General features: G+C 45.9%; 47 non-coding genes and 3 pseudogenes across 47 annotated transcripts; all 50 read left to right on the forward strand.

Moving 5' to 3' along the window:
• Nucleotides 1–1,895: 1,895 nt before the first annotated feature.
• Nucleotides 1,896–2,086, forward strand: LOC130340977 (U2 spliceosomal RNA). The gene has a single exon (XR_008880998.1). It is a non-coding gene; the product is annotated as a U2 spliceosomal RNA (small nuclear RNA).
• A 2,096-nt stretch (nucleotides 2,087–4,182) lies between these two features.
• Nucleotides 4,183–4,373, forward strand: LOC130340980 (U2 spliceosomal RNA). The gene has a single exon (XR_008881000.1). It is a non-coding gene; the product is annotated as a U2 spliceosomal RNA (small nuclear RNA).
• A 2,099-nt stretch (nucleotides 4,374–6,472) lies between these two features.
• On the forward strand, nucleotides 6,473–6,663 carry LOC130340981 (U2 spliceosomal RNA). Its single transcript, XR_008881001.1, has one exon. It is a non-coding gene; the product is annotated as a U2 spliceosomal RNA (small nuclear RNA).
• Nucleotides 6,664–8,752: 2,089 nt separating this feature from the next.
• LOC130340928 (U2 spliceosomal RNA) lies at nucleotides 8,753–8,943 on the forward strand. Its single transcript, XR_008880956.1, has one exon. It is a non-coding gene; the product is annotated as a U2 spliceosomal RNA (small nuclear RNA).
• Nucleotides 8,944–11,036: 2,093 nt separating this feature from the next.
• LOC130340929 (U2 spliceosomal RNA) lies at nucleotides 11,037–11,227 on the forward strand. Its single transcript, XR_008880957.1, has one exon. It is a non-coding gene; the product is annotated as a U2 spliceosomal RNA (small nuclear RNA).
• Nucleotides 11,228–13,315: 2,088 nt separating this feature from the next.
• LOC130340982 (U2 spliceosomal RNA) lies at nucleotides 13,316–13,506 on the forward strand. The gene has a single exon (XR_008881002.1). It is a non-coding gene; the product is annotated as a U2 spliceosomal RNA (small nuclear RNA).
• A 2,088-nt stretch (nucleotides 13,507–15,594) lies between these two features.
• LOC130340983 (U2 spliceosomal RNA) lies at nucleotides 15,595–15,785 on the forward strand. Its single transcript, XR_008881003.1, has one exon. It is a non-coding gene; the product is annotated as a U2 spliceosomal RNA (small nuclear RNA).
• A 2,088-nt stretch (nucleotides 15,786–17,873) lies between these two features.
• LOC130340984 (U2 spliceosomal RNA) lies at nucleotides 17,874–18,064 on the forward strand. Its single transcript, XR_008881004.1, has one exon. It is a non-coding gene; the product is annotated as a U2 spliceosomal RNA (small nuclear RNA).
• Nucleotides 18,065–20,119: 2,055 nt separating this feature from the next.
• Nucleotides 20,120–20,310, forward strand: LOC130340985 (U2 spliceosomal RNA). The gene has a single exon (XR_008881005.1). It is a non-coding gene; the product is annotated as a U2 spliceosomal RNA (small nuclear RNA).
• A 2,070-nt stretch (nucleotides 20,311–22,380) lies between these two features.
• Nucleotides 22,381–22,540, forward strand: LOC130340944 (U2 spliceosomal RNA; annotated as a pseudogene).
• Nucleotides 22,541–23,233: 693 nt separating this feature from the next.
• Nucleotides 23,234–23,418, forward strand: LOC130340942 (U2 spliceosomal RNA). The gene has a single exon (XR_008880969.1). It is a non-coding gene; the product is annotated as a U2 spliceosomal RNA (small nuclear RNA).
• A 2,067-nt stretch (nucleotides 23,419–25,485) lies between these two features.
• On the forward strand, nucleotides 25,486–25,676 carry LOC130340986 (U2 spliceosomal RNA). The gene has a single exon (XR_008881006.1). It is a non-coding gene; the product is annotated as a U2 spliceosomal RNA (small nuclear RNA).
• Nucleotides 25,677–27,744: 2,068 nt separating this feature from the next.
• On the forward strand, nucleotides 27,745–27,935 carry LOC130340987 (U2 spliceosomal RNA). Its single transcript, XR_008881007.1, has one exon. It is a non-coding gene; the product is annotated as a U2 spliceosomal RNA (small nuclear RNA).
• Nucleotides 27,936–29,997: 2,062 nt separating this feature from the next.
• Nucleotides 29,998–30,188, forward strand: LOC130340988 (U2 spliceosomal RNA). The gene has a single exon (XR_008881008.1). It is a non-coding gene; the product is annotated as a U2 spliceosomal RNA (small nuclear RNA).
• Nucleotides 30,189–32,254: 2,066 nt separating this feature from the next.
• On the forward strand, nucleotides 32,255–32,445 carry LOC130340989 (U2 spliceosomal RNA). The gene has a single exon (XR_008881009.1). It is a non-coding gene; the product is annotated as a U2 spliceosomal RNA (small nuclear RNA).
• A 2,070-nt stretch (nucleotides 32,446–34,515) lies between these two features.
• Nucleotides 34,516–34,706, forward strand: LOC130340992 (U2 spliceosomal RNA). Its single transcript, XR_008881011.1, has one exon. It is a non-coding gene; the product is annotated as a U2 spliceosomal RNA (small nuclear RNA).
• Nucleotides 34,707–36,766: 2,060 nt separating this feature from the next.
• Nucleotides 36,767–36,957, forward strand: LOC130340993 (U2 spliceosomal RNA). Its single transcript, XR_008881012.1, has one exon. It is a non-coding gene; the product is annotated as a U2 spliceosomal RNA (small nuclear RNA).
• A 2,080-nt stretch (nucleotides 36,958–39,037) lies between these two features.
• On the forward strand, nucleotides 39,038–39,197 carry LOC130340945 (U2 spliceosomal RNA; annotated as a pseudogene).
• Nucleotides 39,198–39,889: 692 nt separating this feature from the next.
• LOC130340943 (U2 spliceosomal RNA) lies at nucleotides 39,890–40,083 on the forward strand. The gene has a single exon (XR_008880970.1). It is a non-coding gene; the product is annotated as a U2 spliceosomal RNA (small nuclear RNA).
• A 2,073-nt stretch (nucleotides 40,084–42,156) lies between these two features.
• LOC130340896 (U2 spliceosomal RNA) lies at nucleotides 42,157–42,348 on the forward strand. The gene has a single exon (XR_008880927.1). It is a non-coding gene; the product is annotated as a U2 spliceosomal RNA (small nuclear RNA).
• A 2,061-nt stretch (nucleotides 42,349–44,409) lies between these two features.
• LOC130340994 (U2 spliceosomal RNA) lies at nucleotides 44,410–44,600 on the forward strand. The gene has a single exon (XR_008881013.1). It is a non-coding gene; the product is annotated as a U2 spliceosomal RNA (small nuclear RNA).
• A 2,068-nt stretch (nucleotides 44,601–46,668) lies between these two features.
• Nucleotides 46,669–46,859, forward strand: LOC130340995 (U2 spliceosomal RNA). The gene has a single exon (XR_008881014.1). It is a non-coding gene; the product is annotated as a U2 spliceosomal RNA (small nuclear RNA).
• Nucleotides 46,860–48,930: 2,071 nt separating this feature from the next.
• LOC130340996 (U2 spliceosomal RNA) lies at nucleotides 48,931–49,121 on the forward strand. Its single transcript, XR_008881015.1, has one exon. It is a non-coding gene; the product is annotated as a U2 spliceosomal RNA (small nuclear RNA).
• Nucleotides 49,122–51,198: 2,077 nt separating this feature from the next.
• LOC130340897 (U2 spliceosomal RNA) lies at nucleotides 51,199–51,389 on the forward strand. The gene has a single exon (XR_008880928.1). It is a non-coding gene; the product is annotated as a U2 spliceosomal RNA (small nuclear RNA).
• A 2,072-nt stretch (nucleotides 51,390–53,461) lies between these two features.
• LOC130340898 (U2 spliceosomal RNA) lies at nucleotides 53,462–53,652 on the forward strand. Its single transcript, XR_008880929.1, has one exon. It is a non-coding gene; the product is annotated as a U2 spliceosomal RNA (small nuclear RNA).
• Nucleotides 53,653–55,740: 2,088 nt separating this feature from the next.
• LOC130340899 (U2 spliceosomal RNA) lies at nucleotides 55,741–55,931 on the forward strand. Its single transcript, XR_008880930.1, has one exon. It is a non-coding gene; the product is annotated as a U2 spliceosomal RNA (small nuclear RNA).
• A 2,073-nt stretch (nucleotides 55,932–58,004) lies between these two features.
• Nucleotides 58,005–58,195, forward strand: LOC130340900 (U2 spliceosomal RNA). Its single transcript, XR_008880931.1, has one exon. It is a non-coding gene; the product is annotated as a U2 spliceosomal RNA (small nuclear RNA).
• Nucleotides 58,196–60,273: 2,078 nt separating this feature from the next.
• On the forward strand, nucleotides 60,274–60,464 carry LOC130340901 (U2 spliceosomal RNA). Its single transcript, XR_008880932.1, has one exon. It is a non-coding gene; the product is annotated as a U2 spliceosomal RNA (small nuclear RNA).
• Nucleotides 60,465–62,543: 2,079 nt separating this feature from the next.
• Nucleotides 62,544–62,734, forward strand: LOC130340904 (U2 spliceosomal RNA). Its single transcript, XR_008880934.1, has one exon. It is a non-coding gene; the product is annotated as a U2 spliceosomal RNA (small nuclear RNA).
• A 2,081-nt stretch (nucleotides 62,735–64,815) lies between these two features.
• On the forward strand, nucleotides 64,816–65,006 carry LOC130340905 (U2 spliceosomal RNA). The gene has a single exon (XR_008880935.1). It is a non-coding gene; the product is annotated as a U2 spliceosomal RNA (small nuclear RNA).
• Nucleotides 65,007–67,084: 2,078 nt separating this feature from the next.
• LOC130340906 (U2 spliceosomal RNA) lies at nucleotides 67,085–67,275 on the forward strand. The gene has a single exon (XR_008880936.1). It is a non-coding gene; the product is annotated as a U2 spliceosomal RNA (small nuclear RNA).
• A 2,082-nt stretch (nucleotides 67,276–69,357) lies between these two features.
• On the forward strand, nucleotides 69,358–69,548 carry LOC130340907 (U2 spliceosomal RNA). Its single transcript, XR_008880937.1, has one exon. It is a non-coding gene; the product is annotated as a U2 spliceosomal RNA (small nuclear RNA).
• Nucleotides 69,549–71,646: 2,098 nt separating this feature from the next.
• On the forward strand, nucleotides 71,647–71,837 carry LOC130340908 (U2 spliceosomal RNA). Its single transcript, XR_008880938.1, has one exon. It is a non-coding gene; the product is annotated as a U2 spliceosomal RNA (small nuclear RNA).
• A 2,076-nt stretch (nucleotides 71,838–73,913) lies between these two features.
• On the forward strand, nucleotides 73,914–74,104 carry LOC130340909 (U2 spliceosomal RNA). Its single transcript, XR_008880939.1, has one exon. It is a non-coding gene; the product is annotated as a U2 spliceosomal RNA (small nuclear RNA).
• A 2,090-nt stretch (nucleotides 74,105–76,194) lies between these two features.
• LOC130340910 (U2 spliceosomal RNA) lies at nucleotides 76,195–76,385 on the forward strand. The gene has a single exon (XR_008880940.1). It is a non-coding gene; the product is annotated as a U2 spliceosomal RNA (small nuclear RNA).
• Nucleotides 76,386–78,462: 2,077 nt separating this feature from the next.
• On the forward strand, nucleotides 78,463–78,653 carry LOC130340911 (U2 spliceosomal RNA). The gene has a single exon (XR_008880941.1). It is a non-coding gene; the product is annotated as a U2 spliceosomal RNA (small nuclear RNA).
• Nucleotides 78,654–80,732: 2,079 nt separating this feature from the next.
• Nucleotides 80,733–80,923, forward strand: LOC130340912 (U2 spliceosomal RNA). The gene has a single exon (XR_008880942.1). It is a non-coding gene; the product is annotated as a U2 spliceosomal RNA (small nuclear RNA).
• Nucleotides 80,924–83,004: 2,081 nt separating this feature from the next.
• LOC130340914 (U2 spliceosomal RNA) lies at nucleotides 83,005–83,195 on the forward strand. Its single transcript, XR_008880943.1, has one exon. It is a non-coding gene; the product is annotated as a U2 spliceosomal RNA (small nuclear RNA).
• A 2,073-nt stretch (nucleotides 83,196–85,268) lies between these two features.
• LOC130340916 (U2 spliceosomal RNA) lies at nucleotides 85,269–85,459 on the forward strand. The gene has a single exon (XR_008880945.1). It is a non-coding gene; the product is annotated as a U2 spliceosomal RNA (small nuclear RNA).
• Nucleotides 85,460–87,543: 2,084 nt separating this feature from the next.
• Nucleotides 87,544–87,734, forward strand: LOC130340917 (U2 spliceosomal RNA). The gene has a single exon (XR_008880946.1). It is a non-coding gene; the product is annotated as a U2 spliceosomal RNA (small nuclear RNA).
• A 2,076-nt stretch (nucleotides 87,735–89,810) lies between these two features.
• On the forward strand, nucleotides 89,811–90,001 carry LOC130340918 (U2 spliceosomal RNA). The gene has a single exon (XR_008880947.1). It is a non-coding gene; the product is annotated as a U2 spliceosomal RNA (small nuclear RNA).
• Nucleotides 90,002–92,073: 2,072 nt separating this feature from the next.
• LOC130340919 (U2 spliceosomal RNA) lies at nucleotides 92,074–92,264 on the forward strand. Its single transcript, XR_008880948.1, has one exon. It is a non-coding gene; the product is annotated as a U2 spliceosomal RNA (small nuclear RNA).
• A 2,077-nt stretch (nucleotides 92,265–94,341) lies between these two features.
• LOC130340920 (U2 spliceosomal RNA) lies at nucleotides 94,342–94,532 on the forward strand. The gene has a single exon (XR_008880949.1). It is a non-coding gene; the product is annotated as a U2 spliceosomal RNA (small nuclear RNA).
• Nucleotides 94,533–96,607: 2,075 nt separating this feature from the next.
• On the forward strand, nucleotides 96,608–96,798 carry LOC130340921 (U2 spliceosomal RNA). Its single transcript, XR_008880950.1, has one exon. It is a non-coding gene; the product is annotated as a U2 spliceosomal RNA (small nuclear RNA).
• Nucleotides 96,799–98,876: 2,078 nt separating this feature from the next.
• LOC130340922 (U2 spliceosomal RNA) lies at nucleotides 98,877–99,067 on the forward strand. The gene has a single exon (XR_008880951.1). It is a non-coding gene; the product is annotated as a U2 spliceosomal RNA (small nuclear RNA).
• A 2,079-nt stretch (nucleotides 99,068–101,146) lies between these two features.
• LOC130340923 (U2 spliceosomal RNA) lies at nucleotides 101,147–101,337 on the forward strand. Its single transcript, XR_008880952.1, has one exon. It is a non-coding gene; the product is annotated as a U2 spliceosomal RNA (small nuclear RNA).
• Nucleotides 101,338–103,416: 2,079 nt separating this feature from the next.
• LOC130340925 (U2 spliceosomal RNA) lies at nucleotides 103,417–103,607 on the forward strand. Its single transcript, XR_008880953.1, has one exon. It is a non-coding gene; the product is annotated as a U2 spliceosomal RNA (small nuclear RNA).
• A 2,086-nt stretch (nucleotides 103,608–105,693) lies between these two features.
• LOC130340926 (U2 spliceosomal RNA) lies at nucleotides 105,694–105,884 on the forward strand. The gene has a single exon (XR_008880954.1). It is a non-coding gene; the product is annotated as a U2 spliceosomal RNA (small nuclear RNA).
• Nucleotides 105,885–107,968: 2,084 nt separating this feature from the next.
• Nucleotides 107,969–108,101, forward strand: LOC130340947 (U2 spliceosomal RNA; annotated as a pseudogene).
• Nucleotides 108,102–113,272: 5,171 nt separating this feature from the next.
• On the forward strand, nucleotides 113,273–113,458 carry LOC130340941 (U2 spliceosomal RNA). The gene has a single exon (XR_008880968.1). It is a non-coding gene; the product is annotated as a U2 spliceosomal RNA (small nuclear RNA).
• Nucleotides 113,459–115,366: the final 1,908 nt, after the last annotated feature.

A 115,366-nucleotide genomic window follows, 5' to 3' on the forward strand; every position in this document is an offset into this window, starting at 1 on the left:
TAAATGGCCTCCTTAATTGGATCATTTGAGTAGCCAGCACACCTGTGCAGGTAGGGCATGACATGATAGGCAGCTGCCTTGATAGCGGGTGGGTGCTGAATGTTCCTAATTGACAAAATAAGATTAATGCTTATGAAGAAATATAAAATCTCATCCCTTCCCCAATATCGCGCCACACCCCTACCCCTTAATTCCCTGGTTGAACTTGATGGACATATGTCTTTTTTCGACCGTACTAACTATGTAACTATGTAACATAACATGGGGGGGGGGGGGGGGTCTCCTGGCTGTTCACACAGGTGTGTCATTGCTGTACATTGACCATGCATTGCTTCTGTGGTATTGCAAAGGCAAAGACAAATGCTTCCAGCCATCCATTGCACTAATGGATTGGTCATCAGCTGGCTGTCTATGTCCCGCATCAATATAGACCAAAGTACAGAGGGTTAGGCTATGCTATTGTGCACCTACCTGATGCATCAGAAGGTGCGAGGCCCTTGCTAAATTCTGTGCACAGACTTTGAGATCTATACTTTAGACTGTATCTAAACCTGCTCCAACATGGACTGACATTCTGGCCTACTTTCAGCCGATGCGACTTGTCTGTCGCTGAACAGTCGCTTTTTATGTATTCAGCACCTATGTATAATGTTGTAAAAATGCTCTAGAAGCTAAAGTCGCAGAAATGTCACACATATTTGGCCTGCAACTTTCTGTGCGACAAATTCAGACAGGAAAAATCAGTTTAAATCCTTAGAAAATTATCCCCCAGTGTCTCCATCTGCTGGCGGTATTGAATAAGCATTGCTGCACTGATGGGGTATGCATTAGACGAAAAAAAAGAAGAAAAAGAAGAATAATACGCCCAGAAAAGAGGCGAAAAGGAGAAAAACGTAAAAAAACGTGAAAAAAAAGTAAGAGGAAGAGAAGGGAAAAAAAGGTGGAAATGGGTTTAAAAGTGATTTCGGCGGAGAAATATATATATATATATATATATATATATATATATATATATATATATACGCGCACACACACACATATATATAAACGTATTCTCCGTTGAGATATTGCAGCCGCTGCTGTGTCCAGGCCCAGGAGCCTTAGCACTGTGCTGTGATGTCACTCAATACCACTGACATCACTAGGTGTAAACAACATCTCTCCTTTGCTGTGTATGTGACTATGGAGCTGTTTGGTGATGTCGTCTATTATGGCCTTCATAGAAGCAACAGGAGATTGTTGCATCCATCTAGAACCCTCAGAACTACAGTGCTATGATGTCACTCACTTCCACAGGCCTTGCAGAGTGTAAACAACAACAACCCAGCTTTGTTGTGTATGTAACCATAGGGATTTGTGATGTCACCTAGAACCTTCACAGCAGCGACAGCTTTATGAGGAGCATCAGCACTGCTCTGCCTGAGCAGAACCATCACCGCCATAGGTTGTCAAATAACCCGGATTTAACCCACACAGGTAAGTCCAATGGGGTGCAGGCATGTCCTCTATGCTTACAGCTTCCCGTGGGTGTTGGTTTGATACCGTTTGGGGACAGCCAAGGAGGCATCTGCAGGCAACAAAGGTAGGTGTGTGCTTGTGTGTGTGTTTCCTATGCAGATCCTAAGCCCAGTGTCACATGCAAGTAGGAGGAGTAAGAAGGGTTCCTGGCAAATCCGGGTTATGGATTGCATTTAAAAAGGCCCCGTGGGAGTGCAATGGGCCCCTGTCTTGCTGCTTAGCAATAATGGTATGGGTTTAGGTTCTGCTGTGTGTACTGGTGGTTGACTGCCCCCCAGCCCAGAGTGTGCATGGAAAATTGTCTGGCAGCCTCCCTGACAGCAAGCAGTGATAGTGCCCATGAAGGGCACCTTGTTGGGCCCGCCCCTTTCACGGTTATCGCTTCTCGGCCTTTTGGCTAAGATCAAGTGTAGTATCTGTTCTTATCAGTTTAATATCTGATACGTCCCCTATCTGGGGACCATATATTAAATGGATTTTTGAGAACGGGGGCCGATTTCGAAGCTTGCTTCCGTCGCCCTATGCATTGACCCGATATGGCAGTATCTTCGGGTACAGTGCACCACCCCCTTACAGGGTTAAAAAGAAAGATTCCTACTTTCATTGCTACCTGCTTGCTGGCTAGCCAGCTAGCCAGCCCTGTGGGCCTTGCTGCTGCTGCAGCCAAAAAACAAAAGGTGGTGCTGCTGCTGCTTCTGCTGCTTCTGCTTCTGCTTGTGTCTGGCCGCTGTTGGAGCGTCCAGGCACAGGACTTCTGCTGCTGCTGACTAAATGGCCTCCTTAATTGGATCATTTGAGTAGCCAGCACACCTGTGCAGGTAGGGCATGACATGATAGGCAGCTGCCTTGATAGCGGGTGGGTGCTGAATGTTCCTAATTGACAAAATAAGATTAATGCTTATGAAGAAATATAAAATCTCATCCCTTCCCCAATATCGCGCCACACCCCTACCCCTTAATTCCCTGGTTGAACTTGATGGACATATGTCTTTTTTCGACCGTACTAACTATGTAACTATGTAACATAACATGGGGGGGGGGGGGGGGGGTCTCCTGGCTGTTCACACAGGTGTGTCATTGCTGTACATTGACCATGCATTGCTTCTGTGGTATTGCAAAGGCAAAGACAAATGCTTCCAGCCATCCATTGCACTAATGGATTGGTCATCAGCTGGCTGTCTATGTCCCGCATCAATATAGACCAAAGTACAGAGGGTTAGGCTATGCTATTGTGCACCTACCTGATGCATCAGAAGGTGCGAGGCCCTTGCTAAATTCTGTGCACAGACTTTGAGATCTATACTTTAGACTGTATCTAAACCTGCTCCAACATGGACTGACATTCTGGCCTACTTTCAGCCGATGCGACTTGTCTGTCGCTGAACAGTCGCTTTTTATGTATTCAGCACCTATGTATAATGTTGAAAAATGCTCTAGAAGCTAAAGTCGCAGAAATGTCACACATATTTGGCCTGCAACTTTCTGTGCGACAAATTCAGACAGGAAAAATCAGTATAAATCCTTAGAAAATTATCCCCCAGTGTCTCCATCTGCTGGCGGTATTGAATAAGCATTGCTGCACTGATGGGGTATGCATTAGACGAAAAAAAAGAAGAAAAAGAAGAATAATACGCCCAGAAAAGAGGCGAAAAGGAGAAAAACGTAAAAAAACGTGAAAAAAAAGTAAGAGGAAGAGAAGGGAAAAAAAGGTGGAAATGGGTTTAAAAGTGATTTCGGCGGAGAAATATATATATATATATATATATATATATATATATATATATATATATACGCGCACACACACACATATATATAAACGTATTCTCCGTTGAGATATTGCAGCCGCTGCTGTGTCCAGGCCCAGGAGCCTTAGCACTGTGCTGTGATGTCACTCAATACCACTGACATCACTAGGTGTAAACAACATCTCTCCTTTGCTGTGTATGTGACTATGGAGCTGTTTGGTGATGTCGTCTATTATGGCCTTCATAGAAGCAACAGGAGATTGTTGCATCCATCTAGAACCCTCAGAACTACAGTGCTATGATGTCACTCACTTCCACAGGCCTTGCAGAGTGTAAACAACAACAACCCAGCTTTGTTGTGTATGTAACCATAGGGATTTGTGATGTCACCTAGAACCTTCACAGCAGCGACAGCTTTATGAGGAGCATCAGCACTGCTCTGCCTGAGCAGAACCATCACCGCCATAGGTTGTCAAATAACCCGGATTTAACCCACACAGGTAAGTCCAATGGGGTGCAGGCATGTCCTCTATGCTTACAGCTTCCCGTGGGTGTTGGTTTGATACCGTTTGGGGACAGCCAAGGAGGCATCTGCAGGCAACAAAGGTAGGTGTGTGCTTGTGTGTGTGTTTCCTATGCAGATCCTAAGCCCAGTGTCACATGCAAGTAGGAGGAGTAAGAAGGGTTCCTGGCAAATCCGGGTTATGGATTGCATTTAAAAAGGCCCCGTGGGAGTGCAATGGGCCCCTGTCTTGCTGCTTAGCAATAATGGTATGGGTTTAGGTTCTGCTGTGTGTACTGGTGGTTGACTGCCCCCCAGCCCAGAGTGTGCATGGAAAATTGTCTGGCAGCCTCCCTGACAGCAAGCAGTGATAGTGCCCATGAAGGGGACCTTGTTGGGCCCGCCCCTTTCACGGTTATCGCTTCTCGGCCTTTTGGCTAAGATCAAGTGTAGTATCTGTTCTTATCAGTTTAATATCTGATACGTCCCCTATCTGGGGACCATATATTAAATGGATTTTTGAGAACGGGGGCCGATTTCGAAGCTTGCTTCCGTCGCCCTATGCATTGACCCGATATGGCAGTATCTTCGGGTACAGTGCACCACCCCCTTACAGGGTTAAAAAGAAAGATTCCTACTTTCATTGCTACCTGCTTGCTGGCTAGCCAGCTAGCCAGCCCTGTGGGCCTTGCTGCTGCTGCAGCCAAAAAACAAAAGGTGGTGCTGCTGCTGCTTCTGCTGCTTCTGCTTCTGCTTGTGTCTGGCCGCTGTTGGAGCGTCCAGGCACAGGACTTCTGCTGCTGCTGACTAAATGGCCTCCTTAATTGGATCATTTGAGTAGCCAGCACACCTGTGCAGGTAGGGCATGACATGATAGGCAGCTGCCTTGATAGCGGGTGGGTGCTGAATGTTCCTAATTGACAAAATAAGATTAATGCTTATGAAGAAATATAAAATCTCATCCCTTCCCCAATATCGCGCCACACCCCTACCCCTTAATTCCCTGGTTGAACTTGATGGACATATGTCTTTTTTCGACCGTACTAACTATGTAACTATGTAACATAACATGGGGGGGGGGGGGGGGGTCTCCTGGCTGTTCACACAGGTGTGTCATTGCTGTACATTGACCATGCATTGCTTCTGTGGTATTGCAAAGGCAAAGACAAATGCTTCCAGCCATCCATTGCACTAATGGATTGGTCATCAGCTGGCTGTCTATGTCCCGCATCAATATAGACCAAAGTACAGAGGGTTAGGCTATGCTATTGTGCACCTACCTGATGCATCAGAAGGTGCGAGGCCCTTGCTAAATTCTGTGCACAGACTTTGAGATCTATACTTTAGACTGTATCTAAACCTGCTCCAACATGGACTGACATTCTGGCCTACTTTCAGCCGATGCGACTTGTCTGTCGCTGAACAGTCGCTTTTTATGTATTCAGCACCTATGTATAATGTTGTAAAAATGCTCTAGAAGCTAAAGTCGCAGAAATGTCACACATATTTGGCCTGCAACTTTCTGTGCGACAAATTCAGACAGGAAAAATCAGTATAAATCCTTAGAAAATTATCCCCCAGTGTCTCCATCTGCTGGCGGTATTGAATAAGCATTGCTGCACTGATGGGGTATGCATTAGACGAAAAAAAAGAAGAAAAAGAAGAATAATACGCCCAGAAAAGAGGCGAAAAGGAGAAAAACGTAAAAAAACGTGAAAAAAAAGTAAGAGGAAGAGAAGGGAAAAAAAGGTGGAAATGGGTTTAAAAGTGATTTCGGCGGAGAAATATATATATATATATATATATATATATATATATATATATATATACACGCGCACACACACACATATATATAAACGTATTCTCCGTTGAGATATTGCAGCCGCTGCTGTGTCCAGGCCCAGGAGCCTTAGCACTGTGCTGTGATGTCACTCAATACCACTGACATCACTAGGTGTAAACAACATCTCTCCTTTGCTGTGTATGTGACTATGGAGCTGTTTGGTGATGTCGTCTATTATGGCCTTCATAGAAGCAACAGGAGATTGTTGCATCCATCTAGAACCCTCAGAACTACAGTGCTATGATGTCACTCACTTCCACAGGCCTTGCAGAGTGTAAACAACAACAACCCAGCTTTGTTGTGTATGTAACCATAGGGATTTGTGATGTCACCTAGAACCTTCACAGCAGCGGACAGCTTTATGAGGAGCATCAGCACTGCTCTGCCTGAGCAGAAACCATCACCGCCATAGGTTGTCAAATAACCCGGATTTAACCCACACAGGTAAGTCCAATGGGGTGCAGGCATGTCCTCTATGCTTACAGCTTCCCGTGGGTGTTGGTTTGATACCGTTTGGGGACAGCCAAGGAGGCATCTGCAGGCAACAAAGGTAGGTGTGTGCTTGTGTGTGTGTTTCCTATGCAGATCCTAAGCCCAGTGTCACATGCAAGTAGGAGGAGTAAGAAGGGTTCCTGGCAAATCCGGGTTATGGATTGCATTTAAAAAGGCCCCGTGGGAGTGCAATGGGCCCCTGTCTTGCTGCTTAGCAATAATGGTATGGGTTTAGGTTCTGCTGTGTGTACTGGTGGTTGACTGCCCCCCAGCCCAGAGTGTGCATGGAAAATTGTCTGGCAGCCTCCCTGACAGCAAGCAGTGATAGTGCCCATGAAGGGGGACCTTGTTGGGCCCGCCCCTTTCACGGTTATCGCTTCTCGGCCTTTTGGCTAAGATCAAGTGTAGTATCTGTTCTTATCAGTTTAATATCTGATACGTCCCCTATCTGGGGACCATATATTAAATGGATTTTTGAGAACGGGGGCCGATTTCGAAGCTTGCTTCCGTCGCCCTATGCATTGACCCGATATGGCAGTATCTTCGGGTACAGTGCACCACCCCCTTACAGGGTTAAAAAGAAAGATTCCTACTTTCATTGCTACCTGCTTGCTGGCTAGCCAGCTAGCCAGCCCTGTGGGCCTTGCTGCTGCAGCCAAAAAACAAAAGGTGGTGCTGCTGCTGCTGCTTCTGCTGCTTCTGCTTGTGTCTGGCCGCTGTTGGAGCGTCCAGGCACAGGACTTCTGCTGCTGCTGACTAAATGGCCTCCTTAATTGGATCATTTGAGTAGCCAGCACACCTGTGCAGGTAGGGCATGACATGATAGGCAGCTGCCTTGATAGCGGGTGGGTGCTGAATGTTCCTAATTGACAAAATAAGATTAATGCTTATGAAGAAATATAAAATCTCATCCCTTCCCCAATATCGCGCCACACCCCTACCCCTTAATTCCCTGGTTGAACTTGATGGACATATGTCTTTTTTCGACCGTACTAACTATGTAACTATGTAACATAACATGGGGGGGGGGGGGGGGGTCTCCTGGCTGTTCACACAGGTGTGTCATTGCTGTACATTGACCATGCATTGCTTCTGTGGTATTGCAAAGGCAAAGGACAAATGCTTCCAGCCATCCATTGCACTAATGGATTGGTCATCAGCTGGCTGTCTATGTCCCGCATCAATATAGACCAAAGTACAGAGGGTTAGGCTATGCTATTGTGCACCTACCTGATGCATCAGAAGGTGCGAGGCCCTTGCTAAATTCTGTGCACAGACTTTGAGATCTATACTTTAGACTGTATCTAAACCTGCTCCAACATGGACTGACATTCTGGCCTACTTTCAGCCGATGCGACTTGTCTGTCGCTGAACAGTCGCTTTTTATGTATTCAGCACCTATGTATAATGTTGTAAAAATGCTCTAGAAGCTAAAGTCGCAGAAATGTCACACATATTTGGCCTGCAACTTTCTGTGCGACAAATTCAGACAGGAAAAAATCAGTATAAATCCTTAGAAAATTATCCCCCAGTGTCTCCATCTGCTGGCGGTATTGAATAAGCATTGCTGCACTGATGGGGTATGCATTAGACGAAAAAAAAGAAGAAAAAGAAGAATAATACGCCCAGAAAAAGAGGCGAAAAGGAGAAAAACGTAAAAAAACGTGAAAAAAAAGTAAGAGGAAGAGAAGGGAAAAAAAGGTGGAAATGGGTTTAAAAGTGATTTCGGCGGAGAAATATATATATATATATATATATATATATATATATATATATATACGCGCACACACACACATATATATAAACGTATTCTCCGTTGAGATATTGCAGCCGCTGCTGTGTCCAGGCCCAGGAGCCTTAGCACTGTGCTGTGATGTCACTCAATACCACTGACATCACTAGGTGTAAACAACATCTCTCCTTTGCTGTGTATGTGACTATGGAGCTGTTTGGTGATGTCGTCTATTATGGCCTTCATAGAAGCAACAGGAGATTGTTGCATCCATCTAGAACCCTCAGAACTACAGTGCTATGATGTCACTCACTTCCACAGGCCTTGCAGAGTGTAAACAACAACAACCCAGCTTTGTTGTGTATGTAACCATAGGGATTTGTGATGTCACCTAGAACCTTCACAGCAGCGACAGCTTTATGAGGAGCATCAGCACTGCTCTGCCTGAGCAGAACCATCACCGCCATAGGTTGTCAAATAACCCGGATTTAACCCACACAGGTAAGTCCAATGGGGTGCAGGCATGTCCTCTATGCTTACAGCTTCCCGTGGGTGTTGGTTTGATACCGTTTGGGGACAGCCAAGGAGGCATCTGCAGGCAACAAAGGTAGGTGTGTGCTTGTGTGTGTGTTTCCTATGCAGATCCTAAGCCCAGTGTCACATGCAAGTAGGAGGAGTAAGAAGGGTTCCTGGCAAATCCGGGTTATGGATTGCATTTAAAAAGGCCCCGTGGGAGTGCAATGGGCCCCTGTCTTGCTGCTTAGCAATAATGGTATGGGTTTAGGTTCTGCTGTGTGTACTGGTGGTTGACTGCCCCCCAGCCCAGAGTGTGCATGGAAAATTGTCTGGCAGCCTCCCTGACAGCAAGCAGTGATAGTGCCCATGAAGGGGACCTTGTTGGGCCCGCCCCTTTCACGGTTATCGCTTCTCGGCCTTTTGGCTAAGATCAAGTGTAGTATCTGTTCTTATCAGTTTAATATCTGATACGTCCCCTATCTGGGGACCATATATTAAATGGATTTTTGAGAACGGGGGCCGATTTCGAAGCTTGCTTCCGTCGCCCTATGCATTGACCCGATATGGCAGTATCTTCGGGTACAGTGCACCACCCCCATACAGGGTTAAAAAGAAAGATTCCTACTTTCATTGCTACCTGCTTGCTGGCTAGCCAGCTAGCCAGCCCTGTGGGCCTTGCTGCTGCAGCCAAAAAACAAAAGGTGGTGCTGCTGCTGCTGCTTCTGCTGCTTCTGCTTGTGTCTGGCCGCTGTTGGAGCGTCCAGGCACAGGACTTCTGCTGCTGCTGACTAAATGGCCTCCTTAATTGGATCATTTGAGTAGCCAGCACACCTGTGCAGGTAGGGCATGACATGATAGGCAGCTGCCTTGATAGCGGGTGGGTGCTGAATGTTCCTAATTGACAAAATAAGATTAATGCTTATGAAGAAATATAAAATCTCATCCCTTCCCCAATATCGCGCCACACCCCTACCCCTTAATTCCCTGGTTGAACTTGATGGACATATGTCTTTTTTCGACCGTACTAACTATGTAACTATGTAACATAACATGGGGGGGGGGGGGGGGGGTCTCCTGGCTGTTCACACAGGTGTGTCATTGCTGTACATTGACCATGCATTGCTTCTGTGGTATTGCAAAGGCAAAGACAAATGCTTCCAGCCATCCATTGCACTAATGGATTGGTCATCAGCTGGCTGTCTATGTCCCGCATCAATATAGACCAAAGTACAGAGGGTTAGGCTATGCTATTGTGCACCTACCTGATGCATCAGAAGGTGCGAGGCCCTTGCTAAATTCTGTGCACAGACTTTGAGATCTATACTTTAGACTGTATCTAAACCTGCTCCAACATGGACTGACATTCTGGCCTACTTTCAGCCGATGCGACTTGTCTGTCGCTGAACAGTCGCTTTTTATGTATTCAGCACCTATGTATAATGTTGTAAAAATGCTCTAGAAGCTAAAGTCGCAGAAATGTCACACATATTTGGCCTGCAACTTTCTGTGCGACAAATTCAGACAGGAAAAATCAGTATAAATCCTTAGAAAATTATCCCCCAGTGTCTCCATCTGCTGGCGGTATTGAATAAGCATTGCTGCACTGATGGGGTATGCATTAGACGAAAAAAAAGAAGAAAAAGAAGAATAATACGCCCAGAAAAGAGGCGAAAAGGAGAAAAACGTAAAAAAACGTGAAAAAAAAGTAAGAGGAAGAGAAGGGAAAAAAAGGTGGAAATGGGTTTAAAAGTGATTTCGGCGGAGAAATATATATATATATATATATATATATATATATATATATATATATATATACGCGCACACACACACATATATATAAACGTATTCTCCGTTGAGATATTGCAGCCGCTGCTGTGTCCAGGCCCAGGAGCCTTAGCACTGTGCTGTGATGTCACTCAATACCACTGACATCACTAGGTGTAAACAACATCTCTCCTTTGCTGTGTATGTGACTATGGAGCTGTTTGGTGATGTCGTCTATTATGGCCTTCATAGAAGCAACAGGAGATTGTTGCATCCATCTAGAACCCTCAGAACTACAGTGCTATGATGTCACTCACTTCCACAGGCCTTGCAGAGTGTAAACAACAACAACCCAGCTTTGTTGTGTATGTAACCATAGGGATTTGTGATGTCACCTAGAACCTTCACAGCAGCGACAGCTTTATGAGGAGCATCAGCACTGCTCTGCCTGAGCAGAACCATCACCGCCATAGGTTGTCAAATAACCCGGATTTAACCCACACAGGTAAGTCCAATGGGGTGCAGGCATGTCCTCTATGCTTACAGCTTCCCGTGGGTGTTGGTTTGATACCGTTTGGGGACAGCCAAGGAGGCATCTGCAGGCAACAAAGGTAGGTGTGTGCTTGTGTGTGTGTTTCCTATGCAGATCCTAAGCCCAGTGTCACATGCAAGTAGGAGGAGTAAGAAGGGTTCCTGGCAAATCCGGGTTATGGATTGCATTTAAAAAGGCCCCGTGGGAGTGCAATGGGCCCCTGTCTTGCTGCTTAGCAATAATGGTATGGGTTTAGGTTCTGCTGTGTGTACTGGTGGTTGACTGCCCCCCAGCCCAGAGTGTGCATGGAAAATTGTCTGGCAGCCTCCCTGACAGCAAGCAGTGATAGTGCCCATGAAGGGGACCTTGTTGGGCCCGCCCCTTTCACGGTTATCGCTTCTCGGCCTTTTGGCTAAGATCAAGTGTAGTATCTGTTCTTATCAGTTTAATATCTGATACGTCCCCTATCTGGGGACCATATATTAAATGGTTTTTTGAGAACGGGGGCCGATTTCGAAGCTTGCTTCCGTCGCCCTATGCATTGACCCGATATGGCAGTATCTTCGGGTACAGTGCACCACCCCCTTACAGGGTTAAAAAGAAAGATTCCTACTTTCATTGCTACCTGCTTGCTGGCTAGCCAGCTAGCCAGCCCTGTGGGCCTTGCTGCTGCAGCCAAAAAACAAAAGGTGGTGCTGCTGCTGCTGCTTCTGCTGCTTCTGCTTGTGTCTGGCCGCTGTTGGAGCGTCCAGGCACAGGACTTCTGCTGCTGCTGACTAAATGGCCTCCTTAATTGGATCATTTGAGTAGCCAGCACACCTGTGCAGGTAGGGCATGACATGATAGGCAGCTGCCTTGATAGCGGGTGGGTGCTGAATGTTCCTAATTGACAAAATAAGATTAATGCTTATGAAGAAATATAAAATCTCATCCCTTCCCCAATATCGCGCCACACCCCTACCCCTTAATTCCCTGGTTGAACTTGATGGACATATGTCTTTTTTCGACCGTACTAACTATGTAACTATGTAACATAACATGGGGGGGGGGGGGGGGGTCTCCTGGCTGTTCACATAGGTGTGTCATTGCTGTACATTGACCATGCATTGCTTCTGTGGTATTGCAAAGGCAAAGACAAATGCTTCCAGCCATCCATTGCACTAATGGATTGGTCATCAGCTGGCTGTCTATGTCCCGCATCAATATAGACCAAAGTACAGAGGGTTAGGCTATGCTATTGTGCACCTACCTGATGCATCAGAAGGTGCGAGGCCCTTGCTAAATTCTGTGCACAGACTTTGAGATCTATACTTTAGACTGTATCTAAACCTGCTCCAACATGGACTGACATTCTGGCCTACTTTCAGCCGATGCGACTTGTCTGTCGCTGAACAGTCGCTTTTTATGTATTCAGCACCTATGTATAATGTTGTAAAAATGCTCTAGAAGCTAAAGTCGCAGAAATGTCACACATATTTGGCCTGCAACTTTCTGTGCGACAAATTCAGACAGGAAAAATCAGTATAAATCCTTAGAAAATTATCCCCCAGTGTCTCCATCTGCTGGCGGTATTGAATAAGCATTGCTGCACTGATGGGGTATGCATTAGACGAAAAAAAAGAAGAAAAAGAAGAATAATACGCCCAGAAAAGAGGCGAAAAGGAGAAAAACGTAAAAAAACGTGAAAAAAAAGTAAGAGGAAGAGAAGGGAAAAAAAGGTGGAAATGGGTTTAAAAGTGATTTCGGCGGAGAAATATATATATATATATATATATATATATATATATATATATATATACGCGCACACACACACATATATATAAACGTATTCTCCGTTGAGATATTGCAGCCGCTGCTGTGTCCAGGCCCAGGAGCCTTAGCACTGTGCTGTGATGTCACTCAATACCACTGACATCACTAGGTGTAAACAACATCTCTCCTTTGCTGTGTATGTGACTATGGAGCTGTTTGGTGATGTCGTCTATTATGGCCTTCATAGAAGCAACAGGAGATTGTTGCATCCATCTAGAACCCTCAGAACTACAGTGCTATGATGTCACTCACTTCCACAGGCCTTGCAGAGTGTAAACAACAACAACCCAGCTTTGTTGTGTATGTAACCATAGGGATTTGTGATGTCACCTAGAACCTTCACAGCAGCGACAGCTTTATGAGGAGCATCAGCACTGCTCTGCCTGAGCAGAACCATCACCGCCATAGGTTGTCAAATAACCCGGATTTAACCCACACAGGTAAGTCCAATGGGGTGCAGGCATGTCCTCTATGCTTACAGCTTCCCGTGGGTGTTGGTTTGATACCGTTTGGGGACAGCCAAGGAGGCATCTGCAGGCAACAAAGGTAGGTGTGTGCTTGTGTGTGTGTTTCCTATGCAGATCCTAAGCCCAGTGTCACATGCAAGTAGGAGGAGTAAGAAGGGTTCCTGGCAAATCCGGGTTATGGATTGCATTTAAAAAGGCCCCGTGGGAGTGCAATGGGCCCCTGTCTTGCTGCTTAGCAATAATGGTATGGGTTTAGGTTCTGCTGTGTGTACTGGTGGTTGACTGCCCCCCAGCCCAGAGTGTGCATGGAAAATTGTCTGGCAGCCTCCCTGACAGCAAGCAGTGATAGTGCCCATGAAGGGGACCTTGTTGGGCCCGCCCCTTTCACGGTTATCGCTTCTCGGCCTTTTGGCTAAGATCAAGTGTAGTATCTGTTCTTATCAGTTTAATATCTGATACGTCCCCTATCTGGGGACCATATATTAAATGGATTTTTGAGAACGGGGGCCGATTTCGAAGCTTGCTTCCGTCGCCCTATGCATTGACCCGATATGGCAGTATCTTCGGGTACAGTGCACCACCCCCTTACAGGGTTAAAAAGAAAGATTCCTACTTTCATTGCTACCTGCTTGCTGGCTAGCCAGCTAGCCAGCCCTGTGGGCCTTGCTGCTGCAGCCAAAAAACAAAAGGTGGTGCTGCTGCTGCTGCTTCTGCTGCTTCTGCTTGTGTCTGGCCGCTGTTGGAGCGTCCAGGCACAGGACTTCTGCTGCTGCTGACTAAATGGCCTCCTTAATTGGATCATTTGAGTAGCCAGCACACCTGTGCAGGTAGGGCATGACATGATAGGCAGCTGCCTTGATAGCGGGTGGGTGCTGAATGTTCCTAATTGACAAAATAAGATTAATGCTTATGAAGAAATATAAAATCTCATCCCTTCCCCAATATCGCGCCACACCCCTACCCCTTAATTCCCTGGTTGAACTTGATGGACATATGTCTTTTTTCGACCGTACTAACTATGTAACTATGTAACATAACATGGGGGGGGGGGGGGGGGGGGGTCTCCTGGCTGTTCACACAGGTGTGTCATTGCTGTACATTGACCATGCATTGCTTCTGTGGTATTGCAAAGGCAAAGACAAATGCTTCCAGCCATCCATTGCACTAATGGATTGGTCATCAGCTGGCTGTCTATGTCCCGCATCAATATAGACCAAAGTACAGAGGGTTAGGCTATGCTATTGTGCACCTACCTGATGCATCAGAAGGTGCGAGGCCCTTGCTAAATTCTGTGCACAGACTTTGAGATCTATACTTTAGACTGTATCTAAACCTGCTCCAACATGGACTGACATTCTGGCCTACTTTCAGCCGATGCGACTTGTCTGTCGCTGAACAGTCGCTTTTTATGTATTCAGCACCTATGTATAATGTTGTAAAAATGCTCTAGAAGCTAAAGTCGCAGAAATGTCACACATATTTGGCCTGCAACTTTCTGTGCGACAAATTCAGACAGGAAAAATCAGTATAAATCCTTAGAAAATTATCCCCCAGTGTCTCCATCTGCTGGCGGTATTGAATAAGCATTGCTGCACTGATGGGGTATGCATTAGACGAAAAAAAAGAAGAAAAAGAAGAATAATACGCCCAGAAAAGAGGCGAAAAGGAAACGTAAAAAAACGTGAAAAAAAAGTAAGAGGAAGAGAAGGGAAAAAAAGGTGGAAATGGGTTTAAAAGTGATTTCGGCGGAGAAATATATATATATATATATATATATATATATATATATATATATATACGCGCACACACACACATATATATAAACGTATTCTCCGTTGAGATATTGCAGCCGCTGCTGTGTCCAGGCCCAGGAGCCTTAGCACTGTGCTGTGATGTCACTCAATACCACTGACATCACTAGGTGTAAACAACATCTCTCCTTTGCTGTGTATGTGACTATGGAGCTGTTTGGTGATGTCGTCTATTATGGCCTTCATAGAAGCAACAGGAGATTGTTGCATCCATCTAGAACCCTCAGAACTACAGTGCTATGATGTCACTCACTTCCACAGGCCTTGCAGAGTGTAAACAACAACAACCCAGCTTTGTTGTGTATGTAACCATAGGGATTTGTGATGTCACCTAGAACCTTCACAGCAGCGACAGCTTTATGAGGAGCATCAGCACTGCTCTGCCTGAGCAGAACCATCACCGCCATAGGTTGTCAAATAACCCGGATTTAACCCACACAGGTAAGTCCAATGGGGTGCAGGCATGTCCTCTATGCTTACAGCTTCCCGTGGGTGTTGGTTTGATACCGTTTGGGGACAGCCAAGGAGGCATCTGCAGGCAACAAAGGTAGGTGTGTGCTTGTGTGTGTGTTTCCTATGCAGATCCTAAGCCCAGTGTCACATGCAAGTAGGAGGAGTAAGAAGGGTTCCTGGCAAATCCGGGTTATGGATTGCATTTAAAAAGGCCCCGTGGGAGTGCAATGGGCCCCTGTCTTGCTGCTTAGCAATAATGGTATGGGTTTAGGTTCTGCTGTGTGTACTGGTGGTTGACTGCCCCCCAGCCCAGAGTGTGCATGGAAAATTGTCTGGCAGCCTCCCTGACAGCAAGCAGTGATAGTGCCCATGAAGGGGACCTTGTTGGGCCCGCCCCTTTCACGGTTATCGCTTCTCGGCCTTTTGGCTAAGATCAAGTGTAGTATCTGTTCTTATCAGTTTAATATCTGATACGTCCCCTATCTGGGGACCATATATTAAATGGATTTTTGAGAACGGGGGCCGATTTCGAAGCTTGCTTCCGTCGCCCTATGCATTGACCCGATATGGCAGTATCTTCGGGTACAGTGCACCACCCCCTTACAGGGTTAAAAAGAAAGATTCCTACTTTCATTGCTACCTGCTTGCTGGCTAGCCAGCTAGCCAGCCCTGTGGGCCTTGCTGCTGCAGCCAAAAAACAAAAGGTGGTGCTGCTGCTGCTGCTTCTGCTGCTTCTGCTTGTGTCTGGCCGCTGTTGGAGCGTCCAGGCACAGGACTTCTGCTGCTGCTGACTAAATGGCCTCCTTAATTGGATCATTTGAGTAGCCAGCACACCTGTGCAGGTAGGGCATGACATGATAGGCAGCTGCCTTGATAGCGGGTGGGTGCTGAATGTTCCTAATTGACAAAATAAGATTAATGCTTATGAAGAAATATAAAATCTCATCCCTTCCCCAATATCGCGCCACACCCCTACCCCTTAATTCCCTGGTTGAACTTGATGGACATATGTCTTTTTTCGACCGTACTAACTATGTAACTATGTAACATAACATGGGGGGGGGGGGGGGGGGGTCTCCTGGCTGTTCACACAGGTGTGTCATTGCTGTACATTGACCATGCATTGCTTCTGTGGTATTGCAAAGGCAAAGACAAATGCTTCCAGCCATCCATTGCACTAATGGATTGGTCATCAGCTGGCTGTCTATGTCCCGCATCAATATAGACCAAAGTACAGAGGGTTAGGCTATGCTATTGTGCACCTACCTGATGCATCAGAAGGTGCGAGGCCCTTGCTAAATTCTGTGCACAGACTTTGAGATCTATACTTTAGACTGTATCTAAACCTGCTCCAACATGGACTGACATTCTGGCCTACTTTCAGCCGATGCGACTTGTCTGTCGCTGAACAGTCGCTTTTTATGTATTCAGCACCTATGTATAATGTTGTAAAAATGCTCTAGAAGCTAAAGTCGCAGAAATGTCACACATATTTGGCCTGCAACTTTCTGTGCGACAAATTCAGACAGGAAAAATCAGTATAAATCCTTAGAAAATTATCCCCCAGTGTCTCCATCTGCTGGCGGTATTGAATAAGCATTGCTGCACTGATGGGGTATGCATTAGACGAAAAAAAAGAAGAAAAAGAAGAATAATACGCCCAGAAAAGAGGCGAAAAGGAGAAAAACGTAAAAAAACGTGAAAAAAAAGTAAGAGGAAGAGAAGGGAAAAAAAGGTGGAAATGGGTTTAAAAGTGATTTCGGCGGAGAAATATATATATATATATATATATATATATATATATATATATATACGCGCACACACACACATATATATAAACGTATTCTCTGTTGAGATATTGCAGCCGCTGCTGTGTCCAGGCCCAGGAGCCTTAGCACTGTGCTGTGATGTCACTCAATACCACTGACATCACTAGGTGTAAACAACATCTCTCCTTTGCTGTGTATGTGACTATGGAGCTGTTTGGTGATGTCGTCTATTATGGCCTTCATAGAAGCAACAGGAGATTGTTGCATCCATCTAGAACCCTCAGAACTACAGTGCTATGATGTCACTCACTTCCACAGGCCTTGCAGAGTGTAAACAACAACAACCCAGCTTTGTTGTGTATGTAACCATAGGGATTTGTGATGTCACCTAGAACCTTCACAGCAGCGACAGCTTTATGAGGAGCATCAGCACTGCTCTGCCTGAGCAGAACCATCACCGCCATAGGTTGTCAAATAACCCGGATTTAACCCACACAGGTAAGTCCAATGGGGTGCAGGCATGTCCTCTATGCTTACAGCTTCCCGTGGGTGTTGGTTTGATACCGTTTGGGGACAGCCAAGGAGGCATCTGCAGGCAACAAAGGTAGGTGTGTGCTTGTGTGTGTGTTTCCTATGCAGATCCTAAGCCCAGTGTCACATGCAAGTAGGAGGAGTAAGAAGGGTTCCTGGCAAATCCGGGTTATGGATTGCATTTAAAAAGGCCCCGTGGGAGTGCAATGGGCCCCTGTCTTGCTGCTTAGCAATAATGGTATGGGTTTAGGTTCTGCTGTGTGTACTGGTGGTTGACTGCCCCCCAGCCCAGAGTGTGCATGGAAAATTGTCTGGCAGCCTCCCTGACAGCAAGCAGTGATAGTGCCCATGAAGGGGACCTTGTTGGGCCCGCCCCTTTCACGGTTATCGCTTCTCGGCCTTTTGGCTAAGATCAAGTGTAGTATCTGTTCTTATCAGTTTAATATCTGATACGTCCCCTATCTGGGGACCATATATTAAATGGATTTTTGAGAACGGGGGCCGATTTCGAAGCTTGCTTCCGTCGCCCTATGCATTGACCCGATATGGCAGTATCTTCGGGTACAGTGCACCACCCCCTTACAGGGTTAAAAAGAAAGATTCCTACTTTCATTGCTACCTGCTTGCTGGCTAGCCAGCTAGCCAGCCCTGTGGGCCTTGCTGCTGCAGCCAAAAAACAAAAGGTGGTGCTGCTGCTGCTGCTGCTGCTTCTGCTTGTGTCTGGCCGCTGTTGGAGCGTCCAGGCACAGGACTTCTGCTGCTGCTGACTAAATGGCCTCCTTAATTGGATCATTTGAGTAGCCAGCACACCTGTGCAGGTAGGGCATGACATGATAGGCAGCTGCCTTGATAGCGGGTGGGTGCTGAATGTTCCTAATTGACAAAATAAGATTAATGCTTATGAAGAAATATAAAATCTCATCCCTTCCCCAATATCGCGCCACACCCCTACCCCTTAATTCCCTGGTTGAACTTGATGGACATATGTCTTTTTTCGACCGTACTAACTATGTAACTATGTAACATAACATGGGGGGGGGTCTCCTGGCTGTTCACACAGGTGTGTCATTGCTGTACATTGACCATGCATTGCTTCTGTGGTATTGCAAAGGCAAAGACAAATGCTTCCAGCCATCCATTGCACTAATGGATTGGTCATCAGCTGGCTGTCTATGTCCCGCATCAATATAGACCAAAGTACAGAGGGTTAGGCTATGCTATTGTGCACCTACCTGATGCATCAGAAGGTGCGAGGCCCTTGCTAAATTCTGTGCACAGACTTTGAGATCTATACTTTAGACTGTATCTAAACCTGCTCCAACATGGACTGACATTCTGGCCTACTTTCAGCCGATGCGACTTGTCTGTCGCTGAACAGTCGCTTTTTATGTATTCAGCACCTATGTATAATGTTGTAAAAATGCTCTAGAAGCTAAAGTCGCAGAAATGTCACACATATTTGGCCTGCAACTTTCTGTGCGACAAATTCAGACAGGAAAAATCAGTATAAATCCTTAGAAAATTATCCCCCAGTGTCTCCATCTGCTGGCGGTATTGAATAAGCATTGCTGCACTGATGGGGTATGCATTAGACGAAAAAAAAGAAGAAAAAGAAGAATAATACGCCCAGAAAAGAGGCGAAAAGGAGAAAAACGTAAAAAAACGTGAAAAAAAAGTAAGAGGAAGAGAAGGGAAAAAAAGGTGGAAATGGGTTTAAAAGTGATATATATATATATATATATATATATATATATATATACGCGCACACACACACATATATATAAACGTATTCTCCGTTGAGATATTGCAGCCGCTGCTGTGTCCAGGCCCAGGAGCCTTAGCACTGTGCTGTGATGTCACTCAATACCACTGACATCACTAGGTGTAAACAACATCTCTCCTTTGCTGTGTATGTGACTATGGAGCTGTTTGGTGATGTCGTCTATTATGGCCTTCATAGAAGCAACAGGAGATTGTTGCATCCATCTAGAACCCTCAGAACTACAGTGCTATGATGTCACTCACTTCCACAGGCCTTGCAGAGTGTAAACAACAACAACCCAGCTTTGTTGTGTATGTAACCATAGGGATTTGTGATGTCACCTAGAACCTTCACAGCAGCGACAGCTTTATGAGGAGCATCAGCACTGCTCTGCCTGAGCAGAACCATCACCGCCATAGGTTGTCAAATAACCCGGATTTAACCCACACAGGTAAGTCCAATGGGGTGCAGGCATGTCCTCTATGCTTACAGCTTCCCGTGGGTGTTGGTTTGATACCGTTTGGGGACAGCCAAGGAGGCATCTGCAGGCAACAAAGGTAGGTGTGTGCTTGTGTGTGTGTTTCCTATGCAGATCCTAAGCCCAGTGTCACATGCAAGTAGGAGGAGTAAGAAGGGTTCCTGGCAAATCCGGGTTATGGATTGCATTTAAAAAGGCCCCGTGGGAGTGCAATGGGCCCCTGTCTTGCTGCTTAGCAATAATGGTATGGGTTTAGGTTCTGCTGTGTGTACTGGTGGTTGACTGCCCCCCAGCCCAGAGTGTGCATGGAAAATTGTCTGGCAGCCTCCCTGACAGCAAGCAGTGATAGTGCCCATGAAGGGGACCTTGTTGGGCCCGCCCCTTTCACGGTTATCGCTTCTCGGCCTTTTGGCTAAGATCAAGTGTAGTATCTGTTCTTATCAGTTTAATATCTGATACGTCCCCTATCTGGGGACCATATATTAAATGGATTTTTGAGAACGGGGGCCGATTTCGAAGCTTGCTTCCGTCGCCCTATGCATTGACCCGATATGGCAGTATCTTCGGGTACAGTGCACCACCCCCTTACAGGGTTAAAAAGAAAGATTCCTACTTTCATTGCTACCTGCTTGCTGGCTAGCCAGCTAGCCAGCCCTGTGGGCCTTGCTGCTGCAGCCAAAAAACAAAAGGTGGTGCTGCTGCTGCTGCTTCTGCTTGTGTCTGGCCGCTGTTGGAGCGTCCAGGCACAGGACTTCTGCTGCTGCTGACTAAATGGCCTCCTTAATTGGATCATTTGAGTAGCCAGCACACCTGTGCAGGTAGGGCATGACATGATAGGCAGCTGCCTTGATAGCGGGTGGGTGCTGAATGTTCCTAATTGACAAAATAAGATTAATGCTTATGAAGAAATATAAAATCTCATCCCTTCCCCAATATCGCGCCACACCCCTACCCCTTAATTCCCTGGTTGAACTTGATGGACATATGTCTTTTTTCGACCGTACTAACTATGTAACTATGTAACATAACATGGGGGGGGGGTCTCCTGGCTGTTCACACAGGTGTGTCATTGCTGTACATTGACCATGCATTGCTTCTGTGGTATTGCAAAGGCAAAGACAAATGCTTCCAGCCATCCATTGCACTAATGGATTGGTCATCAGCTGGCTGTCTATGTCCCGCATCAATATAGACCAAAGTACAGAGGGTTAGGCTATGCTATTGTGCACCTACCTGATGCATCAGAAGGTGCGAGGCCCTTGCTAAATTCTGTGCACAGACTTTGAGATCTATACTTTAGACTGTATCTAAACCTGCTCCAACATGGACTGACATTCTGGCCTACTTTCAGCCGATGCGACTTGTCTGTCGCTGAACAGTCGCTTTTTATGTATTCAGCACCTATGTATAATGTTGTAAAAATGCTCTAGAAGCTAAAGTCGCAGAAATGTCACATATTTGGCCTGCAACTTTCTGTGCGACAAATTCAGACAGGAAAAATCAGTATAAATCCTTAGAAAATTATCCCCCAGTGTCTCCATCTGCTGGCGGTATTGAATAAGCATTGCTGCACTGATGGGGTATGCATTAGACGAAAAAAAAGAAGAAAAAGAAGAATAATACGCCCAGAAAAGAGGCGAAAAGGAGAAAAACGTAAAAAAACGTGAAAAAAAAGTAAGAGGAAGAGAAGGGAAAAAAAGGTGGAAATGGGTTTAAAAGTGATTTCGGCGGAGAAATATATATATATATATATATATATATATATATATATATATATATACGCGCACACACACACATATATATAAACGTATTCTCCGTTGAGATATTGCAGCCGCTGCTGTGTCCAGGCCCAGGAGCCTTAGCACTGTGCTGTGATGTCACTCAATACCACTGACATCACTAGGTGTAAACAACATCTCTCCTTTGCTGTGTATGTGACTATGGAGCTGTTTGGTGATGTCGTCTATTATGGCCTTCATAGAAGCAACAGGAGATTGTTGCATCCATCTAGAACCCTCAGAACTACAGTGCTATGATGTCACTCACTTCCACAGGCCTTGCAGAGTGTAAACAACAACAACCCAGCTTTGTTGTGTATGTAACCATAGGGATTTGTGATGTCACCTAGAACCTTCACAGCAGCGACAGCTTTATGAGGAGCATCAGCACTGCTCTGCCTGAGCAGAACCATCACCGCCATAGGTTGTCAAATAACCCGGATTTAACCCACACAGGTAAGTCCAATGGGGTGCAGGCATGTCCTCTATGCTTACAGCTTCCCGTGGGTGTTGGTTTGATACCGTTTGGGGACAGCCAAGGAGGCATCTGCAGGCAACAAAGGTAGGTGTGTGCTTGTGTGTGTGTTTCCTATGCAGATCCTAAGCCCAGTGTCACATGCAAGTAGGAGGAGTAAGAAGGGTTCCTGGCAAATCCGGGTTATGGATTGCATTTAAAAAGGCCCCGTGGGAGTGCAATGGGCCCCTGTCTTGCTGCTTAGCAATAATGGTATGGGTTTAGGTTCTGCTGTGTGTACTGGTGGTTGACTGCCCCCCAGCCCAGAGTGTGCATGGAAAATTGTCTGGCAGCCTCCCTGACAGCAAGCAGTGATAGTGCCCATGAAGGGGACCTTGTTGGGCCCGCCCCTTTCACGGTTATCGCTTCTCGGCCTTTTGGCTAAGATCAAGTGTAGTATCTGTTCTTATCAGTTTTCATGCTGGTGGGGATGGGTGCTGCATGGAGGATGCAGGTGTACCAGGGCTTTCCGGGGCTGGTTCTGAGGAATCAGCTCGACGGCTGCCCCGATGTGACCTGTTCCCTCCGGGTCTCGCCATGAGGCTGAGAGGGTCTAGAGCCGAGGTACTTTTGTGCCTCGGGGAGTGGTGACCCCGAGGTGCCGAAACTCACTGGGAGAATAGGCTCACTGAGTTGAAGCACGGGCACCATAATCTCTTCACCTTGTGGCACTCACCTCTTGATTCCCGGCCTTCTGGCTAGGATCAGAGAAATTTTTATAGATCCGGCCGGATGTCCGGGCAGTATATCTGCACACATTCACTTATTTATTTCCTTTTTGTCTCACTGTGTCACCTTTTGCGTGTTGTGTGTTCACAGGATTTGTCAGGATGCGGTAGCCCTTCTGGGTGTCCCTCCTGGCGGTCTAGGGGAGGTGTGTGTGGCCATTAGGTTCCGCACCTCCCTGCAAACACCCCGGGTACTCCTGCTTTGGCAGGGTACCTACCGTAATCGGCTCTGCGGGCAGATACCTTGGCCAACGCCAAGGGGGATGCCGGGAGCATTTGTGGTCCCCTAGTAGCTTCGGCGAAAAGGGACATCGAACCTGGAACCTCGCAGGTACCTTTTGGTCCGGAGGCGAAGGGTAAGGTTTGTTGGGGGGCCTCTCTCCTATCGGAGAAGGGCTTGCGATAGACCGCATCCTTTGTGCACGTTTTTTTAGTGTAACACGTTTGCACTTTTTCTTGCACTTTGGGTGAATCGAAAGCACGTTCCTCGGCTTTAGATAAAAAAAAAAAAAAAAAAATCTGTTCTTATCAGTTTAATATCTGATACGTCCCCTATCTGGGGACCATATATTAAATGGATTTTTGAGAACGGGGGCCGATTTCGAAGCTTGCTTCCGTCGCCCTATGCATTGACCCGATATGGCAGTATCTTCGGGTACAGTGCACCACCCCCTTACAGGGTTAAAAAGAAAGATTCCTACTTTCATTGCTACCTGCTTGCTGGCTAGCCAGCTAGCCAGCCCTGTGGGCCTTGCTGCTGCAGCCAAAAAACAAAAGGTGGTGCTGCTGCTGCTGCTTCTGCTTGTGTCTGGCCGCTGTTGGAGCGTCCAGGCACAGGACTTCTGCTGCTGCTGACTAAATGGCCTCCTTAATTGGATCATTTGAGTAGCCAGCACACCTGTGCAGGTAGGGCATGACATGATAGGCAGCTGCCTTGATAGCGGGTGGGTGCTGAATGTTCCTAATTGACAAAATAAGATTAATGCTTATGAAGAAATATAAAATCTCATCCCTTCCCCAATATCGCGCCACACCCCTACCCCTTAATTCCCTGGTTGAACTTGATGGACATATGTCTTTTTTCGACCGTACTAACTATGTAACTATGTAACATAACATGGGGGGGGGTCTCCTGGCTGTTCACACAGGTGTGTCATTGCTGTACATTGACCATGCATTGCTTCTGTGGTATTGCAAAGGCAAAGACAAATGCTTCCAGCCATCCATTGCACTAATGGATTGGTCATCAGCTGGCTGTCTATGTCCCGCATCAATATAGACCAAAGTACAGAGGGTTAGGCTATGCTATTGTGCACCTACCTGATGCATCAGAAGGTGCGAGGCCCTTGCTAAATTCTGTGCACAGACTTTGAGATCTATACTTTAGACTGTATCTAAACCTGCTCCAACATGGACTGACATTCTGGCCTACTTTCAGCCGATGCGACTTGTCTGTCGCTGAACAGTCGCTTTTTATGTATTCAGCACCTATGTATAATGTTGTAAAAATGCTCTAGAAGCTAAAGTCGCAGAAATGTCACACATATTTGGCCTGCAACTTTCTGTGCGACAAATTCAGACAGGAAAAATCAGTATAAATCCTTAGAAAATTATCCCCCAGTGTCTCCATCTGCTGGCGGTATTGAATAAGCATTGCTGCACTGATGGGGTATGCATTAGACGAAAAAAAAGAAGAAAAAGAAGAATAATACGCCCAGAAAAGAGGCGAAAAGGAGAAAAACGTAAAAAAACGTGAAAAAAAAGAGGAAGAGAAGGGAAAAAAAGGTGGAAATGGGTTTAAAAGTGATTTCGGCGGAGAAATATATATATATATATATATATATATATATATATATATATATATACGCGCACACACACACATATATATAAACGTATTCTCCGTTGAGATATTGCAGCCGCTGCTGTGTCCAGGCCCAGGAGCCTTAGCACTGTGCTGTGATGTCACTCAATACCACTGACATCACTAGGTGTAAACAACATCTCTCCTTTGCTGTGTATGTGACTATGGAGCTGTTTGGTGATGTCGTCTATTATGGCCTTCATAGAAGCAACAGGAGATTGTTGCATCCATCTAGAACCCTCAGAACTACAGTGCTATGATGTCACTCACTTCCACAGGCCTTGCAGAGTGTAAACAACAACAACCCAGCTTTGTTGTGTATGTAACCATAGGGATTTGTGATGTCACCTAGAACCTTCACAGCAGCGACAGCTTTATGAGGAGCATCAGCACTGCTCTGCCTGAGCAGAACCATCACCGCCATAGGTTGTCAAATAACCCGGATTTAACCCACACAGGTAAGTCCAATGGGGTGCAGGCATGTCCTCTATGCTTACAGCTTCCCGTGGGTGTTGGTTTGATACCGTTTGGGGACAGCCAAGGAGGCATCTGCAGGCAACAAAGGTAGGTGTGTGCTTGTGTGTGTGTTTCCTATGCAGATCCTAAGCCCAGTGTCACATGCAAGTAGGAGGAGTAAGAAGGGTTCCTGGCAAATCCGGGTTATGGATTGCATTTAAAAAGGCCCCGTGGGAGTGCAATGGGCCCCTGTCTTGCTGCTTAGCAATAATGGTATGGGTTTAGGTTCTGCTGTGTGTACTGGTGGTTGACTGCCCCCCAGCCCAGAGTGTGCATGGAAAATTGTCTGGCAGCCTCCCTGACAGCAAGCAGTGATAGTGCCCATGAAGGGGACCTTGTTGGGCCCGCCCCTTTCACGGTTATCGCTTCTCGGCCTTTTGGCTAAGATCAAGTGTAGTATCTGTTCTTATCAGTTTAATATCTGATACGTCCCCTATCTGGGGACCATATATTAAATGGATTTTTGAGAACGGGGGCCGATTTCGAAGCTTGCTTCCGTCGCCCTATGCATTGACCCGATATGGCAGTATCTTCGGGTACAGTGCACCACCCCCTTACAGGGTTAAAAAGAAAGATTCCTACTTTCATTGCTACCTGCTTGCTGGCTAGCCAGCTAGCCAGCCCTGTGGGCCTTGCTGCTGCAGCCAAAAAACAAAAGGTGGTGCTGCTGCTGCTGCTTCTGCTTGTGTCTGGCCGCTGTTGGAGCGTCCAGGCACAGGACTTCTGCTGCTGCTGACTAAATGGCCTCCTTAATTGGATCATTTGAGTAGCCAGCACACCTGTGCAGGTAGGGCATGACATGATAGGCAGCTGCCTTGATAGCGGGTGGGTGCTGAATGTTCCTAATTGACAAAATAAGATTAATGCTTATGAAGAAATATAAAATCTCATCCCTTCCCCAATATCGCGCCACACCCCTACCCCTTAATTCCCTGGTTGAACTTGATGGACATATGTCTTTTTTCGACCGTACTAACTATGTAACTATGTAACATAACATGGGGGGGGTCTCCTGGCTGTTCACACAGGTGTGTCATTGCTGTACATTGACCATGCATTGCTTCTGTGGTATTGCAAAGGCAAAGACAAATGCTTCCAGCCATCCATTGCACTAATGGATTGGTCATCAGCTGGCTGTCTATGTCCCGCATCAATATAGACCAAAGTACAGAGGGTTAGGCTATGCTATTGTGCACCTACCTGATGCATCAGAAGGTGCGAGGCCCTTGCTAAATTCTGTGCACAGACTTTGAGATCTATACTTTAGACTGTATCTAAACCTGCTCCAACATGGACTGACATTCTGGCCTACTTTCAGCCGATGCGACTTGTCTGTCGCTGAACAGTCGCTTTTTATGTATTCAGCACCTATGTATAATGTTGTAAAAATGCTCTAGAAGCTAAAGTCGCAGAAATGTCACACATATTTGGCCTGCAACTTTCTGTGCGACAAATTCAGACAGGAAAAATCAGTATAAATCCTTAGAAAATTATCCCCCAGTGTCTCCATCTGCTGGCGGTATTGAATAAGCATTGCTGCACTGATGGGGTATGCATTAGACGAAAAAAAAGAAGAAAAAGAAGAATAATACGCCCAGAAAAGAGGCGAAAAGGAGAAAAACGTAAAAAAACGTGAAAAAAAAGTAAGAGGAAGAGAAGGGAAAAAAAGGTGGAAATGGGTTTAAAAGTGATTTCGGCGGAGAAATATATATATATATATATATATATATATATATATATATATATACGCGCACACACACACATATATATAAACGTATTCTCCGTTGAGATATTGCAGCCGCTGCTGTGTCCAGGCCCAGGAGCCTTAGCACTGTGCTGTGATGTCACTCAATACCACTGACATCACTAGGTGTAAACAACATCTCTCCTTTGCTGTGTATGTGACTATGGAGCTGTTTGGTGATGTCGTCTATTATGGCCTTCATAGAAGCAACAGGAGATTGTTGCATCCATCTAGAACCCTCAGAACTACAGTGCTATGATGTCACTCACTTCCACAGGCCTTGCAGAGTGTAAACAACAACAACCCAGCTTTGTTGTGTATGTAACCATAGGGATTTGTGATGTCACCTAGAACCTTCACAGCAGCGACAGCTTTATGAGGAGCATCAGCACTGCTCTGCCTGAGCAGAACCATCACCGCCATAGGTTGTCAAATAACCCGGATTTAACCCACACAGGTAAGTCCAATGGGGTGCAGGCATGTCCTCTATGCTTACAGCTTCCCGTGGGTGTTGGTTTGATACCGTTTGGGGACAGCCAAGGAGGCATCTGCAGGCAACAAAGGTAGGTGTGTGCTTGTGTGTGTGTTTCCTATGCAGATCCTAAGCCCAGTGTCACATGCAAGTAGGAGGAGTAAGAAGGGTTCCTGGCAAATCCGGGTTATGGATTGCATTTAAAAAGGCCCCGTGGGAGTGCAATGGGCCCCTGTCTTGCTGCTTAGCAATAATGGTATGGGTTTAGGTTCTGCTGTGTGTACTGGTGGTTGACTGCCCCCCAGCCCAGAGTGTGCATGGAAAATTGTCTGGCAGCCTCCCTGACAGCAAGCAGTGATAGTGCCCATGAAGGGGACCTTGTTGGGCCCGCCCCTTTCACGGTTATCGCTTCTCGGCCTTTTGGCTAAGATCAAGTGTAGTATCTGTTCTTATCAGTTTAATATCTGATACGTCCCCTATCTGGGGACCATATATTAAATGGATTTTTGAGAACGGGGGCCGATTTCGAAGCTTGCTTCCGTCGCCCTATGCATTGACCCGATATGGCAGTATCTTCGGGTACAGTGCACCACCCCCTTACAGGGTTAAAAAGAAAGATTCCTACTTTCATTGCTACCTGCTTGCTGGCTAGCCAGCTAGCCAGCCCTGTGGGCCTTGCTGCTGCAGCCAAAAAACAAAAGGTGGTGCTGCTGCTGCTGCTTCTGCTTGTGTCTGGCCGCTGTTGGAGCGTCCAGGCACAGGACTTCTGCTGCTGCTGACTAAATGGCCTCCTTAATTGGATCATTTGAGTAGCCAGCACACCTGTGCAGGTAGGGCATGACATGATAGGCAGCTGCCTTGATAGCGGGTGGGTGCTGAATGTTCCTAATTGACAAAATAAGATTAATGCTTATGAAGAAATATAAAATCTCATCCCTTCCCCAATATCGCGCCACACCCCTACCCCTTAATTCCCTGGTTGAACTTGATGGACATATGTCTTTTTTCGACCGTACTAACTATGTAACTATGTAACATAACATGGGGGGGGTCTCCTGGCTGTTCACACAGGTGTGTCATTGCTGTACATTGACCATGCATTGCTTCTGTGGTATTGCAAAGGCAAAGACAAATGCTTCCAGCCATCCATTGCACTAATGGATTGGTCATCAGCTGGCTGTCTATGTCCCGCATCAATATAGACCAAAGTACAGAGGGTTAGGCTATGCTATTGTGCACCTACCTGATGCATCAGAAGGTGCGAGGCCCTTGCTAAATTCTGTGCACAGACTTTGAGATCTATACTTTAGACTGTATCTAAACCTGCTCCAACATGGACTGACATTCTGGCCTACTTTCAGCCGATGCGACTTGTCTGTCGCTGAACAGTCGCTTTTTATGTATTCAGCACCTATGTATAATGTTGTAAAAATGCTCTAGAAGCTAAAGTCGCAGAAATGTCACACATATTTGGCCTGCAACTTTCTGTGCGACAAATTCAGACAGGAAAAATCAGTATAAATCCTTAGAAAATTATCCCCCAGTGTCTCCATCTGCTGGCGGTATTGAATAAGCATTGCTGCACTGATGGGGTATGCATTAGACGAAAAAAAAGAAGAAAAAGAAGAATAATACGCCCAGAAAAGAGGCGAAAAGGAGAAAAACGTAAAAAAACGTGAAAAAAAAGTAAGAGGAAGAGAAGGGAAAAAAAGGTGGAAATGGGTTTAAAAGTGATTTCGGCGGAGAAATATATATATATATATATATATATATATATATATATACGCGCACACACACACATAAATATAAACGTATTCTCCGTTGAGATATTGCAGCCGCTGCTGTGTCCAGGCCCAGGAGCCTTAGCACTGTGCTGTGATGTCACTCAATACCACTGACATCACTAGGTGTAAACAACATCTCTCCTTTGCTGTGTATGTGACTATGGAGCTGTTTGGTGATGTCGTCTATTATGGCCTTCATAGAAGCAACAGGAGATTGTTGCATCCATCTAGAACCCTCAGAACTACAGTGCTATGATGTCACTCACTTCCACAGGCCTTGCAGAGTGTAAACAACAACAACCCAGCTTTGTTGTGTATGTAACCATAGGGATTTGTGATGTCACCTAGAACCTTCACAGCAGCGACAGCTTTATGAGGAGCATCAGCACTGCTCTGCCTGAGCAGAACCATCACCGCCATAGGTTGTCAAATAACCCGGATTTAACCCACACAGGTAAGTCCAATGGGGTGCAGGCATGTCCTCTATGCTTACAGCTTCCCGTGGGTGTTGGTTTGATACCGTTTGGGGACAGCCAAGGAGGCATCTGCAGGCAACAAAGGTAGGTGTGTGCTTGTGTGTGTGTTTCCTATGCAGATCCTAAGCCCAGTGTCACATGCAAGTAGGAGGAGTAAGAAGGGTTCCTGGCAAATCCGGGTTATGGATTGCATTTAAAAAGGCCCCGTGGGAGTGCAATGGGCCCCTGTCTTGCTGCTTAGCAATAATGGTATGGGTATAGGTTCTGCTGTGTGTACTGGTGGTTGACTGCCCCCCAGCCCAGAGTGTGCATGGAAAATTGTCTGGCAGCCTCCCTGACAGCAAGCAGTGATAGTGCCCATGAAGGGGACCTTGTTGGGCCCGCCCCTTTCACGGTTATCGCTTCTCGGCCTTTTGGCTAAGATCAAGTGTAGTATCTGTTCTTATCAGTTTAATATCTGATACGTCCCCTATCTGGGGACCATATATTAAATGGATTTTTGAGAACGGGGGCCGATTTCGAAGCTTGCTTCCGTCGCCCTATGCATTGACCCGATATGGCAGTATCTTCGGGTACAGTGCACCACCCCCTTACAGGGTTAAAAAGAAAGATTCCTACTTTCATTGCTACCTGCTTGCTGGCTAGCCAGCTAGCCAGCCCTGTGGGCCTTGCTGCTGCAGCCAAAAAACAAAAGGTGGTGCTGCTGCTGCTGCTTCTGCTTGTGTCTGGCCGCTGTTGGAGCGTCCAGGCACAGGACTTCTGCTGCTGCTGACTAAATGGCCTCCTTAATTGGATCATTTGAGTAGCCAGCACACCTGTGCAGGTAGGGCATGACATGATAGGCAGCTGCCTTGATAGCGGGTGGGTGCTGAATGTTCCTAATTGACAAAATAAGATTAATGCTTATGAAGAAATATAAAATCTCATCCCTTCCCCAATATCGCGCCACACCCCTACCCCTTAATTCCCTGGTTGAACTTGATGGACATATGTCTTTTTTCGACCGTACTAACTATGTAACTATGTAACATAACATGGGGGGGGTCTCCTGGCTGTTCACACAGGTGTGTCATTGCTGTACATTGACCATGCATTGCTTCTGTGGTATTGCAAAGGCAAAGACAAATGCTTCCAGCCATCCATTGCACTAATGGATTGGTCATCAGCTGGCTGTCTATGTCCCGCATCAATATAGACCAAAGTACAGAGGGTTAGGCTATGCTATTGTGCACCTACCTGATGCATCAGAAGGTGCGAGGCCCTTGCTAAATTCTGTGCACAGACTTTGAGATCTATACTTTAGACTGTATCTAAACCTGCTCCAACATGGACTGACATTCTGGCCTACTTTCAGCCGATGCGACTTGTCTGTCGCTGAACAGTCGCTTTTTATGTATTCAGCACCTATGTATAATGTTGTAAAAATGCTCTAGAAGCTAAAGTCGCAGAAATGTCACACATATTTGGCCTGCAACTTTCTGTGCGACAAATTCAGACAGGAAAAATCAGTATAAATCCTTAGAAAATTATCCCCCAGTGTCTCCATCTGCTGGCGGTATTGAATAAGCATTGCTGCACTGATGGGGTATGCATTAGACGAAAAAAAAGAAGAAAAAGAAGAATAATACGCCCAGAAAAGAGGCGAAAAGGAGAAAAACGTAAAAAAACGTGAAAAAAAAGTAAGAGGAAGAGAAGGGAAAAAAAGGTGGAAATGGGTTTAAAAGTGATTTCGGCGGAGAAATATATATATATATATATATATATATATATATATATATATACGCGCACACACACACATATATATAAACGTATTCTCCGTTGAGATATTGCAGCCGCTGCTGTGTCCAGGCCCAGGAGCCTTAGCACTGTGCTGTGATGTCACTCAATACCACTGACATCACTAGGTGTAAACAACATCTCTCCTTTGCTGTGTATGTGACTATGGAGCTGTTTGGTGATGTCGTCTATTATGGCCTTCATAGAAGCAACAGGAGATTGTTGCATCCATCTAGAACCCTCAGAACTACAGTGCTATGATGTCACTCACTTCCACAGGCCTTGCAGAGTGTAAACAACAACAACCCAGCTTTGTTGTGTATGTAACCATAGGGATTTGTGATGTCACCTAGAACCTTCACAGCAGCGACAGCTTTATGAGGAGCATCAGCACTGCTCTGCCTGAGCAGAACCATCACCGCCATAGGTTGTCAAATAACCCGGATTTAACCCACACAGGTAAGTCCAATGGGGTGCAGGCATGTCCTCTATGCTTACAGCTTCCCGTGGGTGTTGGTTTGATACCGTTTGGGGACAGCCAAGGAGGCATCTGCAGGCAACAAAGGTAGGTGTGTGCTTGTGTGTGTGTTTCCTATGCAGATCCTAAGCCCAGTGTCACATGCAAGTAGGAGGAGTAAGAAGGGTTCCTGGCAAATCCGGGTTATGGATTGCATTTAAAAAGGCCCCGTGGGAGTGCAATGGGCCCCTGTCTTGCTGCTTAGCAATAATGGTATGGGTTTAGGTTCTGCTGTGTGTACTGGTGGTTGACTGCCCCCCAGCCCAGAGTGTGCATGGAAAATTGTCTGGCAGCCTCCCTGACAGCAAGCAGTGATAGTGCCCATGAAGGGGACCTTGTTGGGCCCGCCCCTTTCACGGTTATCGCTTCTCGGCCTTTTGGCTAAGATCAAGTGTAGTATCTGTTCTTATCAGTTTAATATCTGATACGTCCCCTATCTGGGGACCATATATTAAATGGATTTTTGAGAACGGGGGCCGATTTCGAAGCTTGCTTCCGTCGCCCTATGCATTGACCCGATATGGCAGTATCTTCGGGTACAGTGCACCACCCCCTTACAGGGTTAAAAAGAAAGATTCCTACTTTCATTGCTACCTGCTTGCTGGCTAGCCAGCTAGCCAGCCCTGTGGGCCTTGCTGCTGCAGCCAAAAAACAAAAGGTGGTGCTGCTGCTGCTGCTTCTGCTTGTGTCTGGCCGCTGTTGGAGCGTCCAGGCACAGGACTTCTGCTGCTGCTGACTAAATGGCCTCCTTAATTGGATCATTTGAGTAGCCAGCACACCTGTGCAGGTAGGGCATGACATGATAGGCAGCTGCCTTGATAGCGGGTGGGTGCTGAATGTTCCTAATTGACAAAATAAGATTAATGCTTATGAAGAAATATAAAATCTCATCCCTTCCCCAATATCGCGCCACACCCCTACCCCTTAATTCCCTGGTTGAACTTGATGGACATATGTCTTTTTTCGACCGTACTAACTATGTAACTATGTAACATAACATGGGGGGGGTCTCCTGGCTGTTCACACAGGTGTGTCATTGCTGTACATTGACCATGCATTGCTTCTGTGGTATTGCAAAGGCAAAGACAAATGCTTCCAGCCATCCATTGCACTAATGGATTGGTCATCAGCTGGCTGTCTATGTCCCGCATCAATATAGACCAAAGTACAGAGGGTTAGGCTATGCTATTGTGCACCTACCTGATGCATCAGAAGGTGCGAGGCCCTTGCTAAATTCTGTGCACAGACTTTGAGATCTATACTTTAGACTGTATCTAAACCTGCTCCAACATGGACTGACATTCTGGCCTACTTTCAGCCGATGCGACTTGTCTGTCGCTGAACAGTCGCTTTTTATGTATTCAGCACCTATGTATAATGTTGTAAAAATGCTCTAGAAGCTAAAGTCGCAGAAATGTCACACATATTTGGCCTGCAACTTTCTGTGCGACAAATTCAGACAGGAAAAATCAGTATAAATCCTTAGAAAATTATCCCCCAGTGTCTCCATCTGCTGGCGGTATTGAATAAGCATTGCTGCACTGATGGGGTATGCATTAGACGAAAAAAAAGAAGAAAAAGAAGAATAATACGCCCAGAAAAGAGGCGAAAAGGAGAAAAACGTAAAAAAACGTGAAAAAAAAGTAAGAGGAAAAGAAGGGAAAAAAAGGTGGAAATTGGTTTAAAAGTGATTTCGGCGGAGAAATATATATATATATATATATATATATATATATATATATATATATACGCGCACACACACACATATATATAAACGTATTCTCCGTTGAGATATTGCAGCCGCTGCTGTGTCCAGGCCCAGGAGCCTTAGCACTGTGCTGTGATGTCACTCAATACCACTGACATCACTAGGTGTAAACAACATCTCTCCTTTGCTGTGTATGTGACTATGGAGCTGTTTGGTGATGTCGTCTATTATGGCCTTCATAGAAGCAACAGGAGATTGTTGCATCCATCTAGAACCCTCAGAACTACAGTGCTATGATGTCACTCACTTCCACAGGCCTTGCAGAGTGTAAACAACAACAACCCAGCTTTGTTGTGTATGTAACCATAGGGATTTGTGATGTCACCTAGAACCTTCACAGCAGCGACAGCTTTATGAGGAGCATCAGCACTGCTCTGCCTGAGCAGAACCATCACCGCCATAGGTTGTCAAATAACCCGGATTTAACCCACACAGGTAAGTCCAATGGGGTGCAGGCATGTCCTCTATGCTTACAGCTTCCCGTGGGTGTTGGTTTGATACCGTTTGGGGACAGCCAAGGAGGCATCTGCAGGCAACAAAGGTAGGTGTGTGCTTGTGTGTGTGTTTCCTATGCAGATCCTAAGCCCAGTGTCACATGCAAGTAGGAGGAGTAAGAAGGGTTCCTGGCAAATCCGGGTTATGGATTGCATTTAAAAAGGCCCCGTGGGAGTGCAATGGGCCCCTGTCTTGCTGCTTAGCAATAATGGTATGGGTTTAGGTTCTGCTGTGTGTACTGGTGGTTGACTGCCCCCCAGCCCAGAGTGTGCATGGAAAATTGTCTGGCAGCCTCCCTGACAGCAAGCAGTGATAGTGCCCATGAAGGGGACCTTGTTGGGCCCGCCCCTTTCACGGTTATCGCTTCTCGGCCTTTTGGCTAAGATCAAGTGTAGTATCTGTTCTTATCAGTTTAATATCTGATACGTCCCCTATCTGGGGACCATATATTAAATGGATTTTTGAGAACGGGGGCCGATTTCGAAGCTTGCTTCCGTCGCCCTATGCATTGACCCGATATGGCAGTATCTTCGGGTACAGTGCACCACCCCCTTACAGGGTTAAAAAGAAAGATTCCTACTTTCATTGCTACCTGCTTGCTGGCTAGCCAGCTAGCCAGCCCTGTGGGCCTTGCTGCTGCAGCCAAAAAACAAAAGGTGGTGCTGCTGCTGCTGCTTCTGCTTGTGTCTGGCCGCTGTTGGAGCGTCCAGGCACAGGACTTCTGCTGCTGCTGACTAAATGGCCTCCTTAATTGGATCATTTGAGTAGCCAGCACACCTGTGCAGGTAGGGCATGACATGATAGGCAGCTGCCTTGATAGCGGGTGGGTGCTGAATGTTCCTAATTGACAAAATAAGATTAATGCTTATGAAGAAATATAAAATCTCATCCCTTCCCCAATATCGCGCCACACCCCTACCCCTTAATTCCCTGGTTGAACTTGATGGACATATGTCTTTTTTCGACCGTACTAACTATGTAACTATGTAACATAACATGGGGGGGGTCTCCTGGCTGTTCACACAGGTGTGTCATTGCTGTACATTGACCATGCATTGCTTCTGTGGTATTGCAAAGGCAAAGACAAATGCTTCCAGCCATCCATTGCACTAATGGATTGGTCATCAGCTGGCTGTCTATGTCCCGCATCAATATAGACCAAAGTACAGAGGGTTAGGCTATGCTATTGTGCACCTACCTGATGCATCAGAAGGTGCGAGGCCCTTGCTAAATTCTGTGCACAGACTTTGAGATCTATACTTTAGACTGTATCTAAACCTGCTCCAACATGGACTGACATTCTGGCCTACTTTCAGCCGATGCGACTTGTCTGTCGCTGAACAGTCGCTTTTTATGTATTCAGCACCTATGTATAATGTTGTAAAAATGCTCTAGAAGCTAAAGTCGCAGAAATGTCACACATATTTGGCCTGCAACTTTCTGTGCGACAAATTCAGACAGGAAAAATCAGTATAAATCCTTAGAAAATTATCCCCCAGTGTCTCCATCTGCTGGCGGTATTGAATAAGCATTGCTGCACTGATGGGGTATGCATTAGACGAAAAAAAAGAAGAAAAAGAAGAATAATACGCCCAGAAAAGAGGCGAAAAGGAGAAAAACGTAAAAAAACGTGAAAAAAAAGTAAGAGGAAGAGAAGGGAAAAAAAGGTGGAAATGGGTTTAAAAGTGATTTCGGCGGAGAAATATATATATATATATATCTATATATATATATATACGCGCACACACACACATATATATAAACGTATTCTCCGTTGAGATATTGCAGCCGCTGCTGTGTCCAGGCCCAGGAGCCTTAGCACTGTGCTGTGATGTCACTCAATACCACTGACATCACTAGGTGTAAACAACATCTCTCCTTTGCTGTGTATGTGACTATGGAGCTGTTTGGTGATGTCGTCTATTATGGCCTTCATAGAAGCAACAGGAGATTGTTGCATCCATCTAGAACCCTCAGAACTACAGTGCTATGATGTCACTCACTTCCACAGGCCTTGCAGAGTGTAAACAACAACAACCCAGCTTTGTTGTGTATGTAACCATAGGGATTTGTGATGTCACCTAGAACCTTCACAGCAGCGACAGCTTTATGAGGAGCATCAGCACTGCTCTGCCTGAGCAGAACCATCACCGCCATAGGTTGTCAAATAACCCGGATTTAACCCACACAGGTAAGTCCAATGGGGTGCAGGCATGTCCTCTATGCTTACAGCTTCCCGTGGGTGTTGGTTTGATACCGTTTGGGGACAGCCAAGGAGGCATCTGCAGGCAACAAAGGTAGGTGTGTGCTTGTGTGTGTGTTTCCTATGCAGATCCTAAGCCCAGTGTCACATGCAAGTAGGAGGAGTAAGAAGGGTTCCTGGCAAATCCGGGTTATGGATTGCATTTAAAAAGGCCCCGTGGGAGTGCAATGGGCCCCTGTCTTGCTGCTTAGCAATAATGGTATGGGTTTAGGTTCTGCTGTGTGTACTGGTGGTTGACTGCCCCCCAGCCCAGAGTGTGCATGGAAAATTGTCTGGCAGCCTCCCTGACAGCAAGCAGTGATAGTGCCCATGAAGGGGACCTTGTTGGGCCCGCCCCTTTCACGGTTATCGCTTCTCGGCCTTTTGGCTAAGATCAAGTGTAGTATCTGTTCTTATCAGTTTAATATCTGATACGTCCCCTATCTGGGGACCATATATTAAATGGATTTTTGAGAACGGGGGCCGATTTCGAAGCTTGCTTCCGTCGCCCTATGCATTGACCCGATATGGCAGTATCTTCGGGTACAGTGCACCACCCCCTTACAGGGTTAAAAAGAAAGATTCCTACTTTCATTGCTACCTGCTTGCTGGCTAGCCAGCTAGCCAGCTAGCCAGCCCTGTGGGCCTTGCTGCTGCAGCCAAAAAACAAAAGGTGGTGCTGCTGCTGCTGCTTCTGCTTGTGTCTGGCCGCTGTTGGAGCGTCCAGGCACAGGACTTCTGCTGCTGCTGACTAAATGGCCTCCTTAATTGGATCATTTGAGTAGCCAGCACACCTGTGCAGGTAGGGCATGACATGATAGGCAGCTGCCTTGATAGCGGGTGGGTGCTGAATGTTCCTAATTGACAAAATAAGATTAATGCTTATGAAGAAATATAAAATCTCATCCCTTCCCCAATATCGCGCCACACCCCTACCCCTTAATTCCCTGGTTGAACTTGATGGACATATGTCTTTTTTCGACCGTACTAACTATGTAACTATGTAACATAACATGGGGGGGGTCTCCTGGCTGTTCACACAGGTGTGTCATTGCTGTACATTGACCATGCATTGCTTCTGTGGTATTGCAAAGGCAAAGACAAATGCTTCCAGCCATCCATTGCACTAATGGATTGGTCATCAGCTGGCTGTCTATGTCCCGCATCAATATAGACCAAAGTACAGAGGGTTAGGCTATGCTATTGTGCACCTACCTGATGCATCAGAAGGTGCGAGGCCCTTGCTAAATTCTGTGCACAGACTTTGAGATCTATACTTTAGACTGTATCTAAACCTGCTCCAACATGGACTGACATTCTGGCCTACTTTCAGCCGATGCGACTTGTCTGTCGCTGAACAGTCGCTTTTTATGTATTCAGCACCTATGTATAATGTTGTAAAAATGCTCTAGAAGCTAAAGTCGCAGAAATGTCACACATATTTGGCCTGCAACTTTCTGTGCGACAAATTCAGACAGGAAAAATCAGTATAAATCCTTAGAAAATTATCCCCCAGTGTCTCCATCTGCTGGCGGTATTGAATAAGCATTGCTGCACTGATGGGGTATGCATTAGACGAAAAAAAAGAAGAAAAAGAAGAATAATACGCCCAGAAAAGAGGCGAAAAGGAGAAAAACGTAAAAAAACGTGAAAAAAAAGTAAGAGGAAGAGAAGGGAAAAAAAGGTGGAAATGGGTTTAAAAGTGATTTCGGCGGAGAAATATATATATATATATATATATATATATATATATATATATATATATACGCGCACACACACACATATATATAAACGTATTCTCCGTTGAGATATTGCAGCCGCTGCTGTGTCCAGGCCCAGGAGCCTTAGCACTGTGCTGTGATGTCACTCAATACCACTGACATCACTAGGTGTAAACAACATCTCTCCTTTGCTGTGTATGTGACTATGGAGCTGTTTGGTGATGTCGTCTATTATGGCCTTCATAGAAGCAACAGGAGATTGTTGCATCCATCTAGAACCCTCAGAACTACAGTGCTATGATGTCACTCACTTCCACAGGCCTTGCAGAGTGTAAACAACAACAACCCAGCTTTGTTGTGTATGTAACCATAGGGATTTGTGATGTCACCTAGAACCTTCACAGCAGCGACAGCTTTATGAGGAGCATCAGCACTGCTCTGCCTGAGCAGAACCATCACCGCCATAGGTTGTCAAATAACCCGGATTTAACCCACACAGGTAAGTCCAATGGGGTGCAGGCATGTCCTCTATGCTTACAGCTTCCCGTGGGTGTTGGTTTGATACCGTTTGGGGACAGCCAAGGAGGCATCTGCAGGCAACAAAGGTAGGTGTGTGCTTGTGTGTGTGTTTCCTATGCAGATCCTAAGCCCAGTGTCACATGCAAGTAGGAGGAGTAAGAAGGGTTCCTGGCAAATCCGGGTTATGGATTGCATTTAAAAAGGCCCCGTGGGAGTGCAATGGGCCCCTGTCTTGCTGCTTAGCAATAATGGTATGGGTTTAGGTTCTGCTGTGTGTACTGGTGGTTGACTGCCCCCCAGCCCAGAGTGTGCATGGAAAATTGTCTGGCAGCCTCCCTGACAGCAAGCAGTGATAGTGCCCATGAAGGGGACCTTGTTGGGCCCGCCCCTTTCACGGTTATCGCTTCTCGGCCTTTTGGCTAAGATCAAGTGTAGTATCTGTTCTTATCAGTTTTCATGCTGGTGGGGATGGGTGCTGCATGGAGGATGCAGGTGTACCAGGGCTTTCCGGGGCTGGTTCTGAGGAATCAGCTCGACGGCTGCCCCGATGTGACCTGTTCCCTCCGGGTCTCGCCATGAGGCTGAGAGGGTCTAGAGCCGAGGTACTTTTGTGCCTCGGGGAGTGGTGACCCCGAGGTGCCGAAACTCACTGGGAGAATAGACTCACTGAGTTGAAGCACGGGCACCATAATCTCTTCACCTTGTGGCACTCACCTCTTGATTCCCGGCCTTCTGGCTAGGATCAGAGAAATTTTTATAGATCCGGCCGGATGTCCGGGCAGTATATCTGCACACATTCACTTATTTATTTCTTTTTTGTCTCACTGTGTCACTTTTTGCGTGTTGTGTGTTCACAGGATTGGTCAGGATGCGGTAGCCCTTCTGGGTGTCCCTCCTGGCGGTCTAGGGGAGGTGTGTGTGGCCATTAGGTTCCGCACCTCCCTGCAAACACCCCGGGTACTCCTGCTTTGGCAGGGTACCTACCGTAATCGGCTCTGCGGGCAGATACCTTGGCTAACGCCAAGGGGGATGCCGGGAGCATTTGTGGTCCCCTAGTAGCTTCGGCGAAAAGGGACATCGAACCTGGAACCTCGCAGGTACCTTTTGGTCCGGAGGCGAAGGGTAAGGTTTGTTGGGGGCCTCTCTCCTATCGGAGAAGGGCTTGCGATAGACCGCATCCTTTGTGCACGTTTTTTTAGTGTAACACGTTTGCACTTTTTCTTGCACTTTGGGTGAATCGAAAGCACGTTCCTCGGCTTTAGATAAAAAAAAAAAAAAAAAAAAAAAAAAAATCTGTTCTTATCAGTTTAATATCTGATACGTCCCCTATCTGGGGACCATATATTAAATGGATTTTTGAGAACGGGGGCCGATTTCGAAGCTTGCTTCCGTCGCCCTATGCATTGACCCGATATGGCAGTATCTTCGGGTACAGTGCACCACCCCCTTACAGGGTTAAAAAGAAAGATTCCTACTTTCATTGCTACCTGCTTGCTGGCTAGCCAGCTAGCCAGCCCTGTGGGCCTTGCTGCTGCAGCCAAAAAACAAAAGGTGGTGCTGCTGCTGCTGCTTCTGCTTGTGTCTGGCCGCTGTTGGAGCGTCCAGGCACAGGACTTCTGCTGCTGCTGACTAAATGGCCTCCTTAATTGGATCATTTGAGTAGCCAGCACACCTGTGCAGGTAGGGCATGACATGATAGGCAGCTGCCTTGATAGCGGGTGGGTGCTGAATGTTCCTAATTGACAAAATAAGATTAATGCTTATGAAGAAATATAAAATCTCATCCCTTCCCCAATATCGCGCCACACCCCTACCCCTTAATTCCCTGGTTGAACTTGATGGACATATGTCTTTTTTCGACCGTACTAACTATGTAACTATGTAACATAACATGGGGGGGGTCTCCTGGCTGTTCACACAGGTGTGTCATTGCTGTACATTGACCATGCATTGCTTCTGTGGTATTGCAAAGGCAAAGACAAATGCTTCCAGCCATCCATTGCACTAATGGATTGGTCATCAGCTGGCTGTCTATGTCCCGCATCAATATAGACCAAAGTACAGAGGGTTAGGCTATGCTATTGTGCACCTACCTGATGCATCAGAAGGTGCGAGGCCCTTGCTAAATTCTGTGCACAGACTTTGAGATCTATACTTTAGACTGTATCTAAACCTGCTCCAACATGGACTGACATTCTGGCCTACTTTCAGCCGATGCGACTTGTCTGTCGCTGAACAGTCGCTTTTTATGTATTCAGCACCTATGTATAATGTTGTAAAAATGCTCTAGAAGCTAAAGTCGCAGAAATGTCACACATATTTGGCCTGCAACTTTCTGTGCGACAAATTCAGACAGGAAAAATCAGTATAAATCCTTAGAAAATTATCCCCCAGTGTCTCCATCTGCTGGCGGTATTGAATAAGCATTGCTGCACTGATGGGGTATGCATTAGACGAAAAAAAAGAAGAAAAAGAAGAATAATACGCCCAGAAAAGAGGCGAAAAGGAGAAAAACGTAAAAAAACGTGAAAAAAAAGTAAGAGGAAGAGAAGGGAAAAAAAGGTGGAAATGGGTTTAAAAGTGATTTCGGCGGAGAAATATATATATATATATATATATATATATTTATATATATATATATATACGCGCACACACACACATATATATAAACGTATTCTCCGTTGAGATATTGCAGCCGCTGCTGTGTCCAGGCCCAGGAGCCTTAGCACTGTGCTGTGATGTCACTCAATACCACTGACATCACTAGGTGTAAACAACATCTCTCCTTTGCTGTGTATGTGACTATGGAGCTGTTTGGTGATGTCGTCTATTATGGCCTTCATAGAAGCAACAGGAGATTGTTGCATCCATCTAGAACCCTCAGAACTACAGTGCTATGATGTCACTCACTTCCACAGGCCTTGCAGAGTGTAAACAACAACAACCCAGCTTTGTTGTGTATGTAACCATAGGGATTTGTGATGTCACCTAGAACCTTCACAGCAGCGACAGCTTTATGAGGAGCATCAGCACTGCTCTGCCTGAGCAGAACCATCACCGCCATAGGTTGTCAAATAACCCGGATTTAACCCACACAGGTAAGTCCAATGGGGTGCAGGCATGTCCTCTATGCTTACAGCTTCCCGTGGGTGTTGGTTTGATACCGTTTGGGGACAGCCAAGGAGGCATCTGCAGGCAACAAAGGTAGGTGTGTGCTTGTGTGTGTGTTTCCTATGCAGATCCTAAGCCCAGTGTCACATGCAAGTAGGAGGAGTAAGAAGGGTTCCTGGCAAATCCGGGTTATGGATTGCATTTAAAAAGGCCCCGTGGGAGTGCAATGGGCCCCTGTCTTGCTGCTTAGCAATAATGGTATGGGTTTAGGTTCTGCTGTGTGTACTGGTGGTTGACTGCCCCCCAGCCCAGAGTGTGCATGGAAAATTGTCTGGCAGCCTCCCTGACAGCAAGCAGTGATAGTGCCCATGAAGGGGACCTTGTTGGGCCCGCCCCCTTTCACGGTTATCGCTTCTCGGCCTTTTGGCTAAGATCAAGTGTAGTATCTGTTCTTATCAGTTTAATATCTGATACGTCCCCTATCTGGGGACCATATATTAAATGGATTTTTGAGAACGGGGGCCGATTTTTGAAGCTTGCTTCCGTCGCCCTATGCATTGACCCGATATGGCAGTATCTTCGGGTACAGTGCACCACCCCCTTACAGGGTTAAAAAGAAAGATTCCTACTTTCATTGCTACCTGCTTGCTGGCTAGCCAGCTAGCCAGCCCTGTGGGCCTTGCTGCTGCAGCCAAAAAACAAAAGGTGGTGCTGCTGCTGCTGCTTTCTGCTTGTGTCTGGCCGCTGTTGGAGCGTCCAGGCACAGGACTTCTGCTGCTGCTGACTAAATGGCCTCCTTAATTGGATCATTTGAGTAGCCAGCACACCTGTGCAGGTAGGGCATGACATGATAGGCAGCTGCCTTGATAGCGGGTGGGTGCTGAATGTTCCTAATTGACAAAATAAGATTAATGCTTATGAAGAAATATAAAATCTCATCCCTTCCCCAATATCGCGCCACACCCCTACCCCTTAATTCCCTGGTTGAACTTGATGGACATATGTCTTTTTTCGACCGTACTAACTATGTAACTATGTAACATAACATGGGGGGGGGTCTCCTGGCTGTTCACACAGGTGTGTCATTGCTGTACATTGACCATGCATTGCTTCTGTGGTATTGCAAAGGCAAAGACAAATCCAGCCATCCATTGCACTAATGGATTGGTCATCAGCTGGCTGTCTATGTCCCGCATCAATATAGACCAAAGTACAGAGGGTTAGGCTATGCTATTGTGCACCTACCTGATGCATCAGAAGGTGCGAGGCCCTTGCTAAATTCTGTGCACAGACTTTGAGATCTATACTTTAGACTGTATCTAAACCTGCTCCAACATGGACTGACATTCTGGCCTACTTTCAGCCGATGCGACTTGTCTGTCGCTGAACAGTCGCTTTTTATGTATTCAGCACCTATGTATAATGTTGTAAAAATGCTCTAGAAGCTAAAGTCGCAGAAATGTCACACATATTTGGCCTGCAACTTTCTGTGCGACAAATTCAGACAGGAAAAATCAGTATAAATCCTTAGAAAATTATCCCCCAGTGTCTCCATCTGCTGGCGGTATTGAATAAGCATTGCTGCACTGATGGGGTATGCATTAGACGAAAAAAAAGAAGAAAAAGAAGAATAATACGCCCAGAAAAGAGGCGAAAAGGAGAAAAACGTAAAAAAACGTGAAAAAAAAGTAAGAGGAAGAGAAGGGAAAAAAAGGTGGAAATGGGTTTAAAAGTGATTTCGGCGGAGAATATATATATATATATATATATATATATATATATATATACGCGCACACACACACATATATATAAACGTATTCTCCGTTGAGATATTGCAGCCGCTGCTGTGTCCAGGCCCAGGAGCCTTAGCACTGTGCTGTGATGTCACTCAATACCACTGACATCACTAGGTGTAAACAACATCTCTCCTTTGCTGTGTATGTGACTATGGAGCTGTTTGGTGATGTCGTCTATTATGGCCTTCATAGAAGCAACAGGAGATTGTTGCATCCATCTAGAACCCTCAGAACTACAGTGCTATGATGTCACTCACTTCCACAGGCCTTGCAGAGTGTAAACAACAACAACCCAGCTTTGTTGTGTATGTAACCATAGGGATTTGTGATGTCACCTAGAACCTTCACAGCAGCGACAGCTTTATGAGGAGCATCAGCACTGCTCTGCCTGAGCAGAACCATCACCGCCATAGGTTGTCAAATAACCCGGATTTAACCCACACAGGTAAGTCCAATGGGGTGCAGGCATGTCCTCTATGCTTACAGCTTCCCGTGGGTGTTGGTTTGATACCGTTTGGGGACAGCCAAGGAGGCATCTGCAGGCAACAAAGGTAGGTGTGTGCTTGTGTGTGTGTTTCCTATGCAGATCCTAAGCCCAGTGTCACATGCAAGTAGGAGGAGTAAGAAGGGTTCCTGGCAAATCCGGGTTATGGATTGCATTTAAAAAGGCCCCGTGGGAGTGCAATGGGCCCCTGTCTTGCTGCTTAGCAATAATGGTATGGGTTTAGGTTCTGCTGTGTGTACTGGTGGTTGACTGCCCCCCAGCCCAGAGTGTGCATGGAAAATTGTCTGGCAGCCTCCCTGACAGCAAGCAGTGATAGTGCCCATGAAGGGGACCTTGTTGGGCCCGCCCCTTTCACGGTTATCGCTTCTCGGCCTTTTGGCTAAGATCAAGTGTAGTATCTGTTCTTATCAGTTTAATATCTGATACGTCCCCTATCTGGGGACCATATATTAAATGGATTTTTGAGAACGGGGGCCGATTTCGAAGCTTGCTTCCGTCGCCCTATGCATTGACCCGATATGGCAGTATCTTCGGGTACAGTGCACCACCCCCTTACAGGGTTAAAAAGAAAGATTCCTACTTTCATTGCTACCTGCTTGCTGGCTAGCCAGCTAGCCAGCCCTGTGGGCCTTGCTGCTGCAGCCAAAAAACAAAAGGTGGTGCTGCTGCTGCTGCTTCTGCTTGTGTCTGGCCGCTGTTGGAGCGTCCAGGCACAGGACTTCTGCTGCTGCTGACTAAATGGCCTCCTTAATTGGATCATTTGAGTAGCCAGCACACCTGTGCAGGTAGGGCATGACATGATAGGCAGCTGCCTTGATAGCGGGTGGGTGCTGAATGTTCCTAATTGACAAAATAAGATTAATGCTTATGAAGAAATATAAAATCTCATCCCTTCCCCAATATCGCGCCACACCCCTACCCCTTAATTCCCTGGTTGAACTTGATGGACATATGTCTTTTTTCGACCGTACTAACTATGTAACTATGTAACATAACATGGGGGGGGTCTCCTGGCTGTTCACACAGGTGTGTCATTGCTGTACATTGACCATGCATTGCTTCTGTGGTATTGCAAAGGCAAAGACAAATGCTTCCAGCCATCCATTGCACTAATGGATTGGTCATCAGCTGGCTGTCTATGTCCCGCATCAATATAGACCAAAGTACAGAGGGTTAGGCTATGCTATTGTGCACCTACCTGATGCATCAGAAGGTGCGAGGCCCTTGATAAATTCTGTGCACAGACTTTGAGATCTATACTTTAGACTGTATCTAAACCTGCTCCAACATGGACTGACATTCTGGCCTACTTTCAGCCGATGCGACTTGTCTGTCGCTGAACAGTCGCTTTTTATGTATTCAGCACCTATGTATAATGTTGTAAAAATGCTCTAGAAGCTAAAGTCGCAGAAATGTCACACATATTTGGCCTGCAACTTTCTGTGCGACAAATTCAGACAGGAAAAATCAGTATAAATCCTTAGAAAATTATCCCCCAGTGTCTCCATCTGCTGGCGGTATTGAATAAGCATTGCTGCACTGATGGGGTATGCATTAGACGAAAAAAAAGAAGAAAAAGAAGAATAATACGCCCAGAAAAGAGGCGAAAAGGAGAAAAACGTAAAAAAACGTGAAAAAAAAGTAAGAGGAAGAGAAGGGAAAAAAAGGTGGAAATGGGTTTAAAAGTGATTTCGGCGGAGAAATATATATATATATATATATATATATATATATATATATATATACGCGCACACACACACATATATATAAACGTATTCTCCGTTGAGATATTGCAGCCGCTGCTGTGTCCAGGCCCAGGAGCCTTAGCACTGTGCTGTGATGTCACTCAATACCACTGACATCACTAGGTGTAAACAACATCTCTCCTTTGCTGTGTATGTGACTATGGAGCTGTTTGGTGATGTCGTCTATTATGGCCTTCATAGAAGCAACAGGAGATTGTTGCATCCATCTAGAACCCTCAGAACTACAGTGCTATGATGTCACTCACTTCCACAGGCCTTGCAGAGTGTAAACAACAACAACCCAGCTTTGTTGTGTATGTAACCATAGGGATTTGTGATGTCACCTAGAACCTTCACAGCAGCGACAGCTTTATGAGGAGCATCAGCACTGCTCTGCCTGAGCAGAACCATCACCGCCATAGGTTGTCAAATAACCCGGATTTAACCCACACAGGTAAGTCCAATGGGGTGCAGGCATGTCCTCTATGCTTACAGCTTCCCGTGGGTGTTGGTTTGATACCGTTTGGGGACAGCCAAGGAGGCATCTGCAGGCAACAAAGGTAGGTGTGTGCTTGTGTGTGTGTTTCCTATGCAGATCCTAAGCCCAGTGTCACATGCAAGTAGGAGGAGTAAGAAGGGTTCCTGGCAAATCCGGGTTATGGATTGCATTTAAAAAGGCCCCGTGGGAGTGCAATGGGCCCCTGTCTTGCTGCTTAGCAATAATGGTATGGGTTTAGGTTCTGCTGTGTGTACTGGTGGTTGACTGCCCCCCAGCCCAGAGTGTGCATGGAAAATTGTCTGGCAGCCTCCCTGACAGCAAGCAGTGATAGTGCCCATGAAGGGGACCTTGTTGGGCCCGCCCCTTTCACGGTTATCGCTTCTCGGCCTTTTGGCTAAGATCAAGTGTAGTATCTGTTCTTATCAGTTTAATATCTGATACGTCCCCTATCTGGGGACCATATATTAAATGGATTTTTGAGAACGGGGGCCGATTTCGAAGCTTGCTTCCGTCGCCCTATGCATTGACCCGATATGGCAGTATCTTCGGGTACAGTGCACCACCCCCTTACAGGGTTAAAAAGAAAGATTCCTACTTTCATTGCTACCTGCTTGCTGGCTAGCCAGCTAGCCAGCCCTGTGGGCCTTGCTGCTGCAGCCAAAAAACAAAAGGTGGTGCTGCTGCTGCTGCTTCTGCTTGTGTCTGGCCGCTGTTGGAGCGTCCAGGCACAGGACTTCTGCTGCTGCTGACTAAATGGCCTCCTTAATTGGATCATTTGAGTAGCCAGCACACCTGTGCAGGTAGGGCATGACATGATAGGCAGCTGCCTTGATAGCGGGTGGGTGCTGAATGTTCCTAATTGACAAAATAAGATTAATGCTTATGAAGAAATATAAAATCTCATCCCTTCCCCAATATCGCGCCACACCCCTACCCCTTAATTCCCTGGTTGAACTTGATGGACATATGTCTTTTTTCGACCGTACTAACTATGTAACTATGTAACATAACATGGGGGGGGTCTCCTGGCCTGTTCACACAGGTGTGTCATTGCTGTACATTGACCATGCATTGCTTCTGTGGTATTGCAAAGGCAAAGACAAATGCTTCCAGCCATCCATTGCACTAATGGATTGGTCATCAGCTGGCTGTCTATGTCCCGCATCAATATAGACCAAAGTACAGAGGGTTAGGCTATGCTATTGTGCACCTACCTGATGCATCAGAAGGTGCGAGGCCCTTGCTAAATTCTGTGCACAGACTTTGAGATCTATACTTTAGACTGTATCTAAACCTGCTCCAACATGGACTGACATTCTGGCCTACTTTCAGCCGATGCGACTTGTCTGTCGCTGAACAGTCGCTTTTTATGTATTCAGCACCTATGTATAATGTTGTAAAAATGCTCTAGAAGCTAAAGTCGCAGAAATGTCACACATATTTGGCCTGCAACTTTCTGTGCGACAAATTCAGACAGGAAAAATCAGTATAAATCCTTAGAAAATTATCCCCCAGTGTCTCCATCTGCTGGCGGTATTGAATAAGCATTGCTGCACTGATGGGGTATGCATTAGACGAAAAAAAAGAAGAAAAAGAAGAATAATACGCCCAGAAAAGAGGCGAAAAGGAGAAAAACGTAAAAAAACGTGAAAAAAAAGTAAGAGGAAGAGAAGGGAAAAAAAGGTGGAAATGGGTTTAAAAGTGATTTCGGCGGAGAAATATATATATATATATATATATATATATATATATATATATATATACGCGCACACACACACATATATATAAACGTATTCTCCGTTGAGATATTGCAGCCGCTGCTGTGTCCAGGCCCAGGAGCCTTAGCACTGTGCTGTGATGTCACTCAATACCACTGACATCACTAGGTGTAAACAACATCTCTCCTTTGCTGTGTATGTGACTATGGAGCTGTTTGGTGATGTCGTCTATTATGGCCTTCATAGAAGCAACAGGAGATTGTTGCATCCATCTAGAACCCTCAGAACTACAGTGCTATGATGTCACTCACTTCCACAGGCCTTGCAGAGTGTAAACAACAACAACCCAGCTTTGTTGTGTATGTAACCATAGGGATTTGTGATGTCACCTAGAACCTTCACAGCAGCGACAGCTTTATGAGGAGCATCAGCACTGCTCTGCCTGAGCAGAACCATCACCGCCATAGGTTGTCAAATAACCCGGATTTAACCCACACAGGTAAGTCCAATGGGGTGCAGGCATGTCCTCTATGCTTACAGCTTCCCGTGGGTGTTGGTTTGATACCGTTTGGGGACAGCCAAGGAGGCATCTGCAGGCAACAAAGGTAGGTGTGTGCTTGTGTGTGTGTTTCCTATGCAGATCCTAAGCCCAGTGTCACATGCAAGTAGGAGGAGTAAGAAGGGTTCCTGGCAAATCCGGGTTATGGATTGCATTTAAAAAGGCCCCGTGGGAGTGCAATGGGCCCCTGTCTTGCTGCTTAGCAATAATGGTATGGGTTTAGGTTCTGCTGTGTGTACTGGTGGTTGACTGCCCCCCAGCCCAGAGTGTGCATGGAAAATTGTCTGGCAGCCTCCCTGACAGCAAGCAGTGATAGTGCCCATGAAGGGGACCTTGTTGGGCCCGCCCCTTTCACGGTTATCGCTTCTCGGCCTTTTGGCTAAGATCAAGTGTAGTATCTGTTCTTATCAGTTTAATATCTGATACGTCCCCTATCTGGGGACCATATATTAAATGGATTTTTGAGAACGGGGGCCGATTTCGAAGCTTGCTTCCGTCGCCCTATGCATTGACCCGATATGGCAGTATCTTCGGGTACAGTGCACCACCCCCTTACAGGGTTAAAAAGAAAGATTCCTACTTTCATTGCTACCTGCTTGCTGGCTAGCCAGCTAGCCAGCCCTGTGGGCCTTGCTGCTGCAGCCAAAAAACAAAAGGTGGTGCTGCTGCTGCTGCTGCTGCTTCTGCTTGTGTCTGGCCGCTGTTGGAGCGTCCAGGCACAGGACTTCTGCTGCTGCTGACTAAATGGCCTCCTTAATTGGATCATTTGAGTAGCCAGCACACCTGTGCAGGTAGGGCATGACATGATAGGCAGCTGCCTTGATAGCGGGTGGGTGCTGAATGTTCCTAATTGACAAAATAAGATTAATGCTTATGAAGAAATATAAAATCTCATCCCTTCCCCAATATCGCGCCACACCCCTACCCCTTAATTCCCTGGTTGAACTTGATGGACATATGTCTTTTTTCGACCGTACTAACTATGTAACTATGTAACATAACATGGGGGGGGGTCTCCTGGCTGTTCACACAGGTGTGTCATTGCTGTACATTGACCATGCATTGCTTCTGTGGTATTGCAAAGGCAAAGACAAATGCTTCCAGCCATCCATTGCACTAATGGATTGGTCATCAGCTGGCTGTCTATGTCCCGCATCAATATAGACCAAAGTACAGAGGGTTAGGCTATGCTATTGTGCACCTACCTGATGCATCAGAAGGTGCGAGGCCCTTGCTAAATTCTGTGCACAGACTTTGAGATCTATACTTTAGACTGTATCTAAACCTGCTCCAACATGGACTGACATTCTGGCCTACTTTCAGCCGATGCGACTTGTCTGTCGCTGAACAGTCGCTTTTTATGTATTCAGCACCTATGTATAATGTTGTAAAAATGCTCTAGAAGCTAAAGTCGCAGAAATGTCACACATATTTGGCCTGCAACTTTCTGTGCGACAAATTCAGACAGGAAAAATCAGTATAAATCCTTAGAAAATTATCCCCCAGTGTCTCCATCTGCTGGCGGTATTGAATAAGCATTGCTGCACTGATGGGGTATGCATTAGACGAAAAAAAAGAAGAAAAAGAAGAATAATACGCCCAGAAAAGAGGCGAAAAGGAGAAAAACGTAAAAAAACGTGAAAAAAAAGTAAGAGGAAGAGAAGGGAAAAAAAGGTGGAAATGGGTTTAAAAGTGATTTCGGCGGAGAAATATATATATATATATATATATATATATATATATATATATATATACGCGCACACACACACATATATATAAACGTATTCTCCGTTGAGATATTGCAGCCGCTGCTGTGTCCAGGCCCAGGAGCCTTAGCACTGTGCTGTGATGTCACTCAATACCACTGACATCACTAGGTGTAAACAACATCTCTCCTTTGCTGTGTATGTGACTATGGAGCTGTTTGGTGATGTCGTCTATTATGGCCTTCATAGAAGCAACAGGAGATTGTTGCATCCATCTAGAACCCTCAGAACTACAGTGCTATGATGTCACTCACTTCCACAGGCCTTGCAGAGTGTAAACAACAACAACCCAGCTTTGTTGTGTATGTAACCATAGGGATTTGTGATGTCACCTAGAACCTTCACAGCAGCGACAGCTTTATGAGGAGCATCAGCACTGCTCTGCCTGAGCAGAACCATCACCGCCATAGGTTGTCAAATAACCCGGATTTAACCCACACAGGTAAGTCCAATGGGGTGCAGGCATGTCCTCTATGCTTACAGCTTCCCGTGGGTGTTGGTTTGATACCGTTTGGGGACAGCCAAGGAGGCATCTGCAGGCAACAAAGGTAGGTGTGTGCTTGTGTGTGTGTTTCCTATGCAGATCCTAAGCCCAGTGTCACATGCAAGTAGGAGGAGTAAGAAGGGTTCCTGGCAAATCCGGGTTATGGATTGCATTTAAAAAGGCCCCGTGGGAGTGCAATGGGCCCCTGTCTTGCTGCTTAGCAATAATGGTATGGGTTTAGGTTCTGCTGTGTGTACTGGTGGTTGACTGCCCCCCAGCCCAGAGTGTGCATGGAAAATTGTCTGGCAGCCTCCCTGACAGCAAGCAGTGATAGTGCCCATGAAGGGGACCTTGTTGGGCCCGCCCCTTTCACGGTTATCGCTTCTCGGCCTTTTGGCTAAGATCAAGTGTAGTATCTGTTCTTATCAGTTTAATATCTGATACGTCCCCTATCTGGGGACCATATATTAAATGGATTTTTGAGAACGGGGGCCGATTTCGAAGCTTGCTTCCGTCGCCCTATGCATTGACCCGATATGGCAGTATCTTCGGGTACAGTGCACCACCCCCTTACAGGGTTAAAAAGAAAGATTCCTACTTTCATTGCTACCTGCTTGCTGGCTAGCCAGCTAGCCAGCCCTGTGGGCCTTGCTGCTGCAGCCAAAAAACAAAAGGTGGTGCTGCTGCTGCTGCTTCTGCTTGTGTCTGGCCGCTGTTGGAGCGTCCAGGCACAGGACTTCTGCTGCTGCTGACTAAATGGCCTCCTTAATTGGATCATTTGAGTAGCCAGCACACCTGTGCAGGTAGGGCATGACATGATAGGCAGCTGCCTTGATAGCGGGTGGGTGCTGAATGTTCCTAATTGACAAAATAAGATTAATGCTTATGAAGAAATATAAAATCTCATCCCTTCCCCAATATCGCGCCACACCCCTACCCCTTAATTCCCTGGTTGAACTTGATGGACATATGTCTTTTTTCGACCGTACTAACTATGTAACTATGTAACATAACATGGGGGGGGGTCTCCTGGCTGTTCACACAGGTGTGTCATTGCTGTACATTGACCATGCATTGCTTCTGTGGTATTGCAAAGGCAAAGACAAATGCTTCCAGCCATCCATTGCACTAATGGATTGGTCATCAGCTGGCTTGGCTGTCTATGTCCCGCATCAATATAGACCAAAGTACAGAGGGTTAGGCTATGCTATTGTGCACCTACCTGATGCATCAGAAGGTGCGAGGCCCTTGCTAAATTCTGTGCACAGACTTTGAGATCTATACTTTAGACTGTATCTAAACCTGCTCCAACATGGACTGACATTCTGGCCTACTTTCAGCCGATGCGACTTGTCTGTCGCTGAACAGTCGCTTTTTATGTATTCAGCACCTATGTATAATGTTGTAAAAATGCTCTAGAAGCTAAAGTCGCAGAAATGTCACACATATTTGGCCTGCAACTTTCTGTGCGACAAATTCAGACAGGAAAAATCAGTATAAATCCTTAGAAAATTATCCCCCAGTGTCTCCATCTGCTGGCGGTATTGAATAAGCATTGCTGCACTGATGGGGTATGCATTAGACGAAAAAAAAGAAGAAAAAGAAGAATAATACGCCCAGAAAAGAGGCGAAAAGGAGAAAAACGTAAAAAAACGTGAAAAAAAAGTAAGAGGAAGAGAAGGGAAAAAAAGGTGGAAATGGGTTTAAAAGTGATTTCGGCGGAGAAATATATATATATATATATATATATATATATATATATATATACGCGCACACACACACATATATATAAACGTATTCTCCGTTGAGATATTGCAGCCGCTGCTGTGTCCAGGCCCAGGAGCCTTAGCACTGTGCTGTGATGTCACTCAATACCACTGACATCACTAGGTGTAAACAACATCTCTCCTTTGCTGTGTATGTGACTATGGAGCTGTTTGGTGATGTCGTCTATTATGGCCTTCATAGAAGCAACAGGAGATTGTTGCATCCATCTAGAACCCTCAGAACTACAGTGCTATGATGTCACTCACTTCCACAGGCCTTGCAGAGTGTAAACAACAACAACCCAGCTTTGTTGTGTATGTAACCATAGGGATTTGTGATGTCACCTAGAACCTTCACAGCAGCGACAGCTTTATGAGGAGCATCAGCACTGCTCTGCCTGAGCAGAACCATCACCGCCATAGGTTGTCAAATAACCCGGATTTAACCCACACAGGTAAGTCCAATGGGGTGCAGGCATGTCCTCTATGCTTACAGCTTCCCGTGGGTGTTGGTTTGATACCGTTTGGGGACAGCCAAGGAGGCATCTGCAGGCAACAAAGGTAGGTGTGTGCCTGTGTGTGTGTTTCCTATGCAGATCCTAAGCCCAGTGTCACATGCAAGTAGGAGGAGTAAGAAGGGTTCCTGGCAAATCCGGGTTATGGATTGCATTTAAAAAGGCCCCGTGGGAGTGCAATGGGCCCCTGTCTTGCTGCTTAGCAATAATGGTATGGGTTTAGGTTCTGCTGTGTGTACTGGTGGTTGACTGCCCCCCAGCCCAGAGTGTGCATGGAAAATTGTCTGGCAGCCTCCCTGACAGCAAGCAGTGATAGTGCCCATGAAGGGGACCTTGTTGGGCCCGCCCCTTTCACGGTTATCGCTTCTCGGCCTTTTGGCTAAGATCAAGTGTAGTATCTGTTCTTATCAGTTTAATATCTGATACGTCCCCTATCTGGGGACCATATATTAAATGGATTTTTGAGAACGGGGGCCGATTTCGAAGCTTGCTTCCGTCGCCCTATGCATTGACCCGATATGGCAGTATCTTCGGGTACAGTGCACCACCCCCTTACAGGGTTAAAAAGAAAGATTCCTACTTTCATTGCTACCTGCTTGCTGGCTAGCCAGCTAGCCAGCCCTGTGGGCCTTGCTGCTGCAGCCAAAAAACAAAAGGTGGTGCTGCTGCTGCTGCTTCTGCTTGTGTCTGGCCGCTGTTGGAGCGTCCAGGCACAGGACTTCTGCTGCTGCTGACTAAATGGCCTCCTTAATTGGATCATTTGAGTAGCCAGCACACCTGTGCAGGTAGGGCATGACATGATAGGCAGCTGCCTTGATAGCGGGTGGGTGCTGAATGTTCCTAATTGACAAAATAAGATTAATGCTTATGAAGAAATATAAAATCTCATCCCTTCCCCAATATCGCGCCACACCCCTACCCCTTAATTCCCTGGTTGAACTTGATGGACATATGTCTTTTTTCGACCGTACTAACTATGTAACTATGTAACATAACATGGGGGGGGGGGGGGGGGGGTCTCCTGGCTGTTCACACAGGTGTGTCATTGCTGTACATTGACCATGCATTGCTTCTGTGGTATTGCAAAGGCAAAGACAAATGCTTCCAGCCATCCATTGCACTAATGGATTGGTCATCAGCTGGCTGTCTATGTCCCGCATCAATATAGACCAAAGTACAGAGGGTTAGGCTATGCTATTGTGCACCTACCTGATGCATCAGAAGGTGCGAGGCCCTTGCTAAATTCTGTGCACAGACTTTGAGATCTATACTTTAGACTGTATCTAAACCTGCTCCAACATGGACTGACATTCTGGCCTACTTTCAGCCGATGCGACTTGTCTGTCGCTGAACAGTCGCTTTTTATGTATTCAGCACCTATGTATAATGTTGTAAAAATGCTCTAGAAGCTAAAGTCGCAGAAATGTCACACATATTTGGCCTGCAACTTTCTGTGCGACAAATTCAGACAGGAAAAATCAGTATAAATCCTTAGAAAATTATCCCCCAGTGTCTCCATCTGCTGGCGGTATTGAATAAGCATTGCTGCACTGATGGGGTATGCATTAGACGAAAAAAAAGAAGAAAAAGAAGAATAATACGCCCAGAAAAGAGGCGAAAAGGAGAAAAACGTAAAAAAACGTGAAAAAAAAGTAAGAGGAAGAGAAGGGAAAAAAAGGTGGAAATGGGTTTAAAAGTGATGATTTCGGCGGAGAAATATATATATATATATATATATATATATATATATATATATATATATATACGCGCACACACACACATATATATAAACGTATTCTCCGTTGAGATATTGCAGCCGCTGCTGTGTCCAGGCCCAGGAGCCTTAGCACTGTGCTGTGATGTCACTCAATACCACTGACATCACTAGGTGTAAACAACATCTCTCCTTTGCTGTGTATGTGACTATGGAGCTGTTTGGTGATGTCGTCTATTATGGCCTTCATAGAAGCAACAGGAGATTGTTGCATCCATCTAGAACCCTCAGAACTACAGTGCTATGATGTCACTCACTTCCACAGGCCTTGCAGAGTGTAAACAACAACAACCCAGCTTTGTTGTGTATGTAACCATAGGGATTTGTGATGTCACCTAGAACCTTCACAGCAGCGACAGCTTTATGAGGAGCATCAGCACTGCTCTGCCTGAGCAGAACCATCACCGCCATAGGTTGTCAAATAACCCGGATTTAACCCACACAGGTAAGTCCAATGGGGTGCAGGCATGTCCTCTATGCTTACAGCTTCCCGTGGGTGTTGGTTTGATACCGTTTGGGGACAGCCAAGGAGGCATCTGCAGGCAACAAAGGTAGGTGTGTGCTTGTGTGTGTGTTTCCTATGCAGATCCTAAGCCCAGTGTCACATGCAAGTAGGAGGAGTAAGAAGGGTTCCTGGCAAATCCGGGTTATGGATTGCATTTAAAAAGGCCCCGTGGGAGTGCAATGGGCCCCTGTCTTGCTGCTTAGCAATAATGGTATGGGTTTAGGTTCTGCTGTGTGTACTGGTGGTTGACTGCCCCCCAGCCCAGAGTGTGCATGGAAAATTGTCTGGCAGCCTCCCTGACAGCAAGCAGTGATAGTGCCCATGAAGGGGACCTTGTTGGGCCCGCCCCTTTCACGGTTATCGCTTCTCGGCCTTTTGGCTAAGATCAAGTGTAGTATCTGTTCTTATCAGTTTAATATCTGATACGTCCCCTATCTGGGGACCATATATTAAATGGATTTTTGAGAACGGGGGCCGATTTCGAAGCTTGCTTCCGTCGCCCTATGCATTGACCCGATATGGCAGTATCTTCGGGTACAGTGCACCACCCCCTTACAGGGTTAAAAAGAAAGATTCCTACTTTCATTGCTACCTGCTTGCTGGCTAGCCAGCTAGCCAGCCCTGTGGGCCTTGCTGCTGCAGCCAAAAAACAAAAGGTGGTGCTGCTGCTGCTGCTTCTGCTTGTGTCTGGCCGCTGTTGGAGCGTCCAGGCACAGGACTTCTGCTGCTGCTGACTAAATGGCCTCCTTAATTGGATCATTTGAGTAGCCAGCACACCTGTGCAGGTAGGGCATGACATGATAGGCAGCTGCCTTGATAGCGGGTGGGTGCTGAATGTTCCTAATTGACAAAATAAGATTAATGCTTATGAAGAAATATAAAATCTCATCCCTTCCCCAATATCGCGCCACACCCCTACCCCTTAATTCCCTGGTTGAACTTGATGGACATATGTCTTTTTTCGACCGTACTAACTATGTAACTATGTAACATAACATGGGGGGGGGGGGGGGGGGGGGTCTCCTGGCTGTTCACACAGGTGTGTCATTGCTGTACATTGACCATGCATTGCTTCTGTGGTATTGCAAAGGCAAAGACAAATGCTTCCAGCCATCCATTGCACTAATGGATTGGTCATCAGCTGGCTGTCTATGTCCCGCATCAATATAGACCAAAGTACAGAGGGTTAGGCTATGCTATTGTGCACCTACCTGATGCATCAGAAGGTGCGAGGCCCTTGCTAAATTCTGTGCACAGACTTTGAGATCTATACTTTAGACTGTATCTAAACCTGCTCCAACATGGACTGACATTCTGGCCTACTTTCAGCCGATGCGACTTGTCTGTCGCTGAACAGTCGCTTTTTATGTATTCAGCACCTATGTATAATGTTGTAAAAATGCTCTAGAAGCTAAAGTCGCAGAAATGTCACACATATTTGGCCTGCAACTTTCTGTGCGACAAATTCAGACAGGAAAAATCAGTATAAATCCTTAGAAAATTATCCCCCAGTGTCTCCATCTGCTGGCGGTATTGAATAAGCATTGCTGCACTGATGGGGTATGCATTAGACGAAAAAAAAGAAGAAAAAGAAGAATAATACGCCCAGAAAAGAGGCGAAAAGGAGAAAAACGTAAAAAAACGTGAAAAAAAAGTAAGAGGAAGAGAAGGGAAAAAAAGGTGGAAATGGGTTTAAAAGTGATTTCGGCGGAGAAATATATATATATATATATATATATATATATATATACGCGCACACACACACATATATATAAACGTATTCTCCGTTGAGATATTGCAGCCGCTGCTGTGTCCAGGCCCAGGAGCCTTAGCACTGTGCTGTGATGTCACTCAATACCACTGACATCACTAGGTGTAAACAACATCTCTCCTTTGCTGTGTATGTGACTATGGAGCTGTTTGGTGATGTCGTCTATTATGGCCTTCATAGAAGCAACAGGAGATTGTTGCATCCATCTAGAACCCTCAGAACTACAGTGCTATGATGTCACTCACTTCCACAGGCCTTGCAGAGTGTAAACAACAACAACCCAGCTTTGTTGTGTATGTAACCATAGGGATTTGTGATGTCACCTAGAACCTTCACAGCAGTGACAGCTTTATGAGGAGCATCAGCACTGCTCTGCCTGAGCAGAACCATCACCGCCATAGGTTGTCAAATAACCCGGATTTAACCCACACAGGTAAGTCCAATGGGGTGCAGGCATGTCCTCTATGCTTACAGCTTCCCGTGGGTGTTGGTTTGATACCGTTTGGGGACAGCCAAGGAGGCATCTGCAGGCAACAAAGGTAGGTGTGTGCTTGTGTGTGTGTTTCCTATGCAGATCCTAAGCCCAGTGTCACATGCAAGTAGGAGGAGTAAGAAGGGTTCCTGGCAAATCCGGGTTATGGATTGCATTTAAAAAGGCCCCGTGGGAGTGCAATGGGCCCCTGTCTTGCTGCTTAGCAATAATGGTATGGGTTTAGGTTCTGCTGTGTGTACTGGTGGTTGACTGCCCCCCAGCCCAGAGTGTGCATGGAAAATTGTCTGGCAGCCTCCCTGACAGCAAGCAGTGATAGTGCCCATGAAGGGGACCTTGTTGGGCCCGCCCCTTTCACGGTTATCGCTTCTCGGCCTTTTGGCTAAGATCAAGTGTAGTATCTGTTCTTATCAGTTTAATATCTGATACGTCCCCTATCTGGGGACCATATATTAAATGGATTTTTGAGAACGGGGGCCGATTTCGAAGCTTGCTTCCGTCGCCCTATGCATTGACCCGATATGGCAGTATCTTCGGGTACAGTGCACCACCCCCTTACAGGGTTAAAAAGAAAGATTCCTACTTTCATTGCTACCTGCTTGCTGGCTAGCCAGCTAGCCAGCCCTGTGGGCCTTGCTGCTGCAGCCAAAAAACAAAAGGTGGTGCTGCTGCTGCTGCTTCTGCTTGTGTCTGGCCGCTGTTGGAGCGTCCAGGCACAGGACTTCTGCTGCTGCTGACTAAATGGCCTCCTTAATTGGATCATTTGAGTAGCCAGCACACCTGTGCAGGTAGGGCATGACATGATAGGCAGCTGCCTTGATAGCGGGTGGGTGCTGAATGTTCCTAATTGACAAAATAAGATTAATGCTTATGAAGAAATATAAAATCTCATCCCTTCCCCAATATCGCGCCACACCCCTACCCCTTAATTCCCTGGTTGAACTTGATGGACATATGTCTTTTTTCGACCGTACTAACTATGTAACTATGTAACATAACATGGGGGGGGGGGGGGGGTCTCCTGGCTGTTCACACAGGTGTGTCATTGCTGTACATTGACCATGCATTGCTTCTGTGGTATTGCAAAGGCAAAGACAAATGCTTCCAGCCATCCATTGCACTAATGGATTGGTCATCAGCTGGCTGTCTATGTCCCGCATCAATATAGACCAAAGTACAGAGGGTTAGGCTATGCTATTGTGCACCTACCTGATGCATCAGAAGGTGCGAGGCCCTTGCTAAATTCTGTGCACAGACTTTGAGATCTATACTTTAGACTGTATCTAAACCTGCTCCAACATGGACTGACATTCTGGCCTACTTTCAGCCGATGCGACTTGTCTGTCGCTGAACAGTCGCTTTTTATGTATTCAGCACCTATGTATAATGTTGTAAAAATGCTCTAGAAGCTAAAGTCGCAGAAATGTCACACATATTTGGCCTGCAACTTTCTGTGCGACAAATTCAGACAGGAAAAATCAGTATAAATCCTTAGAAAATTATCCCCCAGTGTCTCCATCTGCTGGCGGTATTGAATAAGCATTGCTGCACTGATGGGGTATGCATTAGACGAAAAAAAAGAAGAAAAAGAAGAATAATACGCCCAGAAAAGAGGCGAAAAGGAGAAAAACGTAAAAAAACGTGAAAAAAAAGTAAGAGGAAGAGAAGGGAAAAAAAGGTGGAAATGGGTTTAAAAGTGATTTCGGCGGAGAAATATATATATATATATATATATATATATATATATATATATATATACGCGCACACACACACATATATATAAACGTATTCTCCGTTGAGATATTGCAGCCGCTGCTGTGTCCAGGCCCAGGAGCCTTAGCACTGTGCTGTGATGTCACTCAATACCACTGACATCACTAGGTGTAAACAACATCTCTCCTTTGCTGTGTATGTGACTATGGAGCTGTTTGGTGATGTCGTCTATTATGGCCTTCATAGAAGCAACAGGAGATTGTTGCATCCATCTAGAACCCTCAGAACTACAGTGCTATGATGTCACTCACTTCCACAGGCCTTGCAGAGTGTAAACAACAACAACCCAGCTTTGTTGTGTATGTAACCATAGGGATTTGTGATGTCACCTAGAACCTTCACAGCAGTGACAGCTTTATGAGGAGCATCAGCACTGCTCTGCCTGAGCAGAACCATCACCGCCATAGGTTGTCAAATAACCCGGATTTAACCCACACAGGTAAGTCCAATGGGGTGCAGGCATGTCCTCTATGCTTACAGCTTCCCGTGGGTGTTGGTTTGATACCGTTTGGGGACAGCCAAGGAGGCATCTGCAGGCAACAAAGGTAGGTGTGTGCTTGTGTGTGTGTTTCCTATGCAGATCCTAAGCCCAGTGTCACATGCAAGTAGGAGGAGTAAGAAGGGTTCCTGGCAAATCCGGGTTATGGATTGCATTTAAAAAGGCCCCGTGGGAGTGCAATGGGCCCCTGTCTTGCTGCTTAGCAATAATGGTATGGGTTTAGGTTCTGCTGTGTGTACTGGTGGTTGACTGCCCCCCAGCCCAGAGTGTGCATGGAAAATTGTCTGGCAGCCTCCCTGACAGCAAGCAGTGATAGTGCCCATGAAGGGGACCTTGTTGGGCCCGCCCCTTTCACGGTTATCGCTTCTCGGCCTTTTGGCTAAGATCAAGTGTAGTATCTGTTCTTATCAGTTTAATATCTGATACGTCCCCTATCTGGGGACCATATATTAAATGGATTTTTGAGAACGGGGGCCGATTTCGAAGCTTGCTTCCGTCGCCCTATGCATTGACCCGATATGGCAGTATCTTCGGGTACAGTGCACCACCCCCTTACAGGGTTAAAAAGAAAGATTCCTACTTTCATTGCTACCTGCTTGCTGGCTAGCCAGCTAGCCAGCCCTGTGGGCCTTGCTGCTGCAGCCAAAAAACAAAAGGTGGTGGTGCTGCTGCTGCTGCTTCTGCTTGTGTCTGGCCGCTGTTGGAGCGTCCAGGCACAGGACTTCTGCTGCTGCTGACTAAATGGCCTCCTTAATTGGATCATTTGAGTAGCCAGCACACCTGTGCAGGTAGGGCATGACATGATAGGCAGCTGCCTTGATAGCGGGTGGGTGCTGAATGTTCCTAATTGACAAAATAAGATTAATGCTTATGAAGAAATATAAAATCTCATCCCTTCCCCAATATCGCGCCACACCCCTACCCCTTAATTCCCTGGTTGAACTTGATGGACATATGTCTTTTTTCGACCGTACTAACTATGTAACTATGTAACATAACATGGGGGGGGGGGGGGTCTCCTGGCTGTTCACACAGGTGTGTCATTGCTGTACATTGACCATGCATTGCTTCTGTGGTATTGCAAAGGCAAAGACAAATGCTTCCAGCCATCCATTGCACTAATGGATTGGTCATCAGCTGGCTGTCTATGTCCCGCATCAATATAGACCAAAGTACAGAGGGTTAGGCTATGCTATTGTGCACCTACCTGATGCATCAGAAGGTGCGAGGCCCTTGCTAAATTCTGTGCACAGACTTTGAGATCTATACTTTAGACTGTATCTAAACCTGCTCCAACATGGACTGACATTCTGGCCTACTTTCAGCCGATGCGACTTGTCTGTCGCTGAACAGTCGCTTTTTATGTATTCAGCACCTATGTATAATGTTGTAAAAATGCTCTAGAAGCTAAAGTCGCAGAAATGTCACACATATTTGGCCTGCAACTTTCTGTGCGACAAATTCAGACAGGAAAAATCAGTATAAATCCTTAGAAAATTATCCCCCAGTGTCTCCATCTGCTGGCGGTATTGAATAAGCATTGCTGCACTGATGGGGTATGCATTAGACGAAAAAAAAGAAGAAAAAGAAGAATAATACGCCCAGAAAAGAGGCGAAAAGGAGAAAAACGTAAAAAAACGTGAAAAAAAAGTAAGAGGAAGAGAAGGGAAAAAAAGGTGGAAATGGGTTTAAAAGTGATTTCGGCGGAGAAATATATATATATATATATATATATATATATATATATATATATATACGCGCACACACACACATATATATAAACGTATTCTCCGTTGAGATATTGCAGCCGCTGCTGTGTCCAGGCCCAGGAGCCTTAGCACTGTGCTGTGATGTCACTCAATACCACTGACATCACTAGGTGTAAACAACATCTCTCCTTTGCTGTGTATGTGACTATGGAGCTGTTTGGTGATGTCGTCTATTATGGCCTTCATAGAAGCAACAGGAGATTGTTGCATCCATCTAGAACCCTCAGAACTACAGTGCTATGATGTCACTCACTTCCACAGGCCTTGCAGAGTGTAAACAACAACAACCCAGCTTTGTTGTGTATGTAACCATAGGGATTTGTGATGTCACCTAGAACCTTCACAGCAGCGACAGCTTTATGAGGAGCATCAGCACTGCTCTGCCTGAGCAGAACCATCACCGCCATAGGTTGTCAAATAACCCGGATTTAACCCACACAGGTAAGTCCAATGGGGTGCAGGCATGTCCTCTATGCTTACAGCTTCCCGTGGGTGTTGGTTTGATACCGTTTGGGGACAGCCAAGGAGGCATCTGCAGGCAACAAAGGTAGGTGTGTGCTTGTGTGTGTGTTTCCTATGCAGATCCTAAGCCCAGTGTCACATGCAAGTAGGAGGAGTAAGAAGGGTTCCTGGCAAATCCGGGTTATGGATTGCATTTAAAAAGGCCCCGTGGGAGTGCAATGGGCCCCTGTCTTGCTGCTTAGCAATAATGGTATGGGTTTAGGTTCTGCTGTGTGTACTGGTGGTTGACTGCCCCCCAGCCCAGAGTGTGCATGGAAAATTGTCTGGCAGCCTCCCTGACAGCAAGCAGTGATAGTGCCCATGAAGGGGACCTTGTTGGGCCCGCCCCTTTCACGGTTATCGCTTCTCGGCCTTTTGGCTAAGATCAAGTGTAGTATCTGTTCTTATCAGTTTAATATCTGATACGTCCCCTATCTGGGGACCATATATTAAATGGATTTTTGAGAACGGGGGCCGATTTCGAAGCTTGCTTCCGTCGCCCTATGCATTGACCCGATATGGCAGTATCTTCGGGTACAGTGCACCACCCCCTTACAGGGTTAAAAAGAAAGATTCCTACTTTCATTGCTACCTGCTTGCTGGCTAGCCAGCTAGCCAGCCCTGTGGGCCTTGCTGCTGCAGCCAAAAAACAAAAGGTGGTGGTGCTGCTGCTGCTGCTTCTGCTTGTGTCTGGCCGCTGTTGGAGCGTCCAGGCACAGGACTTCTGCTGCTGCTGACTAAATGGCCTCCTTAATTGGATCATTTGAGTAGCCAGCACACCTGTGCAGGTAGGGCATGACATGATAGGCAGCTGCCTTGATAGCGGGTGGGTGCTGAATGTTCCTAATTGACAAAATAAGATTAATGCTTATGAAGAAATATAAAATCTCATCCCTTCCCCAATATCGCGCCACACCCCTACCCCTTAATTCCCTGGTTGAACTTGATGGACATATGTCTTTTTTCGACCGTACTAACTATGTAACTATGTAACATAACATGGGGGGGGGGGGGGGGTCTCCTGGCTGTTCACACAGGTGTGTCATTGCTGTACATTGACCATGCATTGCTTCTGTGGTATTGCAAAGGCAAAGACAAATGCTTCCAGCCATCCATTGCACTAATGGATTGGTCATCAGCTGGCTGTCTATGTCCCGCATCAATATAGACCAAAGTACAGAGGGTTAGGCTATGCTATTGTGCACCTACCTGATGCATCAGAAGGTGCGAGGCCCTTGCTAAATTCTGTGCACAGACTTTGAGATCTATACTTTAGACTGTATCTAAACCTGCTCCAACATGGACTGACATTCTGGCCTACTTTCAGCCGATGCGACTTGTCTGTCGCTGAACAGTCGCTTTTTATGTATTCAGCACCTATGTATAATGTTGTAAAAATGCTCTAGAAGCTAAAGTCGCAGAAATGTCACACATATTTGGCCTGCAACTTTCTGTGCGACAAATTCAGACAGGAAAAATCAGTATAAATCCTTAGAAAATTATCCCCCAGTGTCTCCATCTGCTGGCGGTATTGAATAAGCATTGCTGCACTGATGGGGTATGCATTAGACGAAAAAAAAGAAGAAAAAGAAGAATAATACGCCCAGAAAAGAGGCGAAAAGGAGAAAAACGTAAAAAAACGTGAAAAAAAAGTAAGAGGAAGAGAAGGGAAAAAAAGGTGGAAATGGGTTTAAAAGTGATTTCGGCGGAGAAATATATATATATATATATATATATATATATATATATATATATATACGCGCACACACACACATATATATAAACGTATTCTCCGTTGAGATATTGCAGCCGCTGCTGTGTCCAGGCCCAGGAGCCTTAGCACTGTGCTGTGATGTCACTCAATACCACTGACATCACTAGGTGTAAACAACATCTCTCCTTTGCTGTGTATGTGACTATGGAGCTGTTTGGTGATGTCGTCTATTATGGCCTTCATAGAAGCAACAGGAGATTGTTGCATCCATCTAGAACCCTCAGAACTACAGTGCTATGATGTCACTCACTTCCACAGGCCTTGCAGAGTGTAAACAACAACAACCCAGCTTTGTTGTGTATGTAACCATAGGGATTTGTGATGTCACCTAGAACCTTCACAGCAGCGACAGCTTTATGAGGAGCATCAGCACTGCTCTGCCTGAGCAGAACCATCACCGCCATAGGTTGTCAAATAACCCGGATTTAACCCACACAGGTAAGTCCAATGGGGTGCAGGCATGTCCTCTATGCTTACAGCTTCCCGTGGGTGTTGGTTTGATACCGTTTGGGGACAGCCAAGGAGGCATCTGCAGGCAACAAAGGTAGGTGTGTGCTTGTGTGTGTGTTTCCTATGCAGATCCTAAGCCCAGTGTCACATGCAAGTAGGAGGAGTAAGAAGGGTTCCTGGCAAATCCGGGTTATGGATTGCATTTAAAAAGGCCCCGTGGGAGTGCAATGGGCCCCTGTCTTGCTGCTTAGCAATAATGGTATGGGTTTAGGTTCTGCTGTGTGTACTGGTGGTTGACTGCCCCCCAGCCCAGAGTGTGCATGGAAAATTGTCTGGCAGCCTCCCTGACAGCAAGCAGTGATAGTGCCCATGAAGGGGACCTTGTTGGGCCCGCCCCTTTCACGGTTATCGCTTCTCGGCCTTTTGGCTAAGATCAAGTGTAGTATCTGTTCTTATCAGTTTAATATCTGATACGTCCCCTATCTGGGGACCATATATTAAATGGATTTTTGAGAACGGGGGCCGATTTCGAAGCTTGCTTCCGTCGCCCTATGCATTGACCCGATATGGCAGTATCTTCGGGTACAGTGCACCACCCCCTTACAGGGTTAAAAAGAAAGATTCCTACTTTCATTGCTACCTGCTTGCTGGCTAGCCAGCTAGCCAGCCCTGTGGGCCTTGCTGCTGCAGCCAAAAAACAAAAGGTGGTGCTGCTGCTGCTGCTTCTGCTGCTTCTGCTTGTGTCTGGCCGCTGTTGGAGCGTCCAGGCACAGGACTTCTGCTGCTGCTGACTAAATGGCCTCCTTAATTGGATCATTTGAGTAGCCAGCACACCTGTGCAGGTAGGGCATGACATGATAGGCAGCTGCCTTGATAGCGGGTGGGTGCTGAATGTTCCTAATTGACAAAATAAGATTAATGCTTATGAAGAAATATAAAATCTCATCCCTTCCCCAATATCGCGCCACACCCCTACCCCTTAATTCCCTGGTTGAACTTGATGGACATATGTCTTTTTTCGACCGTACTAACTATGTAACTATGTAACATAACATGGGGGGGGGGGGGGGTCTCCTGGCTGTTCACACAGGTGTGTCATTGCTGTACATTGACCATGCATTGCTTCTGTGGTATTGCAAAGGCAAAGACAAATGCTTCCAGCCATCCATTGCACTAATGGATTGGTCATCAGCTGGCTGTCTATGTCCCGCATCAATATAGACCAAAGTACAGAGGGTTAGGCTATGCTATTGTGCACCTACCTGATGCATCAGAAGGTGCGAGGCCCTTGCTAAATTCTGTGCACAGACTTTGAGATCTATACTTTAGACTGTATCTAAACCTGCTCCAACATGGACTGACATTCTGGCCTACTTTCAGCCGATGCGACTTGTCTGTCGCTCGCTTTTTATGTATTCAGCACCTATGTATAATGTTGTAAAAATGCTCTAGAAGCTAAAGTCGCAGAAATGTCACACATATTTGGCCTGCAACTTTCTGTGCGACAAATTCAGACAGGAAAAATCAGTATAAATCCTTAGAAAATTATCCCCCAGTGTCTCCATCTGCTGGCGGTATTGAATAAGCATTGCTGCACTGATGGGGTATGCATTAGACGAAAAAAAAGAAGAAAAAGAAGAATAATACGCCCAGAAAAGAGGCGAAAAGGAGAAAAACGTAAAAAAACGTGAAAAAAAAGTAAGAGGAAGAGAAGGGAAAAAAAGGTGGAAATGGGTTTAAAAGTGATTTCGGCGGAGAATATATATATATATATATATATATATATATATATATATATATATACGCGCACACACACACATATATATAAACGTATTCTCCGTTGAGATATTGCAGCCGCTGCTGTGTCCAGGCCCAGGAGCCTTAGCACTGTGCTGTGATGTCACTCAATACCACTGACATCACTAGGTGTAAACAACATCTCTCCTTTGCTGTGTATGTGACTATGGAGCTGTTTGGTGATGTCGTCTATTATGGCCTTCATAGAAGCAACAGGAGATTGTTGCATCCATCTAGAACCCTCAGAACTACAGTGCTATGATGTCACTCACTTCCACAGGCCTTGCAGAGTGTAAACAACAACAACCCAGCTTTGTTGTGTATGTAACCATAGGGATTTGTGATGTCACCTAGAACCTTCACAGCAGCGACAGCTTTATGAGGAGCATCAGCACTGCTCTGCCTGAGCAGAACCATCACCGCCATAGGTTGTCAAATAACCCGGATTTAACCCACACAGGTAAGTCCAATGGGGTGCAGGCATGTCCTCTATGCTTACAGCTTCCCGTGGGTGTTGGTTTGATACCGTTTGGGGACAGCCAAGGAGGCATCTGCAGGCAACAAAGGTAGGTGTGTGCTTGTGTGTGTGTTTCCTATGCAGATCCTAAGCCCAGTGTCACATGCAAGTAGGAGGAGTAAGAAGGGTTCCTGGCAAATCCGGGTTATGGATTGCATTTAAAAAGGCCCCGTGGGAGTGCAATGGGCCCCTGTCTTGCTGCTTAGCAATAATGGTATGGGTTTAGGTTCTGCTGTGTGTACTGGTGGTTGACTGCCCCCCAGCCCAGAGTGTGCATGGAAAATTGTCTGGCAGCCTCCCTGACAGCAAGCAGTGATAGTGCCCATGAAGGGGACCTTGTTGGGCCCGCCCCTTTCACGGTTATCGCTTCTCGGCCTTTTGGCTAAGATCAAGTGTAGTATCTGTTCTTATCAGTTTAATATCTGATACGTCCCCTATCTGGGGACCATATATTAAATGGATTTTTGAGAACGGGGGCCGATTTCGAAGCTTGCTTCCGTCGCCCTATGCATTGACCCGATATGGCAGTATCTTCGGGTACAGTGCACCACCCCCTTACAGGGTTAAAAAGAAAGATTCCTACTTTCATTGCTACCTGCTTGCTGGCTAGCCAGCTAGCCAGCCCTGTGGGCCTTGCTGCTGCAGCCAAAAAACAAAAGGTGGTGCTGCTGCTGCTGCTGCTGCTTCTGCTTGTGTCTGGCCGCTGTTGGAGCGTCCAGGCACAGGACTTCTGCTGCTGCTGACTAAATGGCCTCCTTAATTGGATCATTTGAGTAGCCAGCACACCTGTGCAGGTAGGGCATGACATGATAGGCAGCTGCCTTGATAGCGGGTGGGTGCTGAATGTTCCTAATTGACAAAATAAGATTAATGCTTATGAAGAAATATAAAATCTCATCCCTTCCCCAATATCGCGCCACACCCCTACCCCTTAATTCCCTGGTTGAACTTGATGGACATATGTCTTTTTTCGACCGTACTAACTATGTAACTATGTAACATAACATGGGGGGGGGGGGGGTCTCCTGGCTGTTCACACAGGTGTGTCATTGCTGTACATTGACCATGCATTGCTTCTGTGGTATTGCAAAGGCAAAGACAAATGCTTCCAGCCATCCATTGCACTAATGGATTGGTCATCAGCTGGCTGTCTATGTCCCGCATCAATATAGACCAAAGTACAGAGGGTTAGGCTATGCTATTGTGCACCTACCTGATGCATCAGAAGGTGCGAGGCCCTTGCTAAATTCTGTGCACAGACTTTGAGATCTATACTTTAGACTGTATCTAAACCTGCTCCAACATGGACTGACATTCTGGCCTACTTTCAGCCGATGCGACTTGTCTGTTGCTGAACAGTCGCTTTTTATGTATTCAGCACCTATGTATAATGTTGTAAAAATGCTCTAGAAGCTAAAGTCGCAGAAATGTCACACATATTTGGCCTGCAACTTTCTGTGCGACAAATTCAGACAGGAAAAATCAGTATAAATCCTTAGAAAATTATCCCCCAGTGTCTCCATCTGCTGGCGGTATTGAATAAGCATTGCTGCACTGATGGGGTATGCATTAGACGAAAAAAAAGAAGAAAAAGAAGAATAATACGCCCAGAAAAGAGGCGAAAAGGAGAAAAACGTAAAAAAACGTGAAAAAAAAGTAAGAGGAAGAGAAGGGAAAAAAAGGTGGAAATGGGTTTAAAAGTGATTTCGGCGGAGAAATATATATATATATATATATATATATATATATATATATATATATACGCGCACACACACACATATATATAAACGTATTCTCCGTTGAGATATTGCAGCCGCTGCTGTGTCCAGGCCCAGGAGCCTTAGCACTGTGCTGTGATGTCACTCAATACCACTGACATCACTAGGTGTAAACAACATCTCTCCTTTGCTGTGTATGTGACTATGGAGCTGTTTGGTGATGTCGTCTATTATGGCCTTCATAGAAGCAACAGGAGATTGTTGCATCCATCTAGAACCCTCAGAACTACAGTGCTATGATGTCACTCACTTCCACAGGCCTTGCAGAGTGTAAACAACAACAACCCAGCTTTGTTGTGTATGTAACCATAGGGATTTGTGATGTCACCTAGAACCTTCACAGCAGCGACAGCTTTATGAGGAGCATCAGCACTGCTCTGCCTGAGCAGAACCATCACCGCCATAGGTTGTCAAATAACCCGGATTTAACCCACACAGGTAAGTCCAATGGGGTGCAGGCATGTCCTCTATGCTTACAGCTTCCCGTGGGTGTTGGTTTGATACCGTTTGGGGACAGCCAAGGAGGCATCTGCAGGCAACAAAGGTAGGTGTGTGCTTGTGTGTGTGTTTCCTATGCAGATCCTAAGCCCAGTGTCACATGCAAGTAGGAGGAGTAAGAAGGGTTCCTGGCAAATCCGGGTTATGGATTGCATTTAAAAAGGCCCCGTGGGAGTGCAATGGGCCCCTGTCTTGCTGCTTAGCAATAATGGTATGGGTTTAGGTTCTGCTGTGTGTACTGGTGGTTGACTGCCCCCCAGCCCAGAGTGTGCATGGAAAATTGTCTGGCAGCCTCCCTGACAGCAAGCAGTGATAGTGCCCATGAAGGGGACCTTGTTGGGCCCGCCCCTTTCACGGTTATCGCTTCTCGGCCTTTTGGCTAAGATCAAGTGTAGTATCTGTTCTTATCAGTTTAATATCTGATACGTCCCCTATCTGGGGACCATATATTAAATGGATTTTTGAGAACGGGGGCCGATTTCGAAGCTTGCTTCCGTCGCCCTATGCATTGACCCGATATGGCAGTATCTTCGGGTACAGTGCACCACCCCCTTACAGGGTTAAAAAGAAAGATTCCTACTTTCATTGCTACCTGCTTGCTGGCTAGCCAGCTAGCCAGCCCTGTGGGCCTTGCTGCTGCAGCCAAAAAACAAAAGGTGGTGCTGCTGCTGCTGCTTCTGCTGCTTCTGCTTCTGCTTGTGTCTGGCCCCTGTTGGAGCGTCCAGGCACAGGACTTCTGCTGCTGCTGACTAAATGGCCTCCTTAATTGGATCATTTGAGTAGCCAGCACACCTGTGCAGGTAGGGCATGACATGATAGGCAGCTGCCTTGATAGCGGGTGGGTGCTGAATGTTCCTAATTGACAAAATAAGATTAATGCTTATGAAGAAATATAAAATCTCATCCCTTCCCCAATATCGCGCCACACCCCTACCCCTTAATTCCCTGGTTGAACTTGATGGACATATGTCTTTTTTCGACCGTACTAACTATGTAACTATGTAACATAACATGGGGGGGGGGGGGGGGGGGTCTCCTGGCTGTTCACACAGGTGTGTCATTGCTGTACATTGACCATGCATTGCTTCTGTGGTATTGCAAAGGCAAAGACAAATGCTTCCAGCCATCCATTGCACTAATGGATTGGTCATCAGCTGGCTGTCTATGTCCCGCATCAATATAGACCAAAGTACAGAGGGTTAGGCTATGCTATTGTGCACCTACCTGATGCATCAGAAGGTGCGAGGCCCTTGCTAAATTCTGTGCACAGACTTTGAGATCTATACTTTAGACTGTATCTAAACCTGCTCCAACATGGACTGACATTCTGGCCTACTTTCAGCCGATGCGACTTGTCTGTCGCTGAACAGTCGCTTTTTATGTATTCAGCACCTATGTATAATGTTGTAAAAATGCTCTAGAAGCTAAAGTCGCAGAAATGTCACACATATTTGGCCTGCAACTTTCTGTGCGACAAATTCAGACAGGAAAAATCAGTATAAATCCTTAGAAAATTATCCCCCAGTGTCTCCATCTGCTGGCGGTATTGAATAAGCATTGCTGCACTGATGGGGTATGCATTAGACGAAAAAAAAGAAGAAAAAGAAGAATAATACGCCCAGAAAAGAGGCGAAAAGGAGAAAAACGTAAAAAAACGTGAAAAAAAAGTAAGAGGAAGAGAAGGGAAAAAAAGGTGGAAATGGGTTTAAAAGTGATTTCGGCGGAGAAATATATATATATATATATATATATATATATATATATATATATATATATACGCGCACACACACATATATATAAACGTATTCTCCGTTGAGATATTGCAGCCGCTGCTGTGTCCAGGCCCAGGAGCCTTAGCACTGTGCTGTGATGTCACTCAATACCACTGACATCACTAGGTGTAAACAACATCTCTCCTTTGCTGTGTATGTGACTATGGAGCTGTTTGGTGATGTCGTCTATTATGGCCTTCATAGAAGCAACAGGAGATTGTTGCATCCATCTAGAACCCTCAGAACTACAGTGCTATGATGTCACTCACTTCCACAGGCCTTGCAGAGTGTAAACAACAACAACCCAGCTTTGTTGTGTATGTAACCATAGGGATTTGTGATGTCACCTAGAACCTTCACAGCAGCGACAGCTTTATGAGGAGCATCAGCACTGCTCTGCCTGAGCAGAACCATCACCGCCATAGGTTGTCAAATAACCCGGATTTAACCCACACAGGTAAGTCCAATGGGGTGCAGGCATGTCCTCTATGCTTACAGCTTCCCGTGGGTGTTGGTTTGATACCGTTTGGGGACAGCCAAGGAGGCATCTGCAGGCAACAAAGGTAGGTGTGTGCTTGTGTGTGTGTTTCCTATGCAGATCCTAAGCCCAGTGTCACATGCAAGTAGGAGGAGTAAGAAGGGTTCCTGGCAAATCCGGGTTATGGATTGCATTTAAAAAGGCCCCGTGGGAGTGCAATGGGCCCCTGTCTTGCTGCTTAGCAATAATGGTATGGGTTTAGGTTCTGCTGTGTGTACTGGTGGTTGACTGCCCCCCAGCCCAGAGTGTGCATGGAAAATTGTCTGGCAGCCTCCCTGACAGCAAGCAGTGATAGTGCCCATGAAGGGGACCTTGTTGGGCCCGCCCCTTTCACGGTTATCGCTTCTCGGCCTTTTGGCTAAGATCAAGTGTAGTATCTGTTCTTATCAGTTTAATATCTGATACGTCCCCTATCTGGGGACCATATATTAAATGGATTTTTGAGAACGGGGGCCGATTTCGAAGCTTGCTTCCGTCGCCCTATGCATTGACCCGATATGGCAGTATCTTCGGGTACAGTGCACCACCCCCTTACAGGGTTAAAAATAAAGATTCCTACTTTCATTGCTACCTGCTTGCTGGCTAGCCAGCTAGCCAGCCCTGTGGGCCTTGCTGCTGCAGCCAAAAAACAAAAGGTGGTGCTGCTGCTGCTGCTTCTGCTTGTGTCTGGCCGCTGTTGGAGCGTCCAGGCACAGGACTTCTGCTGCTGCTGACTAAATGGCCTCCTTAATTGGATCATTTGAGTAGCCAGCACACCTGTGCAGGTAGGGCATGACATGATAGGCAGCTGCCTTGATAGCGGGTGGGTGCTGAATGTTCCTAATTGACAAAATAAGATTAATGCTTATGAAGAAATATAAAATCTCATCCCTTCCCCAATATCGCGCCACACCCCTACCCCTTAATTCCCTGGTTGAACTTGATGGACATATGTCTTTTTTCGACCGTACTAACTATGTAACTATGTAACATAACATGGGGGGGGGGGGGGGGTCTCCTGGCTGTTCACACAGGTGTGTCATTGCTGTACATTGACCATGCATTGCTTCTGTGGTATTGCAAAGGCAAAGACAAATGCTTCCAGCCATCCATTGCACTAATGGATTGGTCATCAGCTGGCTGTCTATGTCCCGCATCAATATAGACCAAAGTACAGAGGGTTAGGCTATGCTATTGTGCACCTACCTGATGCATCAGAAGGTGCGAGGCCCTTGCTAAATTCTGTGCACAGACTTTGAGATCTATACTTTAGACTGTATCTAAACCTGCTCCAACATGGACTGACATTCTGGCCTACTTTCAGCCGATGCGACTTGTCTGTCGCTGAACAGTCGCTTTTTATGTATTCAGCACCTATGTATAATGTTGTAAAAATGCTCTAGAAGCTAAAGTCGCAGAAATGTCACACATATTTGGCCTGCAACTTTCTGTGCGACAAATTCAGACAGGAAAAATCAGTATAAATCCTTAGAAAATTATCCCCCAGTGTCTCCATCTGCTGGCGGTATTGAATAAGCATTGCTGCACTGATGGGGTATGCATTAGACGAAAAAAAAGAAGAAAAAGAAGAATAATACGCCCAGAAAAGAGGCGAAAAGGAGAAAAACGTAAAAAAACGTGAAAAAAAAGTAAGAGGAAGAGAAGGGAAAAAAAGGTGGAAATGGGTTTAAAAGTGATTTCGGCGGAGAAATATATATATATATATATATATATATATATATATATATATATACGCGCACACACACACATATATATAAACGTATTCTCCGTTGAGATATTGCAGCCGCTGCTGTGTCCAGGCCCAGGAGCCTTAGCACTGTGCTGTGATGTCACTCAATACCACTGACATCACTAGGTGTAAACAACATCTCTCCTTTGCTGTGTATGTGACTATGGAGCTGTTTGGTGATGTCGTCTATTATGGCCTTCATAGAAGCAACAGGAGATTGTTGCATCCATCTAGAACCCTCAGAACTACAGTGCTATGATGTCACTCACTTCCACAGGCCTTGCAGAGTGTAAACAACAACAACCCAGCTTTGTTGTGTATGTAACCATAGGGATTTGTGATGTCACCTAGAACCTTCACAGCAGCGACAGCTTTATGAGGAGCATCAGCACTGCTCTGCCTGAGCAGAACCATCACCGCCATAGGTTGTCAAATAACCCGGATTTAACCCACACAGGTAAGTCCAATGGGGTGCAGGCATGTCCTCTATGCTTACAGCTTCCCGTGGGTGTTGGTTTGATACCGTTTGGGGACAGCCAAGGAGGCATCTGCAGGCAACAAAGGTAGGTGTGTGCTTGTGTGTGTGTTTCCTATGCAGATCCTAAGCCCAGTGTCACATGCAAGTAGGAGGAGTAAGAAGGGTTCCTGGCAAATCCGGGTTATGGATTGCATTTAAAAAGGCCCCGTGGGAGTGCAATGGGCCCCTGTCTTGCTGCTTAGCAATAATGGTATGGGTTTAGGTTCTGCTGTGTGTACTGGTGGTTGACTGCCCCCCAGCCCAGAGTGTGCATGGAAAATTGTCTGGCAGCCTCCCTGACAGCAAGCAGTGATAGTGCCCATGAAGGGGACCTTGTTGGGCCCGCCCCTTTCACGGTTATCGCTTCTCGGCCTTTTGGCTAAGATCAAGTGTAGTATCTGTTCTTATCAGTTTAATATCTGATACGTCCCCTATCTGGGGACCATATATTAAATGGATTTTTGAGAACGGGGGCCGATTTCGAAGCTTGCTTCCGTCGCCCTATGCATTGACCCGATATGGCAGTATCTTCGGGTACAGTGCACCACCCCCTTACAGGGTTAAAAAGAAAGATTCCTACTTTCATTGCTACCTGCTTGCTGGCTAGCCAGCTAGCCAGCCCTGTGGGCCTTGCTGCTGCAGCCAAAAAACAAAAGGTGGTGCTGCTGCTGCTGCTTCTGCTGCTTCTGCTTGTGTCTGGCCGCTGTTGGAGCGTCCAGGCACAGGACTTCTGCTGCTGCTGACTAAATGGCCTCCTTAATTGGATCATTTGAGTAGCCAGCACACCTGTGCAGGTAGGGCATGACATGATAGGCAGCTGCCTTGATAGCGGGTGGGTGCTGAATGTTCCTAATTGACAAAATAAGATTAATGCTTATGAAGAAATATAAAATCTCATCCCTTCCCCAATATCGCGCCACACCCCTACCCCTTAATTCCCTGGTTGAACTTGATGGACATATGTCTTTTTTCGACCGTACTAACTATGTAACTATGTAACATAACACGGGGGGGGGGGGGGGGGTCTCCTGGCTGTTCACACAGGTGTGTCATTGCTGTACATTGACCATGCATTGCTTCTGTGGTATTGCAAAGGCAAAGACAAATGCTTCCAGCCATCCATTGCACTAATGGATTGGTCATCAGCTGGCTGTCTATGTCCCGCATCAATATAGACCAAAGTACAGAGGGTTAGGCTATGCTATTGTGCACCTACCTGATGCATCAGAAGGTGCGAGGCCCTTGCTAAATTCTGTGCACAGACTTTGAGATCTATACTTTAGACTGTATCTAAACCTGCTCCAACATGGACTGACATTCTGGCCTACTTTCAGCCGATGCGACTTGTCTGTCGCTGAACAGTCGCTTTTTATGTATTCAGCACCTATGTATAATGTTGTAAAAATGCTCTAGAAGCTAAAGTCGCAGAAATGTCACACATATTTGGCCTGCAACTTTCTGTGCGACAAATTCAGACAGGAAAAATCAGTATAAATCCTTAGAAAATTATCCCCCAGTGTCTCCATCTGCTGGCGGTATTGAATAAGCATTGCTGCACTGATGGGGTATGCATTAGACGAAAAAAAAGAAGAAAAAGAAGAATAATACGCCCAGAAAAGAGGCGAAAAGGAGAAAAACGTAAAAAAACGTGAAAAAAAAGTAAGAGGAAGAGAAGGGAAAAAAAGGTGGAAATGGGTTTAAAAGTGATTTCGGCGGAGAAATATATATATATATATATATATATATATATATATATATATATATATACGCGCACACACACACATATATATAAACGTATTCTCCGTTGAGATATTGCAGCCGCTGCTGTGTCCAGGCCCAGGAGCCTTAGCACTGTGCTGTGATGTCACTCAATACCACTGACATCACTAGGTGTAAACAACATCTCTCCTTTGCTGTGTATGTGACTATGGAGCTGTTTGGTGATGTCGTCTATTATGGCCTTCATAGAAGCAACAGGAGATTGTTGCATCCATCTAGAACCCTCAGAACTACAGTGCTATGATGTCACTCACTTCCACAGGCCTTGCAGAGTGTAAACAACAACAACCCAGCTTTGTTGTGTATGTAACCATAGGGATTTGTGATGTCACCTAGAACCTTCACAGCAGCGACAGCTTTATGAGGAGCATCAGCACTGCTCTGCCTGAGCAGAACCATCACCGCCATAGGTTGTCAAATAACCCGGATTTAACCCACACAGGTAAGTCCAATGGGGTGCAGGCATGTCCTCTATGCTTACAGCTTCCCGTGGGTGTTGGTTTGATACCGTTTGGGGACAGCCAAGGAGGCATCTGCAGGCAACAAAGGTAGGTGTGTGCTTGTGTGTGTGTTTCCTATGCAGATCCTAAGCCCAGTGTCACATGCAAGTAGGAGGAGTAAGAAGGGTTCCTGGCAAATCCGGGTTATGGATTGCATTTAAAAAGGCCCCGTGGGAGTGCAATGGGCCCCTGTCTTGCTGCTTAGCAATAATGGTATGGGTTTAGGTTCTGCTATGTGTACTGGTGGTTGACTGCCCCCCAGCCCAGAGTGTGCATGGAAAATTGTCTGGCAGCCTCCCTGACAGCAAGCAGTGATAGTGCCCATGAAGGGGACCTTGTTGGGCCCGCCCCTTTCACGGTTATCGCTTCTCGGCCTTTTGGCTAAGATCAAGTGTAGTATCTGTTCTTATCAGTTTAATATCTGATACGTCCCCTATCTGGGGACCATATATTAAATGGATTTTTGAGAACGGGGGCCGATTTCGAAGCTTGCTTCCGTCGCCCTATGCATTGACCCGATATGGCAGTATCTTCGGGTACAGTGCACCACCCCCTTACAGGGTTAAAAAGAAAGATTCCTACTTTCATTGCTACCTGCTTGCTGGCTAGCCAGCTAGCCAGCCCTGTGGGCCTTGCTGCTGCAGCCAAAAAACAAAAGGTGGTGCTGCTGCTGCTGCTTCTGCTTGTGTCTGGCCGCTGTTGGAGCGTCCAGGCACAGGACTTCTGCTGCTGCTGACTAAATGGCCTCCTTAATTGGATCATTTGAGTAGCCAGCACACCTGTGCAGGTAGGGCATGACATGATAGGCAGCTGCCTTGATAGCGGGTGGGTGCTGAATGTTCCTAATTGACAAAATAAGATTAATGCTTATGAAGAAATATAAAATCTCATCCCTTCCCCAATATCGCGCCACACCCCTACCCCTTAATTCCCTGGTTGAACTTGATGGACATATGTCTTTTTTCGACCGTACTAACTATGTAACTATGTAACATAACATGGGGGGGGGGGGGGGGGTCTCCTGGCTGTTCACACAGGTGTGTCATTGCTGTACATTGACCATGCATTGCTTCTGTGGTATTGCAAAGGCAAAGACAAATGCTTCCAGCCATCCATTGCACTAATGGATTGGTCATCAGCTGGCTGTCTATGTCCCGCATCAATATAGACCAAAGTACAGAGGGTTAGGCTATGCTATTGTGCACCTACCTGATGCATCAGAAGGTGCGAGGCCCTTGCTAAATTCTGTGCACAGACTTTGAGATCTATACTTTAGACTGTATCTAAACCTGCTCCAACATGGACTGACATTCTGGCCTACTTTCAGCCGATGCGACTTGTCTGTCGCTGAACAGTCGCTTTTTATGTATTCAGCACCTATGTATAATGTTGTAAAAATGCTCTAGAAGCTAAAGTCGCAGAAATGTCACACATATTTGGCCTGCAACTTTCTGTGCGACAAATTCAGACAGGAAAAATCAGTATAAATCCTTAGAAAATTATCCCCCAGTGTCTCCATCTGCTGGCGGTATTGAATAAGCATTGCTGCACTGATGGGGTATGCATTAGACGAAAAAAAAGAAGAAAAAGAAGAATAATACGCCCAGAAAAGAGGCGAAAAGGAGAAAAACGTAAAAAAACGTGAAAAAAAAGTAAGAGGAAGAGAAGGGAAAAAAAGGTGGAAATGGGTTTAAAAGTGATTTCGGCGGAGAAATATATATATATATATATATATATATATATATATATATATATACGCGCACACACACACATATATATAAACGTATTCTCCGTTGAGATATTGCAGCCGCTGCTGTGTCCAGGCCCAGGAGCCTTAGCACTGTGCTGTGATGTCACTCAATACCACTGACATCACTAGGTGTAAACAACATCTCTCCTTTGCTGTGTATGTGACTATGGAGCTGTTTGGTGATGTCGTCTATTATGGCCTTCATAGAAGCAACAGGAGATTGTTGCATCCATCTAGAACCCTCAGAACTACAGTGCTATGATGTCACTCACTTCCACAGGCCTTGCAGAGTGTAAACAACAACAACCCAGCTTTGTTGTGTATGTAACCATAGGGATTTGTGATGTCACCTAGAACCTTCACAGCAGCGACAGCTTTATGAGGAGCATCAGCACTGCTCTGCCTGAGCAGAACCATCACCGCCATAGGTTGTCAAATAACCCGGATTTAACCCACACAGGTAAGTCCAATGGGGTGCAGGCATGTCCTCTATGCTTACAGCTTCCCGTGGGTGTTGGTTTGATACCGTTTGGGGACAGCCAAGGAGGCATCTGCAGGCAACAAAGGTAGGTGTGTGCTTGTGTGTGTGTTTCCTATGCAGATCCTAAGCCCAGTGTCACATGCAAGTAGGAGGAGTAAGAAGGGTTCCTGGCAAATCCGGGTTATGGATTGCATTTAAAAAGGCCCCGTGGGAGTGCAATGGGCCCCTGTCTTGCTGCTTAGCAATAATGGTATGGGTTTAGGTTCTGCTGTGTGTACTGGTGGTTGACTGCCCCCCAGCCCAGAGTGTGCATGGAAAATTGTCTGGCAGCCTCCCTGACAGCAAGCAGTGATAGTGCCCATGAAGGGGACCTTGTTGGGCCCGCCCCTTTCACGGTTATCGCTTCTCGGCCTTTTGGCTAAGATCAAGTGTAGTATCTGTTCTTATCAGTTTAATATCTGATACGTCCCCTATCTGGGGACCATATATTAAATGGATTTTTGAGAACGGGGGCCGATTTCGAAGCTTGCTTCCGTCGCCCTATGCATTGACCCGATATGGCAGTATCTTCGGGTACAGTGCACCACCCCCTTACAGGGTTAAAAAGAAAGATTCCTACTTTCATTGCTACCTGCTTGCTGGCTAGCCAGCTAGCCAGCTCTGTGGGCCTTGCTGCTGCAGCCAAAAAACAAAAGGTGGTGCTGCTGCTGCTGCTTCTGCTTGTGTCTGGCCGCTGTTGGAGCGTCCAGGCACAGGACTTCTGCTGCTGCTGACTAAATGGCCTCCTTAATTGGATCATTTGAGTAGCCAGCACACCTGTGCAGGTAGGGCATGACATGATAGGCAGCTGCCTTGATAGCGGGTGGGTGCTGAATGTTCCTAATTGACAAAATAAGATTAATGCTTATGAAGAAATATAAAATCTCATCCCTTCCCCAATATCGCGCCACACCCCTACCCCTTAATTCCCTGGTTGAACTTGATGGACATATGTCTTTTTTCGACCGTACTAACTATGTAACTATGTAACATAACATGGGGGGGGGGGGGGGGGGGTCTCCTGGCTGTTCACACAGGTGTGTCATTGCTGTACATTGACCATGCATTGCTTCTGTGGTATTGCAAAGGCAAAGACAAATGCTTCCAGCCATCCATTGCACTAATGGATTGGTCATCAGCTGGCTGTCTATGTCCCGCATCAATATAGACCAAAGTACAGAGGGTTAGGCTATGCTATTGTGCACCTACCTGATGCATCAGAAGGTGCGAGGCCCTTGCTAAATTCTGTGCACAGACTTTGAGATCTATACTTTAGACTGTATCTAAACCTGCTCCAACATGGACTGACATTCTGGCCTACTTTCAGCCGATGCGACTTGTCTGTCGCTGAACAGTCGCTTTTTATGTATTCAGCACCTATGTATAATGTTGTAAAAATGCTCTAGAAGCTAAAGTCGCAGAAATGTCACACATATTTGGCCTGCAACTTTCTGTGCGACAAATTCAGACAGGAAAAATCAGTATAAATCCTTAGAAAATTATCCCCCAGTGTCTCCATCTGCTGGCGGTATTGAATAAGCATTGCTGCACTGATGGGGTATGCATTAGACGAAAAAAAAGAAGAAAAAGAAGAATAATACGCCCAGAAAAGAGGCGAAAAGGAGAAAAACGTAAAAAAACGTGAAAAAAAAGTAAGAGGAAGAGAAGGGAAAAAAAGGTGGAAATGGGTTTAAAAGTGATTTCGGCGGAGAAATATATATATATATATATATATATATATATATATATATATATACGCGCACACACACACATATATATAAACGTATTCTCCGTTGAGATATTGCAGCCGCTGCTGTGTCCAGGCCCAGGAGCCTTAGCACTGTGCTGTGATGTCACTCAATACCACTGACATCACTAGGTGTAAACAACATCTCTCCTTTGCTGTGTATGTGACTATGGAGCTGTTTGGTGATGTCGTCTATTATGGCCTTCATAGAAGCAACAGGAGATTGTTGCATCCATCTAGAACCCTCAGAACTACAGTGCTATGATGTCACTCACTTCCACAGGCCTTGCAGAGTGTAAACAACAACAACCCAGCTTTGTTGTGTATGTAACCATAGGGATTTGTGATGTCACCTAGAACCTTCACAGCAGCGACAGCTTTATGAGGAGCATCAGCACTGCTCTGCCTGAGCAGAACCATCACCGCCATAGGTTGTCAAATAACCCGGATTTAACCCACACAGGTAAGTCCAATGGGGTGCAGGCATGTCCTCTATGCTTACAGCTTCCCGTGGGTGTTGGTTTGATACCGTTTGGGGACAGCCAAGGAGGCATCTGCAGGCAACAAAGGTAGGTGTGTGCTTGTGTGTGTGTTTCCTATGCAGATCCTAAGCCCAGTGTCACATGCAAGTAGGAGGAGTAAGAAGGGTTCCTGGCAAATCCGGGTTATGGATTGCATTTAAAAAGGCCCCGTGGGAGTGCAATGGGCCCCTGTCTTGCTGCTTAGCAATAATGGTATGGGTTTAGGTTCTGCTGTGTGTACTGGTGGTTGACTGCCCCCCAGCCCAGAGTGTGCATGGAAAATTGTCTGGCAGCCTCCCTGACAGCAAGCAGTGATAGTGCCCATGAAGGGGACCTTGTTGGGCCCGCCCCTTTCACGGTTATCGCTTCTCGGCCTTTTGGCTAAGATCAAGTGTAGTATCTGTTCTTATCAGTTTAATATCTGATACGTCCCCTATCTGGGGACCATATATTAAATGGATTTTTGAGAACGGGGGCCGATTTCGAAGCTTGCTTCCGTCGCCCTATGCATTGACCCGATATGGCAGTATCTTCGGGTACAGTGCACCACCCCCTTACAGGGTTAAAAAGAAAGATTCCTACTTTCATTGCTACCTGCTTGCTGGCTAGCCAGCTAGCCAGCCCTGTGGGCCTTGCTGCTGCAGCCAAAAAACAAAAGGTGGTGCTGCTGCTGCTGCTTCTGCTTGTGTCTGGCCGCTGTTGGAGCGTCCAGGCACAGGACTTCTGCTGCTGCTGACTAAATGGCCTCCTTAATTGGATCATTTGAGTAGCCAGCACACCTGTGCAGGTAGGGCATGACATGATAGGCAGCTGCCTTGATAGCGGGTGGGTGCTGAATGTTCCTAATTGACAAAATAAGATTAATGCTTATGAAGAAATATAAAATCTCATCCCTTCCCCAATATCGCGCCACACCCCTACCCCTTAATTCCCTGGTTGAACTTGATGGACATATGTCTTTTTTCGACCGTACTAACTATGTAACTATGTAACATAACATGGGGGGGGGGGGGGGGGGGGGGGTCTCCTGGCTGTTCACACAGGTGTGTCATTGCTGTACATTGACCATGCATTGCTTCTGTGGTATTGCAAAGGCAAAGACAAATGCTTCCAGCCATCCATTGCACTAATGGATTGGTCATCAGCTGGCTGTCTATGTCCCGCATCAATATAGACCAAAGTACAGAGGGTTAGGCTATGCTATTGTGCACCTACCTGATGCATCAGAAGGTGCGAGGCCCTTGCTAAATTCTGTGCACAGACTTTGAGATCTATACTTTAGACTGTATCTAAACCTGCTCCAACATGGACTGACATTCTGGCCTACTTTCAGCCGATGCGACTTGTCTGTCGCTGAACAGTCGCTTTTTATGTATTCAGCACCTATGTATAATGTTGTAAAAATGCTCTAGAAGCTAAAGTCGCAGAAATGTCACACATATTTGGCCTGCAACTTTCTGTGCGACAAATTCAGACAGGAAAAATCAGTATAAATCCTTAGAAAATTATCCCCCAGTGTCTCCATCTGCTGGCGGTATTGAATAAGCATTGCTGCACTGATGGGGTATGCATTAGACGAAAAAAAAGAAGAAAAAGAAGAATAATACGCCCAGAAAAGAGGCGAAAAGGAGAAAAACGTAAAAAAACGTGAAAAAAAAGTAAGAGGAAGAGAAGGGAAAAAAAGGTGGAAATGGGTTTTAAAGTGATTTCGGCGGAGAAATATATATATATATATATATATATATATATATATATATATACGCGCACACACACACATATATATAAACGTATTCTCCGTTGAGATATTGCAGCCGCTGCTGTGTCCAGGCCCAGGAGCCTTAGCACTGTGCTGTGATGTCACTCAATACCACTGACATCACTAGGTGTAAACAACATCTCTCCTTTGCTGTGTATGTGACTATGGAGCTGTTTGGTGATGTCGTCTATTATTGCCTTCATAGAAGCAACAGGATATTGTTGCATCCATCTAGAACCCTCAGAACTACAGTGCTATGATGTCACTCACTTCCACAGGCCTTGCAGAGTGTAAACAACAACAACCCAGCTTTGTTGTGTATGTAACCATAGGGATTTGTGATGTCACCTAGAACCTTCACAGCAGCGACAGCTTTATGAGGAGCATCAGCACTGCTCTGCCTGAGCAGAACCATCACCGCCATAGGTTGTCAAATAACCCGGATTTAACCCACACAGGTAAGTCCAATGGGGTGCAGGCATGTCCTCTATGCTTACAGCTTCCCGTGGGTGTTGGTTTGATACCGTTTGGGGACAGCCAAGGAGGCATCTGCAGGCAACAAAGGTAGGTGTGTGCTTGTGTGTGTGTTTCCTATGCAGATCCTAAGCCCAGTGTCACATGCAAGTAGGAGGAGTAAGAAGGGTTCCTGGCAAATCCGGGTTATGGATTGCATTTAAAAAGGCCCCGTGGGAGTGCAATGGGCCCCTGTCTTGCTGCTTAGCAATAATGGTATGGGTTTAGGTTCTGCTGTGTGTACTGGTGGTTGACTGCCCCCCAGCCCAGAGTGTGCATGGAAAATTGTCTGGCAGCCTCCCTGACAGCAAGCAGTGATAGTGCCCATGAAGGGGACCTTGTTGGGCCCGCCCCTTTCACGGTTATCGCTTCTCGGCCTTTTGGCTAAGATCAAGTGTAGTATCTGTTCTTATCAGTTTAATATCTGATACGTCCCCTATCTGGGGACCATATATTAAATGGATTTTTGAGAACGGGGGCCGATTTCGAAGCTTGCTTCCGTCGCCCTATGCATTGACCCGATATGGCAGTATCTTCGGGTACAGTGCACCACCCCCTTACAGGGTTAAAAAGAAAGATTCCTACTTTCATTGCTACCTGCTTGCTGGCTAGCCAGCTAGCCAGCCCTGTGGGCCTTGCTGCTGCAGCCAAAAAACAAAAGGTGGTGCTGCTGCTGCTGCTTCTGCTTGTGTCTGGCCGCTGTTGGAGCGTCCAGGCACAGGACTTCTGCTGCTGCTGACTAAATGGCCTCCTTAATTGGATCATTTGAGTAGCCAGCACACCTGTGCAGGTAGGGCATGACATGATAGGCAGCTGCCTTGATAGCGGGTGGGTGCTGAATGTTCCTAATTGACAAAATAAGATTAATGCTTATGAAGAAATATAAAATCTCATCCCTTCCCCAATATCGCGCCACACCCCTACCCCTTAATTCCCTGGTTGAACTTGATGGACATATGTCTTTTTTCGACCGTACTAACTATGTAACTATGTAACATAACATGGGGGGGGGGGGGGGGTCTCCTGGCTGTTCACACAGGTGTGTCATTGCTGTACATTGACCATGCATTGCTTCTGTGGTATTGCAAAGGCAAAGACAAATGCTTCCAGCCATCCATTGCACTAATGGATTGGTCATCAGCTGGCTGTCTATGTCCCGCATCAATATAGACCAAAGTACAGAGGGTTAGGCTATGCTATTGTGCACCTACCTGATGCATCAGAAGGTGCGAGGCCCTTGCTAAATTCTGTGCACAGACTTTGAGATCTATACTTTAGACTGTATCTAAACCTGCTCCAACATGGACTGACATTCTGGCCTACTTTCAGCCGATGCGACTTGTCTGTCGCTGAACAGTCGCTTTTTATGTATTCAGCACCTATGTATAATGTTGTAAAAATGCTCTAGAAGCTAAAGTCGCAGAAATGTCACACATATTTGGCCTGCAACTTTCTGTGCGACAAATTCAGACAGGAAAAATCAGTATAAATCCTTAGAAAATTATCCCCCAGTGTCTCCATCTGCTGGCGGTATTGAATAAGCATTGCTGCACTGAGGGGGTATGCATTAGACGAAAAAAAAGAAGAAAAAGAAGAATAATACGCCCAGAAAAGAGGCGAAAAGGAGAAAAACGTAAAAAAACGTGAAAAAAAAGTAAGAGGAAGAGAAGGGAAAAAAAGGTGGAAATGGGTTTAAAAGTGATTTCGGCGGAGAAATATATATATATATATATATATATATATATATATATATATACGCGCACACACACACATATATATAAACGTATTCTCCGTTGAGATATTGCAGCCGCTGCTGTGTCCAGGCCCAGGAGCCTTAGCACTGTGCTGTGATGTCACTCAATACCACTGACATCACTAGGTGTAAACAACATCTCTCCTTTGCTGTGTATGTGACTATGGAGCTGTTTGGTGATGTCGTCTATTATGGCCTTCATAGAAGCAACAGGAGATTGTTGCATCCATCTAGAACCCTCAGAACTACAGTGCTATGATGTCACTCACTTCCACAGGCCTTGCAGAGTGTAAACAACAACAACCCAGCTTTGTTGTGTATGTAACCATAGGGATTTGTGATGTCACCTAGAACCTTCACAGCAGCGACAGCTTTATGAGGAGCATCAGCACTGCTCTGCCTGAGCAGAACCATCACCGCCATAGGTTGTCAAATAACCCGGATTTAACCCACACAGGTAAGTCCAATGGGGTGCAGGCATGTCCTCTATGCTTACAGCTTCCGTGGGTGTTGGTTTGATACCGTTTGGGGACAGCCAAGGAGGCATCTGCAGGCAACAAAGGTAGGTGTGTGCTTGTGTGTGTGTTTCCTATGCAGATCCTAAGCCCAGTGTCACATGCAAGTAGGAGGAGTAAGAAGGGTTCCTGGCAAATCCGGGTTATGGATTGCATTTAAAAAGGCCCCGTGGGAGTGCAATGGGCCCCTGTCTTGCTGCTTAGCAATAATGGTATGGGTTTAGGTTCTGCTGTGTGTACTGGTGGTTGACTGCCCCCCAGCCCAGAGTGTGCATGGAAAATTGTCTGGCAGCCTCCCTGACAGCAAGCAGTGATAGTGCCCATGAAGGGGACCTTGTTGGGCCCACCCCTTTCACGGTTATCGCTTCTCGGCCTTTTGGCTAAGATCAAGTGTAGTATCTGTTCTTATCAGTTTAATATCTGATACGTCCCCTATCTGGGGACCATATATTAAATGGATTTTTGAGAACGGGGGCCGATTTCGAAGCTTGCTTCCGTCGCCCTATGCATTGACCCGATATGGCAGTATCTTCGGGTACAGTGCACCACCCCCTTACAGGGTTAAAAAGAAAGATTCCTACTTTCATTGCTACCTGCTTGCTGGCTAGCCAGCTAGCCAGCCCTGTGGGCCTTGCTGCTGCAGCCAAAAAACAAAAGGTGGTGCTGCTGCTGCTGCTTCTGCTTGTGTCTGGCCGCTGTTGGAGCGTCCAGGCACAGGACTTCTGCTGCTGCTGACTAAATGGCCTCCTTAATTGGATCATTTGAGTAGCCAGCACACCTGTGCAGGTAGGGCATGACATGATAGGCAGCTGCCTTGATAGCGGGTGGGTGCTGAATGTACCTAATTGACAAAATAAGATTAATGCTTATGAAGAAATATAAAATCTCATCCCTTCCCCAATATCGCGCCACACCCCTACCCCTTAATTCCCTGGTTGAACTTGATGGACATATGTCTTTTTTCGACCGTACTAACTATGTAACTATGTAACATAACATGGGGGGGGGGGGGGGGGGGGGGTCTCCTGGCTGTTCACACAGGTGTGTCATTGCTGTACATTGACCATGCATTGCTTCTGTGGTATTGCAAAGGCAAAGACAAATGCTTCCAGCCATCCATTGCACTAATGGATTGGTCATCAGCTGGCTGTCTATGTCCCGCATCAATATAGACCAAAGTACAGAGGGTTAGGCTATGCTATTGTGCACCTACCTGATGCATCAGAAGGTGCGAGGCCCTTGCTAAATTCTGTGCACAGACTTTGAGATCTATACTTTAGACTGTATCTAAACCTGCTCCAACATGGACTGACATTCTGGCCTACTTTCAGCCGATGCGACTTGTCTGTCGCTGAACAGTCGCTTTTTATGTATTCAGCACCTATGTATAATGTTGTAAAAATGCTCTAGAAGCTAAAGTCGCAGAAATGTCACACATATTTGGCCTGCAACTTTCTGTGCGACAAATTCAGACAGGAAAAATCAGTATAAATCCTTAGAAAATTATCCCCCAGTGTCTCCATCTGCTGGCGGTATTGAATAAGCATTGCTGCACTGATGGGGTATGCATTAGACGAAAAAAAAGAAGAAAAAGAAGAATAATACGCCCAGAAAAGAGGCGAAAAGGAGAAAAACGTAAAAAACGTGAAAAAAAAGTAAGAGGAAGAGAAGGGAAAAAAAGGTGGAAATGGGTTTAAAAGTGATTTCGGCGGAGAAATATATATATATATATATATATATATATATATATATATATATATATACGCGCACACACACACATATATATAAACGTATTCTCCGTTGAGATATTGCAGCCGCTGCTGTGTCCAGGCCCAGGAGCCTTAGCACTGTGCTGTGATGTCACTCAATACCACTGACATCACTAGGTGTAAACAACATCTCTCCTTTGCTGTGTATGTGACTATGGAGCTGTTTGGTGATGTCGTCTATTATGGCCTTCATAGAAGCAACAGGAGATTGTTGCATCCATCTAGAACCCTCAGAACTACAGTGCTATGATGTCACTCACTTCCACAGGCCTTGCAGAGTGTAAACAACAACAACCCAGCTTTGTTGTGTATGTAACCATAGGGATTTGTGATGTCACCTAGAACCTTCACAGCAGCGACAGCTTTATGAGGAGCATCAGCACTGCTCTGCCTGAGCAGAACCATCACCGCCATAGGTTGTCAAATAACCCGGATTTAACCCACACAGGTAAGTCCAATGGGGTGCAGGCATGTCCTCTATGCTTACAGCTTCCCGTGGGTGTTGGTTTGATACCGTTTGGGGACAGCCAAGGAGGCATCTGCAGGCAACAAAGGTAGGTGTGTGCTTGTGTGTGTGTTTCCTATGCAGATCCTAAGCCAGTGTCACATGCAAGTAGGAGGAGTAAGAAGGGTTCCTGGCAAATCCGGGTTATGGATTGCATTTAAAAAGGCCCCGTGGGAGTGCAATGGGCCCCTGTCTTGCTGCTTAGCAATAATGGTATGGGTTTAGGTTCTGCTGTGTGTACTGGTGGTTGACTGCCCCCCAGCCCAGAGTGTGCATGGAAAATTGTCTGGCAGCCTCCCTGACAGCAAGCAGTGATAGTGCCCATGAAGGGGACCTTGTTGGGCCCGCCCCTTTCACGGTTATCGCTTCTCGGCCTTTTGGCTAAGATCAAGTGTAGTATCTGTTCTTATCAGTTTAATATCTGATACGTCCCCTATCTGGGGACCATATATTAAATGGATTTTTGAGAACGGGGGCCGATTTCGAAGCTTGCTTCCGTCGCCCTATGCATTGACCCGATATGGCAGTATCTTCGGGTACAGTGCACCACCCCCTTACAGGGTTAAAAAGAAAGATTCCTACTTTCATTGCTACCTGCTTGCTGGCTAGCCAGCTAGCCAGCCCTGTGGGCCTTGCTGCTGCAGCCAAAAAACAAAAGGTGGTGCTGCTGCTGCTGCTTCTGCTTGTGTCTGGCCGCTGTTGGAGCGTCCAGGCACAGGACTTCTGCTGCTGCTGACTAAATGGCCTCCTTAATTGGATCATTTGAGTAGCCAGCACACCTGTGCAGGTAGGGCATGACATGATAGGCAGCTGCCTTGATAGCGGGTGGGTGCTGAATGTTCCTAATTGACAAAATAAGATTAATGCTTATGAAGAAATATAAAATCTCATCCCTTCCCCAATATCGCGCCACACCCCTACCCCTTAATTCCCTGGTTGAACTTGATGGACATATGTCTTTTTTCGACCGTACTAACTATGTAACTATGTAACATAACATGGGGGGGGGGGGGGGGTCTCCTGGCTGTTCACACAGGTGTGTCATTGCTGTACATTGACCATGCATTGCTTCTGTGGTATTGCAAAGGCAAAGACAAATGCTTCCAGCCATCCATTGCACTAATGGATTGGTCATCAGCTGGCTTGTCTATGTCCCGCATCAATATAGACCAAAGTACAGAGGGTTAGGCTATGCTATTGTGCACCTACCTGATGCATCAGAAGGTGCGAGGCCCTTGCTAAATTCTGTGCACAGACTTTGAGATCTATACTTTAGACTGTATCTAAACCTGCTCCAACATGGACTGACATTCTGGCCTACTTTCAGCCGATGCGACTTGTCTGTCGCTGAACAGTCGCTTTTTATGTATTCAGCACCTATGTATAATGTTGTAAAAATGCTCTAGAAGCTAAAGTCGCAGAAATGTCACACATATTTGGCCTGCAACTTTCTGTGCGACAAATTCAGGACAGGAAAAATCAGTATAAATCCTTAGAAAATTATCCCCAGTGTCTCCATCTGCTGGCGGTATTGAATAAGCATTGCTGCACTGATGGGGTATGCATTAGACGAAAAAAAAGAAGAAAAAGAAGAATAATACGCCCAGAAAAGAGGCGAAAAGGAGAAAAACGTAAAAAAACGTGAAAAAAAAGTAAGAGGAAGAGAAGGGAAAAAAAGGTGGAAAATGGGTTAAAAGTGATTTCGGCGGAGAAATATATATATATATATATATATATATATATATATATATATACGCGCACACACACACATATATATAAACGTATTCTCCGTTGAGATATTGCAGCCGCTGCTGTGTCCAGGCCCAGGAGCCTTAGCACTGTGCTGTGATGTCACTCAATACCACTGACATCACTAGGTGTAAACAACATCTCTCCTTTGCTGTGTATGTGACTATGGAGCTGTTTGGTGATGTCGTCTATTATGGCCTTCATAGAAGCAACAGGAGATTGTTGCATCCATCTAGAACCCTCAGAACTACAGTGCTATGATGTCACTCACTTCCACAGGCCTTGCAGAGTGTAAACAACAACAACCCAGCTTTGTTGTGTATGTAACCATAGGGATTTGTGATGTCACCTAGAACCTTCACAGCAGCGACAGCTTTATGAGGAGCATCAGCACTGCTCTGCCTGAGCAGAACCATCACCGCCATAGGTTGTCAAATAACCCGGATTTAACCCACACAGGTAAGTCCAATGGGGTGCAGGCATGTCCTCTATGCTTACAGCTTCCCGTGGGTGTTGGTTTGATACCGTTTGGGGACAGCCAAGGAGGCATCTGCAGGCAACAAAGGTAGGTGTGTGCTTGTGTGTGTGTTTCCTATGCAGATCCTAAGCCCAGTGTCACATGCAAGTAGGAGGAGTAAGAAGGGTTCCTGGCAAATCCGGGTTATGGATTGCATTTAAAAAGGCCCCGTGGGAGTGCAATGGGCCCCTGTCTTGCTGCTTAGCAAATAATGGTATGGGTTTAGGTTCTGCTGTGTGTACTGGTGGTTGACTGCCCCCCAGCCCAGAGTGTGCATGGAAAATTGTCTGGCAGCCTCCCTGACAGCAAGCAGTGATAGTGCCCATGAAGGGGACCTTGTTGGGCCCGCCCCTTTCACGGTTATCGCTTCTCGGCCTTTTGGCTAAGATCAAGTGTAGTATCTGTTCTTATCAGTTTAATATCTGATACGTCCCCTATCTGGGGACCATATATTAAATGGATTTTTGAGAACGGGGGCCGATTTCGAAGCTTGCTTCCGTCGCCCTATGCATTGACCCGATATGGCAGTATCTTCGGGTACAGTGCACCACCCCCTTACAGGGTTAAAAAGAAAGATTCCTACTTTCATTGCTACCTGCTTGCTGGCTAGCCAGCTAGCCAGCCCTGTGGGCCTTGCTGCTGCAGCCAAAAAACAAAAGGTGGTGCTGCTGCTGCTGCTTCTGCTTGTGTCTGGCCGCTGTTGGAGCGTCCAGGCACAGGACTTCTGCTGCTGCTGACTAAATGGCCTCCTTAATTGGATCATTTGAGTAGCCAGCACACCTGTGCAGGTAGGGCATGACATGATAGGCAGCTGCCTTGATAGCGGGTGGGTGCTGAATGTTCCTAATTGACAAAATAAGATTAATGCTTATGAAGAAATATAAAATCTCATCCCTTCCCCAATATCACGCCACACCCCTACCCCTTAATTCCCTGGTTGAACTTGATGGACATATGTCTTTTTTCGACCGTACTAACTATGTAACTATGTAACATAACATGGGGGGGGGGTCTCCTGGCTGTTCACACAGGTGTGTCATTGCTGTACATTGACCATGCATTGCTTCTGTGGTATTGCAAAGGCAAAGACAAATGCTTCCAGCCATCCATTGCACTAATGGATTGGTCATCAGCTGGCTGTCTATGTCCCGCATCAATATAGACCAAAGTACAGAGGGTTAGGCTATGCTATTGTGCACCTACCTGATGCATCAGAAGGTGCGAGGCCCTTGCTAAATTCTGTGCACAGACTTTGAGATCTATACTTTAGACTGTATCTAAACCTGCTCCAACATGGACTGACATTCTGGCCTACTTTCAGCCGATGCGACTTGTCTGTCGCTGAACAGTCGCTTTTTATGTATTCAGCACCTATGTATAATGTTGTAAAAATGCTCTAGAAGCTAAAGTCGCAGAAATGTCACACATATTTGGCCTGCAACTTTCTGTGCGACAAATTCAGACAGGAAAAATCAGTATAAATCCTTAGAAAATTATCCCCCAGTGTCTCCATCTGCTGGCGGTATTGAATAAGCATTGCTGCACTGATGGGGTATGCATTAGACGAAAAAAAAGAAGAAAAAGAAGAATAATACGCCCAGAAAAGAGGCGAAAAGGAGAAAAACGTAAAAAAACGTGAAAAAAAAGTAAGAGGAAGAGAAGGGAAAAAAAGGTGGAAATGGGTTTAAAAGTGATTTCGGCGGAGAAATATATATATATATATATATATATATATATATATATATATATATACGCGCACACACACACATATATATAAACGTATTCTCCGTTGAGATATTGCAGCCGCTGCTGTGTCCAGGCCCAGGAGCCTTAGCACTGTGCTGTGATGTCACTCAATACCACTGACATCACTAGGTGTAAACAACATCTCTCCTTTGCTGTGTATGTGACTATGGAGCTGTTTGGTGATGTCGTCTATTATGGCCTTCATAGAAGCAACAGGAGATTGTTGCATCCATCTAGAACCCTCAGAACTACAGTGCTATGATGTCACTCACTTCCACAGGCCTTGCAGAGTGTAAACAACAACAACCCAGCTTTGTTGTGTATGTAACCATAGGGATTTGTGATGTCACCTAGAACCTTCACAGCAGCGACAGCTTTATGAGGAGCATCAGCACTGCTCTGCCTGAGCAGAACCATCACCGCCATAGGTTGTCAAATAACCCGGATTTAACCCACACAGGTAAGTCCAATGGGGTGCAGGCATGTCCTCTATGCTTACAGCTTCCCGTGGGTGTTGGTTTGATACCGTTTGGGGACAGCCAAGGAGGCATCTGCAGGCAACAAAGGTAGGTGTGTGCTTGTGTGTGTGTTTCCTATGCAGATCCTAAGCCCAGTGTCACATGCAAGTAGGAGGAGTAAGAAGGGTTCCTGGCAAATCCGGGTTATGGATTGCATTTAAAAAGGCCCCGTGGGAGTGCAATGGGCCCCTGTCTTGCTGCTTAGCAATAATGGTATGGGTTTAGGTTCTGCTGTGTGTACTGGTGGTTGACTGCCCCCCAGCCCAGAGTGTGCATGGAAAATTGTCTGGCAGCCTCCCTGACAGCAAGCAGTGATAGTGCCCATGAAGGGGACCTTGTTGGGCCCGCCCCTTTCACGGTTATCGCTTCTCGGCCTTTTGGCTAAGATCAAGTGTAGTATCTGTTCTTATCAGTTTAATATCTGATACGTCCCCTATCTGGGGACCATATATTAAATGGATTTTTGAGAACGGGGGCCGATTTCGAAGCTTGCTTCCGTCGCCCTATGCATTGACCCGATATGGCAGTATCTTCGGGTACAGTGCACCACCCCCTTACAGGGTTAAAAAGAAAGATTCCTACTTTCATTGCTACCTGCTTGCTGGCTAGCCAGCTAGCCAGCCCTGTGGGCCTTGCTGCTGCAGCCAAAAAACAAAAGGTGGTGCTGCTGCTGCTGCTGCTTCTGCTTGTGTCTGGCCGCTGTTGGAGCGTCCAGGCACAGGACTTCTGCTGCTGCTGACTAAATGGCCTCCTTAATTGGATCATTTGAGTAGCCAGCACACCTGTGCAGGTAGGGCATGACATGATAGGCAGCTGCCTTGATAGCGGGTGGGTGCTGAATGTTCCTAATTGACAAAATAAGATTAATGCTTATGAAGAAATATAAAATCTCATCCCTTCCCCAATATCGCGCCACACCCCTACCCCTTAATTCCCTGGTTGAACTTGATGGACATATGTCTTTTTTCGACCGTACTAACTATGTAACTATGTAACATAACATGGGGGGGGGGGGTCTCCTGGCTGTTCACACAGGTGTGTCATTGCTGTACATTGACCATGCATTGCTTCTGTGGTATTGCAAAGGCAAAGACAAATGCTTCCAGCCATCCATTGCACTAATGGATTGGTCATCAGCTGGCTGTCTATGTCCCGCATCAATATAGACCAAAGTACAGAGGGTTAGGCTATGCTATTGTGCACCTACCTGATGCATCAGAAGGTGCGAGGCCCTTGCTAAATTCTGTGCACAGACTTTGAGATCTATACTTTAGACTGTATCTAAACCTGCTCCAACATGGACTGACATTCTGGCCTACTTTCAGCCGATGCGACTTGTCTGTCGCTGAACAGTCGCTTTTTATGTATTCAGCACCTATGTATAATGTTGTAAAAATGCTCTAGAAGCTAAAGTCGCAGAAATGTCACACATATTTGGCCTGCAACTTTCTGTGCGACAAATTCAGACAGGAAAAATCAGTATAAATCCTTAGAAAATTATCCCCCAGTGTCTCCATCTGCTGGCGGTATTGAATAAGCATTGCTGCACTGATGGGGTATGCATTAGACGAAAAAAAAGAAGAAAAAGAAGAATAATACGCCCAGAAAAGAGGCGAAAAGGAGAAAAACGTAAAAAAACGTGAAAAAAAAGTAAGAGGAAGAGAAGGGAAAAAAAGGTGGAAATGGGTTTAAAAGTGATTTCGGCGGAGAAATATATATATATATATATATATATATATATATATATATATATATATACGCGCACACACACACATATATATAAACGTATTCTCCGTTGAGATATTGCAGCCGCTGCTGTGTCCAGGCCCAGGAGCCTTAGCACTGTGCTGTGATGTCACTCAATACCACTGACATCACTAGGTGTAAACAACATCTCTCCTTTGCTGTGTATGTGACTATGGAGCTGTTTGGTGATGTCGTCTATTATGGCCTTCATAGAAGCAACAGGAGATTGTTGCATCCATCTAGAACCCTCAGAACTACAGTGCTATGATGTCACTCACTTCCACAGGCCTTGCAGAGTGTAAACAACAACAACCCAGCTTTGTTGTGTATGTAACCATAGGGATTTGTGATGTCACCTAGAACCTTCACAGCAGCGACAGCTTTATGAGGAGCATCAGCACTGCTCTGCCTGAGCAGAACCATCACCGCCATAGGTTGTCAAATAACCCGGATTTAACCCACACAGGTAAGTCCAATGGGGTGCAGGCATGTCCTCTATGCTTACAGCTTCCTGGGTGTTGGTTTGATACCGTTTGGGGACAGCCAAGGAGGCATCTGCAGGCAACAAAGGTAGGTGTGTGCTTGTGTGTGTGTTTCCTATGCAGATCCTAAGCCCAGTGTCACATGCAAGTAGGAGGAGTAAGAAGGGTTCCTGGCAAATCCGGGTTATGGATTGCATTTAAAAAGGCCCCGTGGGAGTGCAATGGGCCCCTGTCTTGCTGCTTAGCAATAATGGTATGGGTTTAGGTTCTGCTGTGTGTACTGGTGGTTGACTGCCCCCCAGCCCAGAGTGTGCATGGAAAATTGTCTGGCAGCCTCCCTGACAGCAAGCAGTGATAGTGCCCATGAAGGGGACCTTGTTGGGCCCGCCCCTTTCACGGTTATCGCTTCTCGGCCTTTTGGCTAAGATCAAGTGTAGTATCTGTTCTTATCAGTTTAATATCTGATACGTCCCCTATCTGGGGACCATATATTAAATGGATTTTTGAGAACGGGGGCCGATTTCGAAGCTTGCTTCCGTCGCCCTATGCATTGACCCGATATGGCAGTATCTTCGGGTACAGTGCACCACCCCCTTACAGGGTTAAAAAGAAAGATTCCTACTTTCATTGCTACCTGCTTGCTGGCTAGCCAGCTAGCCAGCCCTGTGGGCCTTGCTGCTGCAGCCAAAAAACAAAAGGTGGTGCTGCTGCTGCTGCTTCTGCTTGTGTCTGGCCGCTGTTGGAGCGTCCAGGCACAGGACTTCTGCTGCTGCTGACTAAATGGCCTCCTTAATTGGATCATTTGAGTAGCCAGCACACCTGTGCAGGTAGGGCATGACATGATAGGCAGCTGCCTTGATAGCGGGTGGGTGCTGAATGTTCCTAATTGACAAAATAAGATTAATGCTTATGAAGAAATATAAAATCTCATCCCTTCCCCAATATCGCGCCACACCCCTACCCCTTAATTCCCTGGTTGAACTTGATGGACATATGTCTTTTTTCGACCGTACTAACTATGTAACTATGTAACATAACATGGGGGGGGGGGGGGTCTCCTGGCTGTTCACACAGGTGTGTCATTGCTGTACATTGACCATGCATTGCTTCTGTGGTATTGCAAAGGCAAAGACAAATGCTTCCAGCCATCCATTGCACTAATGGATTGGTCATCAGCTGGCTGTCTATGTCCCGCATCAATATAGACCAAAGTACAGAGGGTTAGGCTATGCTATTGTGCACCTACCTGATGCATCAGAAGGTGCGAGGCCCTTGCTAAATTCTGTGCACAGACTTTGAGATCTATACTTTAGACTGTATCTAAACCTGCTCCAACATGGACTGACATTCTGGCCTACTTTCAGCCGATGCGACTTGTCTGTCGCTGAACAGTCGCTTTTTATGTATTCAGCACCTATGTATAATGTTGTAAAAATGCTCTAGAAGCTAAAGTCGCAGAAATGTCACACATATTTGGCCTGCAACTTTCTGTGCGACAAATTCAGACAGGAAAAATCAGTATAAATCCTTAGAAAATTATCCCCCAGTGTCTCCATCTGCTGGCGGTATTGAATAAGCATTGCTGCACTGATGGGGTATGCATTAGACGAAAAAAAAGAAGAAAAAGAAGAATAATACGCCCAGAAAAGAGGCGAAAAGGAGAAAAACGTAAAAAAACGTGAAAAAAAAGTAAGAGGAAGAGAAGGGAAAAAAAGGTGGAAATGGGTTTAAAAGTGATTTCGGCGGAGAATATATATATATATATATATATATATATATATATATATATATATACGCGCACACACACACATATATATAAACGTATTCTCCGTTGAGATATTGCAGCCGCTGCTGTGTCCAGGCCCAGGAGCCTTAGCACTGTGCTGTGATGTCACTCAATACCACTGACATCACTAGGTGTAAACAACATCTCTCCTTTGCTGTGTATGTGACTATGGAGCTGTTTGGTGATGTCGTCTATTATGGCCTTCATAGAAGCAACAGGAGATTGTTGCATCCATCTAGAACCCTCAGAACTACAGTGCTATGATGTCACTCACTTCCACAGGCCTTGCAGAGTGTAAACAACAACAACCCAGCTTTGTTGTGTATGTAACCATAGGGATTTGTGATGTCACCTAGAACCTTCACAGCAGCGACAGCTTTATGAGGAGCATCAGCACTGCTCTGCCTGAGCAGAACCATCACCGCCATAGGTTGTCAAATAACCCGGATTTAACCCACACAGGTAAGTCCAATGGGGTGCAGGCATGTCCTCTATGCTTACAGCTTCCCGTGGGTGTTGGTTTGATACCGTTTGGGGACAGCCAAGGAGGCATCTGCAGGCAACAAAGGTAGGTGTGTGCTTGTGTGTGTGTTTCCTATGCAGATCCTAAGCCCAGTGTCACATGCAAGTAGGAGGAGTAAGAAGGGTTCCTGGCAAATCCGGGTTATGGATTGCATTTAAAAAGGCCCCGTGGGAGTGCAATGGGCCCCTGTCTTGCTGCTTAGCAATAATGGTATGGGTTTAGGTTCTGCTGTGTGTACTGGTGGTTGACTGCCCCCCAGCCCAGAGTGTGCATGGAAAATTGTCTGGCAGCCTCCCTGACAGCAAGCAGTGATAGTGCCCATGAAGGGGACCTTGTTGGGCCCGCCCCTTTCACGGTTATCGCTTCTCGGCCTTTTGGCTAAGATCAAGTGTAGTATCTGTTCTTATCAGTTTAATATCTGATACGTCCCCTATCTGGGGACCATATATTAAATGGATTTTTGAGAACGGGGGCCGATTTCGAAGCTTGCTTCCGTCGCCCTATGCATTGACCCGATATGGCAGTATCTTCGGGTACAGTGCACCACCCCCTTACAGGGTTAAAAAGAAAGATTCCTACTTTCATTGCTACCTGCTTGCTGGCTAGCCAGCTAGCCAGCCCTGTGGGCCTTGCTGCTGCAGCCAAAAAACAAAAGGTGGTGCTGCTGCTGCTGCTGCTTCTGCTTGTGTCTGGCCGCTGTTGGAGCGTCCAGGCACAGGACTTCTGCTGCTGCTGACTAAATGGCCTCCTTAATTGGATCATTTGAGTAGCCAGCACACCTGTGCAGGTAGGGCATGACATGATAGGCAGCTGCCTTGATAGCGGGTGGGTGCTGAATGTTCCTAATTGACAAAATAAGATTAATGCTTATGAAGAAATATAAAATCTCATCCCTTCCCCAATATCGCGCCACACCCCTACCCCTTAATTCCCTGGTTGAACTTGATGGACATATGTCTTTTTTCGACCGTACTAACTATGTAACTATGTAACATAACATGGGGGGGGGGGGGTCTCCTGGCTGTTCACACAGGTGTGTCATTGCTGTACATTGACCATGCATTGCTTCTGTGGTATTGCAAAGGCAAAGACAAATGCTTCCAGCCATCCATTGCACTAATGGATTGGTCATCAGCTGGCTGTCTATGTCCCGCATCAATATAGACCAAAGTACAGAGGGTTAGGCTATGCTATTGTGCACCTACCTGATGCATCAGAAGGTGCGAGGCCCTTGCTAAATTCTGTGCACAGACTTTGAGATCTATACTTTAGACTGTATCTAAACCTGCTCCAACATGGACTGACATTCTGGCCTACTTTCAGCCGATGCGACTTGTCTGTCGCTGAACAGTCGCTTTTTATGTATTCAGCACCTATGTATAATGTTGTAAAAATGCTCTAGAAGCTAAAGTCGCAGAAATGTCACACATATTTGGCCTGCAACTTTCTGTGCGACAAATTCAGACAGGAAAAATCAGTATAAATCCTTAGAAAATTATCCCCCAGTGTCTCCATCTGCTGGCGGTATTGAATAAGCATTGCTGCACTGATGGGGTATGCATTAGACGAAAAAAAAGAAGAAAAAGAAGAATAATACGCCCAGAAAAGAGGCGAAAAGGAGAAAAACGTAAAAAAACGTGAAAAAAAAGTAAGAGGAAGAGAAGGGAAAAAAAGGTGGAAATGGGTTTAAAAGTGATTTCGGCGGAGAAATATATATATATATATATATATATATATATATATATATATATATACGCGCACACACACACATATATATAAACGTATTCTCCGTTGAGATATTGCAGCCGCTGCTGTGTCCAGGCCCAGGAGCCTTAGCACTGTGCTGTGATGTCACTCAATACCACTGACATCACTAGGTGTAAACAACATCTCTCCTTTGCTGTGTATGTGACTATGGAGCTGTTTGGTGATGTCGTCTATTATGGCCTTCATAGAAGCAACAGGAGATTGTTGCATCCATCTAGAACCCTCAGAACTACAGTGCTATGATGTCACTCACTTCCACAGGCCTTGCAGAGTGTAAACAACAACAACCCAGCTTTGTTGTGTATGTAACCATAGGGATTTGTGATGTCACCTAGAACCTTCACAGCAGCGACAGCTTTATGAGGAGCATCAGCACTGCTCTGCCTGAGCAGAACCATCACCGCCATAGGTTGTCAAATAACCCGGATTTAACCCACACAGGTAAGTCCAATGGGGTGCAGGCATGTCCTCTATGCTTACAGCTTCCCGTGGGTGTTGGTTTGATACCGTTTGGGGACAGCCAAGGAGGCATCTGCAGGCAACAAAGGTAGGTGTGTGCTTGTGTGTGTGTTTCCTATGCAGATCCTAAGCCCAGTGTCACATGCAAGTAGGAGGAGTAAGAAGGGTTCCTGGCAAATCCGGGTTATGGATTGCATTTAAAAAGGCCCCGTGGGAGTGCAATGGGCCCCTGTCTTGCTGCTTAGCAATAATGGTATGGGTTTAGGTTCTGCTGTGTGTACTGGTGGTTGACTGCCCCCCAGCCCAGAGTGTGCATGGAAAATTGTCTGGCAGCCTCCCTGACAGCAAGCAGTGATAGTGCCCATGAAGGGGACCTTGTTGGGCCCGCCCCTTTCACGGTTATCGCTTCTCGGCCTTTTGGCTAAGATCAAGTGTAGTATCTGTTCTTATCAGTTTAATATCTGATACGTCCCCTATCTGGGGACCATATATTAAATGGATTTTTGAGAACGGGGGCCGATTTCGAAGCTTGCTTCCGTCGCCCTATGCATTGACCCGATATGGCAGTATCTTCGGGTACAGTGCACCACCCCCTTACAGGGTTAAAAAGAAAGATTCCTACTTTCATTGCTACCTGCTTGCTGGCTAGCCAGCTAGCCAGCCCTGTGGGCCTTGCTGCTGCAGCCAAAAAACAAAAGGTGGTGCTGCTGCTGCTGCTGCTTCTGCTTGTGTCTGGCCGCTGTTGGAGCGTCCAGGCACAGGACTTCTGCTGCTGCTGACTAAATGGCCTCCTTAATTGGATCATTTGAGTAGCCAGCACACCTGTGCAGGTAGGGCATGACATGATAGGCAGCTGCCTTGATAGCGGGTGGGTGCTGAATGTTCCTAATTGACAAAATAAGATTAATGCTTATGAAGAAATATAAAATCTCATCCCTTCCCCAATATCGCGCCACACCCCTACCCCTTAATTCCCTGGTTGAACTTGATGGACATATGTCTTTTTTCGACCGTACTAACTATGTAACTATGTAACATAACATGGGGGGGGGGGGGGGTCTCCTGGCTGTTCACACAGGTGTGTCATTGCTGTACATTGACCATGCATTGCTTCTGTGGTATTGCAAAGGCAAAGACAAATGCTTCCAGCCATCCATTGCACTAATGGATTGGTCATCAGCTGGCTGTCTATGTCCCGCATCAATATAGACCAAAGTACAGAGGGTTAGGCTATGCTATTGTGCACCTACCTGATGCATCAGAAGGTGCGAGGCCCTTGCTAAATTCTGTGCACAGACTTTGAGATCTATACTTTAGACTGTATCTAAACCTGCTCCAACATGGACTGACATTCTGGCCTACTTTCAGCCGATGCGACTTGTCTGTCGCTGAACAGTCGCTTTTTATGTATTCAGCACCTATGTATAATGTTGTAAAAATGCTCTAGAAGCTAAAGTCGCAGAAATGTCACACATATTTGGCCTGCAACTTTCTGTGCGACAAATTCAGACAGGAAAAATCAGTATAAATCCTTAGAAAATTATCCCCCAGTGTCTCCATCTGCTGGCGGTATTGAATAAGCATTGCTGCACTGATGGGGTATGCATTAGACGAAAAAAAAGAAGAAAAAGAAGAATAATACGCCCAGAAAAGAGGCGAAAAGGAGAAAAACGTAAAAAAACGTGAAAAAAAAGTAAGAGGAAGAGAAGGGAAAAAAAGGTGGAAATGGGTTTAAAAGTGATTTCGGCGGAGAATATATATATATATATATATATATATATATATATATATATATATACGCGCACACACACACATATATATAAACGTATTCTCCGTTGAGATATTGCAGCCGCTGCTGTGTCCAGGCCCAGGAGCCTTAGCACTGTGCTGTGATGTCACTCAATACCACTGACATCACTAGGTGTAAACAACATCTCTCCTTTGCTGTGTATGTGACTATGGAGCTGTTTGGTGATGTCGTCTATTATGGCCTTCATAGAAGCAACAGGAGATTGTTGCATCCATCTAGAACCCTCAGAACTACAGTGCTATGATGTCACTCACTTCCACAGGCCTTGCAGAGTGTAAACAACAACAACCCAGCTTTGTTGTGTATGTAACCATAGGGATTTGTGATGTCACCTAGAACCTTCACAGCAGCGACAGCTTTATGAGGAGCATCAGCACTGCTCTGCCTGAGCAGAACCATCACCGCCATAGGTTGTCAAATAACCCGGATTTAACCCACACAGGTAAGTCCAATGGGGTGCAGGCATGTCCTCTATGCTTACAGCTTCCCGTGGGTGTTGGTTTGATACCGTTTGGGGACAGCCAAGGAGGCATCTGCAGGCAACAAAGGTAGGTGTGTGCTTGTGTGTGTGTTTCCTATGCAGATCCTAAGCCCAGTGTCACATGCAAGTAGGAGGAGTAAGAAGGGTTCCTGGCAAATCCGGGTTATGGATTGCATTTAAAAAGGCCCCGTGGGAGTGCAATGGGCCCCTGTCTTGCTGCTTAGCAATAATGGTATGGGTTTAGGTTCTGCTGTGTGTACTGGTGGTTGACTGCCCCCCAGCCCAGAGTGTGCATGGAAAATTGTCTGGCAGCCTCCCTGACAGCAAGCAGTGATAGTGCCCATGAAGGGGACCTTGTTGGGCCCGCCCCTTTCACGGTTATCGCTTCTCGGCCTTTTGGCTAAGATCAAGTGTAGTATCTGTTCTTATCAGTTTAATATCTGATACGTCCCCTATCTGGGGACCATATATTAAATGGATTTTTGAGAACGGGGGCCGATTTCGAAGCTTGCTTCCGTCGCCCTATGCATTGACCCGATATGGCAGTATCTTCGGGTACAGTGCACCACCCCCTTACAGGGTTAAAAAGAAAGATTCCTACTTTCATTGCTACCTGCTTGCTGGCTAGCCAGCTAGCCAGCCCTGTGGGCCTTGCTGCTGCAGCCAAAAAACAAAAGGTGGTGCTGCTGCTGCTGCTTCTGCTTGTGTCTGGCCGCTGTTGGAGCGTCCAGGCACAGGACTTCTGCTGCTGCTGACTAAATGGCCTCCTTAATTGGATCATTTGAGTAGCCAGCACACCTGTGCAGGTAGGGCATGACATGATAGGCAGCTGCCTTGATAGCGGGTGGGTGCTGAATGTTCCTAATTGACAAAATAAGATTAATGCTTATGAAGAAATATAAAATCTCATCCCTTCCCCAATATCGCGCCACACCCCTACCCCTTAATTCCCTGGTTGAACTTGATGGACATATGTCTTTTTTCGACCGTACTAACTATGTAACTATGTAACATAACATGGGGGGGGGGGGGGGGGGGTCTCCTGGCTGTTCACACAGGTGTGTCATTGCTGTACATTGACCATGCATTGCTTCTGTGGTATTGCAAAGGCAAAGACAAATGCTTCCAGCCATCCATTGCACTAATGGATTGGTCATCAGCTGGCTGTCTATGTCCCGCATCAATATAGACCAAAGTACAGAGGGTTAGGCTATGCTATTGTGCACCTACCTGATGCATCAGAAGGTGCGAGGCCCTTGCTAAATTCTGTGCACAGACTTTGAGATCTATACTTTAGACTGTATCTAAACCTGCTCCAACATGGACTGACATTCTGGCCTACTTTCAGCCGATGCGACTTGTCTGTCGCTGAACAGTCGCTTTTTATGTATTCAGCACCTATGTATAATGTTGTAAAAATGCTCTAGAAGCTAAAGTCGCAGAAATGTCACACATATTTGGCCTGCAACTTTCTGTGCGACAAATTCAGACAGGAAAAATCAGTATAAATCCTTAGAAAATTATCCCCCAGTGTCTCCATCTGCTGGCGGTATTGAATAAGCATTGCTGCACTGATGGGGTATGCATTAGACGAAAAAAAAGAAGAAAAAGAAGAATAATACGCCCAGAAAAGAGGCGAAAAGGAGAAAAACGTAAAAAAACGTGAAAAAAAAGTAAGAGGAAGAGAAGGGAAAAAAAGGTGGAAATGGGTTTAAAAGTGATTTCGGCGGAGAAATATATATATATATATATATATATATATATATATATATATATACGCGCACACACACACATATATATAAACGTATTCTCCGTTGAGATATTGCAGCCGCTGCTGTGTCCAGGCCCAGGAGTCTTAGCACTGTGCTGTGATGTCACTCAATACCACTGACATCACTAGGTGTAAACAACATCTCTCCTTTGCTGTGTATGTGACTATGGAGCTGTTTGGTGATGTCGTCTATTATGGCCTTCATAGAAGCAACAGGAGATTGTTGCATCCATCTAGAACCCTCAGAACTACAGTGCTATGATGTCACTCACTTCCACAGGCCTTGCAGAGTGTAAACAACAACAACCCAGCTTTGTTGTGTATGTAACCATAGGGATTTGTGATGTCACCTAGAACCTTCACAGCAGCGACAGCTTTATGAGGAGCATCAGCACTGCTCTGCCTGAGCAGAACCATCACCGCCATAGGTTGTCAAATAACCCGGATTTAACCCACACAGGTAAGTCCAATGGGGTGCAGGCATGTCCTCTATGCTTACAGCTTCCCGTGGGTGTTGGTTTGATACCGTTTGGGGACAGCCAAGGAGGCATCTGCAGGCAACAAAGGTAGGTGTGTGCTTGTGTGTGTGTTTCCTATGCAGATCCTAAGCCCAGTGTCACATGCAAGTAGGAGGAGTAAGAAGGGTTCCTGGCAAATCCGGGTTATGGATTGCATTTAAAAAGGCCCCGTGGGAGTGCAATGGGCCCCTGTCTTGCTGCTTAGCAATAATGGTATGGGTTTAGGTTCTGCTGTGTGTACTGGTGGTTGACTGCCCCCCAGCCCAGAGTGTGCATGGAAAATTGTCTGGCAGCCTCCCTGACAGCAAGCAGTGATAGTGCCCATGAAGGGGACCTTGTTGGGCCCGCCCCTTTCACGGTTATCGCTTCTCGGCCTTTTGGCTAAGATCAAGTGTAGTATCTGTTCTTATCAGTTTAATATCTGATACGTCCCCTATCTGGGGACCATATATTAAATGGATTTTTGAGAACGGGGGCCGATTTCGAAGCTTGCTTCCGTCGCCCTATGCATTGACCCGATATGGCAGTATCTTCGGGTACAGTGCACCACCCCCTTACAGGGTTAAAAAGAAAGATTCCTACTTTCATTGCTACCTGCTTGCTGGCTAGCCAGCTAGCCAGCCCTGTGGGCCTTGCTGCTGCAGCCAAAAAACAAAAGGTGGTGCTGCTGCTGCTGCTTCTGCTTGTGTCTGGCCGCTGTTGGAGCGTCCAGGCACAGGACTTCTGCTGCTGCTGACTAAATGGCCTCCTTAATTGGATCATTTGAGTAGCCAGCACACCTGTGCAGGTAGGGCATGACATGATAGGCAGCTGCCTTGATAGCGGGTGGGTGCTGAATGTTCCTAATTGACAAAATAAGATTAATGCTTATGAAGAAATATAAAATCTCATCCCTTCCCCAATATCGCGCCACACCCCTACCCCTTAATTCCCTGGTTGAACTTGATGGACATATGTCTTTTTTCGACCGTACTAACTATGTAACTATGTAACATAACATGGGGGGGGGGGGGGGTCTCCTGGCTGTTCACACAGGTGTGTCATTGCTGTACATTGACCATGCATTGCTTCTGTGGTATTGCAAAGGCAAAGACAAATGCTTCCAGCCATCCATTGCACTAATGGATTGGTCATCAGCTGGCTGTCTATGTCCCGCATCAATATAGACCAAAGTACAGAGGGTTAGGCTATGCTATTGTGCACCTACCTGATGCATCAGAAGGTGCGAGGCCCTTGCTAAATTCTGTGCACAGACTTTGAGATCTATACTTTAGACTGTATCTAAACCTGCTCCAACATGGACTGACATTCTGGCCTACTTTCAGCCGATGCGACTTGTCTGTCGCTGAACAGTCGCTTTTTATGTATTCAGCACCTATGTATAATGTTGTAAAAATGCTCTAGAAGCTAAAGTCGCAGAAATGTCACACATATTTGGCCTGCAACTTTCTGTGCGACAAATTCAGACAGGAAAAATCAGTATAAATCCTTAGAAAATTATCCCCCAGTGTCTCCATCTGCTGGCGGTATTGAATAAGCATTGCTGCACTGATGGGGTATGCATTAGACGAAAAAAAAGAAGAAAAAGAAGAATAATACGCCCAGAAAAGAGGCGAAAAGGAGAAAAACGTAAAAAAACGTGAAAAAAAAGTAAGAGGAAGAGAAGGGAAAAAAAGGTGGAAATGGGTTTAAAAGTGATTTCGGCGGAGAATATATATATATATATATATATATATATATATATATATATATATATATATATATACGCGCACACACACACATATATATAAACGTATTCTCCGTTGAGATATTGCAGCCGCTGCTGTGTCCAGGCCCAGGAGCCTTAGCACTGTGCTGTGATGTCACTCAATACCACTGACATCACTAGGTGTAAACAACATCTCTCCTTTGCTGTGTATGTGACTATGGAGCTGTTTGGTGATGTCGTCTATTATGGCCTTCATAGAAGCAACAGGAGATTGTTGCATCCATCTAGAACCCTCAGAACTACAGTGCTATGATGTCACTCACTTCCACAGGCCTTGCAGAGTGTAAACAACAACAACCCAGCTTTGTTGTGTATGTAACCATAGGGATTTGTGATGTCACCTAGAACCTTCACAGCAGCGACAGCTTTATGAGGAGCATCAGCACTGCTCTGCCTGAGCAGAACCATCACCGCCATAGGTTGTCAAATAACCCGGATTTAACCCACACAGGTAAGTCCAATGGGGTGCAGGCATGTCCTCTATGCTTACAGCTTCCCGTGGGTGTTGGTTTGATACCGTTTGGGGACAGCCAAGGAGGCATCTGCAGGCAACAAAGGTAGGTGTGTGCTTGTGTGTGTGTTTCCTATGCAGATCCTAAGCCCAGTGTCACATGCAAGTAGGAGGAGTAAGAAGGGTTCCTGGCAAATCCGGGTTATGGATTGCATTTAAAAAGGCCCCGTGGGAGTGCAATGGGCCCCTGTCTTGCTGCTTAGCAATAATGGTATGGGTTTAGGTTCTGCTGTGTGTACTGGTGGTTGACTGCCCCCCAGCCCAGAGTGTGCATGGAAAATTGTCTGGCAGCCTCCCTGACAGCAAGCAGTGATAGTGCCCATGAAGGGGACCTTGTTGGGCCCGCCCCTTTCACGGTTATCGCTTCTCGGCCTTTTGGCTAAGATCAAGTGTAGTATCTGTTCTTATCAGTTTAATATCTGATACGTCCCCTATCTGGGGACCATATATTAAATGGATTTTTGAGAACGGGGGCCGATTTCGAAGCTTGCTTCCGTCGCCCTATGCATTGACCCGATATGGCAGTATCTTCGGGTACAGTGCACCACCCCCTTACAGGGTTAAAAAGAAAGATTCCTACTTTCATTGCTACCTGCTTGCTGGCTAGCCAGCTAGCCAGCCCTGTGGGCCTTGCTGCTGCAGCCAAAAAACAAAAGGTGGTGCTGCTGCTGCTGCTTCTGCTTGTGTCTGGCCGCTGTTGGAGCGTCCAGGCACAGGACTTCTGCTGCTGCTGACTAAATGGCCTCCTTAATTGGATCATTTGAGTAGCCAGCACACCTGTGCAGGTAGGGCATGACATGATAGGCAGCTGCCTTGATAGCGGGTGGGTGCTGAATGTTCCTAATTGACAAAATAAGATTAATGCTTATGAAGAAATATAAAATCTCATCCCTTCCCCAATATCGCGCCACACCCCTACCCCTTAATTCCCTGGTTGAACTTGATGGACATATGTCTTTTTTCGACCGTACTAACTATGTAACTATGTAACATAACATGGGGGGGGGGGGGGGGGGGGGTCTCCTGGCTGTTCACACAGGTGTGTCATTGCTGTACATTGACCATGCATTGCTTCTGTGGTATTGCAAAGGCAAAGACAAATGCTTCCAGCCATCCATTGCACTAATGGATTGGTCATCAGCTGGCTGTCTATGTCCCGCATCAATATAGACCAAAGTACAGAGGGTTAGGCTATGCTATTGTGCACCTACCTGATGCATCAGAAGGTGCGAGGCCCTTGCTAAATTCTGTGCACAGACTTTGAGATCTATACTTTAGACTGTATCTAAACCTGCTCCAACATGGACTGACATTCTGGCCTACTTTCAGCCGATGCGACTTGTCTGTCGCTGAACAGTCGCTTTTTATGTATTCAGCACCTATGTATAATGTTGTAAAAATGCTCTAGAAGCTAAAGTCGCAGAAATGTCACACATATTTGGCCTGCAACTTTCTGTGCGACAAATTCAGACAGGAAAAATCAGTATAAATCCTTAGAAAATTATCCCCCAGTGTCTCCATCTGCTGGCGGTATTGAATAAGCATTGCTGCACTGATGGGGTATGCATTAGACGAAAAAAAAGAAGAAAAAGAAGAATAATACGCCCAGAAAAGAGGCGAAAAGGAGAAAAACGTAAAAAAACGTGAAAAAAAAGTAAGAGGAAGAGAAGGGAAAAAAAGGTGGAAATGGGTTTAAAAGTGATTTCGGCGGAGAATATATATATATATATATATATATATATATATATATATATATATATACGCGCACACACACACATATATATAAACGTATTCTCCGTTGAGATATTGCAGCCGCTGCTGTGTCCAGGCCCAGGAGCCTTAGCACTGTGCTGTGATGTCACTCAATACCACTGACATCACTAGGTGTAAACAACATCTCTCCTTTGCTGTGTATGTGACTATGGAGCTGTTTGGTGATGTCGTCTATTATGGCCTTCATAGAAGCAACAGGAGATTGTTGCATCCATCTAGAACCCTCAGAACTACAGTGCTATGATGTCACTCACTTCCACAGGCCTTGCAGAGTGTAAACAACAACAACCCAGCTTTGTTGTGTATGTAACCATAGGGATTTGTGATGTCACCTAGAACCTTCACAGCAGCGACAGCTTTATGAGGAGCATCAGCACTGCTCTGCCTGAGCAGAACCATCACCGCCATAGGTTGTCAAATAACCCGGATTTAACCCACACAGGTAAGTCCAATGGGGTGCAGGCATGTCCTCTATGCTTACAGCTTCCCGTGGGTGTTGGTTTGATACCGTTTGGGGACAGCCAAGGAGGCATCTGCAGGCAACAAAGGTAGGTGTGTGCTTGTGTGTGTGTTTCCTATGCAGATCCTAAGCCCAGTGTCACATGCAAGTAGGAGGAGTAAGAAGGGTTCCTGGCAAATCCGGGTTATGGATTGCATTTAAAAAGGCCCCGTGGGAGTGCAATGGGCCCCTGTCTTGCTGCTTAGCAATAATGGTATGGGTTTAGGTTCTGCTGTGTGTACTGGTGGTTGACTGCCCCCCAGCCCAGAGTGTGCATGGAAAATTGTCTGGCAGCCTCCCTGACAGCAAGCAGTGATAGTGCCCATGAAGGGGACCTTGTTGGGCCCGCCCCTTTCACGGTTATCGCTTCTCGGCCTTTTGGCTAAGATCAAGTGTAGTAATACAGGAGATCTGGTCAGAAGGTACTCGGGTACCCCTCTCCTCGGCCTTGTGGGATCGCCCAGGTTTATTGCCTGGGCTTCACCCACTTGTTGCTATTGGGGAGAGGGCTTAGTCCCAGGGTAACGGGTTGCGATCGCCTCTCAAAGCCTTTGGGTGGAGAGAGGTTTGAGCGAATTGGCTGGTTGGTTGGAGCGGAGAGAACCAGACCAAAACACGAATGAACCATGGATGAAGATCTAGATCCTGGTTCGGTACCGGCTTATGCCCGGATTAAACACACTGTGCGGGTCATTCTCACAGGTGATGCGGCGGATGCACGTGGCATGAGGTTCGTGATAGAGGACGTGCTCGACAAGATTCTTAATGTTCGTAAGCGAGAGATTTTGGCCATCCAGGATTACCCTAAGCGGAGGATCTACGACTGCACTTTCATAGGGGAAGGCGTATTCTTAGATGCAGTAATGAAAATTCCAAAGCAAGATGATCCGAGGCTTAAGGGTATCCAAATTGTCGAGCACGTCCTAGATGAAACCAAGTTGATTGTCGTGAAGATGTACTCCCCTTTTGTAAATCAGAGAGAGATCGATGGGTTCCTGGCAGCCTACTTTAAAAAGGTGGAGTTCAGAGGAAAAATCATGAACGACTGTGGTGTCTGGACCTCAAAATGGCGATATCAAGTCACGTGCAACAAAGACCCCACCCTCCCAGGGGGGATACTATTACCGCCTGCTCGTTTTAAATTAAACAATGTGTGTGGCGACCTCTTTTTTGCGGGAATGCCAAACTTCTGCAGAAGGTGCCAACGTTATGGGCACATAAAGGAAAATTGTGAAAGTTCCTGTAAGAAATGTGGAAGCATGCAACATGAAACAGAAAAATGTGATAAGGGTTTGAGATGTAATTTTTGCCGTCACTTTGGTCACATGTATGCTTTCTGTCCCCACAGACCAAAAAAAACCACAGAACAGCAAGGGCAACCCAAGAGAGACGTCCGGAGACCAGCCTGGGGAAAAGCCAGAGAGGAGGAGCACCCCCCACAAGAAGAGGTAAGCTGTGAGATGGAGACCACGGCCCCCCCAAAAGAACCCCAGGAGAAAGAGGCACAGGTGGAAAGGGGGACCCCAAATGAGAGGAGGCCGGGGAAGAGAAATGCGAGAGGGGATCGGGCAGATACCTCAGAGAAGGTGGAAGAGCGAGAGGTGCCCGATTCCACCCCGGAAGGTCCTCCTGCTCGGGGTCCCCCTGAGTGTGAAAACCCGGACGGAGTAGCAAAGGTGAAAAGACGAAGGGGCTCCAAAGGGCGTCCGGACTCGGAGGTGGTCCAGGAGGAGCAGATGGAAGTTCCTGTCGTGACGGGGGCTCCAAGTGAAGCTCCTCCACAGGTCCCAGTGGTGGATACCCCTCCTCCTCCCAGCCAGGAGGAGGTTTCAGGGGTGACCATCTCCGAGGTCCCGGAAACGGACCTAAGTACGCACCCGACCCCTATGGAGGGGCAAGAGGTGGACGCCGAAAAAGAGAATGGAGCCCAGAAGCTGTTCTTACCAATGTACTCCGTCTATACACCTGTGGTCTTGGAAGAGGGGGGCTGCTCGAGCGATGGTGGTTCCTCTCCGGCTTCCTCTATGTGTACGGTAGAGTCAGAGGTGGGGGGTAACGAGAGCTCCAGTGCGCAATCTGGTTTTTAGTTTTGTTATCTGAGCCTCCCTTTTTTTTACATCTCCAATGGCTGAGTTGTCCGGATTGTCTATGAATGTAAGAAGTATAAGTTCACGAGCGAAACGGGTTGCCCTTTTTAACTACTTGTCTATTTTTGCTGCTTCTGTGGTTTTCCTGCAGGAGTGCGGCATCCCGCATAGTTTAAATTATGAAAAGTATAAAAAAGATTGGGTACACGGTCCATCAGTCTGGTCTGGATCTAACGAATCCAGATCAGCAGGGGTCGCCATACTTTTTAAAGGAAATGCTTTTATTGATTTTATTCATGAGATTTTACCAGGCAGAATTTTATTGGTTAAAGCTTTTATTGATGGTATTAAATGGCAGTTTTTAAATTTTTATGGTTCACCCAATAAAAATGATAGAGCACGGATGTTAGAGATTTTACCCCTTTTTATCAATGATTCTGAACCTCTTATTTTAGCAGGTGATTTTAATTGTATTTTAAGGGGGGAGCACCGTTTTACCAATTCAGTAAGTAGAAACTATGATAAAACATCTTCTATGTTAAAAAATATGATTATTGATTTTAGACTTACTGATGTTTTTAAGAAATGCAATAGTATTTTACCAGAAAGAGACGGTGTGACCTGGAGCAACGCAAACTGCAGCTCCAGGATCGATTTTATCTTCTGTTCTTATCAAGTACTGCCTTTTAAGTGTGATGTTTTAACCAATGTTTTTTCTGATCACAAACTTTTATCTTTTAAGGTGAAGAGTGATTTTAGAAAAAAGACTGGGAGGAATGCCTGGAAGATGAATGTATCCCTTTTAGAAGATCCGCAGGTTTTATCCGATTTTATCAACTTCTACAAGGACTGCAGACGGGTAAGAGATCCTAACACTCCCATCAGTATATGGTGGGAGAAAATGAAAATAAAAATAAAAGAGTTTTTTATTAGAGTAGGGATCTCTAGAGCTAAAGAGAAGCGTGAGTTTTACTCCCTTCTAAATACCCGTCTGCAAACCCTGTACAAATTCAGAGACAATGGTATAGAGGTTTATAGAGAAATTACTGACTTAAAAAAAGAAATAAAACAGTGCCTGGAGCAGAAGGGAAAAGAGATAATTTTCAGATCCAAAATAAAGCACCTTGAAGAGAACGAGACCTGCTCCAGGTACTTTTTTAAGAAAGTAACGGATAAAAAGGTTTTCATTGATAATATACAAGGAGAAAAAGATGTACAGGGTATTTTAAAAAGGGTACATTCATTTTATGCGGATCTTTTTAATACAAAAAATATTGATATTGATTTTATGAATGACTCATTGAAGGAGATTACCAATGTTTTAGACCCTGTGTCCCAGTCTCTTTTACAGAGGGAGATCTCGGAACAGGAGGTTTTAGAGACGATCAGGAGTTTTAAATCCGGTAAGGTGCCTGGTCCTGACGGTATACCCATTGAGTTTTATGTCATTTTTTATGGTGTTTTAAAAGATGACCTTTTTTCCCTTTTTACAGAAGTATTTAAAACAAAAGCCCTCCCAGGTTCATGGAGGAAGGGTGATGTCTCCCTGCTGTTCAAAAAGGGAGACCGGTCAGATCTAAAGAACTGGAGACCAATCACCCTCCTCAACTGTGACTACAAAGTGATGGCAAAACTGTGCGCAAATAGATTAAAAAGTGTAATAGAGAAAATAATCCATTCAAATCAGGTCTGTGGGGTGCCTGGGAGGAGCATATGGGAAAATCTTAACCTTTTAAAAGATGTGATTAGTGACACAAAGTCTAGAAACGGAAAACTAGCCATTTTATCCTTAGACTTCGAGAAGGCTTTTGACAGAGTGTCACATTTTTATCTTTTTAAGGTTTTAGAGAAAATGGGTATACCTGAAGGCTTTTTATTGTCTCTTAAGGCCTTTTATAAAAACTGCACAAGCAAGATTTTAGTTAACGGTTTTAAGACACAGGATGTGATTTTAAATTCCGGAGTGAAGCAGGGGTGTCCTTTGTCCCCACTACTTTTCATATGTGCGCTTGAGCCTCTACTATGCACCTTGAGGAGAGATAAGCAAATAAGAGGGGTCCCCCTGCCGGGAGGAGGGGGACTAGAGGCTAAAGTAGTGGGGTACATGGACGATGTGGCAGTGCTCGGAAGGGACACCCCATCGCTTCAAAAAGCCCTAAAGCAAATTGAATTTTTTTGTTGTGCCTCCGGTTTTAAGGTAAATTTTAATAAAAGCAGTGTTTTAAATATAGGAGGACTGTTTTTAAGGGATTTACCCATTCCTGTGTCTGAGTCTGTGCAGATTTTAGGGGTCTCCTTCAGTGAGTCAAACAATGGTTTTAATAGCTGGGACTTGGTGGCTCAAAAAATAAACACAAAAATTTGTATGTGGAACATGAGAAAGCTAACGATGGAGGGGAAGGTTTTAGTTACAAAGATGGTGATTTTACCCATTTTATTGTATCTTGGCATGGTCTTTCCACCCCCCGAAATGATTTTAAATAAAATTATTAAAGCATGTTTTACCTTTTTATGGAGCTCCAAGAGTGAAAAATTGAGAAGAGAGATCGTCATGATGCCAAAAGGTATGGGTGGAAAGGACTTCCCCGACATCAGGGCGTTCCTTTTTACCAAGTTTTTTAGCATGTGTGTTAGCACACTTTTTAAGGATAGTTACTGGTCATATTTTATCCGTTTTAATACAGGTTTTTTTATGAGGAGGAATGGGTGGTTTAAAACTGTTTTAAGCTGTCCTTATGCTTTTAATCTTCCCCAACAATACAAGATTTTAGAGAAAATTTTCAACTTGTACAACTTTAACGGAAAAAGTATTAATGAAGTAACTAATAGCAAAAAAATGTTAAAATATATTAAAGAAAGTGGTTTTATTACCCCTGTGAATAATTTTAATGAAGAGAAATGCAGGAAAATATGGAAGATGGCAAATATGATTTATCTTTTTAATTCACAGAAAGATCTGGCCTGGAGCTGCATACACGAGTGTCTTCCATGCCGGGCATTCCAGCACCGAAGAAGGATGGCCAACACTGCAGTATGCCCGAGGGAGGGCTGCCAGGAACCCGAGACCGTGTACCACCTTTTCTGGACTTGTTTTTATGCAAAAAGGATATGGACTAAAATACTCCCTCTGGTGAAGAAGATAACAGAAATAAAGGACTTAAACTCTGCAGCTGTTTTTTATGGATGTCTGGAATGCCCAATACGGACTCAAGAGACAATGGCATGGAAGATCATAAACTGTGTTAAAGCAGCTCTATGGAATGCCAGAAACATTTTACTTTTTAAACATGAGATTTTATCTGTGAATGATGTTTTAGCTCTTTGTTTTAGTGATATGTACCAGTACTTTTTATTAGACAAGAAATATTATCCTTTATTAGCTAGAAAATGGTATTTTAATGAATGGAACGCCCTTTTGTAAAGCCACCAAGTGCCCATTTTAAGTGTATTATGATTGTATTTATGTGAACTTTTATTGTTATATGTGATTTTATTATCAAAATTTGTTTTTATTGAAAAAAAATTATATTTATAAATCGTAATGCACTTTGTAAAATGTTATGAATTCTAAATAAAAAGATACCCCTCAGGGGTAGCCAAGTTAAAAAAAAATCTGTTCTTATCAGTTTAATATCTGATACGTCCCCTATCTGGGGACCATATATTAAATGGATTTTTGAGAACGGGGGCCGATTTCGAAGCTTGCTTCCGTCGCCCTATGCATTGACCCGATATGGCAGTATCTTCGGGTACAGTGCACCACCCCCTTACAGGGTTAAAAAGAAAGATTCCTACTTTCATTGCTACCTGCTTGCTGGCTAGCCAGCTAGCCAGCCCTGTGGGCCTTGCTGCTGCAGCCAAAAAACAAAAGGTGGTGCTGCTGCTGCTGCTTCTGCTTGTGTCTGGCCGCTGTTGGAGCGTCCAGGCACAGGACTTCTGCTGCTGCTGACTAAATGGCCTCCTTAATTGGATCATTTGAGTAGCCAGCACACCTGTGCAGGTAGGGCATGACATGATAGGCAGCTGCCTTGATAGCGGGTGGGTGCTGAATGTTCCTAATTGACAAAATAAGATTAATGCTTATGAAGAAATATAAAATCTCATCCCTTCCCCAATATCGCGCCACACCCCTACCCCTTAATTCCCTGGTTGAACTTGATGGACATATGTCTTTTTTCGACCGTACTAACTATGTAACTATGTAACATAACATGGGGGGGGGAGGGGGGGGGGGTCTCCTGGCTGTTCACACAGGTGTGTCATTGCTGTACATTGACCATGCATTGCTTCTGTGGTATTGCAAAGGCAAAGACAAATGCTTCCAGCCATCCATTGCACTAATGGATTGGTCATCAGCTGGCTGTCTATGTCCCGCATCAATATAGACCAAAGTACAGAGGGTTAGGCTATGCTATTGTGCACCTACCTGATGCATCAGAAGGTGCGAGGCCCTTGCTAAATTCTGTGCACAGACTTTGAGATCTATACTTTAGACTGTATCTAAACCTGCTCCAACATGGACTGACATTCTGGCCTACTTTCAGCCGATGCGACTTGTCTGTCGCTGAACAGTCGCTTTTTATGTATTCAGCACCTATGTATAATGTTGTAAAAATGCTCTAGAAGCTAAAGTCGCAGAAATGTCACACATATTTGGCCTGCAACTTTCTGTGCGACAAATTCAGACAGGAAAAATCAGTATAAATCCTTAGAAAATTATCCCCCAGTGTCTCCATCTGCTGGCGGTATTGAATAAGCATTGCTGCACTGATGGGGTATGCATTAGACGAAAAAAAAGAAGAAAAAGAAGAATAATACGCCCAGAAAAGAGGCGAAAAGGAGAAAAACGTAAAAAAACGTGAAAAAAAAGTAAGAGGAAGAGAAGGGAAAAAAAGGTGGAAATGGGTTTAAAAGTGATTTCGGCGGAGAAATATATATATATATATATATATATATATATATATATATATATACGCGCACACACACACATATATATAAACGTATTCTCCGTTGAGATATTGCAGCCGCTGCTGTGTCCAGGCCCAGGAGCCTTAGCACTGTGCTGTGATGTCACTCAATACCACTGACATCACTAGGTGTAAACAACATCTCTCCTTTGCTGTGTATGTGACTATGGAGCTGTTTGGTGATGTCGTCTATTATGGCCTTCATAGAAGCAACAGGAGATTGTTGCATCCATCTAGAACCCTCAGAACTACAGTGCTATGATGTCACTCACTTCCACAGGCCTTGCAGAGTGTAAACAACAACAACCCAGCTTTGTTGTGTATGTAACCATAGGGATTTGTGATGTCACCTAGAACCTTCACAGCAGCGACAGCTTTATGAGGAGCATCAGCACTGCTCTGCCTGAGCAGAACCATCACCGCCATAGGTTGTCAAATAACCCGGATTTAACCCACACAGGTAAGTCCAATGGGGTGCAGGCATGTCCTCTATGCTTACAGCTTCCCGTGGGTGTTGGTTTGATACCGTTTGGGGACAGCCAAGGAGGCATCTGCAGGCAACAAAGGTAGGTGTGTGCTTGTGTGTGTGTTTCCTATGCAGATCCTAAGCCCAGTGTCACATGCAAGTAGGAGGAGTAAGAAGGGTTCCTGGCAAATCCGGGTTATGGATTGCATTTAAAAAGGCCCCGTGGGAGTGCAATGGGCC

Source organism: Hyla sarda, unplaced genomic scaffold (assembly GCF_029499605.1).
Source record: "Hyla sarda isolate aHylSar1 unplaced genomic scaffold, aHylSar1.hap1 scaffold_605, whole genome shotgun sequence".
NCBI lineage: Eukaryota > Metazoa > Chordata > Amphibia > Anura > Hylidae > Hyla > Hyla sarda.